Here is a 144179-nt window from a genome sequence, read left to right as displayed (position 1 = left end):
GCCGTACAGGTTGGCGTCGGCGTGGACTGAAGGTGTGACACTGGTCCAATTGTCGGTGCCACCATGCCCTCTCCTGACCTGCCCTTTATTTTCTGGCCTTTCCCCACCTTGGATGGTGGTGCTGCTGTCTTGCCACCATCCCCTTTCGTTTTCCCTGAGCCCTTGGTGGCAGGTGTTTTCTGCTTCTCCCTCTGGGATGTGGGCAACTTCTTAACTTTTGCAGGTGGCTTAATGTCCTTGCCCTCGCTCCGTGGCACACTGGCAGCCCTGTTGGTTGGCGCACTCCAATAGCACGCAGTTGCTGGCACCACTGTGCCTGGTGATGTGCTGGCTGAGGTGCAGGGTTGGGACCTGGATAGCCGGGCCCTAGGGGACGGAAGGGGGGTGGGGGGGTGTAGGGAAGAGGTCAATATTAGCCAGGAAAAGTTTTTTAGACACACTGGGATGGGTAGATGGAGGGGGTTTGGGATTGGAGGAAGAGGTAGTGGTTGTAGGAGGTGTACGTTTGCTGAATTTGGGTGAAGGTGCATGGGCTGGAGGCTGTTGTGAGGTGGATGGCTGTTGGGTGGGTGGGTGCCTGCGTTTTTGTACTTTGGGAGGAGGGCTCACTGACACACTGGTAGAGGACACAGGAGATGTGTGAATGGTAGTGGGGTGGTGAGAGCACGTGAGCGCTGTGTGGTGATGGGCGTGCTGGTGAAGGAGGTAGTGGCTGATGATGTAGTGCAAGCAGGTGTGAGTGGAGACGAGACAGGGAGGGAGGCGGAGGACGCAGAGGAGGGGGACACAGTGGAGGCAGTGGATGTTGGTATGTCTGCATGGGTATGATGCTTGTGTGAGTGTCTGTGGGATGTGTGATGCTTATGTTTGCCTGAGCCACCCTTGTGTGTTGAGGTGTGTGCATGCTGGTCTGATGGTGTGCTTGGGATAGGCTGAGGTACAGGGAATTGGGTCTGGGGGGAAGAGGTTGGAGGGGGGAGCAGGGACAGTGGCTGCCATCAGTGCTGAGGCCAAAGCCTGAAATGCTCTCTGTTGGGCTACTACGCCAGAATGAATGCCCTCCAGGTATGCATTTGTTTGTTGCAAATGCCCCTTGACACCCTGGATGGCATTCAGAATGGTTGATTGCCCAACAGTGAGGGATCTCAGGAGGCCAATAGCCTCCTCACTGAGAGCAGCAGGGCTGACTGGGGCAGGGCCTGAGGTGCCTGGGGTGAAGGAGATGCCCACCCTCCTGGGTGAGCGGCCACAGGACACACGCTGAGGGGCTGCTGGGAGGGCGGTGCTGGTAGGGGGGGTGGCAGCTGTACCTGTTGATGCGGGGGCACAGAGGGGCCCGCCACCGCAAAGGGAGCTCCCATCAGAGGAGGAGTCGCTGTCGACTCCGTTGTCTCGCCCTCCAGGGCCAAGTGGGATGCAGCTCCCTCCTGCTCCGGTGCCACTGCCCCTCCGCCTGATGATGCTATTTCACACAAGAACAGGGAGGTCACAGAAAGGGGGGGGGAGACAGAAGAAAGACATGTTCAGTGTATGCAATACCACTACCATTGGCGGACACTACAGACACAGCAGCCCTCTGCACTACGCCATGCACTTATAGCTCCTAGATTATTCACAGGGCCATGGGGTACAAGGCCTATGCCCGATTGCTGCACACATGGAAGTCACAGGAGCCTAACTAGGTGTAGATGGTTTTTACCACTGGTGGGGTTGGGTGCCACATAGCCTGCCTCACAAAGCAACTTTGCCTACAAAGCTCGCCCTGGCCTAGGGGAACCCACTGCCCACCTCTCCCATCCAGACACCTCGTAATGCGCGCAGAGTCAGATGGATGTGACGGTACACACCCCCTTGTGGCTGCTGTGATGCCCTCAAGCGCCCATCCAACTCCGGATACGCCACCGCCAGGATCCGGACACATGAGCCATCGTCGCTTCCAGACTGAGGTCACAGCAGCACTTGCAGTGTAGATCCTCTCCTGTAAAAGGTCAGGTATCAAGTGAGCGAACAGACAGAAAATGGCATTCACGTCTGCGGCGGTGCGTAACGTCACCGCCGGCGTACATCGTCATTAGCTCCTCAGACCCATAGGGTCCAATGTTAACAAATGCAGGTTTGCGCGGCTGTCTTCGATCGCCTACCGCGACAGTGTGGAACGCCAGCGCAGTTACATCATATCCCTTTGTTCCACCTTACAGGTCAGGCAGCCGCCATTTCAGTGGGCCACATGGCATTAATAATAACTGCGTCACACCTATCTAGGCCTTGCATACACACAGTAACAGGCACATTGCAGATTGACAAATGTGTGTTAAAGACCTTTTGTAATACTTCAGTGTTGGCTGACCCTCTGCTCGCTGTTCTCGTCCATAGGGCACGTCCACTGGGGCAGGTGGTGAGATGGCGGCATCCTCCGGTGTACAGACCGCTGGTGGACCTGTCGACAATGGAAGAGAGACACGTAATACTCACCTACAGACTTGATCGTGCAACAATCTTGGAACTGTGTGCCCAGTTGGAGCCAGACCTGATGTCAGCAATCCGCCAACCCACAGGGATCCCCCCCTCTAGTGCAGGTCCTATCAGTACTCCATTTCCTAGCAAGTGGGTCTTTTCAAACTACAGTGGCCATTGCATCAGGGATGTCCCAGCCTATGTTCTCAAACGTGTTGTCCAGAGTGTTGTCTGCCCTGCTAAAACACATGCGCAGCTACATCATGTTCCCTCAGGTGGAGCATTTGCCTACAGTGAAAGGTGACTTCTATGCCCTGGGACATATCCCCAAAATCATTGGTGCCATTGATGGGACACATGTGGCCTTGGTACCCCCCGCAGGAGTGAACAGGTGTACAAAAACCGGAAGAGCTACCATTCTATGAATGTGCAGATGGTGTGTTTGGCCGACCAGTACATCTCCCATGTGAATGCCAAGTTTCCTGGATCAGTGCATGACGCTTACATTCTGAGGAATAGCAGCATCCCTTATGTGATGGGGCAACTCCACAGGCACCGTGTGTGGCTAATAGGTGAGGACAAGGAGCCTATGCCCTGTGAATAGTTGTCTGGGGTTGTCCCTAAGGGTTAGTGTGTGTCTAACAGTTGTCCCTCGACATTTGCAGGTGACTCTGGGTACCCCAACCTGTCATGGCTACCGACTCCAGTGAGAAATCCCAGGACAAGGGCAGAGGAACGCTACAATGAGGCACATGGGCGAACCTGGAGGGTGATTGAAAGGACTTTCGGCCTCCTGAAGGCCAGGTTACGGTGCCTCCATATGACAGGTGGTTCTCTCTACTACTCACCAAAGAAGGTATGCCAGATCATCGTGGCCTGCTGTATGCTGCACAACCTGGCTTTGCGACAACAGGTGCCTTTTCTGCAGGAGGATGGTCCAGAAGGAGGTCTTGTGGCAGCTGTGGAGCCTGTGGACAGTGAAGAAGAGGAGGCAGAAGAAGAGGATATCGACAACAGAAACAATGTTATCCAGCAATTCTTCCAGTGAGACACAGGTAAGAAGATGTCACTGCCTCACACATCTCAAACTATTGTTGGAGCTAGTATAAGTTTGTCACTTTCACCCCCTGTAAGGACCATGACTTGTCACTTTGCCTTTCCATTTCACAGATGTGGGTCCCACTGTGTGACCTCTGCTATATTACCTCATGGACTACAGCTGTGTTACATCGGTATGTTGACAATACAATTGACATTGCTATATTCCATAGTTATTGCAAATACACATTTGTGAAACCACAGACTGGCTCCAGATTGTTTTGTGATTCAAGGATGTTTATTTCAGTGCTAATTAGTGGAGGGGGTTGTAAAATGGGCTGGGGTGATGGTGGAGGAATGTCCATGGCAGAGTCCAGTCTATTTGTTTCACAGGTGCATTGTCCAAAGGGGCATAGGAAGTGGAGCAATGGCAGTTTAAGGATAGACAGGGTGACAAAGTGGGACAGAAGGATGACTTTCAGGGGGGGTCTCATTTCTATTGTTCTTAGTCTTTGTCCTGGATCTCATGGACCATTTACAGGGCGGTTCTCCATCTGCAGGGGGTGAGGTGCTGGTGTCGTGGTCCTGTGGCGGTGCCTCCTGTCCACTAGCGCATGCGGAGGTGGTGGGCTGTTCATCATCCAGGCTAGTGTCAGGGGCCCCTTGTTGTGCCACAGTGTCCCTCCTGGTGTTCACAAGGTCCTTCAGCACCCCTACAATGGTGACCAGGGTGGTGTTGATGGACTTTAGTTCCTCCCTGATCCCAGGTAGTGTTCCTCCTGCAGCCGCTGGGTCTCCTGAAAGTTGGCCAGTACCATTGTAATCGTCTCCTGGGAATGATGGTACGCTCCCATGATGTTGGAGAGGGCCTCGTGGGGGTTCCCTGGGCCTGTCCTCTCCCTGTCGCACAGCAGTCTTCCCAGTTCCCTGGTTTTCCTGTGCCTCTGTCCCCTGAACCGTGTGCCCACTGCCACTGCCCCCAGGTCCCTGATTTTCTTGGGGTGGTGGGTTTGCCTGGGTTCCCTGTAGTGGGAGTGGACATGTCTGGAACCTCCTGTCCAGTGACGTTGGGTAGGGGTCCTGCAGGGGTGTAAAGGCATGATTATTGCATCTGTGTGTGCCATCGTGTGAAATGGGTGGGTGACCCTGTTCTCCAGTGCTTGCATTCTTGTCTAGGACCTTGTGTGAAATTTGGTTTGGGGTCTGTGTGGGTATCTGTAGTGGACATGCTTTGGTGATGGGTGTCCATGCTTTGGTGTTGCATGCAGGGCTTGGTGTTGGGATGTGTGGGTTGTGATAGTGGGACATTTGTGAGGTGTTGGAGTGATGAGGGTAAGGGTGAGGGTGGAGTATGTGATAGCATGCAGGTAGGGTGGGGGATGTAATAGTTAAGATTTGACTTACCAGAGTCCATTCCTCCTGCTACTCCTGTGAGGCTTTCAGGATGCAGTACAGCCAAGACTTGCTCCTCCCATGTTGTTAGTTGTGGGGGAGGAGGTGGGGGTCCGCCACCAGTCCTCTGTACTGCAATCTGGTGTCTTGAGGCCACAGAACGCACCATCCCCCGTAGGTCGTTCCACCTCTTCCTGATGTCATCCCGTGTTCTTGGATGCTGTCCCACTCTGTTGACCCTGTCTACGATTCTGCGCCATAGCTCCATCTTCCTTGCAATGGAGGTGTGCTGCACCTGTGATCCGAATAGCTGTGGCTCTACCCTGACGATTTCCTCCACCATGACCCTGAGCTCCTCCTCAGAGAACCTGGGGTGTCGTTGAGGTGTCATGATGTGGTGTGGGTGATGTGTGAGGTGGTGTTGGTTGTGATGTGTGAGGGGATGTGTTTGTGTGTGTTGTCTGAGGTGCATGGATGTTGTGGGTGTGATGGTGTTGTGTGCCTGTGGATGCTACTGTTGTTTCTGGTGGTGTCTCTCTCTGTGCTTCATTCTCCATTTTGGTCGTAAGGGTTTGTGGGTGATGTGGGTGTGTGTTTTATATTGGATTGGGTGTGTGGGAGTGTTGTGTGTATGTGTATCAGGTGTGTGTATTTCGAATTGTCCAATGCAGAGGTGTTTTGTAAATGTGTGTGTATTTTGAGCGCGGCAGTGTGTACCGTCAATGGAATACCGCGGTTGAAAGACTTCCGCGTGGATTTGTGGGTCGTGATAGTGTGGGCGTATTCCTGTTGGCGTGACAGTGGAGGTTTTGTTATCGCCAGTTTATCACTGACCTTTGATGTGGCGGACTTGTGTGGGTGTCTGGATTTTGGCGGATTCCGGGCTGTGGGTCGTAATAGCTGTAGCAGAATTCCGCCGCCGCAGCGGTGTGCTGGTTGTCTTCTGTACGGCGGTAAGCGGGATTTACCACCAATGTTGGAATGAGGGCCTATATGTGTACCTTACCTGGACCCTTGCATTTCTATTTTAACATTCGCCCTATACTATCCACTTAACCTACAGTCAAGGTTTTGGAATATAATGCAATGGTAAACAAAGAAATGTGACATGGCGAAGTTGAGAAGTAGTACATGAAACAAGATACAAATTGGGCTCTCTAACATAAATTTAAGGTGCATGTTTGTCCAAACTTGAAGCCATATAGTAACCTTTTACACATCCAGTGATGTAATGGCAGCTTCTTTTGTTGATTATAATTACATTGAACCCTAGTGTAAGGCCTTGTCTTTGAGACTTGGTGCAGTCAGTGGTAATTGTGGAGTGTGCAGTGTGGATGCTGTCATTTTGTTCCAGTGTCTCTAGGTCACTACTGCTGCACTCTGGGTGGGCAACCAAGGTTTTCGCTTGGGCTTCTTTTGTTGATTATAATTACATTGAACCCTAGTGTAAGGCCTTGTCTTTGAGACTTGGTGCAATCAGTGGTAACTGTGGAGTGTCCAGTGTGGATGCTGTCATTTTGTTCCAGTGTCTCTAGGTCACTACTGCTGCACTCCGGGTGGGCAACCAAGGTACTCGCTTGTGCACTTGATTCTCCAGTGACATATTATACCAGAATACTGTGTTTTAAAATAGTCCTACAAATCATATCATAGCCATTATATCGTCTATCAGAATATCATGAAGGTAATTGTATGTAAGTAAGGACAGGTATATAAACCATAGCTCCTTCCATAAATATCTTAACAATACATTTCTTCAAGGTACCTAGAGGTGGACTTAGAAAAGAAAGAAACAGAGAAAATACACACTTGCCGACACACACCAATCTTGTGATCTTATCATAGCTAATAATTTGGCAATTATATTTTTGTAGGACAATATGTTTGTACTCAATAATCTGGCTTAAAATGCTCAGACAGTACTGGAAATTGGAAGAGGGATACTTATTTTAATACACAGTAGAGTTTACAGCCTGAGATACGTTATGATGCAGTAAATAATGGCAGCCTTGATAAATGTTTATGCACCAAATGTTGAGACCCCCGTTTCTTCCTAGACATTCCCACCATACTAAGGCATTCGGAGGTTGGCGCAATGTTATGGAGAGGCGCCTCAACTTAGTTCTGAACTCTGAACTGGGTTGCATGGGTATGCAATGCTTTCTCCGTGCACTATTAAAATATTGGAAGACACTCTACGTCTTCTTGAGCTCTGGGATTTATGGTGACATGCATATCCCTCAGATAAGAAGTTCACGTACTACTCCTCATCAGAAGAGTCCTCCTCCAGACTGCATTCTTGGCTATACCTGGGGTCCTGAGTCACTGGCATTACTCACCTACCACTCACCCAATTGGATCTCTCCCCACTCAAACTACAGATGTTATTTCCTGGCTCCCAATTGAGCAGACCACAATGACACTTCCCTGCAGATTCCCTTCTGGATATGGTATTCCGTGACAAATTGAGCATGGCCATACTAGAATATTTTTTGTTGAACAAGGTACAATGGAGAAATACACCACACTACACTTGGGGTGTTATGATAGCTAATCACACAGGGATTCTCTGGGATATACAAGGGCAATTCACACACCTAGTACAGAAACCTAAGAACTTCGAAGGCCTTGTGACACCCACCACATGACACCAGATTCTCAAGGAGCAGCACCTGCTGCTTCAGGAATTTTGAGACCTGGTGGTGCATTATTCAAGCAAGAACATGCTTGCCGTGCAATATAGCAAGGGGGCGAGACTGTGTTAGACCCTGTCCTGACTCCTATGTCCCAATAGATGACAGAGCAACATATACAAAATCACAATTCAGGTAGACACACCTTTACTGGATATTGAGAATATACTGACTGTGTTGGAGACCTGTTATGAGTGCTTGTACACGCCACAAATAGTGAGATCCACTGACTCCATTCCAGCCTACCAAAACGAGGTGGCTTTGGTTTGGCTAGACAGCTGTCCAGAAGTATTTAAGCCATCCTATCCCAGTGGAGGAGATACCCCTTTGACACCTGACAAGAGATTTTTACAAGGCCTACAAGAATATTCTGGCCCCACACCTCCTAGAGGTATACTCAGAGGTTCTCTCTGATAGAGTGCTACTTACTGAGTGAAGCTGTCCTTTCGGACCTCTTCAAACCTGGGTGAGATGCTGCTCGAAGTGCTTCCTGTAGGCCACTATCGCTACTCAGTTGTGGCAATAAAATGCTACCCAAAGTGATTGTAAACAGACATCTCTATACGCAAACCCCACTGTGAGAGTTACTGTTAATAGTCAATTATCCAAGCCATACCTGATAAACAGAGGTACCCAGCAGGAATGCCCTCCATCCCCACTACTCTTCACCTTCGCCATGGACTCTCTGGCCCGTCACCTTCAAGAAGGGCACATACATAGGGTGCTTCTTTCGCTCTGGCAAGATATTATTATCCATCAAATCAAATCAAAAACATTTATAAAGCACGCTACTCACCCATGAGGGTCTCAAGGCGCTAGGGGAAGGGGGTTACTGCTGCTCGAAGAGCCAGGTTTTGAGCTGCCTCCGGAATGCAGGGTGGTCCTGGGTGGTCCTGAGGTTGGCGGGGAGGGAGTTCCATGTCTTGGGCGCCAGGTAGGAGAAGGATTTCCCACCTGCTGTGGTGCGGCAGATGCGAGGGACGGCGGCGATTGCCAGGTTGGCGGAGCAAAGTTGACGGGTGGGCGTGTAGAAACTGAGGCGACGGTTGACGTATTCGGGTCCCTTGTTGTGGAGGGCTTTGTGTGCGTGGGTGAGGAGCCGGAAGGTGATTCTTTTGCTGACGGGAAGCCAGTGCAGGTGTCTCAGGTGGGCGGAGATGTGAGTGTTGCGGGGTATGTTGAGGACGAGGCGGGCGGAGGCGTTTTGTATTTGCTGCAGACGTTTCTAGAGTTTAGCGGTGGTTCCTGCATATAGGGTGTTTCCGTAGTCCAGGCGGCTTGTGACGAGGGGGTGGGTCACAGTTTTTCTGCTGTCGGCGGGGATCCAGCGGAAGATCTTTTGGAGCAAGCGGAGAGTGAGGAAGCAGGAGGATGATACAGCGTTAACTTGTTTGGTCATGGTGAGAAGCGGGTCCAGGATGAATCCGAGGTTGCGTGCGTGGTCTGAGGGGGTTGGGGCGGTGCCTAGTGCCGTGTGCCACCAAGAGTCGTCCCAGGCGGACGGGGTGTTTCCGAGGATGAGGACTTCAGTTTTTTCTGAGTTCAGTTTCAGACGGCTGAGTTTCATCCATTCTGCGACGTCTTTGAAGAGAGTTGGGCTGAGTGAGGAGCCTTGTGGGACGCCGCAGATGATCTCGGTGGGGTCTGAGCGGAACGGAGGGAGGTAGACTCTTTGGGAGCGGTTAGAGAGGAAAGAGGTGATCCAGTCCAGGGCCAGTCCTTGGATACCGGTGGAGCGCAGGCGGGATGTTAGGGTTCGGTGGCAGACGGTGTCGAAGGCAGCCGATGACATCCATGTACGCGGATGATGTTTCGTTTTTTGTGAAATATCTTGAAGACAATGTGTCCCTGTTGACTAGGGAAATCATCAGATTTGTATCACTGTTAACTGGGATAAACCTGATATATTCCGATGTCACGGAGCCCCGTCGTAGGGAGTACCTGGTCAGATGCGTTTTGGATTCGGTTAAGTCCCGGTGGATTATCCCACACAGGGAGATGGTGGTGATCATACCTTGAATTACGGATCGGCTATTGCGAAGCTACAATGACAAACAGACACTTGGATTAAGCTCCTCTTCTCCCTGGCAGGCAGAGTAGCACCACTGCAAACAGTAGAATTACCTAACTCCCTTTATTTATTCTTAGATATCCCTATTCTACTCAACGAGCATTTTTCCCTACTCTCATATCCCTATTGATTAAACTCATTTGGTCCAATGGGAATGCCAAGATTGACTGGGACACGATGACTCTTCACTACAAACGCAGAGGCTTTGAGGTTTAGTACATGGTGCAATGTCATTTAGCTCCTCATTGGTACCACTCTGACACACTTCTATCTTTCTTAATACCCAAACAGGCACAGGTGGACGACACCCCTCTGGTGTTGCTACTACCCCTGAGATTGCCTAGGCCTCAGGGGGAGGTGAAAACAGTGGCTACAATATGCTGAGAGTGGCACACACTGTCACAGAATGGGCAGCGCCTTTCGATACTCGCTTGGGCACCATCTTTCTAGCAAACCTTTGCTACATCTCACTCTACAACAGACATTACAGCAAACGTTGACTATGATGGGCATTTTGGATTTTGGTCACAATTGCAGGCGTGTGTGATTCCCACAACCTTAGATATCTTTACATATGCCAGGCTGCAAACTAATTGCATGAGACAGAGTTTTGGGGTACCCAACAGAACCGATCAACTCCACGCCACTGAGTCAACTGATCACCTCCTCCAATGCGACAAGATAGTTGTCTCAGCTGCAAGTCTCTGTGTGTTGCATAATTGGGTGATTGGACAGGAGCTACCCCGGAGGGTGTGGGACAATGGCCTGGGCATTCCACTTTCTTCTCCGCACTTGTAATATTGCTTTACACAAAGGGCACGTATATATTCCTAAATTACTGACACAACATCTTGCACTTTAGATACTTGAACAGACATACAGTACACCAGCCCACCAGCACCAAATTAGCCCAACATGTTCCTATAAATGCATGCTTTGCTGGATAAAGCATGCAGGTTTCCTACACCTAGCCAGGGAGTGCCTCCCTGTTGGCACACAGTTCTGAAGATGCTGGACCAGATGGCAGATCAACACCTACTGGCTAGCCCACTTACAACGCACCTCGACTATGTTAAAGATACATCAAATGGAATTAGAAGTTCCACATCAGTAGCATAGCTCTTGGCTAAACACAGAGTAGCAACACAAGGTTGATGACTGACTCTGCGCTTAACAGTCTGCAGCGATCATTCTGAAACATATGCACTGATGCTCCCAATGACCTCACGACAGAAAGGACATACGAGAGAGCCCTCAGGGCTTACCAACTAGGTAGGACACAGAGGCACATGGAAATGGTCATGGCAGTGGTGGCACCCTGGAGCCCGATATTGCCAAACTGTCCTCTATACAGATTGTGGCTGGCACAACCTTGTCACCCTAGGAGCTCTGGGGCCCATGGTTTCACTACTGGGTATATGTGGAAACTTGCTAGGGTGAGCTCTATGCTGCTAGATACCGTATTTACAGGAGGGAGCAGTACTTGGAATTGCCAAGTACTGTCAGGTACTCAGTACCTCCACTTCTTTAATTTGAAAGGGAGAGTGCCTGCACCTTTCAGCATTGCCGCATTCCATTTAATAGGCGAGTACTGGCACATCTCAGGAGCAAACAGGAATTATAAACAGTGAGTATCTGCACTTTTATATTTCCATTTAGAGCACGGGGTGGGAGACCACATGATTGAGGATTGGATGTGGACTATACATGTTCTACACTGTAATGCTGGTCAATTTTGTTAATGGATTCTCGGATCACCATCATGACATTGGAAATGGACAAGTTGTACTGTATATGCTGGATTCAAAGTAAGCAAAGTAAAACAAGCATGTTCAATGCAACAGGTCTCGCATTTGTTCGAGTTAGAGCTATTAGCGTTGCAAAGAAAAAAAAATGCAGCGCAATCGCACTATGTAAAATGCAGAGTGATCGCGATGCGTGGAAAATAAACAGATGAAGTAGTCCGGACACCATGCTGAAAATTTCGAGCCTCTTATGTTTTTAGTAGTTTACCGGTGCTGTGTAGGTGGGCTAAACACCGGAAAAGGCATGACGTATGCATGCCTTTCACAAATGAAAGCAAGTTGATTTTGAAAGGCAAGCCCACGAACCAATGAAAGAGAGTGATATGACATGGGCGTGGTTGGATGCCCAAAGAGAGATTACAGAATGGGACGAAGCGCTTTGCGCTCGCCCATAAAAATGGTGCTCATGTGGGAGGAATAGTGTTGGGCTTTTATGTAGCACCCAGGGCCATTTGTTAAAGACACCAATCAGGGGCTTTTCTCATAAATCTGCACCTGTAATTTGCTACCAACTAGTAAGGACATTCAAAACAACGGTTCTTGGACATGCTGTACTGCAATGGCACGCATCTTGGAACAAGCCAGAGTTCTGGCTAGGAGGCAGCTGCGGGTCCTCAAGCCCCAACTAGACCAATAATTCCAATTCTTGATAACAGGGATGAGGGATTTGGGATGAGAACCCATCTGTAACTTTTAGTATCTCTGAAACTATACAGACTGGAAAGAAGGTTCATTTGGTTTGGAAATAAAAACTGTAGCCAGTGGAAAATATGCCAAAACATTGGAAAGAGGGAAACCCCTGGAGTCCCTCTGGGGCTGGGTGGGGCAGGTATGGGATGCCCATATGTATTGGGTAGGATGGAGATAATGTAGCCATGAAACGTGGCTTTTAAACTTCTGTCCCAGTGTCTGGGTGACTCATTCAAATGAGGTGTCTTCCATGCAGTAGTTTATTAATATGGACTTGGGAATTGTGCTAATGTTCCACTCAGTTAGAAGGGCACTTCACTCCTATGTAGGAAGCACAGCATCACCTTCTAAGAATGTCAGAGCAGCAATATAGCTCCAGGATGTGTCCCCAGCCTGAAGCCATGCAGACCAGCCTGCTCAGCCATGCAAGTGCAGGAATGGGCACCTTCCTGCACAAAAGCAATCACAAGAGGTGTTTCCTCATTCTAAGTGTGCTGCAGAATGCAGCACAAGTGCAAAGATGTAAAAACGAGACAGAATGTAAACATTTCTCCCCGTTACACCTGCTCTGGGGAGAAGTACGTTGTTGGTGCTGCCTCAGATTTGCACTATGTTGAAAATCTGCGGCAGTATCAAAATCCATGGGTGTTGAGTGGGAACACCCACAGAAACGCCCTTGGCACACCTCCCTGACGCAATGTGAGGCAACGCAGCAATTTTGCTGCATTTCCTTACGCCATATCTACCATGCCATGTAAAGCCACGCAGGGTGGTGTTGCATGGCCTTGTAGATATGGGTCTGCACAGTGTGCTACCGGAGTGTCACAAAAGTGATGCTCCAATGGCTCATCGGGCCATGTAAATAAGCCCCTAAGAGTTAGACGCACTTACAAGGTACGCCCTTTTGGAAGAGATTATGCTCAGTTGTCAAAGCGTTAGTCTAATGTAGAGTACTTCAGTTGTACTTAGATTGTTAAATTCACTGAAAAGCATAAATAGATTATTAATACAAACAGAGCAGTGTGCAAAGTTTCTCCAAGTAATAGTTAGGACTTGTTTCCCACACCCTCATGTAACTTGTATTTTCGGCTATGTGTTGCATCCGACCTCTGGCCTATAAGAGTAGCTACACGCGGATTAGATTGTCGTGCATGCAGATCAATAAATATGCTCCTTCACTCCATTCGTTGTACACACATTTGACTCATCCCATGATTCAAATTAGCTCTGGAAGTGTTATAGAATATTTTATCCATTAGGATTCAAGGAGGAGGATCCTATTTTCTCTTTCTCTACAGAACATACAACCAAACATGTAAAGGTGGCAGTTCTTCATATACCCATCTCCACCTAACATACAACCACGTGTTTAAAGGTAGCGGATCTTAATGCCCCCAACTCCAATGAACATACATCCATCCACTTCATGGTGGAGGATTTTAGGGAGTGATTTGCTTGCTTACTCCTTCCTTGCCACGGATAAGGTCTTTCAGATAATCAGTTGTGTTCTCTCTCAGAGTGCCTCAGAATTGTCTATAGAAAAAAAAGTTACATTTGGTCTCCATTATTAAAATATCCCGTATTCGTTTGTTGTACTCACTTCTACATCCGGAGCGTGATGTTTCTTTTAACCTGACACAATTGCTAGTGTTACGGAGGAGTTAAATATGAGCGGGTGGTTCTAAAATTCCAGGAAATACTCTGCAAGTTCAGCTAAAGATTGGTTTAGTGTGTAGTCATGTGAAATAGTGAAATTAATTACCTCCCTTCAATACACATCATTGCACAGCATTGTCATGCTCAGATGGTATTTATCCTACACCACACTGCGCTAAGAACCACCATCGCCCTCATGGGTAGATACTTAAGAAAATCCAGCCCAACTTACAGTTTGGCCTACTTTCAAAGAACTAAGATGTGCCTAGCTAACTAGCGAACAGCGCCCCCTGTATGAAGAGAGGGACCTAACATGAGGGTGTAAAAATAAGTCAGATAACATCTGTTTCTTGCTCTGCATGCATATGCTCGAGTCTCTTTATAAAGGATGTTTTGTCCATAAGCATTTGAGTTGTGTAGTGTTGTTTAGGAGTTGTGTTGGAGTCGCCTACATGCTCAATTAGTGATGTCTTGAATAGAGCTCGAAACCACAAAAATATCATGTCTTCACCTCCTCCACCCATTTTGGCATTTGGAATAAGTAAGTGTGAGGACTTATTACAAGGCATTAGCTTGGAAGAGAAACCACGGGTGCACTAAAAACCATTGCTAACAGCTGGCCTCTGCTGAGCTCCCCTTGAGCTTGAACGACGACTGTCATGAGATATTCAGTTGCCTCTGAGCTCCACAAACCAGAAAGACAAGATGCTTCAAGGGCATTCCTTGGGTCCTCCCACAGAACCACCCTGCGACGCTGTTGCATGAATGTCAGCCCTGGACACCTTAGTATGTCACACGGTGGATTAGTGGAATCTGTTTTTCTCCTTTGCAGTGTTTAATTTTAACGTGTTAGAGATCAAGCTTATGCCAACATAAGCCAGTTTCATGCTTTCATCCATTTGAAGGCGTCATCGTACTGCGCCACGTGATCACCGCTGCTGTTGTTTTCCTTGCTGTAATAAAGAATAGTGAGCTATACACTGAACGACTAAAGCATTCCCGGTCACATTGGGTGTGATGCACCTAATCAAAGACAACCTGGCTGTCCTAAGCTGCATCATCTACTATGGAGCAACTCATGTTTCCTGAATGAGCTCTGAGAACGTCTAAACCTAATGTGCTGGCATTATGAGAGAATCTTCCAATGTATTCCGTAATAATATGTTTCTTCTTGCTCGTTCCCTATTGGTGCATACCCAGGGATCCATGTTCTTGTGTAGTGAATGTATGAAATCCTTTGTCTAATGTCAGATCAAAGGACCTGCTTTTCCACTGTTGGAGACACCGCTTTTTCCCACTTTAGAAGGCACACTTATGCTAGATTTTCGACTGAACTTTACTGTATTCTTTGGACTTATGACCTATATACCTATATGCTACCCTGATTGATGGTCAAACTTATGTATTTTGCTTAATTAGTAAACTTTTAAACTTTAGCCGATGTCTGTCATTCTTATTGTGAATGTTACAGCTTTATCCTAATGTGTAAAATTTATCAAACTGGAAACGAGTCCAAACAGGAAGTACCCAAGTTGTATAGTACACTGCTCAAGGTCCGAGACATTGGGCAAGTAATTGAGGCACAGATTTGTGCCCTGACACTTGACAGATGCCATTCTGTACAGGGATGTTTATTTCAATGGGATGCATTACTCACTCTAGTGTCTATTCGTCAACGCATTATGAAGCGTTCCATCAACAAGTAGAACTGTCAGTTGGAACACTGTGAAATGTATTTAGCACCCCTAAGGGCTTGGGTTGCCTAGAAATTCGTCACCATAGAAGAATCACAAAAAAATACCTTTGCATAGTGATAATATAACCTGTTTACATGCTGTGCAGTCCACACTACCATGGTGACACTTGAGAAGGTCACGAGCAGTCCAAATTAGCACCGAGAGGTTGTCAGACAACAGTCGTTGCCACTTCCCAACTTTGTGAACTCATCATGAGTCATTCTCAAACTATGCACCAAACGTAGAATTTTAATCAATAGTTTGAAGATAGGGTGACCACCCCCGACAAAGCATTACGTACACTCCTGGACTTTTATGTGTTAGCCTAATACATTCTGGGTGATGTGGTCTTGTTTTGCTTCATTTGAACTTTTTGGACTATCACACCTGAAGTTAAGTATTTGTAAGTAAAAAGTTCAGGATTATCAATCAAGCCTGTAATGGTTTGGAGTGAGGTGGTCTCCCTTTTGAAGGTGTTTAGGGCCTTATAAGTGACTGACCTACAAGGATATTTATGACTATTAGCGTCTCCAAATTTCCAAGGTGATTCCTTTAGTAATAGTAGCTTTCCTGAAACGGGCTCCCCCTTGTGGACCGATCTTTGAATCTTCAACTCCAAACTAAAGGACCAGCCACTAAACTTGTCTTACAAATCTCACTCTGACATGGCAATAGGAAAGAATTATGCAATTCTTCTGTGTTGGTATGCATAATATGCTTTTTCAAGCTACATAATTTAGACAAAACTTCCACTTAACTTCGTCCTGTATTGCCGCATAATTCCAGTGTCTCTCACTATAAGTGTTTCTTGCTGAGGACTTTTGACTACAGTTAGGTTACACTTTTATTTCTTTGGACTTTATCCTGCGGATCCCATTGGTTATGATGGTTCTCATTGACAACATTAAATTATCATCTGTATTTATTTATATTTTTGTCAGTTGACTTCCTTTAGTTATTTATGTGTCTTTGATATCTTCACCCTATTTACAAACCACTTGCTGACTTAAAATATACATACCTTTTACTTGCTGTGTGTTGTTCATAGTATGAGAATTCTTGATAGAAGATCCAGGCCCATGGCTGCTGATTGCTTTCATACTTTACTACCTGCCACAGGTCACTCTTGTTGAAGGGCTCATACTCCTCAACTCTTTCAGAACCCCAGAGTCAGGAACGTTCTTCATTTGATCGCTGGTACATAGACTTGAATGTTCTTCCTACAGGATAATGTATCCTTTCATCAGCACATCATTCCTCCACCTGTATGAGCACAGGTTCTAAATTACCCTCTTCCTGCATGACTGACCTCTTCTGCTCCCTTGAACAGCAGAGTGGATACATCCAGTATGACCAATAAGTAGTGAATGAAACTTTATGGATTAGAAAAGTGGTCCAATGTACCATTCTGGATCAAGAGAAATTGCTACCACAAAGAAATATCCGTACAGCAGTGTCAGCATTGAGCAAGCTACTGGCTGGTCTTCATTTGTGGGCTATTGGCTCCTTTCAGGGGAATTTCTGTCTCTGGTAGAAGTTCACAACCACGCTTCTCCAGGATCTTCAAACAGGTGTGAAGATCTAACAAACTTAACTATGTCAAAGATGTGTTTGCCAATTGAAGGGCATGTGAGAACAGGCATTTGTTCAACAAAGAAGGAGTTAGCTGCTGCCAAGCCCTTTTCAACATACTTTATATTGACGTTGACGTTGACATGTATTGCACACATGGCCTCAGCGTTGCTTTGACAGCGTTCCACTATCAATGCGTGCATAGGATCACGTTTATTCTTGGTGAATTCCGAACTGGTCAATGTTCTCTTGATTAGTTGATCAATAGGGGTGCACAGGATATTTATTTCAGTCTTTGTGTCAACAATTGATTTTCTTATCATTGTAGAGGGTGACTTTAAACGTACTTTAAAATTGTACTTAATTAACTAAACATCTTTCCTTGCACTTTTGTGTTGCTGAAGAACTGTACTTCATTGTCAAACACTTTTTCTGTATGGTTATCCTTGGTAGAACCTTCTTCAATCTCACAGGAAACGTCCTCATACAATAGGTAAATAATAATATCTTTCTTATAGACGTTCTGGGGAGATGTTAGCTAATTCTCTGTCAATATACTCAGTAATGGTGCTATTTACACATCCTTTGGAGCACTTACGAAAATGATAGTCTCAAGCTGGGGTTTGCCATCAGGTGCTGTCTCCACAAGGCATGTCTGCACATTGCTGCCTCTCAAGTTGTCTTTTGCATCCACAATGGTTGTAGTTTTCACATCCACATCTTAAGTAATGTGGCCTGCATTGGAGCAGATAAAAATAAGATAAAAGCTTCTATAGTTCTCACAACTTAAAAATCACTGGTGATTGATTTGACATTTTGGAGACTAGAAGTAGTACATTAAAGTGCAGCATTTGAGCCTCTGAGAGGAAAGGATACTGTGCATGTTCATCAAGGCCAAAAGCACAAGTATAGTAGTAAAACAAACCACTAGAATAGTGGTCACAAGTATCCATGCATAAGAAGCCCTCCATAATCCCAATGTCTATGGTAGACAATACGTGTGCCTGAATTGATGCAATGTTGAGATTTACTGGGGGCTGACACCTGTTCTCCAAGTAGGTTCTTTAGTTTGTAATAGCTTCTCCTTTATCGTACGTTGCAGATCATATCTTATTTTCCTACAGACCTCTGCAGCTTTTTTTAAAGCTCCCACCACATTCAGTTTGCTACATTATTCTACATGTTTTTTTTTTTTGAAAGTGGTGTGCAATGGTATTTGGCTCTAGAAAGGTTTGATTGAAACATCAGGGCCCATATGATACATAGGGAGCAATGTCCCCATTTGTGCCAAGGCATGCTTGGTGCAGACCGGAACAGTGCACCCTATTATGATGAATGTGCTGCCCACAGGTAGCTGCAAAGTCACACTGGCCTGGGGCAGTGCATTCAGTGAAATACAAAGCAATTGCTTCAAAGACGCTCCATGTTTCTCTGTGCAGGTGGCAGCCTCCCTGTACTTTACAAAGGGCACAGATACTGACCAGCAGAATGGTTAAGTGAGTAACTCCACCCTCCTGTGTTAGGGTCATGGGAAATTTGGAGTGGTAAATGTGGCCTCCTAGGCCCCTTCCTGAGGGCTGCACTCAGGGACTCATCTACAGTGCACCACCTAAGAGTCTCTTTGTCTCTGTGCCCGCACCTGTAATACATACAGCATCAGAATAAATAATAATGTAATATATTTGTGTTTCTTTATTAATTAATGCTACTATTTGTTTTCATGCCTTGAAATAGAAAATTAATTTTTTTTTTTTAATTGTTTATGCAAATTGTATCTATTGATTAATTCAGCCTGATTGGATCTTTAGGTATAATCTCTTATTATTACATATATTTACAAATAGTTACAAATAATTCCTACATGGGTCTCTTTCTGTAGATATTGTTTTCCCATCTCTTGAGGGACAACTGTGGTGCCATATTGTGTTTCACACACATCTGTAAAACCGGCATGGGTGCAGGGGAAAGTGATTCCCTCATTTGTATACTCCACGTCACCAAACACATGAGGGATTGCCATCTCAAGATAGTGTTGGTGCTACAAGGGCACCAGTGCCATCAGTATTACAGAAGGGGCAAAATGAGTGTCTGCGGCACCTTCTGTAATACCCATGTGGCCCAGGTCCATAAAGTGGACACAGAACCCAGGTCGCGATTTCAGTGCACTTTGCATAATGCATTTGCAGGATGGCCTCCACCAACAGCTCAGATTTCTGCTGAAAAACGTTTCCTTAAACTTTCTGTAAACCAGTTTTTTTTTCACTTTCTACAAATAAAGAAGCAATCAAGAAGTTGCCCATTTGACTCACAAAGTGCAAAGGCATACATGAAATCTTGAAACACAATTTTTGTTAGCAACCACACAGCCATGTTTGTGGTTAAAAATAAAGAATGCCTTGTGCACATGTAGAGTGATGGCATGCTTGCTAACTGATATCACAACAGTGATTTAAAAACAAGAAGCTTTGTGGAGAACTCACATATAAACAAAATGTTTACAAAAATGTCCAGTCTCCACAAATCACCAAGCATGTCTTCCAACATAGAATACTCCCCTCACTCATTTTGTTTTGTTTTTCTTTCTTTTTTAACATGGGATCTGTTTCCCAAGCATCAGGGTAGTAGCTCTCCTCTCGCATCGCGCCTGTGATTTGCAGAGGCAAATGCGCGAGCATTACAAATTCAAATACACATATGAAAGTCACTGGCACTTCTATTATCTGAAACTACTAGCAGAATGACAGGAAAGTTAAATACTATAGATCATTAGGTTTCATAGGCTTCTTTGGAGATGTACATTTTGTCTCGACCTAAATATGAGCTTGGTAACAATACTCAAAATGTAAACTGAGGCCTCATCATGCTGCCAAGAAGATGGGTAAATTGAATCAGTTTGAACTATATAGAACACCACTTCCCTGCCATAACTGAAATATACAACTAAGAGATTTCAAGAGACAAGTAATAGTCTTGAAATGTCTTTCTATAGTCTAAAACTTTGGTGGTTAAAAGAAAGCTATGGCTTGTGCTTTCAGAAGGCCGCCTTCTGTTGGGATTGTAGCAAAGAGATTCAGGAAATGCACTATATGATCAGTTTAACAATATATTTGTGAGACTCAACTCAGACAAGACTGAGCTCATCATATTCAGAAACGCCACCTTAGCTTGGGACGACTCCTGGTGGCCCACATCCCTCAGCGCCCCCCCCTGCACCAACTGAGCAAGCCCACAAACTAGGCATCATTCTCGAGTCATCTCTATCCAGGACCTGCCAGGTAAACTCAGTCGCCTCCTCTTGCAAGCACACACTCTCCAAACTTCGGAAAATCTTCAGATGGATCCCAGCACACGGCTGCAGGACTGTCACCCATGCCTTAGTCACAAGCAAGCTTGACGCCCTCTACGCCAACACCTCGACCAGAAACATCAACACACTACAACTCATCCGGAACGCCGCTGCCAGACTCATCCTGGACCTCCCACACCAAGAACTTATATCCCAACACCTGAGGACCCTCCACTGGCTCAGTTCGAGAAACAAATCACCTTCAAACTACTCACCCATACGTACAAGGCCATACACAATGCAGGACCAGCCTACCTGAACCACTGTGTCTCCTTCCACACCCCCGCCAGATCCCTTTGCTCTGCCCTGCTGGCCTTGGCCACCAACTCTTGCATTCATAAAAACACTGCGAGAGGACAATCCTTCACCTGCATCGCAGCAATGAGCAGGAACAACCTCCCCCTGCACCTCAGGCAAAGCCCATCATTCACCATCTTCAGGAAGAACCTCAAGACGTGGCTCTTCGGATGAGGCCCCCTCCCCTCACCCAGACCGCGTGTTAAGACCCTCACGAGTGAGTAGCTGCGCTTTACCAAAATTGATTGATTGACAAGCTGTTGAATGCATGTCAGTAAATTCCCTTGCCCAAGCTTGTCTCTTAGTCATTTCAATGGAAGGCCAAGTCCTAGGCTCCGTAAACATTTTCAAAAGAGAGGCTTGGCCCCTGATTACAACTTCGGCAGAGCAACGGGCGCCAGAAGATCGTTAGTGCTGGTGGTCTTCCGACCGCCATATTACAACTACTGAAGGATTTCCGCCACAATTTGGGTGGAAATCCATCAGCAGTCGTGCTTGTGGTCGGCGGCACAGAGGCGGTTCCATTGCCGTCACCGCCACGACAAAAGGACTCCGCCCGCCGTATTACGAGCAGTAATACGACGTGGCAGTGTCCTGATGGCGAGGCTCTGCCAGCGGTGGAAGCGCCGGGTCCCGTTCCCTGGCGGATGACGTCCTCGTCCGAAAAGGTAAGTCGATCGTCCGACAGGGGAGGGGATTGGGAGGGTGGGGGTGTTGTATGTGTGTGAATGGGTGTTAGTCTGAGTGTGTAAATTTAAGTGTGTATGCGTGTGTGTATGCATGTGTGAATGCGTGTGAATGCATGTGTGATTGCTGAAGTGAGTGCGTGTTGGTATGTTTGTGTGAATGTGTGTCTGTTGGTGCGATTGAATGAGTGTATATATGTGTGTTGGTGAATGCATGTATGTAAGTGTTCCTGAATGAGTGTATGTATGCGTGTGGGTGAATGCGTGTATGTAAGTGTTGGTAAAAGCGTGTATGCGATGATGGTGGTGCTGTCATGGAAGGGGGTGAGGATCATGTAAATGAAGGGTGGTAAGGTTGTGGGAGTCATCTGCCAGCGGCAGGAAAGGAATTTCCTGTCACCTGCAGCCTTTCCGTCAGGGTTTTCGTGGCAGTGCTACCACCATGGAAACACTGGCATGAAAGGTGACTCGTAATACCACCTGTGGTCTTCAGAGGATCGCTGACCTGGAGGTGCTGTCCTCCGGCCCGGCTGTCCTATCACCCTGGCGGTACCAGCGGATATGTGGTGGTTTGGCAGAGGCCAAACCACCTCGTAATGTGGCGATCTTCACCACCAGCCTGAGACTGCCACCATGGACTTAGTGGTCTTCGGACCACCAGGGTCGTAATGAAGGTCTTGGTCTTCGATCTCACCAGCTTTATCTAGCAACCAGTCTCCTTTGGACTTTTCTGCAAAATATTTTTTATGTGGAACTCCAACTTGGTGTCCTGTCCTTGTGTTTACTTTCTGTATTGTACATTCCTTCTCCTAGACATCAGCAGCAAATAAGAATCTGTTGAGAGGCAAAGGGTGGGAGAAGGGGTCAACATCGTGATGTAGTTAGTAGTCAAAGGACTTTAAGTCTAATCTGTAACTCTTGGTATTTTTGTGAATCAGTGTTGACGCTCCTGCATTATGTTCTGCCTCCAAAATTACCTTTAAAAAAAATAATTATTGCGTAAAATCCAAGTACCTTTCTGTTGCAGCCACTCTCTTTCTTTGAAATATTTGTTATTATGCTTTACTTTCAGGCTTCTTCTGTGGGAAATCTTATTTCTTGTACAGCCAAATGGTGCAAAGATCTCTTATTGACTTATGGATAAACGTTTTGTAAGAAAAATACAAATATGATCCCCACACACTTTGATGAACTAAGCTTGCATTTGAGCATATTAGTTGGACAAAAGGTTCTATGTATAAATTAAACTATAGTCGTGAAAGTCTTTGCATAATCCCCCTCATAATATAGAATCAGCTAGATAATATCCCATGTATTAGGATTCCAGCAGAGAGGTCATTATATAGGGCATAAATAATGTTAATAAAAGTTTTACTGAATCCAAGTGCTACCAGGTCTTCCCAAAGATATACCCATTAAGCCCATCAAACTCTTTGGCTGCATCGAGCCAACAGTTACTATGGGTACTCCATATGCTTCAGCAATATCAAAGGAGCCAATCAGAAGATGTATCAACACATCCAACTGTCTACCAGGTGTAAATCATTGCTGGTCTGGATGGACTAATAAAGAGACATTATTCATAATGCATAATCTGGGTTTTAATAAGGATATCGGCCTATAAGAATATGAGTTTTAGGGGTTCATATTTGGTTTTAAGATTAATTTTATACTTTCATTCTTTGAGTGCTGACACCTTTGGAGTCATCTAGAATTGAGTTAAACAGTACCAACCATATTGGGGCTATCTCCTCTTGTAAAATTGTGTATAATTCTGCTGGGATCTCATCACGGCCTGATGCTTTCGGATTTTTTAAATTCTTTATTTGATATATAATCTCTTGCTTGGTTATATTAATGATTAGGGCTAGGGAACTGGCAGTTGATTTCTTTGCAGGTTTCTATCTGCTAGGCACCTTCTACCTTTCAGCAGATTAGGATTTTGTTTTTATATAGGATCCTAAAATATTGTAGCATCTCTGCTTCTCATTCTTCTGGAAGATTTAACACTTGACCAGATTTCTTTCCTATTGACGTTTTTATCACACTTCTAGCCTCATGTGATTTTGCTTTCAGGCCGACAATGCCTCAAAGTTCACTCCGTATGTGAAATCCTGCATCTTACAGACTTTCCAATGTTTCCGTTTCTCAGAGAAAAATTTAAGATCATTTTGAGCAGATTCTAAACTTCTATCGCCCTAAACAATGCTTTGGGACCATTACACTTAACTGTGGTACCACTGCTTCTTTTCGTGTAGTGAGCTTCTTAAGCTTCCTGTGCTCCTGTCGAGTTGTCTTTGCAAACTTACATGATGCTTTACTAATGACCAATGTTCCCTGCAATGCGCGCGCACACCTTTCCTTCCCCCATCGCGCAGGCCCCTTCGGCAAGCGCGCACGTTAATAAATAAGCCTTTTAGAGCGATATACGTGCTCCCCTAAGGCAGATAATGCTCATATTTGAATCTGGATTGAAGTGAATGAAAACAGTGTTTAAATGCCGCGGGGAGTGTTTTAAACATCATTTGGCGTACTTTAGCATACAAGCGAGCAAGTGATATTTATGTTGAAAATTAATGGTTAATGAGCTAGGAAATGCTTCAGAACAGTAGGAAATGTGCTGTTATCAACTTTTCCATCATTGTCATACTTCATAGTTGTTTATATGCATTATCACTTTCTCAGCTCAAATAAGCCTTTTAGAGCGATAGTCGTGCTCTCCTATTGCAGAAAATGCTCATATTTGAATCTGGATTGAAGTCAATGAAAACAGCGTTTAAAGGCCGCGGGCAATGTTCCTTTGTTTTTTCTAACTGGGGTGTAGGTAGCACTTAACAGGTCATGTCCTTGGGGTGTGCAACCAGGTCACAAAACTGCCTTGATGCCCTATTGCATGGAGCAATGATATCCCTTTTTTGCTTTAGTGGTATGGAGAGGCTAATGCCAAAGATCTTGGCTAGTTATGCGCTGCGCGCGCGTGAATGGTCAATTTCTTGGCGCACGTATCCTTGGCTGCAGCGCACAGAAACCGCACACTGCCGCACACAGTGGAAAAAAATTAGAGGGAACATTGCTAATGACCCCCCTATATAAGCCTTGCAGGAGCCCCAAACCAATTTTTAAAGGAGGCTGAATCTATATTATGATTACAATAGTCCTGTTATCTGCTATATAATTAACTTGTCTTTTAGAAGGATTCTATTTAATGTCCTTATGGTTTGTGTATTAAAATCTGGTAGCTCTAGGCTTAGTATGACTGCTGATTGGTATTAGGCAAAAGGTAAAACAGCTCCCTAACCATTTGGGCAAAGGAGTGTTGTGGAACAAAGGAACAAAACAGCCTAATCTTGATCGGTGTCTGTACTTTTTTTGCTAGAAAGGTGTGCCCCCTCTGGTTCTCCGACCTCAGCTGCCGGAATTTGCATTAACCTAGATCAAAATCATATATTTTATTTCACTTTTGGGGTAGTAACATATTTCTAGTCTGTCTAGATTGTTGTCTAAAATGGCATTGAAACCCCTTTATTATACAAGGGAGAGAGGTATTGATTACATTTAATTCCAGCTGGCTCAAATACGTAGAGTCATCGCAGCTAGGGCCATAAAATCCTGCACATGTAAATATTGTCAGACCGTCTCCAAGTATGGCCACAACCCTCTTACGGAACCATCAGCTTAATTTCACCCGACTCCTTAATTCTTCTTCATAGTTATTCCTCCCTCTTTTGTGGTGCCCATCTGGTCTGTTCACAATACGTATTCAACCCACCTACATTTGATAAACAGCCATCTACACTCTACTCTTTGTAAATGTGTTTCTCGTAATATTTTAATTTGCATTTCAAAGTCCCTCCAATACTGTAAAACTAGATTTAGCCTTTCTCTTAATGTGTAAACACACTCATATTCCAAGTTACCAACTCAATCAGTTTTCCCATAACTGCACTATGCCCTTTATTCCCTCATGACTCACAGCTATCTCAGACTTAACTTTATTCTTAGTGAGTGTGTGCTAGTGAAATGCTTTTATTATTTCCTGTGTGTATGAGGAGGACTCTTTTTGTCCTTTCTTCCATATGTTCCCTAACCAGTGGTCCCCTCCCTTAGAAAAGTCCCTTCAAACCTCACAGCAATGTACCCATCTCACTTCGGAACATATGCATCAGGTTGACTTTACTAATTCAAACTATATGTAAGAGTTATATTGTTCGCCTGCTCACAATTTCTCCATCTTATTTTATTATATAATGCCGTCTTTGTTTTATCATTAATTTGTTTGCTGCTTCTCCCCATCTGAAATTAAACAACTAATTTCTCAACATAATTATTAGAGTGGCCGGGAATTTCATTTGGGATTTTGCTCCTTGTTTCTTTAACACATCTATTCTTTTACTCAGGTGCCATTTTTTATTCAGTCATCCTACCATATGTCATATTTTAATACATAGAAGAAATGTTCATATTTCATCCCTTTTGTCTTCACTGCATTACTCAAGATCTACTCTTGACTGTAGGTCAAGAAATTGACCGGTATTTTCCAGGTTTTTGTGGTTTGGATTAAGTGTAAAAGAGCTGTACCTACTCAGGTCATTCTAAACTAGTTCTGGGTTATCTCCCCTTCCACCAGTTTTGGAGTCAGCCCGAATATGAAGGGAAAAGGCAAGCAGGCACAGGTGTGAGCTAGGCCTGTCAGTGAGAGAGTGAGAGTGTAGGCATTGTTTGAAGCTGGGAGGGGCTGGGGACAGCCACATGCCATCCTGCTCAAGGAAGAAAGACACCTCCCCACACCCAAAGCCCTTTGTCTACTGTCCATATCTCACGCCAGGGCAGCCATCAGGAGTCAGCTGACAAAAGAACACTGGCAGGAAAGTCTTTTGGTGTTGGGCAGGAACAGATGAGTTTCTAAAAGACTCGGCTCCTTAATAATAATATTAAATTTGACTTTACCGTTAAGTTAGATTTTAATTTACTATTAAAATGAGCTACTGAACAATTTGCCAGCTTTGCTCAAACTGGATTTAGTACTGAGGGAGAGCCAGCAATGCAACAGTGAAAAATGAGTTTGAGGTTTTTTACTGCTAGGGCATGTAAACATTAAACATACATGCCCTACTTTTAAATACCATGCACCCTGCCCTATAGATATCTAATGCTTACCTCAGAGGGGATTTATAAGAATTACAAGATAATATTTAGGCCTGTCAAAAAGGCTTTTTTTGACAGGTTGAAATGGCACTTTTAAAAGTGCACCACCAGGCTGAAGACATTTTGTACCTTCCCACATTAGTTGAGGCACAATACGTGCTGCAGTCCACTAGTGACATTTAAGTTACAAATCTTGGGTATATGGAGTGCCATGTGATTGGGGCATGTATTTAATGTAAATGTGCCAATTAGGGATTTAGTCAATTTTACAAGTTTTAGGGGTCAGACCACTGACCCAGGGGGCTGGTTAGCAGAGTCCGAGTGCGCAGTCAACCACAAGAAGCATCAGTCCTGATAAATGGGGAGGTCATGCAAAAAAGAGGTATTTTCTTACACTCCTGACAGGTTACACTTTGTGGTTTGTTTAAATTACTAAATGATTTCATCTGCTAAAGGTAGATTTTATACACAATAAACTAGACATTTATGCATATTATCAGTAAGCACTGTTTGGTTCCACTTGACAGAGTTCAAGGAAATTGGCAAAATGTTGGGGATGTTTGAGTTAAAGCTGCCAGAACACTAAAGGACATGCTTTTCTGTCTCAATCCCATTTCTAGAATGTAATGAAAATAAACTCTGTCATTTCATCTTTCAAAATTGCTTACCAATTTAGTTATACCCCTTACCAACACTTTCCCTTACATTCTCAACCTCATTCTTCTGACTGCAAGGATTAAATGTTTCCTGGTATTTTGTGCTTTTTCCTACAACACACATGATTCCTAGTTGATACCTGTGCACAAACTAGTTGCTCCAATCAGTACTGGGTCTTGCTCATTCTTGTTCAATCTTTTGGATCATGGTGAACACACATGTGCCTTTGTTTAAATTTTGTGTATTTCATGTGTGTACAACATTTAGACAACAAAGAGCCTAAAAGAAGGATTTTCAATGGCAGGCTTGATCAAATACTTTTGGTTGCAATTGTTTACAAAGTTACTGTTGCTTTTTCACTCTGTTTCTCTTTTTCGCTACAGCCTGGTCACCAGGATGATTTAGTCACCTGTGGCTTTACTTGTTCTTCCAGTTTATCAGACTCTAGTTACTACTAAGCTGTAGAACAGAATGTTGCTGCAGGAACAACAATGGTCTGCTTCTATGTCGACATTGACGAACGTGTCCAAACTGGTGGTTGGCCCAGATGGTGAAGATGGATAGGGATATGAGAGAGGACACACTAGAGTGTTCATTGGGTTGTCACACGGCTCATCTCATCAAATAGAAACTGCTTTCTGTGTTGTGCAGTCTATCACAATATTCAGCTCTTTTATTCTAAACAGAACACAAGATCAATGTTGCTTGCTGCTCTTAGATCAATTTCAATTGCATACCGTTTTTCTTTCACATGAGTTGCAAAAGAATGATAACATTGTATGGAAACTGAAAAAAGATAACAATAAATTACTGGCAAATGGTGCACTCTAGTAAACACTCAACGCGTCAGTGATTCAGCATTTTTACTCAGCTTGAGCTGAGGGAATGAGACTGTTCCTGTTCTGGTGGCTTATATACAGCTGATAAAGCTACACATCTTCAAGCACTGAATAAAAAATCAATTGATGTTCCAGAATTTGTAAATAATGCTATTAAGGCCAACAATACAGTTGTTACAGTACAACTTAAAAGATGAAGCAGAGTTCTGGCATGTAGTTGCAAGAGGCAGTTCAATAATCCAACAGTAGTTTCACAATCAAAACAAATAAATCAGTCTCTCCATAGTTAATAACAGACCTGAGGCCCTTGAAGAACGTGCTGGAAGAAAACAATTTGTTCCAAGGAAGCAAGGAAATTCTTGGAAGTGACACTTGCAGAAGAGGTTCCAAACTGCACCACAAGCAGAAAACTTTGGTGATGATCACAGTATTCGGCTTAAAGCTGGTCTCAGGTGAAGAAGAAGCACTCATCTGAAGAGCAGAACCCAAGACGAGGAAAACACAGATGAAGAGCAGAGAGCAACCCAAGGCTTCCTCTTATCAACAGGGAGAAAAGCCAAACATTTGGCAACGCCTTTACAGACTGCAGGGCACTTGAATCCTGGGGTATATCTTTGAATCCTGCTATAGCCTCCCACTCACATGGAGCATACTGTCTTGACTTTTGGGGCACCTATATGAACATAGGATTGGCAGCGCTTGTGATGGAGGGTGTCACAATTGCGCACACATGTAAGCCACAACCCTGGGCCTCATTACTCAGTCACACCAATATCAGTATTAGTAGGTATTTATAGAATGCAACTTTCACTGATAAAGGGTATTTTGGTGCTATAAATAATTAATGTTCCTGGTGAACTAGGAGTTAAAAAGAAAGGTTTTTAAAATCAGTGTAAATTGAGTGAGAGGAGCAAATCTTGTCTGGTCCAATGGAAGAGAGTTTCAACATCTTGCTTCAGCAATTGATATTTGGTGGTCCTTGATTTGGGGATAGCTAATAAAAACTGCTGTGATGACCTTAGCTTTGGGGGCAATGCCTGGAGCATCTGCTTGTCATAGGAACAGGAAAATATCCAAATATGGCTGTATGTACTATAGTCACAAATTAGAAAATTATTCTGCAACAGACTGGTAGGCAAGGAAAACATTCCCTAGTATTGGAAACAGACTCAAACTTCCCAATGTAGTAATTGGGCTAAGCTGCAACTATCTGTATAAGTTGTAGATGTTAAATATGTGACTGGGAGCTGCCAGAAAAACTACAGTGCCATGATCCACCTGAGACTGAATAATTGAGTTGACTGCTGAAATTGTAATTTTGAGACAAGAAAGTGAATTGTCTGATGTAGTATCTTCAAATGATATAAACAAGTTTTTTTTTATATATTCACTACATGAGGATATAAGGACAATTACAGTCTAAGAATCCAGAGACTGCGGACATAAGTGACTAATTTTGGAAGAATACCACTACAAGGAAACCAACCGTCTTCGTATATTACTTTCAGGTAGTTGAGCAGAAGCTTTGCTTGTCTGGATTCAATTTCACATCATTTTTGCCATCCTCCAATGTGTGATGGAAAAACTATCCGCTAGAGGAGAACTAGCCTGGGGTAGAGCATCCTTCCATTTGTTATAATTTTTCCAGGGAGATACACCCAAAATTAATTGTTCAGCATATGTGAGGTGTTTTGAGCCAAGCTATAGTAACAACGATGCAAAAGGCTGTATGGTAACAAAATGGAACCTTGTGGCACGCCAACCCCCACGTTTTTAAAGGAAGAAGAGAAGGGTGGGAAAAACAGAAGATCCTCTCCATAGTTCTCAAGCATCTAAAATTCAAACATGGCCACTTGGATTAGAGAATGACGAGTGTTGCCAAGTGACAGAGCCCACACAACAAATTTAAAAAAGGCCAACTGCCATCTAACACTAAACTGTACTCCTTATACTAGTGTGACAGTGTACGCTGTCTATGCCCATTTTCTTTACTTTCAGAAGAAGCAGAGATAATAGATCTCCCTATCTAACCCTCCAGCACCTGAGTGTTCTGCAGTTGGGCGTTGGTGCCTCTGATCTTCTAGGTGAGCAGGGCAAAGGCTAGATTGTGAGGTTAATGCCTGTACATGCTCATGTGTGTGTTGTGTCTATTGGGATGGCATACTGCAGTCAGCTTGAATTGCAGATTCATCAGGCGTTCATGCTGGGGATGGCACTAAGTGTGGGGAAGCCATGTTGGTGGCAGAACATCTATTCATAGCACCTCAGTTGAAGATTGTGTTTAGTCCACCTTGTTTCTGCCTGTATGCCCGAAGGAAAATGGCTGTTAGTACACCTTGGGTTGTTTTTATTCCCTTCCTCTTCCTTAAATATTTAAGGCACTGCTGGTGTGTGACCTTTACCCCTATTTCGCCTCTTTTTCTATCTGTTAACGCATTCTACCTTGCATCCAGTTGATTTCTACTGCCTTTGGCTACTCCTTGATGGTAGAGACTGTGAGATTGGTGTGTTCTTCTGCAATCCTTCTTTTATACTACTGGGTGAGGGGTTTTCTTCTTGCATGAGTCACGTATTCTTGAATACACTTTTCAGCCCTGTGTTTCCTAATATCTGACTTGAAAGAGGCTACAAACACATTACACTTAGCTAAGGTGTAAGAGAAACAGGGGGGAGCCATAATTGCTCTTGGGAACTGCTAGCTTATACAGGGTCGTAGGAATCCACCTGATGGACATCAGCATATTTGCTGGTGGTGGATTGGGCTGAGACCCCATGCAGCCCTAAAACCACAAAAAAGGAGCACAACGCAACTTGCATAGTAGCACATAGATTGCTGGGACTTGCTGAGAATGAGCCCATAAACACTAGCTGAATCTGGGTGTTAAAAGATGAAAAATTAGGTATTCAACTAAGGCAATATCAAACAATCCTTAAAAGGAATGCAAATAAACATAACAGGCAATGGGGCAAAAGAGGCAAAGAAAGCATGAACTTGCTGGAATGAGAGGTGTGGAGGAAAACATTAAAGCTGGGGTGATGAAAGATACACTTCATTGCTGGGGTGAGAAGTGTGTGAGGGAGAATTAACTACTGAGGTGGGGGAGCAAACCAGCAATGGGGCTAAAATTGCAAAGAAAGCAAGAATTTGCAGGAATGACAGGTGTGAGGGAAAATAAATAATGTTAGGGTGATGGAAGATACGCTTCATCGCAGGGGTGAGACGTGTAGGGGGAGAATGAGCTGCTGAGGTGAGGGGGAAAAGGACTGATCGCAAGGGTGAATGGTGTGGGGGGATAATTTGCTTTGGGGTTGAGAAAGAACAGAATTTGCTGCAGTGGCAAGAGGTGTTGTAGAGAACAGAATCTAGGTTTGACCAAAGATAGGCCAGATAGTATTCTTCTCACACAGCTAATCATTGCTAAAGCCAGAGGTCAGTGGATAAAAAATGACTGCGGGGATGAGAAGTGTGAGGAGAGAACTGAACATAGCTGGAATACATGGGAGAACGGCATGGACTGGGAGAGTGAAAGTTGTGAGAAGGCAAACATCTAGGAGTCCTGAGTGTGACACTAGCAAAGACTGGAGACAAGATGTGGAAGATCAAATATAACAGCTGTGCGAGCACTGGATTTATTAGACTTTTGTGATGGGAGAAAATAATCAACTAGGTTGTGGGGGAGAAGAGAACACAAATTGTAGGAATGGGAGGTATGGACATTATTTTAATGGGAGCAGAGAGACACGTGCTAGAGGCTTGGAGTACATGCACCTCACAGGTCACTTCAGGGGTGAGATCTGGGAGAAGAGAATCAACTGCAAGATTGAGTGGTTTGTCTACAGAGTTATTGGAAGGGCGAAACCACAGGCAGCTAGCAAGATCTCGAACACTGAAGCTCAATATTGTTTATTTTTCAACTTAAACCTGTGTGAACTTCCCACACAGGGTTCTACCACTAACCTCGGCGATTGACACTTTTCCCCACCTCCAATATCCAAGTTGCAAGCTTAGTTTTTTAGGAATCCAAACTGCAAATGTAAATAGGTTCAGCATGCAGACAGGTCTGATCATACCCCGCAACATGGACGTGATTTAGAGGTCGCAGCTGGCTTGCCCTTTGCGACCCCTGGCACTGTCTTTGCGACCCCTGGCCTCAGAAGTGGGAAATTCAGTGCCAGGAACACAGCGACAGCTCGTCCTTATGGATATCATTTGGGGTTAAACTTTCTTTGTATTCTGTCAATTTTTTTATAACGTTAATAGTGGAAAATAATGTTATTCACTATTAGTGTAATAAAAATGGAGTACAATTAGCTGGAATATGCCCTTCCTTGGCAGCCGAGGTAAGTAAAACAAGCATTTGCAATGCAACGGGTCTCGTATTACGTGTAGTAAGCGCTATTAGCATTGTAAACTCCTAATCAGACTTTTCTTGCCACATTAAATGTGGAGGAAAAAAACGAGCGCAATTGCGCAGTGTAAAACAGTGCGATCGCGCTGCTAAATAAAGAGAAAAAGTAGTCCAGAAACCATACGGAAAACATGGAGTCTCGTCTGTATCCAGTAGTTTCCCGGTGCTCTTGAGGAGGGATAAACACGGAAAAGGCATGACGTATGTATGCCTTTCACGAATGAAAACAAGCGGATTATAAAAGGCAAGCCCACGAACCAATGGAAGTGACTGACGTAACATGGGCGTGGTTAAAATCCCCCTAAAGAGAGATTAGAAGAGGGATGGAGCGCTTTGCGCTCGCCCCTAAAAAAACACTTTTACATGTATGTTTTGTGGGTACTTGTGAATGAGAGTGTGTGTGAATGTGTATGTGCGAGTGAAAGTGGAGGTCAAAGGGCATGTGATGTCACTTCTGCTACCCCTGCCATTTCGGTGAATTGATGTCCATGAACAACCTGGTTGTCGCTCTGAGGAAACCACACCGTTAGGTTGGAGGAAGGGTGGGGGGGTGGTGAGGAGGGACAGAATAGAGGAACGAACAGACTCGCATTGGAATGTATTACTGTGATGTGCATTACAAGTACAATTGTGGACTGTGGACCAGGAGCTTTTCACCAGAATTTACCCTCATTGATCAGTACGAGTGTCAGGTTGCACTGTTCATTCAGTGCAAATGCTCGAGCAAAATTTCTCAGGCACAGATTCAACATATGTTTTCTGGACAATCTATATGAAATGGATGTGGCTGTTCAGAACTGCACAGAAGTAGTAGGTATAATTATACTAATAAAACATGACTTGCAACGTCTTGGAGCACTCTGAAAAACTAGTATGGGCTTCTGAAATCTGTTTTAAAAACGTACTAGAGCTTAAGCAAAAATGCAGCGGGCCAACTGAATGTGTCTGAAAGAAAATGAGCTGAAATGAAAAAAAAAATTATCGGATTAACTGATTTTTACTCATAATATAAAAAAATACAATTTATTTAAAAGTTGCAGCCTTCAAACTCTCTTACAGAGAATACCAATACGTGTATGCGTTTTTTTTGTGAACCGGAAAAGTCTCCGGACATAACAGTTTCCTATTTTGTTTTAAGTACAATGCTCGTTTCTGACTAACAGTTTGTATTTTTTTAAATATTCGATTGGTTTGCTTTTCGAACATTTGTTCCTTTCACTATTCCCCTTTATCTTTTTATGTTAGCTTTCCTTATATGTTTATATGAATATGTAATCATAACATACCCAGAACATTCTGTTCCTGTTGCCTATATTTTAATATAATTGTATGTCTTTCATTGCTACATCTTTCCTAACCACTAGTACTAACACTGTTGGCCGCTTTACATTCTTTTGTTAATATAAAAACAAGCAAAAAGACTACACAACGACATATTTATTTCTTATTTTCAAAAATGTTGGTTTTTGGAATTTCCAATTTTCAATATTTTTTTCTCATTTATTTTGTTTAACCAATACTATTAATATATAGTTTATTCTAAAATGTTTAAAAAAAACTCACCTGCTTTTACATAAAAAATGTAAAACATATGTATTATCAGTATATACAGCTAAATTGAGATCATACTACAGTTTTAATACGAAGCTTGGAAGGACTTGTGGAGGCTCTCGACAGACAACATGGTGAAACACCATGGCTTTGTTACTCTTCACAAACCATGCGGATGACTTCTCTACCTGCGAAGATCCTTTAGATACTAACAGTGTCTCACCATCGGCAGGGCTGCCCTCTGGATACAGAAGTACAGCTGGCAAGAGGAAGAAAGGGGATGTGATACTTCAATATTGACAATACATCTCGGATAACTGGGAAAAGATGACCTGGTATCCTTAGGTGCAAAGCAATTTGTTCTGTGGTTTATCACAGTTGTAATCAGAGCTTTGTTGCCTAACCACAGTGTATGACCCACAGAACATCACGTCAGCCCTTTGACTTCATGTGTGGAGGCCAAGATGAGCTGTTAGTTGCTATGAGAGTCTCTGATGGTTGTGTCACTTCCATTTGTCCCCATGGATTGAAAGTGTGTAAGGCTGCTGGATCCACCCCTGGAGGATGCGGATGGGGATGGGATGTTAGCTCCTGCAAGTGTTGCTTCACTTCAACTTGTTCTCTTGGATAGAAAGTGTTTAGGGCTGCTTGACCCACCCCGGAAAATGTGGGTGGGATGTTCGCTCCTGCAAGTGTTCCTGTACTTCCATTTGTTCTCATGGATAGGAAGTGTGTAGGGCTGATGGACCCACCCCGGAGGATGCGGGTGGGATGTCAGCTCCTGCAAGTGTTCCTTCACTTCCATTTGTTCTCATGGATAGAACGTGTGTAGGGATGCTGGACCCTCCCCGGAGGATGCCGGTGGGCTGGTTCTCAGAAGGCTGCTTCACTTATATTTGTTTATGTGTATTGGAGGTACACGGTCTGGTGATGGACATGATGCCCAGTAGTAGGTCCTTAGTATATCATTACTGTTAGAAATGGGGTTTTTGGTTGGCAGTCAGGTTACCCCCTGTCCAAGCAAAAGCCCTCACTCTAGTCAGGGTAAGTCACACACAATCCAAGATTATCCTGTGCCCACCCTCTGGTAGCTTGGCACGAGCAGTCAGGCTTAACTTAGAGGGCAATGTGTAAAGCATTTGTGCAATAAATCATACAATACCATAATATAACACCACAAAAATACCCCACACAGTGTTTAGAAAAATATATATTTATCTGGGTATTTGCAGGTCAAAACGATCAAAGATGCAATATGAATTTGTAAAGATATCATTAAAAAGTGATATAAAGTGTCCTAAGTCTTTAAAAAAAAAAAAGCAAACAAAGTCTCTTTCAAGCACAAAGTACCTGGTCTCTGGTGGAAAATCTCTGCAGAGGGCCGCAGAAGAGGAGATGAGTGGAAAAATGGTGTGTGTGTCGGTTACGCCCCTTCACACACGGACTTGCGTCGTTATTTTTCACGCGGGGAGTCGTGCATTGTTCTGCGGGAGGAAAAATGGTGCGTGCGTCGGTTGCGCCCCTTCGCACACGGACTTGCGTCATTATTTTTCACTCGGGGAAGACGTGCGTCGTTTTCCGGCATGCGGACTGTCTCCTTCTATGGTTCGCGGGGATTACCAGATATCCCGGGTCTGTGCGTGGATTCTCCTGCTTGTTTTCCGGCTGCGCGTCGTTCCGCGGGGCTGTGCGTCGAAATTTCGCTCTCACGGCAGGCGTCACATCGATTTCTCCTTGGAAGTCGGGCGGCGTTGTCCTTGCGAGGCCGTGCGTCGAAGTTCTGGTCGTCCCGAAGGCGTCACGTCGATCAGCGTCAGTGTGCGGCGTTTTTATCGCCGCGGAACAAGCTGTGCGTTGAAAATTTCGGCGCACGAAGCGTCCAAGTGAAAGAGAGAAGTCTTTTTGGTCCTGAGACTTCAGGGAACAGGAGGCCAGCTCTATCCAAGCCCTTGGAGAGCACTTTTACAGCCAGACAAGAGTTCAGCAAGGCAGCAGGCCAACAGCAAGGCAGCAGTCCTTTGCAGAAAAGCAGACAGGTGAGTCCTTTGAGCAGCCAGGCAGTTCTTCTTGGCAGGATGTAGTTTCTGGTTCAGGTTTCTTCTCCAGCAAGTGTCTGATGAGGTAGGGCAGAGGCCCTGTTTTATACTAAGTTGTGCCTTTGAAGTGGGGGTGACTTCAAAGAGTGTCTAAGAAATGCACCAAGCCCTCTTTCAGTTCAATCCTGTCTGCCAGAGTCCCAGTAGGGGGTGTGGCAGTCCTTTGTGTGAGGGCAAGCCCTGCACCCTCCCAGCCCAGGAAGACCCATTCAAAATGCAGATGTATGCAAGTGAGGCTGAGTACCCTGTGTTTGGGGTGTGTCTGAGTGAATGCACAGGGAGCTGTCACTAAACCTAGCCAGACGTGCATTGAAGGGCACAGAAAGATTTAAGTGCAAAGAAATGCTTACTTTCTAAAAGTGGCATTTCTAGAATAGTAATATTAAATCCGACTTCACCAGTCAGCAGGATTTTGTATTACCATTCTGGCCATACTAAATATGACCTTCCTGCTCCTTTCAGATCAGCAGCTGCCACTTCAACAATGTATGAGGGCAGCCCCAATGTTAGCCTATGAAGGGAGCAGGCCTCACAGTAGTGTAAAAACGAATTTAGGAGTTTTACACTACCAGGACATATAACTACACAGGTACATGTCCTGCCTTTTACCCACACAGCACCCTGCTCTAGGGGTTACCTAGGGCACACATTAGAGGTGTCTTATATGTAGAAAAAGGGGAGTTCTAGGCTTGGCAAGTACTTTTAAATGCCAAGTCGAAGTGGCAGTGAAACTGCACACACAGGCCTTGCAATGGCAGGCCTGAGACAAGGTTAAGGGGCTACTGAAGTGGGTGGCACAACCAGTGCGACAGGCCCACTAGTAGCATTTAATCTACATGCCCTAGGCACATGTAGTGCACTCTACTAGGGACTTATAAGTAAATTAAATAGCCAATCATGGATAAACCAATCAATAGTACAATTTACACAGAGAGCATATGCACTTTAGCACTGGTTAGCAGTGGTAAAGTGCCCAGAGGTCAAAAGCCAACAACAACAGGTCAGAAAAAATAGGAGGAAGGAGGCAAAAAGTTTGGGGATGACCCTGTCAAAAAGCCAGGTACAACATGACCCCCTTCCAGCCTAAAGCCAGGGGAGAACAATCACTATCCTGATGTACTTCCCTGTTTGAGGTGACAGAACAAGGACCTAGGCCCACAACAGCAGGGGCATGCTCCAGTTCTTCACCTTCCTGACTCCAATTGGATCCCTCTGTCCATACTCTCAGGGCCCCACTAAGCCCATCCATGGGGAACCTTTCTCCTTACCTGCGGATCCCATCTGTGCAGCACCTAACCTTACTTTGCTCACAGATGTATCCCAGGAGCAGGATAGTATCACCACGACTAAGACAGTGGTGTTGCCCACTCTACCCTTGGGGTGTGACACTTGTCCCCTCCCCAGGGATAACTCTGTCCACCCGGACAGCAAGTCACAGTGGTTACTGACAGCTGCCAGGAATGAGAGCCAGGCCCCAGGCCTCTCAAAGCTCTCCCACCACAGTGGTTGTGGAGAGTGGGGGCGGTCGCCCCAGGTCTGGGCAGCATTTAACCACTCTTCCTTCCACCAGGTCAGGGATGACAGCCTGAACCTGGTCCTCCCCTCTGGGGCTCTGTACCCTCCCTCCTGGAGTGGTACCCCCAGAGTCCAACATGGTCAGGGTGCTTATAGAAGTCGCCCTGTACCATTCCTCCACCAGTGCAGGGCTGTTAACCTGCAACTGGCCCTCCAACCTGGGGTCTGTACCTTCAGGTTGGACTATGGCCTGGGGTGAGGCTTCCCTCCCCCTGCCCTCCCTTCTGGGGTCCAGCACCCTCCAACTAGGAGTGGCCTCCTCAGAAGACAACATGGTAGGGGCACTGTTATCAGTAGCCCCTCCTTCCAGGTCCGGGGGGACACCCTGAATCTGGTCTTCCAGCCCAGGGTCTGTACCCTCAGACTGGATCACTGCCTGGCAAACCAGAACTTTCTGGGGGGCACGTCTATCCCCCGCCAGGTCAGAGTTTAACCTCTGAACTTGGCCATCCAACTCAGAGTCACCACCCTGAAGTTGAACAATTGCCTGGCACGCCAGGACTTTCTGGGAGGCACACTACCTCCCACCAGGTCAGAGTTTAACCTCTGAAAATGGTTCTCCAACCCAGGGTGACCACCCTGAGGTTGGGCAGTTGCCTGGCACACCAGGGCTTTCTGGGGGGCACACCTACCCCCCACCAGGTCAGAGTTTAACCTCTGAACCTGGCCATCCAACCCAGAGTCAATACCCTGAGGTTGGACAATTGCCTGGCACCGCAGGACTTCCTGGGAGGCACACCTACCTCCCACCAGGTCAGAGTTTAACCTCTGAACCTGGGTATCCAACCCAGAGTCACCACCCTGAGGTTGAACCATTGCCTGGCATACCAGGACTTTCTGGGGGGCACACCTACCCCCCACAAGGTCAGAGTTTAACCTCTGAACCTGGTTACCCAACCCAGAGTCACCACCCTGAGGTTGAATCTTTGCCTGCGATGCCAGGACTTCCTGGGGGGCACTCTCACCCCCCACAAGGGACACACCGTCCCCAAGGGCCACACAAGAGTCTGGTTGGCGCAGGTCTCCCGACCTCTGCCCATCCGGCAGAGTCTGGGTTTCCCCCAAACCAGAAACGGTTTCACCTGGGTCATTCCTGGGGGGCTCTGCTCTCAGAGCTGACCCCTGACTCTCAAGGTCCTCCACTGGGGTCTGCAACCCCCTCTCAACCCTATGTCTGGACTTCTGCACCCCCTCACTAGGAGTGGTACTGCCAGACACCAGAACTGTTGGGATGCTGGCTACAGTCACCCCAAGTTCTTCTGACACTGCGGGGCTTCCCTCAAAAGGTGGCCCTACGGTACAGGCTAGGCTTCCCTCCTGGTGTTCCCTCATGGAACCCTCTAGGACCTGGGACCTAACTGGGACACTACAATCCTCTCCCACCTCACTTGGTTGGGAACCACCTAGACCACTCCCTTCAGGAGCACCCCCAAAATGCCTCTTCAGACTCTCTGGTACTCACCCAGAAGTCTGCCTCCATTGTAAGTTCCCTGGGGTCAGAGAACTCACACTCCACCTGGTGTTGGCATAGCTCTGAAAAATAAGGACCAGACATATGCTCCCCAGCAATTACATCACTCTGCCCTTCACATGTATTAACCACAGTACCCTTCACCCAACCACCCAGTAACTCAGCCTTGGAAAAGCACTCTACTTCACCCTCCTGAGACTGGTGAGACAGTATCTGCCTGTCCCTGACACTCAACCCATACTCTTCTGGGATGTCTCTACACTCTATATCCAGGACGTCCACCAGGTGGGAACCCTTTTCTCTGTCACTCTCTGCTAGAGTCAGTAAAGTGTCCCTCCCCCCAGTAGGAATATGACTCCCTGTGCCAGTTCCCCAATCCTTCTCAGGGACCCTGTGCATAACGGGAACTACCTCATACCCTTGAACCACCTGGGGTGTGTCAACTCCCTTCTTCAAATTGGGCACCACATCTCTGGGCTTGTGCCCTTCTTCAGCAGTACTGGATGCAAGATTTTTGCTGCCAGCATCTGAACTGGACTCAGCTCCTCCGGCCTCCAGTTTCAGCTCTTCACAGCTCAGCTCTTGAGCTGCAGTCCTTTCTTCTTCTAGGGCTAAGAGTCTTGCTGCCTCAGCCCTTTCAAGCTGCTCATCTAGCTCTTCCATTCACCGCTCTTGAGCTAGGAGCCATTCATCTCTCACTGGTTCTCTTTCCTCATCTGAGTAGTCTTCCTCCTCAGTTGAGCAGTCCCCCTCCTCATCTGAGGGGTACTTAGTCATTTGGTTTTTTTCTGCCTCTCTCTCTGCCCCTCTTTCTTCCCCCAAGACTATGTAGGCATGTAGCATTTCCATCTTAGTAGATCTCCTTGATACAGGAAGGCCCCATTTTCTGCAAAGCCTCCTTAGGTCAGCCTTAGTGAGGTGGTCAGTAGGCACAAAGAGTGAGTAGGTAAGCAATCTCATTGCTGATAAGGTCTTACTGGCAAAAAACAAAATCCAAAGTCCAAAATATCAATAGTATATCCAGGAGGACATCAGAGAACCAAAAGCAAAAAAGATGAAAAATCAAGTTGACCTTCAACTGTGGGTAGGTAGTGAAATACTTAGCTACTGTATGTCACAGCACAAACACAAGTCCTATCCTCACCGCTGATCACCAATGTTAGAAATGGGGTTTTTGGTTGGCAGTCAGGTTCCCCCCTGTCCAAGCAAAAGCCCTCACTCTAGTCAGCGTAAGTCACACACAATCCAAGATTATCCTGTGCCCACCCTCTGGTAGCTTGGCACGAGCAGTCAGGCTTAACTTAGAAGACAATGGGTAAAGCATTTGTGCAATAAATCATACAATACCATAATATAACACCACAAAAATACCCCACACAGTGTTTAGAAAAATATATAATATTTATCTGGGTATTTGCAGGTCAAAACGATCAAAGTTGCAATATGAATTTGTAAAGATATCACTAAAAAGTGATATAAAGTGTCTTAAGTCTTTTAAAAAAAAAAGCAAACAAAGTCTCTTTCAAGCACAAAGTACCTGGTCTCTGGTGGAAAATCTCCGCAGAGGGCCGCAGAAGAGGAGATGCGTGGAAAAATGGTGTGTGTGTCGGTTACACCCCTTCACACACGGACTTGCGTCGTTATTTTTCACGCGGGAGACGTGCATCGTTCTGCGGGAGGAAAAATGGTGTGTGCGTCGGTTGCGCCCCTTCGCACACGGACTTGCGTCGTTATTTTTCACTCGGGGGAAGACGTGCCTCATTTTCGGCATGCGGACAGTCTCCTTCTATGGTTCGCGGGGATTACCAGATGTCCCGGGTCTGTGCGTGGATTCTCCTGCTTGTTTTCCGGCTGCGCGTTGTTCCGCGGGGCTGTGCGTCGAAATTTCGCTCTCACGGCAGGCATCGCGTCGATTTCTCCTTGGAAGTCGGGCGGCGTTGTCCTTGCGAGGCCGTGCGTCAAAGTTCCGGTCGTCCCGAAGGCGTAGCGTCGATCAGCACCAGTGTGCGGCGTTTTTATCGCCACGGAACAAGCTGTGCGTTGAAAATTTCGGCGCACGAAGCGTCCAAGTGAAAGAGAGAAGTCTTTTTGGTCCTAAGACTTCAGGGAACAGGAGGCAAGCTCTATCCAAGCCCTTGGAGAGCACTTTTACAGCCAGACAAGAGTTCAGCAAGGCAGCAGGCCAACAGCAAGGCAGCAGTCCTTTGTAGAAAAGCAGACAGGTGAGTCCTTTGAGCAGCCAGGCAGTTCTTCTTGGCAGGATGTAGTTTCTGGTTCAGGTTTCTTCTCCAGCAAGTGTCTGATGAGGTAGGGCAGAGGCCCTGTTTTATACTAAGTTGTGCCTTTGAAGTGGGGGTGACTTCAAAGAGTGTCTAAGAAATGCACCAAGCCCTCTTTCAGTTCAATCCTGTCTGCCAGAGTCCCAGTAGGGGGTGAGGCAGTCCTTTGTGCGAGGGCAGGCCCTCCACACTCCCAGCCCAGGAAGACCCATTCAAAATGCAGATGTATGCAAGTGAGGCTGAGTACCCTGTGTTTGGGGTCTGTCTGAGTGAATGCACAAGGAGCTGTCAACTAAACCTTGCCAGACGTGGATTGAAGGGCACAGAAAGATTTAAGTGCAAAGAAATGCTTACTTTCTAAAAGTGGCATTTCTAGAATAGTAATATTAAATCCGACTTCACCAGTCAGCAGGATTTTGTATTACCATTCTGGCCATACTAAATATGACCTTCCTGCTCCTTTCAGATCAGCAGCTGCCACTTCAACAATATATGAGGGCAGCCCCAATGTTAGCCTATGAAGGGAGCAGGGCTCAAAGTAGTGTAAAAACGAATTTAGGAGTTTTACACTACCAGGACATATAACTACACAGGTACATGTCCTGCCTTTTACCCACACAGCACCCTGCTCTAGGGGTTACCTAGGGCACAAATTAGAGGTGTCTTATATCTAGAAAAAGGGGAGTTCTAGGCTTGGCAAGTACTTTTAAATGCCAAGTCGAAGTGGCAGTGAAACTGCACACACAGGCCTTGCAATGGCAGGCCTGAGACAAGGTTAAGGGGCTACTGAAGTGGGTGGCACAACCAGTGCGGCAAGCCCACTAGTAGCATTTAATCTACATGTAGTGCACTCTACTAGGGACTTATAAGTAAATTAAATAGCCAATCATGGATAAACCAATCAATAGTACAATTTACACATAGAGCATATGCACTTTAGCACTGGTTAGCAGTGGTAAAGTGCCCAGAGGTCAAAAGCCAACAACAACAGGTCAGAAATAATAGGAGGAAGGAGGCAAAAAGTTTGGGGATTACCCTGTCAAAAAGCCAGGTACAACAATTACTATATCCCTTCTTACCTTTAAGAGTAGATTCCTAAAAGGCTGAATCGGTCCCCACAAAGGCCCCTTTGCTACCACTGGCCTCTGTGTATTAGAGATGTGTAGAGCTGACCAATGGTCATGTTATCCCACCCTATTCTTTTTTCTATATGGGATGTGATGGGAGGAGCTGCTCTCTCCCAGTCTATCAGTCCAGCTGCATGGAGCAGGGTTAGGGAGTTATTAAAGACATTGTCTGTTTTTGTTTTACAAAGGGATACATCTATCATGTTTTGACCTTAGATCGTTTTAATGAAGTTATGCCCATCATCCTCATGAAGAAGTGGGATTGGAAAGGTTGATCCCTATAGAATAAAGGGATGTTGCAAGGCAATGTTTAGATCAATGGCCATGTAGAGAAACTAGACAGGAGGCAACTCAAACACAAGCTGCCATAAATGTCGCCCCAAGCTTTAGAATGTCTCCTTATGCTTTAGAATGAAACATGTTTGGAAAAGATAGTTCTAAGAAAGAGATCAAAATATCTTAGTGTATCGACAGCAGTTGTGTGACACCTCAATAGCCTTCTTTTGCATTGCGTGCAGACTTTGGCAGATGCACTGTGACATCATAACTCAACTGTAATAGCTTATTGCAATAGAATTACTTTCCTTATTACAGGTTACTAGTGATGTCACAACTAGTCTTAATTAAAACAATTAGGCAGAGGCATTTTTACAGATATTACAGGCTTGGATTTGACCAAAATATTTAAAAGACTTGTCAGTGAAACTTTTTTTTGTTGAAGATTTGTCAGAGTGAGCAAATGTTATACTGAAAGGATCACACAATACTAACATCCATGCAAACAAAGGTGACCTCAAAAGGGGAAAACAGTGTCACATACACCCATTACCAATGGACTAATTGTCATGAAACGTGGGTTGTGAAGCGGCCTAGTCCACCCTCTTTTCATTGTCTCTTTTGAAATGAGAATTGGCAAAGCCAACAGGCATTGACTTCCATGTGAAATGAAACACGGGTTGCACAGGATCCTTTGTTAGAGTTCGTCTACATTTCTAGGCTATATGGACAATAATGAAGGATCGCTCAGCATTCAAGCTTCATTTCACATAGAAAAAAGGAGGACTGCAATGAAGGTAAGGAAGACCTGATACGAACTCCATTTCATTTCTATTAACAAGCATTGGCAGAGACAATAGGTCTGGCTTAATTTAGGTGTGTGCATTCTTTGCGAAATGACAGTACATTCTGTGATATGTTTGGAAGTCTAAACGGATACCACCAATACAGGCACACATAAACATAGACTATACACAAAGGAACATATAGGGGGTCATTCTGACCCTGGCGGTCTATGACCGTCAGGGTCGCGGATGACGGAAGCACCGCCAACAGGCTGGCGGTGCTTCATAGCCCATTCTGACCGCGGCTGTCAGAAAACCGGGGCCGGCGGTTTCCCGCCATTTTTGCCCCGGCTGGGCGAATACGCCATGGCAGCGCTGCAAGCAGCGCTGCCATGGGTATTCTGACCCCCTTACCGCCAGCCTGTTTCTGGCAGTTGTCACCGCCAGGAAGAGGCTGGCGGTAACAGGTGTCTTGGGGCCCTTGGGGGCCCCTGCACCGCCCATGCCACTGGCATGGGCAGTGCAGGGGCCCCTGAACAGGGCCCCGGCCGGCTTTTCACTGTCTGCCTAGCAGACAGTGAAAAGCACGACGGGTGCAACTGCACCCGTCGCACGGCCGCAACTGCACCCGTCGCACGGCCGCAACACCGCTGGCTCCATTCGGAGCTGGCTTCTGTGTTGCAGGCCTCCTTCCCGCTGGGCCGGTGGGCGCTAACATGGTTAGCGCCCTCCTGCCCAGCGGGAAGGTTGGAATGCCGGCAGCGGTCTTTTGACCGCGTAGCGGCCAAATGGCGGTTCCCACCTGGCGGTCGGCTACCGCCGCCCGCCAGACTTGGAATGACCGCCATAGTGTTTTCTGCCTCTGGTGTTGCGCGTAATTGTGAAGGAGTTATATTGCGAGGCATCTGGCCACCAAACCAAACGTTGTGAGTGGATATGACTGAGTGGTACTTTCAATGAGTGGTGTTCCATAATCCTGTAGGCATGGAAGTGATTGAGGACTAGTGCCTTTGCATACATGTGTCCAAGGCAAGTGGTAACCCATGCCAAGGCCAGGGAGTGAAGAGTTTGGCAAGCAATATTTTCAATGAGTGGTCCTCAAAGTGGCTACAGGTGCTTGAGTGTGCGTAGCGTTGCTGTGCATGAGTAGCTATGTACAAATGATGTTGCACACAAGGTCATGTGTTGAAGTGGTGTTGCATGTGAGTGGCTACAGTGGCAATGCATACTTGTGTAGGAGAACAAGAGGTGTTTCATATATGTGGCCGGAAGTGGGGTTGTAAATATCAGTGGCAAATAATATGGTTTCAAATGAATGTTTTTTAAAGTGTTAGTAGCTATGTGAGCAAAGCGTTATATGCAAATGAATGTGGGGTTCTGGTTGTGAGTAGTAGTGGGAAAGGGATGTAATAAAGAAGTGGTTTTAAGCGAGTGCTATGGCGCAGAGTTGCTGAATGAGTGGTACTGCATGTGGTCGGATATGGAAGAGTGGTTCCTTTTGCAAGGGCCTACAGGAAATTTGTGCTGGTGGTGTGCATATTTATGTTTCCAGTGGTGCGGAGTAAGTGCTGTGGACAAGTGGTTGTTTATGAGCCACTGTTGGGGAGTGATGATGTAAAAGGGACCATGTAAGACAGTGTGAGGAAGTGACTTGCACAGCTGGCTTTAGGGCATTTGCTGTGGTTGAACAGTGTTTGAATGAGTTACTGTCGGTGGCAAGTGGGGTTGCATCTTTGTGGATCTGGGTGAGTGGCACTGCACACATGACTGCAAGTACTTTTGATTGAGAGTCACTAGTGTGAGCAGCTTTGCACACGTGGTTGTGAGCACTGAAAATGGCTCTGGGTGAATTATTCTGCAAGATGTGATTTAGGGAAGCATTGTTGCACTTTGGTGATTGATTGGTTGAATATTATTTCCACTTTGGAGCATTAAACAATAAATGCCTTTGTCCATTCATCTCTCGAGGTTATTCTGATCGAAAAAAAGATATTCTCGGGGGTGCATGTTTTTAGTTCTATTTTGTCAATGGTTTTGCCATTGGCAACAATGCTCCTGTGCGATCTGCAGTCAGAAATTCTACTGAATAACCGAAGGTGAAGCATTTGATACGTCAAAAAAATGCATTACTGTATTTAGAATAGCCATTTAATGCTATTAGCTCTCTGTGAGAGCCATGCATAACAAAAGGAAACACCACTAGGAAGTAAGAAGTAAAATTCAGGACTGTGCTGTGATCTGTTACTTGGCAGAACATGCAGTAAAATGAAAACATTGTGTCCGACTGCTCTTATGTGTGCCACACTATTAGGGCAAAGGTTTGAATGTTACAGGCGCACAGTGAAATGAAACAGCACAAGTGCACTCTAAAATAATGTATCAGAGCCAGTGCACAGACAGAACACAAACCTTTATAATTACATATAGTTGTAGAAATACGACTAGCTTACTGCACATGCACAAAGCCGGTATCAGAGCAAGCCCTGAAAATTAAAAGCCACAGAAAAATATAAATGATGGCTGTAGAAAGAGACACCTGAGGAAGAAGAGAGACGGGGAGAGGGAGGGGCTGGGGCAGAGGGAAAGAGAATGGGGCAGAGGAGAGGCAAAGGAGGAGAGATGGCGGAAAGACAGGGGCTTTGTGCGTAGTGTCTTACAAGTTGCTCTTCTGTTTACAATGCAAGCATGAGACAAAGAATCGAATTATGATGATGCTCTTTGATCTACTTTTCAGATATAAAATAGTCATTTATATATTGCAAGGGAAGGGTACAACTACCCTCCACTATCACTAGGTGAGAGAGCAATGCTTCTCTCAGGTAGGCCAATCAATGATTGACAAACTCTGGTCCCAATAAACCAATGATTGGGGCAGATTAAAAGCTCAGATAAGTATATTGCAGGCAATAGTTCTGTCTGAACCCAGGCCTAAAAAGTAGTGATACAACAGAGTTACCTTGACAGCTAAAGTTGCACCTGTGAGTTTACTTTTATGGTAATTGCTGAAATTAAACTCAAAGTAAAGTAAAGCGAAATATGATTATAAAACATACAAAAAATGTATCTGGTTGGAAAAAACAGCATTCTTTCCCATGGTCAGTTTTAAGCACTCCACTTGGGTTCGTGGTTGCAAATGAAACGTTATTTCAATTGAGGCATTTGTAAAGTGCACTACTCACCCGTGAGGGTCTCAAGGCGCAGAGGGGGGAGGCTGCTACTGCTCAAACAGCCAAGTCTTGAGGTGCCTCCTGAAGGTAAGTAGATCCTGCGTCTGTCACAGGTGATTGTGAAGAGTGTTCCACGTCTTGGTGGTGAGGTGGGAGAATGATCTGCCGCCGGTGGTCGTTCTATGGATGCGTGGGATGGTGGCGAGGGCAAGGTCAGCGGAGCGAATCTGTCGGGCCGGGGTGTAGAAGGAGAGATGTCTGTTGAGGTATTCTGGTCCAGTGTTGTGCAGTGCCTTGTGAGCGTGGGTGAGGAGTTTGAACGTGATTCTCTTGTTGACGGGGAGCCAGTGCAGGTCTCTCAGGTGGGCTGTGATGTGGCTGTGGTGGGGGATGTCCAGGATGAGGCATGCAGCAGCGTTCTGTATGCATTGCAGTCTTTTCTGGAGCTTGGCTGGGGTTCCTGTGTAGAGGGCGTTGCCGTAGTCCAGTCTGCTGCTTACGAGGGCTTGGGTGACCGTCCTTCTGGTTCCAGTTGGGATCCATTTGTAGATCTTCCGAAGCATGCAGAGGGTGTTGAAGCAGAAGGAGGAGACGGCATTGACTTACTGGGTCATTGATAGCGATTATTCCAGGATGAATCCCAGGTTTTGTGTGTGGTCAGTGGGTGTCGGTGCAGTTCCCAGTGTGGTTCTCAGTGTGGCGTGCCACCAGGAGTCATCCCAGGCGGTGGGGGTGGAGCCGAGGATGAGGACCTCGGTTTTATCAGAATTTAGTTTCAGGCAGCTGTTCTTCATCCATTCGGCGATGGCCTTCATTCCTTCATGGAGGTTAGTTTTGGCAGTGGCAGGGTCTTTGGTGAGGGAGAGGATCAGCTAGGTGTAATCTGCGTATGAAACAATGTTGAGGTTGTGAGATCATACAATGTTTGCAAGCCGAGCCATATAGACGTTAAAGAAGGTCGGGCTGAGAAACAATCCCTGGGGTACACTGCAGATGATTTTGGTGGCTTTAGAGCGGAATAGAGGGAGGTGGACTCTCTAGGTTCTGCCGGTGAGGAAGAAGGTTATCCAGTCCAGGGCTCTGTCACGGATCCCTGCGTCGTTGAGGCGTGTGCATAGGATGTGGTGGTAAAAGTTGCTGAGAGGTCCAGGAGGATGAGGGCTGCGGTTTCGCCATTGTCAATTATGGTCCTGATATTGTCAGCGGAGGAGATGAGGACGGTTTTGGTGCTGTGGTTGCTGCAGAATCCGAATTGGGACGGGTTTGCAGTGTTGTTCTCCTCGAGTAAGCGGTCAGTTGTTTGTTGACAATTTTCTCAATTAATTTGGCCAGGAAGGGGATCAGGGAGATGGGCCGGAAGTTCTTGAGGTCCTTTGTGTCCGCCTTGGGTTTCTTGAGGAGGGCGTTGATATCAATGTGTTTCCAGCTCTTGGGGAAGGTACTGGTCTCAAAGGAACTGTTGATGACCTTCTGGAGTTGGGGTGCGATGACGGAGCTCACTTTGTTGAAGATTCGGTGAGGGCACGGGTCAGATGGTGAGCCGGGGTTGGATGATAAGCCGGAGTTGATGGTGTTCATGATTTTGATGGTGTCATCTTCGTTGACGTGGGTGAAGGAGAGCAGGAGGCTGGTGTGGTTGGGGGGCGGTGAGTCTGTGGTGTCGGTGGTTGACAGGGGGTCTGGGTATTGAAGCGGTCATGGATTTCTGCGATCTTGCTGTAGAAGAAGGTGGCTAGGGAGTCGCAGAGGTGTTGTGATGGCGGGATGTCGTTGATGTTGGCGCCGGGGTTGGACAGTAACTTCACAATGTTGAAGAGATCCTTGTGGCTGTGTGCGTTGTTGTCGATGCGTTCTTTGAAGGCAGTTCTTTTGGCGGTTCGGATAAGTTGGTGGTGTCTTCGGATGGCGTTTTTGAAGGCTGTGTGGTTGTCTGGGGTATGTTCTTGGCGCCACTTTTTCTCGGATCTTCGGCATGTTTGCCTGGATTCTTGGAGGACGGCGGTGAACCAGAAGGCCTTTCTGTTGGTGCGTCTTATTTGCCCTGGTCATTCCAGGATACAAGGCACTGTGAAGTATTCAGCCTAAAGAAATACAGGGTCTACAATGGACCCACGGGACTATTTCTTGACCTTAGAATGGATGTTTGGGGGTGATGTGGTAGGGAGGTCACATAGCACAATATACTGCCTACACAAAAATAACCTCATTTAGGTAACAGTGTTTGAAGGCCCATGGCTGCAAATTTCCATAAAAGTGTGTTTTTCTGGTGCAAATCATGAACACTAATACAGGCTGTGCACTGTTAGCATTATGCATGGGCTGGGTGCAACGCACAGCTTGACGACAGGGCAGATTCCCTCTGGACAGAACCTGCCTCAAGGCCGTGTGCAGTGGAGTTGTTTTGATGGGGCTGGCACACGCACTGTGTCCACAAACGGAGACTATGAGCATCTTGGGTTAGTGGGATGGATGCTGGGCCTGGCTGCGGCCAGGAACCGCCCCGTGAACTTGCAGCGAACAAGCAAAGACCCTGCATAACTTCTTTGGGTGCAACGCGGCTAGCAGAAGTCAATTATAAAAAATAAAACCACTGAAAAAACATTTAATGGTTTAGTTAAGTAGTTCAATAAATTCATGTTGCCTACGATACGAGCCGAATACTATTTAAAAATACAGTTTAGGTGATCCTACACGTGAAAAACAAAATCTAAAAGGAGCAGGTCATGGTGCGGATAGAAGTTATCCCTTGCAAATGGATGTTTCAGAATTTTGTACGGAATTAAACTATAGCGTCGTTTTAACCGTAGATTGTAATTGAAGTTAAATAAATAGTGAAGGAGGAGGTGATTACACCCACGTTGAAATCTTTTACACGTCCTCACGCAATATTAGAATTACAATGAATCATTTGTTTTCAAAGTGAATCTATTTTAAATTCATTGCTGAAAACAATCAGGGCCATTGAAACAAAATCTGTTGCACACCCATCAAAATCTCTCGATTAGTGGTCAGATAAGCAGAATGGAGGCACGGCTGTACCAAAGTCTTCAAGAAAGTACTTTAACCAAAGATTTCCAAATGGTTACTTCTCAATGCAAAATGTGTCATCAATTGATGTAGTGCTTGTCTACTTTTTCTCATCATCGAGGCCTTGGGTGACATCTGTTTTCACTTAACTTCCCTCGAGAGGAGATAATATCCTGGTATATCAAAGCATTAAGTTTGTCCAAATATGCTTTCATAAACAAAGACAGACTTTAATTAGACTGTTAAAAAACGAGATACCCAATACCACTTATGCATAATTTCAGAAAAAAATATGGAAAGTTGTGCATCACACCCATAATTAAATGAAATGTCAGAAAAGCTGCACAATATTATGCATGTTGCAAAATGTCATATTATTATTTAGCACTTTTTTTTAGCATGAAACGCATAGTTCAAAAAGGCAAGGATTCATTTCATGCTAAAAAACACGCAAGCGCCGCAAACAGCAGCCACTTTTGTTATGTTTACTTGTGTTATTCCTGTGCACTTGCACTTAAATGTGCTGCAATGTAATTTCTGGAATTTCGCGTCACAAACGTATGGCAAAATTTACGCAAGATTACAGCGCCACAATGGAAAATTCACCTGAGCCTAATTAAACCATCCATGCAATTAATTCATCAACTTTTCAAAAGACAGAATTAACTTGTAGGCCGGGCTTTGATGCATCTTCTGAGCATCCTCTGGCATTTTCGAATCAGCACCCTCGTCTTGGACTTGTATAGTGTGACAGAACTCAGGTGCCGTTATGCTGAATGCTTGATTGTCAGCAAAGGCATCTGTTCCATTTAGTGTGGCTTCCACCCTCAGTGCTCATTCTGAAGATTAGTCCCACTTTCACAGAAACAAGAACAACAAGCAGTGGCAAAGCCAATAGGTCTCCCCTTTGAGACCTATTGGCTTTGGCAATGTTTTCAGCCATGCTGCATAACATCCTCGATGCAGTGCAAAAATCATTAGTTCACAGTCACACAAACAACCCATATGTGTGTGTAACTTAAGGCTTTAACAAATGGGACAGAGATTTTGACTAAGCTAGTGACTGTCATTCACTGGACATTGTGTCATACGTAAGCTCAAATATTTGGATTAGAATGCCAAGAAAGACTTTCAGTATTATCAAGTTATAATATTTTTGCAACAAAAGGGAGCAATGCGCCCTATGTTTATAACAACTCTGGTCCATACTCTATACAGCCTTGACCAAGTCTGCTTAGATGGATAAAACAATTCGGATAATGAGTGTTAAAAAATGAAAAGTAATATTCGAGGAAGAACTAAAACGACTTGTGTTGTTGGTGCGCGTTTGGACTTTGCATACTGTTTTCTATTTGTCAAAAATGAGGTGTGCAAATAAAAACAATAAAAGGGCAACGAGTACAGTGGGTTTCTCTATAATCAATGGATCCTTTTAGGTTACCGCACACTAAGTCATTCAGTTTGCTATTTAATGTTCATTTGGGACTGTTGCCTGCATTGTCTTTGTTACAAAAGAGAACCTCGCACTGTGACATACTCCAATACCACAACCATGTATGCATAATGTTCAGCTCTAACAACTACAGAAAAACTGGATTTAGGGGACAAATATTTGTTGTATTTAAATTTACATAAATAAAACGACATATTTATAAACATATTGTGCAACAGTGGCTTGTACACTAATCATAGAAACAAAACACACCCTAGCACAGGGTAAGAGATGTGGAGGTGGTGATCCAGATGGGAAGGGACAAAGGGGGAACACTGTGGATCTTGGTAGGGGAGAATGGGCAGGGGAAGGAGTGAAGATATGAGAGCGGTGTGAAGATATCAGATGGTAGGAGAGATGTTAAGAAGATGGTGGGTGAGAGAAAAAGGGGATGAATATGGAGCCAGGATGTTTATAACAACTGCATCACAACTGCTTGATTCTTCCCTTCCTTTGTGTTTCATCTTGATAGGTGCCGACTAACAGTGGACCACCTGGTCAAAAGGGTTAGAGGGTACTTGCCTCATTGTTTTTACACAACTAACAGTGGACCACAGGAAGGTTACAGTGTTCACTAATAGGGAATCTCAGGATCACAGAGGAGGCCTTCAGCGACAAAGTGAAGAGTATGAGTGAGTCCAGGATGGGGGCTGAAAGCACAATACTGCATCCTTCCTTGCTGCACCAAAGTCTTTGTGGTCCCACTGAGCCCAAGGGATGAAGGTCACGATTGCTAGTAGAATGAAGGCACCTCTTCAATATCCTTAGTGTCTGGGGTTTGCAGGCGAGATCATCACAGAGTAGTGTATCAAGATGTTACTCATGTCAAAGCCTGTACATTGTTCACTTTCACTGAGACTGGGACAGACATGTGAGATTTCAAAAGGAGCCAGATGAAAATTCTTCCTCGAATCCAGAACCTACATAACAAGAAAGCAAAATGACAAGATATGAGCTCTGCATTGTATAGTCTCCTTAGTAAGAATGAATGGGTGAGGGCATCCCCTTAACTCAACTTGGTCTCACCTTCTTCTGTATCACATACATCGTCTTTAACTCGGTGACTTCTACGGGGCATTACCCACACTCCTCATGGGCAATAGGGCAGGTGGGAGCAGGCTGTGGCTCGACAAGGTACTTGTAAGAAAGACCTACCATTATCTGCCAGAAACAAAATAACAAAATTGACTGCTGCACAAAACCTACAGACACAGGAGCAGAAACTAAAAGCCCAGGGAACTGGACAAGTCATGGCAGGTGTTTTACAGATCTCAGGACGAAACCCACAGGAGTGACAGCCTGAGATGCACAGCATGCCTGCGCAGTCACAGCACAGAAAACACAAAACATATACAGAACACAACCTTCAGCTACTGGGGAGAGGATGTAAGCACACCATCAGAAGCCATTAAGACCAGCGTCTGTTACCCTACAGTCAAGGTGCAAGTCCCAGTCAAAACCTCTGAGAATCCCGGTCTGAAAAGAGGGCCCTCACGTTTCACTACTTCATCATTCAAAGCAGACACTCTCCACCCTGTGCCGTTCACCCAACCCCACAACAACCTAGCATTTTTCAAGGGAGCACATCTAATACCAGATAAGAAGTCAAACATGCATCCAAAACCATGGCACCATCAAAGACTAAGCTCTCCCCATAGCCTCTTAATATCTGAAACCAGTCTTACAGCCATGGACACCTCAGCTTCCTAAACTTTTCTAGTTGTTCCCAACAGTCTTCTCAACAGGGCCTATGGTCATGGATGGGATGAAGGCTAGTATTCCATCCTTCTAATAGACCTGAAGATCTGACCAGATGCCCCACGCAAACCTACCGCCCAAGGTGTAGATGGAGACCTGGAGAACCTTGACTTCTCACTAATAGCTGGACTAATTCTGTCACCCCTCCAAAATTATCTGAGAAGAGTGGGTCTTAGGAAAATGGTAACACAGATAAAAATCACACTGAGGGACGAATCTCATACCAATACTAGAGCACTAATCCATCAGGCTGAAGGAGAAGGCAAACCTTTAGAGTACATAGCAGAGTGTTTTTAGGCTGCCAAGGCCACGTCTCAGCAGCGTAGGCAGGAATGGTTCCAGTCACATAACCTACATTTCAGCAACCGCTGGAAGTGAGAGAACTATCAGCATAAATCCCCATGCAGATATTAAACATTTTCATTCTCATTCACTATTGAGATAAAAGACCTTAAAAACTACGCAAAGAGCATAAAAATGATTTAAAGATAGCATGACATATACTGAGCTAAGCAGTAACATGTTGTGGATTTTAGTTGGTTTTGTGATTGCTCCAAGCACCAGTCTACAGGAAAGTGTTTCAATGTCCCTTTGGGTTCAAAGTAAGGTGCTAGTGTGTCTAGGCTGCTTGTGTAAATTATTTGGTTGCTTCTGGAGGCTTCTAGATAGAAAGTAAAGGTGTGTTGTGGTGCAAGTGTATCACCTTGTCCAAGGGCCAGGATGATCTGCTGGTATGGAGACCTGCCACAATCTCTTCTCACATTGATTTGGCATCCCAGGTCCTGCATATGTTGCCCAGTACTAAGACCTGTATACACATGTTTTTTCCAAGCCAGACACCACTGCCAAATCAAAGATTGTCCTTTTCTCCCTAATGCTAAATAAGACTTTGATGTGTTCAAAGGTAGCCATTTTCTATTAATACAACTGCATTTTTTATATGGGGTATACATATTTATACTCACAGTGAGCAGTGTGAGTAAAGCCATCATTACAGCCAACATGATATACAAATTCTCGGTAAGTCCTCCGGCCCACAAAGGGCCCAAGATCATGGCGACTCCTCCAATGGAGCGACGCAGTCCATGACTGAAACCTGCATTGGAGAAGAGGATGAGTCAGTGGGATAAGTTGAGATGAGGATACAGTTGTGTACACATGCAGATGGAAAGAACCAACATAGACAAGGGGGAGTGCTGACATGAAATAAGATGACAGGGTGGGAAGGAACAATGGAGTAAAGTTGGCTAAATAAACTGTAGCTAGAGAAATGCAGTGAGAGAGTGACAATGTGGTGGGAATGATGATGATAAAGAAGAGGGAAGTGGCCACCAAACATAGTCACAGCTAAGGCAAAGTACATAAGATACTCCCCTTGGTTATTTTGAGTGGTCTGGTGTGTTAGGTCAAGTACTCCATCATCTATTTTATTCTCTATTAAGTGAAGTAACTCTGGGTAGATTTGGACTACATGCTTGCTGTGTCTGGGGGGGCCAGGCTACACCTTATCGAGCTCAACCAGTGATGTGTCTACAGTTTTTCTTTGGCCAAACAGCTACACTTTGGGCTTTGAGTCAATCACGTTAGGTTCATGCCATACTGTAAGGAGTAGGAAGGGTGATGAGCTAACAGAGTTGGAAATCCTGCTCTTAGGTATTTCCAGTCATTGAGGAACATTAACTCAAACATTTCCACCTTTATTCCTAAGCTTGTACAGTACTTAAGTAAAAATTTATATCAAAGGTTCAAGCAAATATTTTACAGTGACATACACAATGTGCACCATTAAAACCCACATGGATGGATCATTTCCAAAACCATGTAAAATACATTCCTGTAAAACAAAGCACTTGAGCCCTCATTATCAAAATGGCACCATATTCTGTGTTAATGATCCGAAATGGCAATCCAATTACCAGTCTGAATGATCACTGGATATAGGTGACCAGTGAAAAAACAGAGTTGTTTCTTACCTTCAGTAACTGTTTCTGCTGGATAATCTATTTAAGAGCAGATGCCACATACCTTTAGAATATTGCCCAGGTGTTAGACTGGGTCCGTAAACTTTTCAACAATCCTTCTGCATGCCCCCAAGTGGATTTGTGCTACTCTGTACCAGCCTGGAACTGAAGAGACTGAATATGAGCGCCACACTTGCATGCTGTCATTTTCATACTTGATTCTTTCCATGCCTTCGGATGTGTAGCATAACACAATCATAGGTACCAGTGTGCAGACTCCCAACTTATGATTTTGTAGATGTTAAAATAGGCTCCCCCACAGAATAGGAGGAGGAAGGGCAGTAAGAAAACTTCAGGTTAGACAGAGTATTCCCTAGAAAGAGTATTATCGATGCTAAGTAACTTGTTCTTCTGATGGATAGTTCTAACTGTAGAATTATCACCTTTAAAATAGATACCGAAGGAGTACCTCCTAATGGTGGAGGGCCTGTGGAGTGGACTCAGACCGCAAAGTCCTGCAAGACAGAACAGATAAAAAGTCCTTCCTTTCGGACCCGGCTTTCATGTCAATAGAGCTTCATGAACTGCTTCCCCTACAACTCTAACGTCATCTGAGTTCCAATGGTGTAGGTTTTTCTTGCGGCTGCTGCAGGATCTTTGGCGCTGTAAGACTTTGTTAGGTAGCAGCACGTAAGGCACTGCAGCTTCCAGATTACAGCTTTGATGCTCACAATCTGAGCATCCCAGCTCTCATGGACGGGTGCAAATGAGACACTGAAGCCATGCCATAGGGAATTCTTCAGTTTTCTGATCACTTCTTTCTCGGATGGACTAAATGTTGTTCTCCTACTATTTCTGCAACTGTCAGCTTGATGACACCATTTTGAGAGTAGTTTATTTACCCTATAAAGCGTATATTCCCTATTAAGGTACAGTGGTTGCTAATTTAGCCCAGGCTCCTTCTTATGTTACTTATAAAGGCTATCTTCTGATGTGTTTTTGGTACGTAGCCCTCCTTCCTGGTATAACCTAAATTCACCAGGATCTAGTTCTGCATTTTCAACAGGAACGAAAACCCTTTGTCATTACTTTCCTAAACAGGTCACCTTTGCAAAGTGGCTGGGTTTTACTTCCAGCTCATGTCTACCTAAGAGAACACTATGATCTCAAGGAGAGTTCCAACTTTGGTTGCTCGCCTTTGGTTTGGTGCTCCAGCCATCATGTGTTCTTGAAACCACACCGTTATGAACCTGTCTCCTTGCCCAGATGTTTTCCACAGTTAAACCCAGCTTACACCTATTTTAGTTCTCCTTCCATCCAGATTTCTTTTGAGCACCCTCCACGACATCAGGATGCCAGAGGGAAACAGTTTCTTCATTGTGAAAAGAAGAACCACTCACAGCCTACTCCACAACGTGAACTTGACAATAATTATTGTTTTTGTAGAGCTGTGCACCACATTTCTGCTGCTTGTACGCACTGTAAATACAATGTGTAACTATTAACCACTTTAACAATTCTCAATTTCCTGATCTCAAAAAGGGGAAAATGGAAGACTGTGTTGGTCTTGGCAGGAACCATACTTGTGAAATACTTTTGACCTGCAGAACACTCACAGGGTTTAACTCAAAGAGCCATCCTACCTGTGAGTCGACTTCATCCTGAGCCCCGTAGAGACCAAGAAAGGGCTGAGATATGGGTTTGGGGTGGAGGACCTTGTCACTCCACAAAGGCTGCGCCATTGCAGATGGGGTAGTTGTACGCTGTGGAGCTTGTACCACTTCGCCTTTCCGCTTCATCACTAACATATGGACTTCATTGAATGAACAAATAATTATAAAGGCTGTCCTGGTGCCAGCCTATCCTAATATGAACATCAACATGTGGGATTTCACTTTTCTTTTCTACACTTGGAAACCACAAGCTATTTGCTGCTGGTTAAAGTTCAACTAGCAATTTAAAGTTGGTGCGTCACGTAGTTATCTTCTTCTGGAGTAAAAGTCAAAATGACATTTATTATGCTGTTAAGTGTTGGATAGGAGACCTTGCCTTCTGTAATATAGTGTATTAAAATATAAAGTCAATAAAAACGACTCCAACAAAACAGCTTTGGTTGACCCACCCTTTGTGTGCTCACAATAAGTAGGAGACATGCCAAGGGCAACATTATTTATGTGACCAGAGGCACAGACTTCATTCCCTTTTTGTTAACGTGGCGCCATTAAGGATAGGAATTATGTGGGTAAGGCCAGCAAATCTCCCAAACCCCTGGTTCCCAACCTTTTGACTTATGTGGACTCCCTCTTTATCATTACTGGAACCTCATGGACCCCCACTGAATCATGATTGGAATCTGGGTACCCCCCCCCACCCACTGAGTCACTACTGAAAGCTGGGGACCTAACCTGTTAATATTATTTAATTTACTAAGCAGTCACTGACCCCCCGAGGAGGCTTCGCGGATCCCCAGGAGTCCCCGGACCACAGGTTGGGACCCACTGTCCAAAACAACATCTTCACAGCCAAAAATAATTATAAGGCCGGGTAGGTGCACTGGTAGGGAATGACGATGTTTCATTTAGATGGGGTAACCAGCACTTCATTTTTTTAAACAAAATTTCACGTTTGTTTTTTAAAAATAATATTTATATCAACAACGTGAATAAACGTGACCAGGCGTCGAGAATTACTTACCAAATTAAGTTTCCAGGAATTCTAGGCACATATATCGTACACAAAGCAAAGTCAGAGGTACATGTCACGTGACACCTTTTGCCCCACTTAATTTGTAAAGACGTGCGCAGACCCCTCCCCTCCCACCCCCAGCTGTGCAGGCAACCACCGGAGGCCCTCCTGCCGTCCTTCTCACCCCTCCAGCATTGGTTATCTTGCATTGTCATGAAAAAGCATTAGTTCATAACTGCTCATGCGTGTACATTCAACGTTATTGCGTATGGAATCACAACTTAACTACACCTGCCACCTCTCATCCACACAGTCATCAAGCCTCTCATTAGAAAGGTTACCATAAATCACTTTCTGATCGCCTTGACAGCTCACTTCCTGTCAGTACTTGGTAAAGCGATTTGTGGCTTTAAGGCTTCCCTTGAAACGAATGTGTGGCGTTTGTGTCCATGAAGCCATGTCTGAGCTGCAATTGCTGTGACCGCCCAGCGCTGACCGCTTCTTATCCGTTGTCTGCCCTCAGATGTCCCTGCCGTGAGGCATCCCAAGGAACTTATTCGAGCCACTCCTCTTTCGCATCTTTGTGTGAGGATGTTTGTTGGTAAAACCTTGCAACTCCCTCTTCGGCCAGGGGGGCCCTGCCGTGCAGCATCACAAGGACCTACCTCGGGCAGTTTACGTGTTCCTTCAGTGTGGCATCCCAAGAACTGTATCCGGCCTTTGCTCAATTCCGTCTTGTGTGAACATCCCATTATTAAGACCCTGCGAACCCCACCCAATGCCCTTAACCTTGCTGCACCGCCCGTGAAACCTTGTGTGGGTGGGTGGTTGGTTATCCACTTGATCCTGGATACAATGTTGGGACATGCTTGTTCCGGTCGCCTTTTGCTAAACATGCGGCCCCACCCCTCCCCTCAAATTGGGTCATTTAAAACCTGCATGCCTTGGTCACTGAGTGACCACTTGCTATTTTTGCAGCACTTTTCAGTACCGGCTTATGCTGCTGTGCTACCTTTGTTTGCTGCGGTGCTGGGGTTAGCCACCATACCCCTCTAGGGTCAGCTGCGCCTCCCTGTTCAGTGGTAAAACCACCACCTCCCACCCCGAGGTGTGCAAGCAACCAACAGAGGAACTCCTGTCATTCTCACCCCTCAACTAGGGATATCAAGATACAACAGAAGTTGTGATAGAACAGCAAAGCCAGTACATAGGTCATCACAATACGGGTCATTAACATGTCCAGCATTGGTTATCATGCATTGTAATGAAAAAGCATTAGTTCATAACTTCTGATTAGTGTACTTGTACCTTTATTGCACATTGAAACGCAACTTAATTACACATGCCATATCTCATCCTCACAGTCATCATGTCGTTCATTAGAAAAGTTGTCATAAATCCCTTTCGGATTGCCGTGCCAGCTCACTTTCTGTCAATACTTGATACAGTGATTCATGGCTTTGAGGCTTCCCTTGCTACTGAATGTGTGGCGTTCATGGCCATGCCTCGTATAAGTGCTCCGCCTGCCCTGGGGCTTGCCCTGGCAAGGTGTTCCCCGCGTTAACTACACCAACCTGAGTCCCATAACTGGCCATTACATACGTTGTGCCTGAATGTCTTTCTGACCTTTGCTGGGGGCTATCCTCTGTGCCCCCCCCTTCATGCACATGTGTCCCATGCTCCCCACTGTGTGTCTTAAGATCTGCTGTAGGGTGAGTGCCCCTGCATGTTCTCTACTCTTCAACATGCACCGGCGAGTTGACTGTATGTGCCCGCTGGCTGCTTGCAAAGACCAACTACCATTCACTGCTCTGTCCCTCCTCGCTGTCCATGGCATAGTGCAGTTGTCTGTGAGTGGGTCCGGATTGCCTGTGTGCCCTCTAGGTTGAGTGTGTCCCTGAGTCAGTTCTGCAGCTTGTGCTCCTGCTAGGTCCGGCCCTCTGGTCGCTCCTCCTTCGTTTTGTCCTTTGGACGCTGCTCCCTGAGCTCCAACTGCTGCTAGACCTCTTCCTGTGCTGCTCCGCTGGTTGAGGCCATTGGTGCCCAATGTGGCGCTCCTTGGGCCGCAACTGCTTCCTTTCCTCCTGCTGCGAGGCTCTGTCATCTTCCATTGCTCTAATCTCTCCCTTGTGGCCAAGACTTGCTCCATCAACCACTTGTGCCCATGCTGGTCAACTGCCTGCCTCATCTTCGCCAGGGGTTGCCCCATCTCTGAGATGTCCTAGTTCCTGTCTTCGACTGTGGGGACAACGCATTTGCTCACCACTCTGGTTTCTGGTTTCTTAACTGCAACTTCCATCGATGTGTCCCTCCCGTCCTCGTAAAACCTTGCTGGCTTCCCGTGTGATTCTTCTCACGTCCAACCTGGAGGGAGGGGGGGGGGGGGGAGAATTCTCCTTGTTGGTCTCCATGCTCCCTTTCCAACCCTGCCTCTTGTTGGGCCCTGCATCTCCCTTTATGCATCCTAGCTGGTGTCTCTCTCTTTTTGGTCCTGACAAGCCTTGTCCCCTCTTCCCTTGCCTCCCAGCTTGGACCTGCTCGTCCTGATGCTTGGTGCAGCACATACAAAACTGGTGTGGATGCACCACTCCTCCAGTCCGCCTAGCCAGATATCTTTTACCCTTTAGTCCCTGTGTCAGTAGCTGGGCGGTAGTCATTTTCCCTTTAAGAGAAAAATTGGCTCTGCCCCATTAAAGGAGGTAGGCGTGGTTATCTGTACCTGTACAGTCTCCAGACTGCCACGAAGAGGGTGGTTGAGTTCCGAAAGGCTCCCAAAGGCCCAGGTCGCTGGACAAGGTAAGTCCCAATTAAAATGCCCCAGGCAGCATGCTCCTGGTCATGCCCTTGCCTACCTAAATTCACATGCCGGTGGCTTGAGTACTTGCCAGTCGGGTTGCGTGCTCATCCTACGCCACCGCCTGCTTCACAGCTTGCTCACTGGTTGGGCAGTGTGCTCCCCCTTACACAGCTGCTCGCTTCCAAGATTGCTCTCTGTTCGGGCAGCGTGCCCCTCCAATGCCGCTGCCCGCTTCACAGCTTGCTAACTGGTTGAGCAGCGTGCTCCCTTCACACCGCTACTTGCTTCCAAGATTGCTCTCTGTACGGGCAGCATGCCCCTCCAACGCCGCTGCCGGCTTCAAATTGCTCGCCCGTCGGGCAGCGTGCTCCAACCATGCTGCTGCCCGCTTCATGGATTATTCTCCAGATGGGCAGTGTGCTCCTTCCACGCAGTTGTCCGCTTAGGTCGTATACACAGCTACTGCTCGGGCATCACACACTGTTCCCCAATGCCGTTGCTAACTTAGTCACAATCTGGTCCGCTTCACACCAAAAAACTGATCGGGCAGCGAGTTTCGAACCACGCCACTGGCCGATTCAAGCCGGAGTCGCTGTCAGCTAAAGGTGTAATCCAGCAACACATTGATCCAGGCTGCACTTTTTGCAACTCAGATGGCGATTCCTGGGCGATGTCCTTCATTCTGGCGACAATGTTGGGACACACCTGTCCGAGTCGCCTTCTGTCAGTCATGCTGCCTGACCCTCCCCTTGGATTGGGTAATTTAAAACCTGCATGCCTTGGTCACTGGGGGACCCCTTGCTCCTTTTGGTGAGCTTTTCACCACCGCCTTACGCTGTCATGCATTGTTGGCTTCCTTGCAGCGGGATGGGGTTAGCCTCCGTTCCCTCTAGAGTCAGCTGCGCCTTCCAGTTCTGCAGTAGATATCATTGCATTAACCCATATTTTAAGGTTTTGTTACAGACAGCTATAGTGGTCTGAGTGAGATTATACGATTCATATAGAGAGGCGGGGCAAAAGGTCACCTCAGGGACCAGTCAGAAATTTTTTCTTCTACATTTCAATCTTTATTTCTATTTTTTTGTTTCTTTTTTTTCCATATTTAGGTTTCGCCTTGACAGTGCATACACTGTCTCTACAAGACTTATTTACATACAGTAGGTTTACAGCTCGTCCATAGTTCACTATTTGCTACTGACAGCGTTGCTCTCATTTGCTTTGCTCTCGTTTCAAGGTGTCATGTCCTCTTCCGTGTTTGGCCCTCCCCTGGGGTATGGACCGAGTACTTGTCTCCATCCACTGCTCCCATTTTTCGGACTACTTTTCTTAGTGTTCAAGCACTCCACTCCACTCTACTCTACGCCACTGCATTCTACGCCACTCCATGCCACTGCACTTTATGCCACTGTACTCTATAACACTCTACTTTGCACCACACTACTCCATGCCACTGCAGTCTGCCCTGCGCCACTCTACTCTAGGCCACTGCACTCTGAGCCACTCTCATCCACTCTACGCCACGGCACTCTGTGGTGCGCTCTACACCACTGCACACTACTCTGCACTACTCTGTTCTACGCAAAAGCGCTCTCCTCCAAGCAACTGTCCTCTACACTGCACACTGCACTCTACACCACCCTACTCAGCACCACTCAACGCAACAGCACTCTGCAGTGGCGTATAGTGGTGCAGAGCACTCTATGCCACTGCAGTCTACGCAAATCTACTTTATGGAACTGCACTCTACTCTGCACCACTCTACTCAATGGCACTTTACACCAGTGCATTCTATGCCACTCTACTTTGCCTCGCTCTACGACAATGCACTTTATGCCACTCAACAAGGTACCACTCTACCTCACTCCACTCCACACAGTGCCACTCTACGGCACACCACTCCAAGCTACTCTACTCAATGCCACTGCACATCACCTCACTTCACACAGCTCTACTCTATTCCAGCTCACTATAGAACACTCTATGCCAGTGTACTACAGTCTACTGTACACCCCTCCTACCCACTCTACTCTACCCCCACACCACTCAACGCCATGCTGCTGTACAATGTGGCTAAAAGACATTGCCAAAGCCAATAGCTCTCACGTAGGCGAAACCCACTGACTTTTCTAATTATTATTTTGTCTGTTTCTTTATTTCTGTCTTTGTTAGTACCTCCTAATTTATTTACAATATCAACTTCAATTCACCTTTACCACTTACTTCCTTTCCACTCTTTTCTTTGGATCTTTATTTCATCTTTATTTCTTTCCATTTTAATTTAACTGTTCATATCAATTTTGCCATTTGTTTCCATAGGTTTTCACTTTACCTTCCTTCTTTACTTTAGTGCAAATGACACTCATAACATATGGAACAGTTTGCATAGAGGAATGTGTTTTTCACAGCGCAATACCAGCATCTTTGCAGTCACAGCAGGCTTTAGGGCGGTGCCAGCCTTGCTCAGGGGGGCGCTTTGTTTACCAATAACTTACAAAAGTTGCCACTTAAAAGCACCTGCTGAAAAGTTCCTTGTGCGTCCAGCCTTCAGGGAGCAATTAAAACGTCAAGATACCTCTTGCAATCAATGTTCCTAATAGGGAGATGGGAGTTTTGTCTAGGGGCAGCTTTGACTCGCCATAGAGCAGCCTAGAGAGCTAGGGTGCTTGCTGCAAAGAACAGAACTGTATTTTATGTGGATAGCTGAGTGGATTAGTAAAGCAAGACTGTACCAGCGCATTAAAACAAATGAATGTATGTGAAATGGGGGCGACGGAAAGATGAGGGGCTCATTTGCCAAGTGGTGGTAAGGAGTTGGTCATGGGGTGGGGGCAGTGCTTAATTTGTAAATAAAAAGTTGCCGGGCCCCAAAGCCCTCTTCTTAAACATGCGACTGCTGAAATTAAATTTATGAACACGGAATACCGAGGCAGCGTAATCCTGAAGCTATTGCGGGCCTCTTCAATCCATTTAAAGCCACTCCCTGCCCTTTCAGCTCACTCTTGCAGCTTTCTAACTTTTCTCTTTGTGACGCTTTTCCATCTTTCTCTTTCTCCGTCTTTCCCATGCGTCTTTTGCTCGTAGCAAATGCTTGACGCAGAAGAATAAGCCCCGGCCCTCAAAAATAAGTGCCGGTGCTCAGCACCGGAAACAACAGGCACAAATTAAGCACTGGGTGGGTGGGCACCAAAAAAGACTGTGGGACAGGGCCCCACCAGCGTCTGTAGTGTCTAAATTTGCTAAGCTACCGCCTCTGCAAAGGCCCCGAAGCTTGGCGTGTTCCCCATTTAGCAGCAGCGGTTCTTAACAGGAGCACCAGGGCTACCCCCGCCCCTTCACACATCCTATTTCTTTTTAATGTATTATTTCAGTCACTGTGAGTGTCAGTGTCATTCTGGCCCTTGCATAATGCGCATCTGACCCCGCCGTGTTTTTTTCTGGGCTTGTAAAATGCCAACCGAGATTACAACCTTTACATTCTTCAATGCTTAAAGCCACACCCACTTGCGACGCACAGCACCCTTGCTTACGTAACAGCTCGGGCGCTTAAAGCTTAAATTTAAGCCCTGTGCTTCCCTAGGCTGTGTCAATCAGCGAGGGTGCACCTGCCCCTACTCCTGGTGGTGTAGTATCAGTGCCCTCGCTCGTGACACGTATCTCTCCCTTTATCCCGGGATGCACGGCCATTTCCATACGTTTTTACTTAGCCCAGTTCTGTTTTACATTTAATGTGCCGGTGGTGCATTATTTTTTGCAACGCCACTGACACCTGCCAGACCCACACCAGAGTATCCGGTCAGAATCAGAAGTCCATTAGCGCCGAGAGGGATAAGTGGCTACTGCACAGTGCCCATTGCGTCTTCTGGGCACTCATTGACACGTTTCTGGGCGTTATCAGTATACAATATTTGCATGTCTGACCATGCATTTCACGTACACTGCACAAAATGTACTGCCGTTTGTTTATACTGTGATCTGCTACCCTCGAAAAGATTGGATGTATGAGCGGGGCATTTCTTTATATCATCGAGCTCACAAAATTAATATAGGTTCTGCGTTTGTTGCAATAAATCAGACGCTTCATCCGACGATAAACTAGGGAAGGGGTGTGGCCTACACGGAGTCTGGGAGGACTTTGAGAGCTTTTCAATGCTTGCTGCTCGAGTACCGGCAGCAGCACCCACTTCGCAGCCAGGTTAGTTCGGTTTTATTTGTAATTTGCAGGTTTGCCTTAACATTTTGTTTGTAGTTCTTTGAAACTGTGTATTTTACATGCTGACTTCCATACGTCAGCATACAACTATTACAACTATTTGAGGGGGGCATCCCCCCAATAAATGCATTCTGCATTAAATCGCAGGGGACAGGTGCTTTAAATCGGGTATGCGGAGGTGTTAGTCGGATCTCACGTGGGAGTTTTGCATACACATGTAGACAAAAACACTCCTGTTTCTGCTTTAAAGGCCCTAAATAGTTCTTTTATAAAGTATGGAGTTATAAGTACCCCTCAAAATCCACACTACCCTCCCTTCCTACGGCTCCTTAAATGCCCCCTCCTGCCCTGCTTCTCTGAAATGTATTTTAACCAGCGTGATTGTTGAGAAATCTGAAACTCACCCCCACAATCTTTCTGACCACGCGACGCCCCTGTGCGTCTGTCCACGATCTAATAAAGGTCGTGGATAGATAAACCATTGAATTGAAAGTGAAACTCTTGACTTTCTGGAAGATCAACAGCCTACCCCGGTTCCTTTCTGATCCACGAGGGGATTCTGGGGAACTGGTAACAATAGGTGAAGAAATATGCAGCAGTCTTTGATAGAAATACTCACTGAGATCACATTCTCCTGACTAAATCCCATGCAAATGACCATTGGTGCTAATCAGCTCACCGCCCTTTGATTAACCTTCAGTTAACTGCAGTGTGGTCCGGTCTGAATGCTTGAAAAATATACACCAGCTGCGGGGCACAATCTGCCTCAGCAGTTCCAACAACATGGCAGCTCTGACTGTGTCAGTGCAAGCCCTGGTACGGAAGCATGCCCAAGCCAAAAAGAACGGGTTACTTACCATCGGCAACAACTTATCTGGTGGAGACCATATCTAGTTGCAGATCCCTTACCTTCGAACTACACACCCCCAGGTGTCAGTCTGGATCTGGAGATTTTTCTTGAGCAGTACCCCCGCCCACTGTTAGACGCAGAGCCGATCGACGCCACCTATCAATGGCGTTATCCGTGCCAGAAATGACATTGTGGGTCCTATATAGGCGCCACCCTGGCACGCTGATGTTAGTTTCTTTTTATGACTTTCCAAGTCAGAAGTGCAGAGCCATGAAGAACACGGACCACTGGTGCCTCAAATCTAAGGCCCTGAAAGGGGAGTCCCTGTCCCTAGAAATCAGCTTGCAACACGGGGAGGGTGGGTGGGTCGGTAAGGAATCTGCAACTAGATAAGGCATTACCGAAGGTAAATAACCTGTTCATCTGATAGAGACTTCTAGCTGCAGATTCCTTACATGAGAATAGTGACTCAAGCAATAACATCCCTAGCGGAGGGTCTGCAAACTAAGATCATACTACAAAGTCCTTCAGGACCCAACGGGCAAAATATCCATCCCTACGGACCTGAATGCGTAAAAATTAAGCAAGGTAATGGATTGGCCTACATGAGAGGGCGTGACCACCTTTGGCAAAAAAGGGCACCCTGGTGCATAGAGCCACTTTGTCAGGATAGAAAGAGAGGTAGAGCAGCTTAGCTGACATTGCCTGCAGCTCACTCACCCTGCAAGCAGAGGTAATGGCCACAAGAAAGGCTGTTTTCAAAGTGAGAAGCATGACAGGGCAACTGTGGAGAGGCTCGAAAGGAGCGCACATAAGAAATTGCAAAACCAAATTGAAATCCCATTGGGTTATAATGAATGGGGAAGGAGGAAACATATCTGTAAGACCTTTGAGGAATCTATTTACAATAGGAGACTTAAACATAAAATGTTGATCAGGCAACTTTAGAAAGGCAGAAATATCAGATAAATAACATTTGAGAGTGCCAATAGTATGGCCCTGCTGAACCAGAGAAAGGAAAAACAGAACCTCGGAAAGAGGGGCAGAAAGGGAGTCAGACTTGTCTGTGCACCATGCCACAAATTTCTTCCAATGACAAGTGTATACCATTTTGGTGGAGGAACACCTGGCTGCCAAGATTACATTACAGACTTCTGGAGGAAGGTTGAAAGCTGTCAATTGTCGACTGTCAAGCTCTATGCAAGAAGGCAGAGAATGGACAGGTTTGGGTGCAGAACCCTCCCCTGCTGCTGCTTCAGAAGATCCTCCCGAAGGTCAAGTCTGATCGGAGGATCGATGTCAATGCTCAATAGCTCAGGATACCAAATTTCCCCTACCCAGCCCTGGGCAACAAGGATTACTTGGGCCCAGTCGTTCTTGCTCTTCTTGAGCACTCTGGTCACAGGTGGTATGGGTGGAAAGGCATACAGGAGGCCTAAGTTCCACTTGAGACAAAAAGTGCCTCTGAGCGATTGCGGCAAAGGAAACTGTAACGCACAAGACTGCTGACATTGCGCATTCTATGCGGAGGCAAACAGATCTAACCAAGGCTCTACCCACTGCTGAAAGAGACCTTGCGCCACCTCCCGATGGAACTCTGTTAGTGATCGACTAGGCATTTTCAGCTGAGTTCCTCCGCTCTGCCATTCAGAGAGCCCACCAGATGTTGAACCACCAGGGATATATACTGGTGTTCCAGCCACCTCCAAAGAGGCAGAGCCTCCTGACAAAGGGTCTACGACCCTACACCTCCCCGCTGGTTGCAGTACCACAGGGTTTGGTATTGTCTGCGAACAGCTGCACTATCTTCCCTTGAGATGCTTTCAATGCCAGTCGCATCGCCCGGAGCTCCAACAAGTTGATGTGGAGTCCTGATTCCGCCAGAGACCAGACTCCTTTGATCTCCACCTCTCCCAGATAGCCACACCAGCCCAGAAGTGACACATCTGTCATTACTGTCAGATCTGGTTGGGGAATGGAGAGGGGTCTGCCTCCGACTCAGTCATTGTTCGTTAACCACTACTGCAGGTCTCGTAGAGCACTCCGAGATCTGGACCATGTTGGAGAGATTCCCCTGATATTGCGCCCATTGGAACTTTAAGTCCCACTGGAGATCCCACATATGCCATCTGGCATGTGTCACTAGTAGGATGCAGGAGGTCATGAGGCCCAGCAGCCGAGTCATTCTCACTGAAATCCAGGATAGAGGCTGAAACATAGGTATCATAGCCTGAATATCCTGGAATCGCCACTGTGGATAATAATCCCCGAAACTGCATTGTGTCCTGAACAGCTCTAATGAAAGGGAGTCAGGTGTGACTTCGGTACATTTATATTGAAGCCCAGCAAATGCAGGAGGTCCGCCATAGTGTGGAGGTACCCGCCTTCAACAGCCAATTGTCAAGGTAGGGGAAGACTGAAATCCCTGGGCTGTGACCACTGGCATCACCTTCATGAACATGTGAGGTGTGCTGGTAAAGCCAAAGTACAGCACAGTGAACTAAAAGTTCTTGTGGCCTACCATGACCTGCAAGTAACGTCTGTGGGCAGGTAGGATGGTCACATGGAAATAAGTATCCTGCAAGTCCAAAGCTCCCATCTAGACTCTTGGGACCTGGGCAAATAAACGTGAGCCAGAATAAGCATTTTGAACTTCTCCTCCTTGAGGAAGAGATTGCAGGACTTAAGGTCTAGGATAGGGCAGAGGTTCTAGTCATTTTTGTGGTACCAGAAAGTAGCGTGAAGGGCAACCACAACTTACTTCTGGCACAGGAACTCTCTCTATGGCTCCCGTGGGGAAGAGAGCTGTAACTTCCTCTCAGAGAAGTGCCAAGTGATCATCTGTCATCCGATCATAGGATGGTGGCATGGATTAAGCAGTAGTTTCACAGGTGAAGGATATCCCCTTCGGACTATCTGCAAAACCCTGACTGACGTGATAGATTGCAGGTCACGGCGAATCCTACCTCTGAGTGGTTCCTGATGGGGAAGAGTCAGACTAGGAAGGTTTGGAGGCATCTGCGGACAGGGGTGGAAGACTGGTCAGACAGCTGGCTCCCTGATCCACAAGGTTGGTGGATTCCACATCTCTGGCCACGCAGAGGATGGGCAGCAGGCATGGCACAGTGGCTGGTCAGGAACAGACACAGTGGGGTGCCCCTTTCACAGCCAGAAAAAGGCAGACGGAGGGGTTGAGGGTCTGCCACAAGGCCCAAGTACCCAGCTGTAGCACGAGAATCCTTGAAGCGCTCGAGTGAAGTCTGCCTGGTCTCCAAAGAGATGAATGCCATCAAAGGGCGTGTCCATCAGATTGGCTTAGATATCCTCTGAAAAGCCAGACATCCTCAACCAGGTGTGGCGTCTTAGGACCACCGTTGATGAAACAGCTCTGCCCAGTGAGTCGGTCATGTCTAGTACACATCGGATTATGAACTTTGCTGCATGTCTCCCATCTGCAACTGCCGGAGAAAGTACAGCCTAGGCCTCCTCAGGAACAGTGGCAGCACATGGGCAACTGCATCCCACAGCGTGTGGGAATAACAGCCGAAAAGGCATGCAGTGTTCATGGACCACAAAGCCAGGCTAGCGGAAGAAAAAAATCTTCTTCCCCAGTTGGTCCATCCTTTTGGATTCCCTACCCGGGGGTGCAGTAGGGAACCCGCCCTCTGGCGGTGGAGTCCTGATAACAAAGGTCTCAGGGGTGGAGTGTTGTGTCAGAAAACTTGGGTCGCCCATAGCAGGGTGATGGCAACGGCCAATTGTGGGCTTGACCACATTCCATATCTGATACAAGTCCAGGTACCCAGAAGCACATCTGTAAGGGCTTCATTAAATGGGAGCAGATGTTCGCAGCATAAAGCTTCAGGTTGAAACACCTCTGTCAGGAGGTTAGTCCTGACTGCCACCGAAGGCAGCTCAAGGCCCAAGACCTTGTTTGCTCTGTGCACCACCACTGAATATGAAGCTCTCTCCACCATAGCCACATGAGGGGGAAGAAAGCATGCCTGTATTTGGAAAAGTATCCAGTCCACTGGCCTCACCCTAGTCTGTTTGCAGGTCCATAGTGGAGAAAGCTTCATATTCAATGGTTGTGCAAAGACCAAACAAGGTCCTGGGCCTTGAAAAAGCCAATCAAAAATGGAGTGAGGGGTATGATCTCTTTGGATTAGTGCTGACTAGGATGAAAAGAAATGAACTGATCTCAGCGCGCCGGAGTGGAGCCTATATAGGGGACGCAATGACATTTCCAGTGCGGACGATGCCGATGATGGATGTGGGGCCAATCAACGCCACGCATGGGTACTGCTCAAGTAAAATCTTCAGATCCAGACAGATGCCTGAGTGTAATTCTAAGGTAAGAAATCTGCAACAAGATGTCTCTCTCAGATACAATGTTCCTACATAAACAGGACGTCTCCTCTGCCTCCTAGTTGTGCCCCAGGCTCCCCACTGCAGTGAACAGGACTCTGGCTCACATTCCATTTCCAGGGAAATCCCAGAAACCATCACACCTGGAGTAGACGTGCAACTGCGTGCAAGGAGGGGAAGAGGGGGAAGAGAAGAGAGAGAGAGAAGAGAGAGAGAGTGAGTGAGTGTGTGTGTGTGTGTGTCCTTTCTTTTATGTTTCGTTGGCTCACCATCTATGGCAAGTTAGTCTCCCACTCTTTCAGCTGCCTCACCCTGACACTGGATCTATTCAGAACAACATTTATGAATTCACCCACCGACGCATTCACACATATGTGCACTCACTCATCCATCCATCCATTTATCTGATCATTCGTCTTTTTATAGCCTGGCTTAACCAGTCGTTCATCCCGTCACACACCCATGGATTCATTTTCGCATTCACACACTTACCTCCATACATGCACACACAGATACGGACACCTGCTTGATTTTTTGTAAGATTGCAGACTGAGACGTAGCTTCACGGGGGGTGTTTGGGGTGTTACACCACTCTAATAAATATCTTTTCTGATAGTTGGGTACATATGCTTTCAGTCGTGTATGCTGAAATGTCTGTCGGATTTCACTAGGAATTTTTGCATAAACACAGACACTCTCTCCCTCTTTGTTTTGAAAGTCCTCAAAGATATTTGATAGGTTATAAAAGTGTCTGTTTTCTCTCTTAGTAGCCTACAAATGTGCCTTCCTGTGTATTTCCACTGCCCCCTCTCATGCACCGCGCTTGTCATATAATGTATGCCAGCATGATTGCCGGAAAATCTGAAGAGCACGCACGTGTAACGGATATAAAAAGGCTCAGGTGAAAACTAGATTTATTTTTATTCGAGCCGAGGAGATCTTAGAGTAAAGAGTAGGGCCGTGACTATGCCTTCAATTGAGTAGGGCAGAGATGCCAGGATAGTAAATGGAGCCGACTCATCTCCGGAGAGGAGTGCGTAACCCCAATGCAGAAGATCGGTACCAGACAATAGGCACTAACTGGGGCACACCTGCTGCAGCACTGTCAATACAGGTCTCAATATTTTGAACAAGTGCAGCACCGAGCCTTGGAAAGCACAATGCCTGGTGTGAGTGCATTCAAAAACTTTTCGAAGAAGTTGGTACATATCTGCCTGTCTAGAGCATAGTTACGCTTTGGGGAGGCTGCTCCAAATAACGATGACCTACCAGGTGACGGCCACTTGTCAATACACAGAAGGCTTATGAATTTACACAAAGGGTAGCTTTCCAAGTGATAGCAGCAGGGTTTTCCAGATGTGGACTTGGAATATCACCTTAGCGAGGATGGTGTCCAAAGCTACATATTAATTCACTTATCCACCTATACAACCATCTCTGTGACTTCAGCACCCACTTCAGAGCTCTTTCTGTAAACTAAATCCCACTCATGCCTTAACTGTTCATGTTCTGTAAGAGATGAAAACTAAAACTAGCCTGTCCACTGGATATGGCCTCTATGAAATGGAAGATTGCATGTGTTGTCGCCTGTGAGAGATGTAGGCTTGCTTTGCTACTGCATTCTGCCTCTCTTCTGTGAGGAAATACAGCTTACATTGCTGCCCCATTCCTACCTGTCCTGTGATGGAAAAAAAACTTGTGATGATGCTAACCTAACTGTACCTGCCGTCTAACACTGGGAAGCTTCCACTGTTTCTGCCCAAGGTGTACCTGTTCGATAAAAAGTGGTGTGTTGCATCGATCCTGTATTTGTCCAAGTGCATTGTGGTGTAGAAATCAAATCTTCACAATTCCGGGCTTCTCAGAGTCCTTTATCGGCAAAAAAATACCCGTACATAGAAAGACCCAGCCTGTGTGTTTCATCCCAAATACAGGGACTTCATCAGGGCCATCACAAATGTAGTCTGCGTGAATGCGGCATGAGTGGGTCAAGTCTCAATGAACCTTCCAAATTAATTCATGGATATGCCACATTGTATTCCATTTGATACCAGTGATGTCCCCACAGGAGCCAAAGGGTTGCACCTATTGTGTATGTATGAGAGTATTTTGTGACCCTGCAGCAGGGAAGGGAGACTGACCTGGGCGGAAATCCTGTGATAATGAGAGTTACGAACAGCTTGGAGCTGTTGTGTGGCATATCCTGGGGCTGGACTCTACTACAGCGAGCAATTTTAGTGAGGGTTTCAAACGTTTAGACAGAGACGTGATTTTGTTGAATATTAGGAAACATAATGATGCATGGGTACAGAGAGAAGTTATGAGAATCTTTCTGGATTACACTTGGAAACTCAGAAGTTAAGGAAGGGCTTCCAATAAGCACAACAAAAACTCAAACCCATTAGCATGAAGAAGATATGCTGTTGTATCTGGACAAGCACTGTGCAATATTCAAATGAGAATCAGACTTCTTCCAGATTCCATAAGAAGTCTAGGGCTGGCTGGGTATGGCTGACAGTCACTGGGAACCTTGGGAAAATGGTGGAAACCCCTCAGGGTGCGTATGCCAAACAATAATGAAGAAGCCCTCAGCGAGGAAACAGAGAACATAGTGGGTGAGGATGCATCTGCCACAAGAACCGTGCGCACAATAGCAGCAACAGGCGGCATGGGAGAAAGTCAGTTCACTGATATTCAACGGAGCAATGATTCATAGGCGGAGCCTAACAGCATGGACTTGATTTAAATTTACCAAATGTAGTTCAGGGAATGACATTGGGAGTTTGGAATGGAAACCTAACAGAGGTGAGTCTGAAACCACAACAGAACACTAACAGCGATAGGCAGATGAACTGGAAATGAACACAATCACAGATACAAGGGAATGGGATTAGAGTGACTGTGCATGACTGACCATGCAAAGGTCCTAAGGGAATAGTGCAGAAGTTAAATAACCGGTTGTACATGTGTAATCATTGAATTAGCCTATCACCTCAGGTAGGGACCACTGGGCGAGTCTTATCTTGGAGGATGGGTGACCCTGAAGTTACTGCGGATAGAAGGGCACGTTTCCTTAGACGCACTCATCCTCCTGTGTATTGATTATAAAAAGTGATGTTATTTGAACACAGGTTACATTTTAATGGCTCAAACGTTGATGGGATAGTGAGTGGGACAGACAGTACACACCCTAGGAGTCCAGAGTGTATTGTGGGGGGTATCACACATATGCGATTGCAGGGGTGTCCAACAAGTAGATCATGAGCTACTAGTAGCTCTCGTGCTACCCATAAGTAGCTCCCCTGTGTGTAGCCCAGCCTACAAAAACTGAAAAGTTTATATTTAAAATAAATATGTAAACTTGCCTGACGGGGTCAGCATTAAAATTTGAATAATATTTGTAGCTCTGGATTATTTTCACCAACATAAGAAGCTTTTATTATAAATAAAAAAAAAGGTTGGTTGTTACCTGGGGTGGAGGAGCTTGCATTGAGAGTTACCAACTCAGAAGTCAATAGTATACTTAGCAGATTATGAGTGAGCCTGAGCCACTTAAAGGAAAAAGATAAGTTTCCTGTTATACTACAAACGTAAACAGAGAACCGAGAAACAGGCTGAGGGATAAAAAGCTTCTTGAAATGTCAATTACACATGAGGATGGGAACCTGAGTTAAGTTATCATGTGAAATGCAAGAGGCTTAAATTCAGGCTCAACAGAGTCCGCTCGAATCTAAAGAGATATCAGATTAGTATGGCCTGCCGAGGTGAGGCAGAAAATGTACCCAAGAATTGAAGAGGACAATTATCCTCAGTCTCTTATTCTACCTGCGGAAGAGACCCGACTACAGGGATTGCTCCTGGAGTCCTATTCAAAATGCAGTGCAAGAAGGCTGATGTGGAGGGTAAGTACCTCTTGATGTGTGGGACCCAAGACAATAAAAGAAAGGAGTATTGGAAACAACAATGTACACGGTGGGGCAATCATGGGAGTTGCTAAATCCTACATGGGAGCCCCGATCATATGGGTTGGGTGACAGGAACTATGTTTTACATGGATTGTTGGGTAGGCGTGAGTTTCTTGCCATGCGTTGCACCGTCAGAGCAGCAATGGGTGTGACGGGCACTCAAAAGTCAAATTTACTGTTCTATCGCTAGACGTAGATTATTTTGGAATTGCAAGTTTGCTCAAGGCCGCCAAGAGCCTTATCTACTATTCTAACTCCAGTTCTGAAATATGGAGAAAGTTAAACAATTTTTCAGTACTTTAAGAAAGGGTCCAAAAGTGACCCTTTTGCACTGACCACACTGCTGGCCTAATGGTGCTGCTGCAGGCAAATAAAACAATAATACTGGCACCACTTCAACTTGGGAAGTAAACCAGGTATGAGAACTCACCCTCGGGGAACTGTTAAGAAAAGAAGAACTGCTTGATATTTGAAGAGTTGAACTGTACAAAAAGCTACTAGACCCCAGCAAAGAAAGAAGAACTGTGTTTAAAGGGCAAATCATCCATCTATAACGCTTAACAGCTCCCAGTGTTGTTGTGTTCAAAAAGTCTAAGAGCGGCGCTTAGAGAGTAGGAGAACCGGAGTTATGAGATGTCTATTTTTAAGCGACATACTACTGATTCTAAGAGAGTGTTTTTGAGTAGCTGCAAAGTAATGGATTCATTAGGGGTGCAGCTGGAGAAAAGCCAAGCAATGAAAACAAAAGCCACTCGTGGGAATAAAGGAAACAGGCGATAGAAGACATAAAAATCATAAGGGAAGAATAACAAAAGGAGAGAGATAAAGGGGAGAACTGTAAAAAATTAAGTGCAAGAAAAAGGATTGATTATTTTTAAAAAAACTTGTGCGGAGGAGAAAAAATACTGGAAGAAAAAATATTGAGCGCAAAAGATTGAAAATAAGCAGAAACATAGATAAAAAATAGGAGCGAAAGAAAAAAACATGACAAACAACAGGAGAAGGAACAAGGAATGAAAGAAAGACCGAAACAGAGAGCACTGAAAAGGAGAAAGAAATAAGGAATTAGAGAAGCAAGGAAGAGAAGGGTAACATAAGAGAAAGAGAGAAGTAAAGGAAAATCAGAAAAAACCTAAGTTAGGAAAGAAATAAAACGACTAAGTACATAAGTGCAAGATATTGAAGATAAGAAACTCACCTTGTGTTTTTTCTGATGTCACTTTTGAGAAGAGGGACACTTGGGAGACCGCAACAAATGGGAGTCCCAAAACCTGCAGGAATACCCCGACTATGAACTCAGTCAGTAAAATAGCATACGTGCCTGCAACAAATGGGAAAAAAAGAATCAACAAACATCAGTTTGTTCCGCCATTCACTTTGCTACTATAAGAACAAAAGTAGTTGTATTTGATATGCATAAACTGTATCCATCACCAAAGTAACCAGAAAGACAAAGACATTATCTATGGAATGGTAAAATCACAGAACACCACTCGGTCCCTCAGTACATCACACAAAGTAAAATGCACCCATAGCCCTTTCCTGGAGGATGATGCTAGATCACAGACAAGTCGGGTACCATTCTTATCAGAAAAAGTGTAGAAACACAAATTAGTAGATGATTTAGTATTATTATTGAACAGCTGTCCATTTGTGGCTCCAAGTATAGGCCAGTGTGAAAGAAAGAACACATTTTACAAAATGACTTGTGAATCAAATGATAGCCTGGGTAACTCCAAATTTAGACATGTAGAAAGCACCACTATTCCCAAACTATATATATTTCGGTACATTTAAGAAATGCATAGATTTCCTTCAGATGCATTTTTCACTCAATTTGCCCATATAAATTGAAGATCAATCGGTACACAATGAAAAAACAATATAAGCTGCAGCTCAGTTGTTTGGTCTGGGGGGGGTCAAATGTTTGTGTACAACCAACAAACACTATATACCCCGCAACCTGAAGTATCTTGCAGATGTCACAATATATTATTTTTATAGATCAGCCATCAGGGCAAAAAACACAGAAAAAACACTATTGACTAATTCTAATTGTTTCAATTTTTTTTTTATTTCAACAACTAGTTTCTTTGTGTAAATTATGAGTGATCTACCTATTACTCCTTGCTGGATTTGGAATTTTGTCTATCAGAAATATTTGTATTTCCGGGTTCAACCATGGGTTTCATGCGCGTTTCCACCACAAACTTCAAGATGGCCGAATGTGTTTATTTTTAAAGTGGATAGTGATCTTAGCAGAGCAAACCTTTTGTTGATGTCATTTTAAAAAAAAAAAATGCAATCTTGAACAGAGATTTTTCCAAAACAAACCCGAATCTCACTAGCTTTAGGTTTTTTTTTTCGGTGCCTTAAGCATAATACTTAAAGCCTGGGTACTTCAGAATCTCCAGCACGTGGAGAAGAGGGAAGCAAACTTGGTACAAAAACTATTGGGGGGGGGGGGTGCAGGCCTAAGCGTGACCCAGTTTCGGTGTTAAAGTCAAGACTACGGGACCAAACTATCTTTTGAAATGGAGATGTGGGGTAGGTGAGGGCAAAATGGTGGTTGTCCCATTTAATGAACATCCTGACAGAACTTTGCATCAGGATGGCTTCTAGATCCCTACAAATAAAACAACTACTGTGCAAACATCTGATGGTGTGTTACAATTTAACAGTGACTTTGGAGGGGGGGGGGCATGCTGCATCCAGTACTTAATTTGTAAATAAAAACGTGCCAGTGCCCAAAGCCCTTCTCTTAAACATGCGGCTGCTGCAATTAAATGTGCCAGCACGGAATACTGAAACACCGTAATTCTGAAGCAATCTCGGACCTCTTCAAATCCATTTAAAGCCACTCCCTGCCCCTTCAGCTCACTCTTGCAGCTTTTGCTTTCTACTTTTGAGACGCTTTTTCGTTTTTCTCTTCCTCCGTCTTTCCCATAAATGTCTTTTGCTCGCAGTAAATGCTTGAGGCAGAAGAATAAGCGATGGCCCTCAAAAATAAGTGCTGGCGCTCAGCACCGGAAACAATAAGCACAAATTAAGCACTGGCTGCATCCATTGTTTTATCCGGTTTCATTTTAATCCTGCTGCAGCCACTATTTATTGGTACAAATTACAATATTCTTAATTGCAACTAGCCCTGAACGGCAGTACGCTGGTTGTTGGTTTCAATTCAGTTTTGTCTCGGGTCAGACCTTGGCTCAATCTCTTTGGCAGTATTTCTCACACTCTCATCAGTTAGGTTCCTTTTCCTGCAATATTCCAAATTCCATAATGTGGACCTTCATTTTAAAGATATTTACTTGGGTAGCTTGTGGTTTATGCTGACTGTATGCATCGAGCAGAGATGCTAAGGGGGGCCTTTTGGGAGGAACAGAAGAAGCTGCCACATGGAAAGTCTCTTCCAGTTCTATGGTTAAATATGACTCGGGAGGGGACAGCTGGGTTGTGGTACTGAATCATTTTGGGTGGGATGACTTCCCATGCACCCCATGCTCTGACAGGGTACCCTTGCATTGGCACCTTTGATGGGTAGATGGAAAGGCTAGCCTGACCAAGCCCTGTCCCCTTGCTGTAGGTGTTAGTAACACTGCTTCACACACATCTCATCGTTCTACTCTGCCCCCTGCATGCCCACCTCAGAAGAGACTACTTAATGCTTACCTTTGTGAAAGTTACATAAGAAGGATTGGAGGCGCGTGCTCGGATAGTCTAAGAAAAGGAACTTTTGCCAGCCTCTCCTGTGGGTCATGTCCTCTGGAAGGAAATGACTCTGAAGGAAACAAAACAGCCCACCTTTCCGACTGTTAAATCTCTCTGGCTTGTGTTATACTGTTTCCCTCTAATATAGAAGGGGATGATCACATGTAATTTCATCAAACCTTGGTGTGTGCGTTAGCAACGATTTGTACATAGTGCTTAATTTGTAAATAAAATGGTGCCAGTGCCCAAAGCCCTGCTCTTAAACACGCGGCTGCTGCAATCAAATGTGTGAACATGAAATATTGAGGCGGCGTAATCCTGAAGCCATCTCGGGCCTCTTCACTCCATATAAAGCCACTCCCTGCCCCTTCAGCTCACTCTTGCAGCTTTCTACTTTCTCCCTTTGTGTCGCTTTTTCGTTTTACCCTTCATCCGCCTTTCCCATGTGTGTTTTGCTCGCAGCAAATGCTTGAGGCAGAAGAATAAGCCCCGGCCCTCAAAAATAAGTGCCGGTGCTCAGCACCGGGAACAAAAAGCACCAATTAAGCACTGGAGCGTGGGCAACAACAGGTGCAAGTCAATGGAAGTCAGACTGCAAGCATTCGCCGCCATCTGCGAGCCATTTAACCCGGATGCGCAGGTGCGTGCGGGCGAGCATGTGCTGCTTTCGTGGCAGATGGTGCATTAAGTCTTACGCAAATGTTGGCACATAAAACTTGAGGGGGAGCCTCTGCAAAATACATGGAACACACCCCACGCACGGGCCCATCGCTCTAGACCCAGTCAGGAACTCTTGGGCAAGAGGCCCGCCGACGGTGCACATTGAGGGAAGGGGGCCCTGGAGCTCGCACCCATAATCCCCACCTCCCACCCCTCCGCGCGCGGGCTGCGGGAACTATTGTTACGCCACTGAATATTGTTTCCACCACTCGTAGGGTAGACATCATATGGATGCTGCCTGAATGCTCTGAAACAGCTCTTTCACATCAACTTTTCACACGGCAACAGTGGTGACCACTAGGTGGCGTAATATGCTTACGTATTCGCCACAAGTATATTGTTTCAATTTCTGAATGGGATGCTTGTGGTACCAGAAAACCATAGAGGGGCCTCTCCTCAGGGTGGTGACCCGGGCCCCATAAAATCTTCTGACCAGCCTGATCGGATGCAAACCTCAAAACCTATCACACCGTTTTGCCACTGGTGATATATACCAGTGCCGCATCATGGATTGCAAGGGGTAATTCTGCCCACTTGATTGGCCACAATACAGGCTCCACAGATCAGGCTGGAATGCCATAACCAGCCAGGGAGTGTTTCTTCATCTCGAAGGCCTGAATCAGGAACATGCATAGCAAGAACTGTAACCATATACTGATGGTATCTTCGGAAACGAGTAGCAAACTGTCAGATGAAGGCCGCTAATTTAGGGGCGACCATGATGGAATATGCTGGAGGAGAAGGGCAAATGGGTAACAAGACAGAATCCTCTTATTCTATGAACAGCGCCACTGGAATTATGCGATTGTGCGGCCGCGGTGATCTTGGCACAATTACAGATTTGCCGCATTCGCTACATAGTCCATCACACGCCGCATAATCTGCAGATTTTAACAAAACTAATTTTGTTTCTGGCTCAAATGGTTAAAAAGTTACTCAAAGTGCAGCGACGCGTGTTGCTGCGCAGCGAAAGACCATTTGCAAAACTTGACTGGCCATCTTTTTGTTACTTATTGCTACGTTTGGGTATTAAATGGTACTAACGAGGTACAAACAATGCCCAGACAGTGTTAACAAGTTTAAAAATGTTGAAATAATGAACTAATATTATTACAAAGTGTTCCGCATTATGCAGCATCATTTGCCTTATCCTGCTGCATAATTTACTAAACCCTGCCGCATAATTTGGCCCTCGTGCCGCATAATTGCAGTGGACCTGCCTGTGACAAACCACGACTGGCTGAGGAGACATCTTCCCTTACCTCTTCACCGCCCCAGACCAGTCCTCCAAAAACATGAATGAGGAACCAGTCAACTCCAAGTCGCTTCCCTAACCAGCTTGAATCACATTCACAGAAGTTACTCTGTATTGAGTGCCTAGACTCACACTCCCCCAGCTCTCTGACTTCCAGGGGCTGAGTGTCGGTGCTTATGAGGCAGAAAGACTTGAGTTGAGATCCTGGTTCCTAAAGCCAGGCTCATGATTCCACGTTGGACTCCTCCAGATCTGGATCAGGGAGGTGTCATAGGAGACCGAGATGACCTAAAGTCTGAACCCCAACAAATAAGGGACCATATCTTATGACGGTTTCACTGCCACCGATGCTCACTGCTTGTGTTTTCTCCCCAGAATACCCCAGAAATGCCTCTTTCCAGACTAAGTGGCATTGCAGAGGCGCCAAAAGATGCTTCTGCTTCCGGGTGAAGAGGTTTCATTGGGATGGAGGAGCACATAGAGCGTCAGCTCTTCAGTCAGGCTCCTCACAATTCACCCTCTCGGACGCCAGCTGACTCTTGGTTTCTCTTTTTTCCCAGGTTCGCTGGTTTGCTCCTAATCTTGCTTCACTCTTGTAGTCGTTTATATTCATTTCGTATCTTATTGTATTGTAATATTGTAACAGTATTTATATAGCACTTACTACCCCTGACGAGGCGTCAAAGCGCTTTTCGACAAGTATCACGCTACTCTGGAGCCCAACAGGAATTAGTGGTGGATTAGTATAGGGAAATATGAGTTCAGTTTTAGTATTTTTATGAGTTAATTTGAGCAGAGGATATGTGAGTTAATTAGTTGGATTGACTAGAGTAATGGATTTTCTATATATCACTGTATAATCATTCATCAGGTTTAAGATTTCTAGAATGTAGAAATGGCCTCCAACTTACTTTCTGTGTATCTGCAGCACAAGGTACAGCTCGCTCCTCCCCACCCACTACCATCAGCTCTGGAATGCGTTGCTGCGGTGCCAGGATGTGCCAAGACTCCACTTGCACTCCTCACGGCTTATTCTCTCCCGCCTCCCACAGGAATGTGAACTGTAGTGATGGCTTGGGACTGTCCTGTCCGTACTGTCCTTCCTCCAGCTCCCGCCACTTCCGGGTTCACCACCCACGCAGACGGTACAGGTGCAAAAAACCTTTCTTCTGACTAATGATGGAAAACAATCCTGTGTATGCGCATGCGCGGATTGGTTTTATTTGTTTAACCCGATGCACACAATGGCACACATTTAATACCCCTATTTCACAGCACAGCCTACTGGACACACGGTATGGCGCTATGATGATTGCTATTAAATATCCTCTCTCTCTCCTGGCACCAGCCTCCCGCGTGCGCAGCTATTGTGCCCTCAACTATTGGCCACTGAAATCCAGTTTAATTAGAATGGGGATTTTGATGCACTGGTTCAGGAACTCGAGGTTCTTGGCCTTACCCTTTCTCCTGAGAGGGAAAGAGGCCATCATTTTCCGAAAGGAGATTTTGATAAAGTTATCACTCTGGAGGAGGTCGGTGCGTCGTTCGTGCCCTCCAACTACAGCCCTCCAGGGGGAGGCTGAGCATCTGTCCACATCCGATTGGGACTTTCTGAAACTGAAGGGTCTCAGGACACAGTACACATCAGCAGTCTGATCAATGCACTCTCTCTTCCCCCCCAGTGCGCATCATGTATGTCAAGAGCCACACTCTCCAACCTATATGTCACCCACAGCAAACTTCCTCACGCCTAGACCCTCTGTATGCAGGAAGTGATAGACGTTGGCACCATGCGGGTGCAGGAGTCTCTTCTGCTGGGCTGTGGAGGGACTTCCAACCATGCTCGAGGCATTTCATTGCTGGCACAATATTTGGGTGAAGAGTCTGGCATGCTGTCAACATGAATTTATAGAAATCAAGAATTAGAAAGGACATTCCTCCAGATTTCTATGGGTCATGTGCTCCACTCCGATTTGGTCAAATTGAATGGGCACTCTCCAATAAATAGACCGGGTCCCACCGCTCACACTTCTATGTTGTTGCACCAGCGGTGGAAACCCAGAGAGGAGGTGGATGCTGGCCACGTTCACCGGTTACATGGGCGGAACTAGATTCAGTGACTTCAGAAGGTCTCAGCAGACAATGCTCTAAGTCAGCTGTTCTCAATCTGTCGTCCAGGAACCACTAGGGGTCCACGAAGCCCCTCAGGGGGTCCGCAACTGCTTAAAAAAATAAATAATATTTACAGATTAGGTCCCCAACTTTCAGTACTGATTCAGTGGGGGTGGGGGGGTCCCCGGATTCCAATAATGGTTCAATGGGGGTCCCTGGAATCCAGTAATGATAAAGTGGCGGTCCACAGAAGTCAAAAGGTTGTGAACCACTGCTCTAAGTCCCATTACCAGGATGAGCATGTTCACGGTGCAGCAAAATGCAGTTACAGAGAGCACAGCAAAACAATATTCAGACAGAGGGGGCACAACTAAAAAAGGACATAAATGAGTTTCAAGGACCCCAGCCCAAGACACCTCCTGAAATGTATCAAGCACAACAGTTCAAATTAATCTGTATAAAGAGTTTCTTAGCAGTGCCTACATTTTGTGTAAACCTTTGTTCGCTTGTGTATCTCAAACACCGCCTCTTCCCTCCTGTGGTGCCCAGCTATGTGGGAGAGTGGCAGAAACCTATGCTTTGCTTTGGTCTATGTGTAGATGTGCTGACTACTTATGTGCACTTGCGCATGTGAACCAATGTGTGCGTCTTCATCATATTTAATTCACACTTACATTACTGAGTGAATAGAAGGCGAACAGCTGCACGACCTCCCCACATTGTCAACCACTATGGTGATAAATTATTAACCAAAAGAAAAGTATTTAGACACATCTTTTAGGTAAAATGACATCATCCATACTTAGGACCCCACCACGAGTGAGGCGTAGTTTTTGATTCAGGCAGAAACAGTTTCCAGCTTCACAGGGCTTTGCAAGAAATGTGAGGATACCCCATCCCCAATTTTACCTCATCCGGAAACATCACCAGCTAAAAGCTGCTGAAACTTCTTGGTGTGGAAAGGACCAACACTGATGAATTACCACGAGAATCAAGTGATGCCTTCGTGATTCCCACTTGAAAAACTCATTCCTATGGGAACCCTCGGTTACATTCAGAATGCAACAGTATTTGTGGCTCCCAAGGTACCAATAGCTCCAAGGTCGTTAATTTAGGGAGGAGGTATCCTGGTGCAGTATTTTAAACCCACTCATAACAGTCCTGAAGTGTCTATATTGCCAAAAATTGATAAAAGCGAAAAATATAGTAAATAATAACAGTTAATAACTTTATGTCAAAAAATGGTCCCCCGTACAGTATCTGGTTGTGGATGGTCATATTTATTTTTGTGTCTCCAAGAGCCCAAATTAAAACAGCAAATAAATAGTCTCCCCCAGCTTGCTATGGGCCATGCTCCAAATGCTATTGTTACGTAAAATGGGCAATGATACAGTGGAGATCCAATACTAGTTAGACCACTTTCTGCAGGGAACTACTAGACTGATCACTTCTTATACAAGACAACACCCATGATCAATTGTATAGCCAGGTAACACGTGACGGGGGACTCATTCATCCATTCATCGACAGAGCTGGCTTCCCTCTGTTACTCCGGGTGCAATGTGCAATACTACTCCAGTGTTCAAGCTTCACTTGCAAGAAGGCCACTTTTACTCATCATTGTAATCTCCTCTGGGGGTTCGAACTAATTCCTCTTGGGTTATAAACAAAACAAAAGGTCTGTCTCTCTAAACTATGCTGTAATATTGTATTTATGCAAACCTCACCTGCTGGATCACAGCCTTCATCTTTGCAACCTAACAATCTCTACTCTCCACTAATCTATTCTTTCATCCCAAGAACCATTGCATGAACTCGCTTACCCTCCACTAATGGTCACAGCTGACTCCTACTACTGTAACCTACACAAAGAATCTAGAGTAAAGGCGTGGAATGGTTCCTTGATAGTACAAGACTAATCCCAACTACAACCAATATTAAGCAGTAACCGCTGGATCAACACCTAACTTTGGGTCCCGGAGCAGCATGCTACCAGTCACCAGATGCTTCAAACCCTTGTAAGGGATAATAAGTGCTATATGAGCTCATTTCCAATACAATACGGCAATGCAATAATTGAGTTAGATGTCAACCAATGTAAAAGTGCATCCCTCCTGGTTCCCATGTATGCGAAACAATCAGGCAACTCTGCAGCACCCTCTCTGGGAACGCAAAACTACTTAGCTGTGTACAAGGAACGGAAAAAAGACCCGTCCCCTTGGTCAGGAGTAAGTGGCCATCTGTGCCCCCATCACACTGTCCATGTTTGAAAGCAATAGCAGCTCTCACCCACTATGCATGGCTCACATGCTCCATCCCGGAAAACACAGGGCCTTCCAATATGGAAGCCACAACCTGCCACAAGGAGTCCTGCACCTACAGGCAGATTCAGGGAAACCTGTACCCCCGGAACTCCTCACATCAACACAAGCCGGCTGCCAAGCATACACGCTTGCTGGACACCAATGTGTGTGAACATCTGTTGAGCCTCTCCTGCAGTGGAGGGAGGCTGGATGTGAGAACCGTCCTACAAGTGGAGATGAGACAGTGGTAAAAAGCATGGGAGGCACACCCCCTTTCGCTCCAACTTTTATTGTTTCTGTCCATTTCTTCATGGCTCCCTTTGACCTTGCCCAGCACAGCAGACCAGCACCAAGCTGGTATTCTGCTAGTCAGACCCCAGGACTTGGTGGTCCAACCTGAGCTCCTTGTGCTCTTGGGCAGTTGACTCTGTGTCAACTGGCACCCAAGTGGTATCTCTACCATACTCACACCTACACTTTGAGACACTGTTCCCTTGTATTTCATTGTCTGTTTCCATGACACTATTGTCATTGTGCTTTAATACATTAATTTGACATCCACACCCATCTAAGTTTGCAAACTCATTTACGTCGCTTGAGATACAAATACCCCATTTTGGATGTGCGTACATCACGCGCGGAATCTTTGTTCACAATAGCGATCTGCAACTCTGAATAATGTACCTTTACATTGCTGCTTTGGCTTTCCTCTTTGCAGATTTTTCTAAATGTCTTGCAGGATGTGGGATCACTAGAGGCTCACGATCATTAGAAGTGCTTGCCTACCACTCAGTGCTCTGCTAGCGGCTCTGCTGCGAAAAGTGCACTGTGGCTGCATCAGCTCTACCATTGCCCATCTGTCAGTGGACGCACTGACTCATCCTACCAGTGCCCATCCGTCAGTGGACGCACAGACTCATCCTACCAGTGCCCATCCGTCAGTGGACGCACTGACTCATCCTACCATTGCCCGTCCGTTAGTGGACGCACTGACTCATCCTACCATTGCCCGTCCGTCAGTGGACGCACTGACTCATCCTACCATTGCCAATCCGTCAGTGGACGCACTGACTCATCCAACCAGTGCCCTTCCGTCAGTGGACACACTGACTCATCCTACCAGTGCCCATCCGTCAGTGGACGCACTGACTCATCCTACCAGTGCCCATCCGTCAGTGGACCCACTGACTCATCCTACCAGTGCCCATCCGTCAGTGGACGCACTGACTCATCCTACCATTGCCCGTCCGTCAGTGGACGCACTGACTCATCCTACCATTGCCCGTCCGTCAGTGGACGCACTGACTCATCCTACCATTGCCAATCCGTCAGTGGACGCACTGACTCATCCAACCAGTGCCCTTCCGTCAGTGGACACACTGACTCATCCTACCAGTGCCCATCCGTCAGTGGACGCACTGACTCATCCTACCAGTGCGCATCCGTCAGTGGACCCACTGACTCATCCTACCAGTGCCCTTCCGTCAGTGGACGCACTGACTCATCCTACCAGTGCCCATCCGTCAGTGGACGCACTGACTCATCCTACCAGTGCCCATCCGTCAGTGGACCCACTGACTCATCCTACCAGTGCCCTTCCGTCAGTGGACGCACAGACTCATCCTACCAGTGCCCATCCGTCAGTGGACGCACTGACTCATCCTACCAGTGCCCATCCGTCAGTGGACGCACTGACTCATCCTACCAGTGCCCATGACACATCCTACCAGTGCCCATCCGTCAGTGGACGCACTGACTCATCCTACCAGTGCCCATCCGTCAGTGGACGCACTGTCTCATCCTATCAGTGCCCATCCGTCAGTGGACGCACTGACTCATCCTACCATTGCCCGTCCGTCAGTGGACGCACTGACTCATCCTACCATTGCCAATCCGTCAGTGGACGCACTGACTCATCCTACCAGTGCCCTTCCGTCAGTGGACACACTGACTCATCCTACCAGTGCCCATCCGTCAGTGGACGCACTGACTCATCCTACCAGTGCCCATCCGTCAGTGGACGCACTGACTCATCCTACCAGTGCCCATCCGTCAGTGGACCCACTGACTCATCCTACCAGTGCCCTTCCGTCAGTGGACGCACTGACTCATCCTACCAGTGCCCTTCCGTCAGTGGACGCACAGACTCATCCTACCATTGCCCATCCGTCAGTGGACGCACTGACTCATCCTACCAGTGCCCATCCGTCAGAGGACGCACTGACTCATCCTACCAGTGCCCATCCGTCAGTGGACGCACTGTCTCATCCTATCAGTGCCCATCCGTCAGTGGACGCACTGACTCATCCTACCAGTGCCCATCCGTCAGTGGACGCACTGACTCATCCTACCATTGCCAATCCGTCAGTGGACGCACTGACTCATCCTACCAGTGCCCTTCCGTCAGTGGACGCACAGACTCATCCTACCAGTGCCCATCCGTCAGTGGACGCACTGACTCATCCTACCAGTGCCCATCCGTCAGTGGACGCACTGACTCATCCTACCAGTGCCCATCCGTCAGTGGACGCACTGTCTCATCCTATCAGTGCCTACACTGAGTTCTGTTGGTCTAGTTTAATCAGGTGTTTGCTGCACTTTACATTTGATCTAAATGGTTTACTGGGTAAATAGATCATATGTACGAGTTATTATTGAAAGTGCTTTGTACATACAAGCCTTGGCTAGGCATTAATATATAATTTTTTATCGTTTCAGATTATTTGCATTAGAATAATTTACTTACCTAGACACACCACACACGCCCTCTATTGAGTTAAACTCACAAACGCTACTAAGAAAGTCAAGGATCCGTAACTGCACCCCGAGTCTGTGTGCCCAAATGCGGATTTTTAGGGGCCCTGACACTTCCATCATACAGACAGCAATACGGCTCCTCTATTTCACACTTCGGGACTGATATGGACGTCAATTCCCCGAAATGGCAGGTGTAGCGGAAGTGACATCACACGCCCTTTGACTTACACTCACTCACACACACATATACACAAATTCACACTTACACATACTCTTTCTCTCGTTAACATACTCTCACCCACAAGCACACACACAACATATATTTAAAACTATTTTGTATTTCACCCTGCAGCCATGGAAGGGCACATTCCAGCTAACTGTGCTCCATTTTTATTAATCTAATAGTGTAAAATATATCATTTACTTTTAGTGTAATAAAAAATTGACAGAAAACAAAGAGTGTAGCCCCAACTGACATCCAGGAGGGTGAGCTACACTGTGTTCCTGGCACTGTATTTGCCACTTCTGAGGTCAGGGGTTACAAAGGCAGAGCCAGGGGTCACAAAGGCAGTGTCAGGGGTCACAAAGGCAGTGTCAGGGGTCACAAAGGCAGTGCCAGGGGTCACAAAGGCAGTGCCAGGGGTCACAATGGCAGTGCCAGGGGTCACAAAGGCAGTGCCAGGGGTCACAAAGGCAGTGCCAGGGGTCACAAAGGCAGTGTCAGGGGTCACAATGGCAGTGCCAGGGGTCACAAAGGCAGTGCCAGTGGTCACAAAGGCAGTGCCAGTGGTCACAAAGGCAGTGCCAGGGGTCACAAAGGCAGTGCCAGGGGTCACAAAGGCAGTGCCAGGGGTCACAAAGGCAGTGCCAGGGGTCGTGCTGCGACTACCCCTAGATGAAGCCTGAAATTCACGCTCTTGGAAACGTGATGTAAATGCACACCAGCAGCTGTGTAAGCAAAGCAACGGGGCTCCACTTCAGCATTGACGCTTTCTTTTGCAATGCCCCGGGGGGCAGGGTTGGTTGTCTGCGAGCAGAGGATCCGATCAATAGGGTGACCCAATTTTGAAGAGCTAAAACTGGGACAGGTCAGATATAAAATAAGGACTAAAGACTTTACACTCACTTTTATCTCTGGCCTGACCCGTTGTTTTGTGTAGCTTTGTGAATGTGTGCCTATATATGTGTATTTATATATATCTATATATATATATATAGATATATATATAGATATAGATATAGATATAGATATAGATATATATATAGATATATACATACTCACACACACACATACACACATTTACAAGACTACACATATAAAATTACCTATGGCTTGACCTTCCTACCTGCACCCCCAACCCACGTCTGTCTGCTCCCCACTCCGTCTCTGCTGGAAGCAGACAGGGGACTGTGTTGCCTGACTGTAACAGAAAAATTACTTTAATGATTGCATACTTCGTAGGCGTCTGTTAAAGAGCACACACTTAACTTATGCTTCCCTAGATAATCTGACCTTTGTCCCCAAAAACCGGGACATTTGTTTAAAATTAAGAGAAGCGTCGGGACACCGGGACAGTCCTCTAAAAACCGGGACTGTCCGGGGAAATACAGGACGTCTGGACACCCTACCGATGAATTGCGAGGCAGTGCCATGCGCCCATCACCATTGTAACACGGACTGGTTCGGGCTCTTTTCACACCTAGTCGTCTCACAACCACAATCAGTGCGTGCTCCAGCGGTCTTATTTTTGCACGAAACAAAGGCCTTAATTCACAAAGATTTTTACTCAACCAATGGACACTTGGTTGAACAAATAGCAGCATACCAGTAATAATTCACTAACATTTTCCAGTATGGTGTAATGTTAAGTATTTAATTATGCAGCTCACAGCACAGGTTGCACGATCCAGCCTGGGTACAACCACAAACGGTGAACACCCACAAAGTTGAAAGTCTTTACATCTATTTTCCAAACGTGAAACGGCAATTTACTCAGCTTAAGGGAGGAGTAAACCTGTTTTCAGTGTGAGAAGGTTGTGGGAGCATCCTCAAATTTGGTATGTACGAGGAGAGGTTTCTTAGGGAAATTTTTGTGTGTATAAAAAGAAAACAAACGCAGCAAGTGCAAATATAATCAGATTTTCCCATTACCCATTTTTAAATTGAGCATGGCAGCACGCAAGCGCTGCTTTTCCGACGTGTTGGTATGTATCTGGGCTTTTAACCACACCCACCCAACGCCCATCACTACCACTCGTTCGTGGGCTTGCCCTTCAAAAATCCTTCAATGACATTGGTCAATGGTTCAGGTTTGTCCCTCCTTGGGGAGGTTTTGTTACCGCCTTGTCCATCACCAGTTACATGGCTAATTGCACTTTTGCCCATAAGTTTGACTGCGAGTGAACTTCTTTTTCCTTTCTGTGTCTCTTCACACTGATGCTCATGGCGGCCGTGGTTCTTTGAATCAGCTCACTGATATGAAACACTTTTAATTTTCTATTTATGTAACAAGAAAAGTCCGGTTAGGAGTTTACAACGCTAACAGATCTAACTCGAGCAAACCCGAGACCCACTGCATTGCAAATGCTTGTTCACCATGTGTCTGCTACTGCCAGAAAGATGCAACAGACACAGCTTTCAGAAGGACCTCTGACATTCTTTTTCAATACGAAGAAAGTCAGAAATCTGCTTCAAACATGTAGACAAACTACGTGGCACAAATTTATTTGTGAGTCAGGCTAGTACTATTTCGAAATTTGTATTTATACATGTGAAAAAATGGGGTTGTAGGTGCAATTACTGATCCTAGCCTCCTTTAGAGGCTCCTGACAGGGTAACTGATCCAGTAAGTACTGCAGTACTTTAAGGAATGGCTGGTACTGTCCCATTAGTGATGCAGAGAAGTGTTGGTGGTGGCCATTAAAAGTATTGCAGACTTCCTGAGCCTGAGAAGTACTGATACTTTGATCAGGTACTTAGATCAGTACTGAGAAGTACTGATACTGTCCATTAGTAGTATACGAGCCCCGCTGAGCACTGATGCACATACTGTTCCGCTAAATGTATGAGAAGCTGAGAGGTGCCCCTACAGCCCCAGTAAGGGTAAAGCTGCTTTGCTGAGCTACTATCCCACCACAATTACCACAGCTCTGGTGAGGGGCACAGGTGCTAGTACAGAAGCCCACTCTTGAGTGCTGGTAATATTATTACTAGTATAGCAGCTTTGCTGCGATCTGCAGGTACTAACGTAGTACTGATGGGATCCTGATGATTTTCCACAGGCAGCCTCTGTCTGCTGTCACATTGACATTTTAGCCTCACTCCACATCTAACCTAGGCAATCTTCTCTTCCCCTGCTTCCCTCTGGGTGATGGGGAGTCCACAGAGGATTGTCGTCCATTTATGTCACTTACAGAAAATAGATCTTAGGGCCTGATGTATGTTTCGGTGGATGGGTTACTCCAGCACAACTGTGATGGATATCCCATCTTCCAAGATATTAATTCCACTATATCCTATGGGGTTTATATTTCAGTGGACGGAAAATCCATAACCTTTGTGACCCCTAGTGTGGGAAGTAAACGTAAATAAGCCAAACCAACCTGTGCTCATACATGAGATCAGAGCTCCAAGAAGCTCCTTACCTTTGGGGTTCGCCATGAATATGAGGCACCAGACACAGGAAATGCTGCAAATCACTAACCCGGCCACAAGGATCACACGGTCTGCAAACCTAGTGCTCAGGCACCGCACAAAGAAGAAGCCAGCAATCACCTGAGCGAGAAAAGAGAGGAGTTATGACTTGAAATCGTAAGCAAAAAACACTCTGACATGTGCTGTGACTGCAACCCTTCAGACTGCAAGGAAGATGTGTCCATCACGAACTACCTGGCACAAGGAAGATGGCCCAAGACTTCAAAGACATCACATGAAGAGAAGGTCCACCGGATACAACAGGTCTGCTCACGTCTCTGCCTTTGCAGAACACTAAGCTATATGTTTCGGCACCATGATTACACCACTGACTCTGTATCAGGCTATTTTCAACTTCGTGCTTGTTTTGCCCCAATCACACCAGCTAGAAGACTGTGTTGTACATACAGTCGGTTTTTGGAAAGAATTCAAGTATGTTATCTCAGATTATTCCAAAAAAAGATGGCAGCCTTTTCAAACTACATCAATGAACCCAGAGTGATTTGTATTTTCACTTATTGAATACGATCCTTTTAGTCATCCAACTCACCGGAAGGTCCATACATTAAACAACATTTGGTGAGCTTTTCAGAGACACTGTGATATACATATTTATTTAGAGAGTTTTATAAAGCGTGAACAAGACCCAAAGATATCAGAGTACTGTACTGCGAGAACCCCCTATCCTGCTACAACACAGAGAACAACCCATAAGATATAATCAAAGGAAAAACGAACTGTGTATAGCCACATACCACCTTGGGTTGGGAGAAGACAAATTGCATAGCTACAGCAGTGTGTGTGTGTGTGTATATATATATCTATCTATCTAACAAGGGCATCTTCATTCGAGCCTTCTGTAGTCTCCGAATGATCAGGCCAGATTCTGAAATGGAGATCTCATGTAAGGAATCTGGTAAATAAGATCCTTTTAACTTTTTCCATGAAGGCCGAGGTTGAAGGGTTTGGCAGACCTGTTAATGTGCAATCCAGTATTGAGGTCTGAAAAGGACTAGAAGTGTATCCCTATCTCAAAATCTGGAGAAGATATACATGATTTTACACTCTTGAGGAGATTAATTTGGATAGAAGCTCCACTTGTGGCTGCACTGATGTGCGCTTGCATGCTGAGGTTCTTATCCAGGGTTTCCTGGAGGGACTTTGTTGATTTGATGATAGCTGGTTTGCAATTGAGGGCAATACAGTGGGCAATCCAGTCTTCAGCCAGTGGCATGCTGTATGGCGGAGATAAGAGTAGGCATTCAATTTGAGGTTGCTCTGTGAGTTTTCAAAAGTATGTCATTTAGTCATATACTGTCTTCTGTGGAGGAAATCTTTAGGTAAATACGGGAGTCATCCATGTACATGTGATAAGATATGTTTGCTAGTTTGAGGATCCCCGTCAGTGGCTCCATACAAAGGTTGAAAAGTATGGAGGATAGGTTGGATCCTTGTGGTACCTCAAATGTAACCAGGAATGGGTCAGGAACGAAACCTCCCATTTTCATTTGTGACGGATCAAGAAAAGAGGTGAACCAGAGAAGCACTGTTCCATTCCCACTATGTGTTCCATTAACTCCAAGAGGATATTGTGACTGAGTCGAAAACACATGCACAGCTCAAGAAGGATCTGCAGGCACAAATCGTTCTGGTTGAGTATTTTGAGTGATTTTATGCAGTTGATGTATTTCGACTACTCTTAGTTTGGAAATTTCTCCAAGTGGCCTTGTTATGGTCTTGATGGGAGTGGGTTTTTGTGTCATGAGTATGATTAGTTTCCTGGTATCGATGGGTGTTTGGACTTAGATCATGATACTTTTCAATGTCAGATGATACTGAATTTTCTTTAGTTTCTGCTCAAAGAAGGAAGCTAAATCTTCACAGTTTTGAGACAGGAATACATGTAGCCTTGGTGTTGATATACCTAGTCTGGTGTTAGATGAACTCCAATAGTTTACTCGGGTGGAATCTGGCACTATCCAGATGGTAGTAGAAGAATTCTGCTTTGGTATTCCATGAATGTTTTTGTAGGTGTTTCTTAGTTCTCTAACCTGTTGTAGGTTAAGGGGGAAGGGTTCTTGTCTCCAGAGCTACTCAGCATGCCCGAGTCTCTTCCTTTCTTCAGTTAGGTTGTGGTTGAACCATGGATGTGCTATTTTGTTAGTGAGCCCTTTGGAGCGTAGAGGGGCTATGTTGGTCATCATCTGATTAATTTTGTTCCATTAGTTCTTGTACACCCCAGAGTTCATCTGGGGGCATAAGGATTCTCTGGCAGATGGAGGAGAGATCGTCCCAATTTTGGTTTCTGGTACCTCTCGGCCAGTATGTTGGTTTGACTCTGGTGTCATGATTTTTGTACAATGGCTGTGTTAGAACTTGGGTTTCTACAGGGAGTGCAGAATTATTAGGCAAGTTGTATTTTTGAGGATTAATTTTATTATTGAACAACAACCATGTTCTCAATGAACCCAAAAAACACATTAATATCAAAGCTGAATATTTTTGGAAGTAGTTTTTAGTTTGTTTTTAGTTTTAGCTATGTTAGGGGGATATCTGTGTGTGCAGGTGACTATTACTGTGCATAATTATTAGGCAACTTAACAAAAAACAAATATATACCCATTTCAATTATTTATTATTACCAGTGAAACCAATATAACATCTCAACATTCACAAATATACATTTCTGACATTCAAAAACAAAACAAAAACAAATCAGTGACCAATATAGCCACCTTTCTTTGCAAGGACACTCAAAAGCCTGCCATCCATGGATTCTGTCAGTGTTTTGATCTGTTCACCATCAACATTGCGTGCAGCAGCAACCACAGCCTCCCAGACACTGTTCAGAGAGGTGTACTGTTTTCCCTCCTTGTAAATCTCACATTTGATGATGGACCACAGGTTCTCAATGGGGTTCAGATCAGGTGAACAAGGAGGCCATGTCATTAGATTTCCTTCTTGTATACCCTTTCTTGCCAGCCACGCTGTGGAGTACTTGGACGCGTGTGATGGAGCATTGTCCTGCATGAAAATCATGTTTTTCTTGAAGGATGCAGACTTCTTCCTGTACCACTGCTTGAAGAAGGTGTCTTCCAGGAACTGGCAGTAGGACTGGGAGTTGAGCTTGACTCCATCCTCAACCCGAAAAGGCCCCACTAGCTCATCTTTGATGATACCAGCCCAAACCAGTACTCCACCTCCACGGCGTCTGAGTCGGACTGGAGCTCTCTGCCCTTTACCAATACAGCCACGGGCCCATCCATCTGGCCCATCAAGACTCACTCTCATTTCATCAGTCCATAAAACCTAAGAAAAATCAGTCTTGAGATATTTCTTGGCCCAGTCTTGACGTTTCAGCTTGTGTGTCTTGTTCAGTGGTGGTCGTCTTTCAGCCTTTCTTACCTTGGCCATGTCTCTGAGTATTGCACACCTTGTGCTTTTGGGCACTCCAGTGATGTTGCAGCTCTGAAATATGGCCAAACTGGTGGCAAGTGGCATCGTGGCAGCTGCACGCTTGACTTTTCTCAGTTCATGGGCAGTTATTTTGCGCCTTGGTTTTTCCACACGCTTCTTGCGACCCTGTTGACTATTTTGAATGAAACGCTTGATTGTTCGATGATCACGCTTCAGAAGCTTTGCAATTTTAAGAGTGCTGCATCCCTCTGCAAGATATCTCACTATTTTTGACTTTTCTGAGCCTGTCAAGTCCTTCTTTTGACCCATTTTGCCAAAGGAAAGGAAGTTGCCTAATAATTATGCACACCTGATATAGGGTGTTGATGTCATTAGACCACACCCCTTCTCATTACAGAGATGCACATCACCTAATATGCTTAATTGGTAGTAGGCTTTCGAGCCTATACAGCTTGGAGTAAGACAACATGCATAAAGAGGATGATGTGGTCAAAATACTCATTTGCCTAATAATTCTGCACTCCCTGTAGCTGGCAGAGGTATGCAACCTGTCTAAGTCGGGACTGCAATCCTAGTCGGGCCAAGTTAATGACACGTCATAAATCCGCCTGTCCTCACCCTCGGGTAGCGTGGCGCAGAGCAGACAGGCCTAACTTGGAAGGCAATGTGTAAAATGCTTGTGCAACACACACACAATCATCACAAGAGATACACCACAGAAAAAGACTTCATACGGACGTGGAAAAATAAAGCTTGTTAATAAAGTTCATTTTAAGTTTTGGCATGATACAGATCCAATTCACAAATAGCAAAGCATTGGCTTTGTAGACTCAAAAGTAGTAAGATTAATGTGCAGAAGGTAATGATCAAAGGATCTCCTCAGCACAGGTGTTCGATGTCCTTGGTTGTGCTCCTCTCAGGGAGCAGGAAGTGGCTATGCTGGGCAGAGCTGCTCGAGATGCAGCTGAAGGCGAGCGACAAGTAAAGCGGGCCGCCCTAGGCAGGTCAGTGATGCGAGCGGTGAAGTTGTGCAAACGCAGCTCGGGTGAAGGTGAGCGGCGAGAGAAAGCCTGGCTGCTCCAGGTAATTTATAGATGCAACTGGTGAATCTGGGCAAAAGCTGCTTGGTTTTAAGTTCAAGGTGTGCGTCAAAGGAAAGCCAGGCTAATCTAGGCAGGTCACAGATGCGAATGGCGAAGCTGGGCAAAAGCAGCTCGAGTTGAAGATGCAGGTAAGCAGCAAATAAAAGTCGGCCGTGCTGGGCAGGTTACAGATGCAAGCAGCGAAGCTGAGCAAACGCTGCTCGGGATGACGTTGCAGGTGAACGGCAAAGAAAAGCCAGGTCACTCTAGGCTGGTCACAGATACAAGAGGTGAAGCTGGGCAAAAACAGCACAGGCTAAGATCGAAGGTGAGCGGTGAAAGAAGGCGGGGCCACTCGGAGTCACGCTGGAGTTGAAGGGCGAGTCTTGGGTTACTGGGCAGATATCAGCAGGCAGCACCACAGAAAAGCAGGGCAGCAGGTCCTGAGAGCTGGAAATCCTGGAAGAGTGGCAATCCTGGCACACAGCAGTCTTTACTCCAGCAGCTTTTCTTGAGTCCAGAATTGTATGGATTTTAGGGGGTCAAGGACCCAATACTTATACTAGAAAGTGTCTTTTCTGTGGGGGTGACTACAAGGAGTTTTTTTAAGTGCACAGGACCCCCTTTCAGGTCAGCCTCGACTCCAGACTATCAGTGGGAGGTAATCAGACCCTTTGTTTGGACTCTAGGCACTCCCCTATGAGGTGCTGGTGTGAACCCTTCCCAACCTCCACCCCAGGAAGACCCATCAGTGTGCAGATGCATGCAGATGCAGTGGAGTATCCTGTGCTGTGGGTGTCTGAAGGAAATGCACAAGTGTAGCTGTCACTTAGCCCACCCCAGACTTGTATTGGAGATAGGCTGTGGGCACACACAGCAGTGAGTGCAGAGAAATGGCTACTTTCTAAAAGTGGAATCTCTAAAATAGTCATAATAAATCCAACTTTACTAGTAAAGAGGATTTATTATTACAATGCCAATGGTATTAACCCCTTCTGTGCCGCGGACGTAGTGGTTACGTCCTGCGGCACAGTGCTGCTGTGCCGAGGACGTAACCACTACGTCCTCGGCACACAGCCCAGAGGGAGCGCTCTCGCTCCCTCTGTGTGCTTCCCCCCAAAGTCAGGGATGGAAGGGGAAGACCTTCCCCTTCCACCCCCGACCCCCCCAACCCCGCGCGCTGATTAGTCACAGGGTCTCCCCCATCGCGCTGGAAGCAGAGCTTCCAGCGCGATTGAAAAAGAAATGCTTTTGCATTTCTCTTTCAATCACTGGGGGAGGCCCCGAGAGGCTTCAAAAGGGAAGGAAATGTATTTCCTTCCCTTTGAAGTCTCTCACAGGTTTCAAAAGCCGGATTGCTTGCAATCCGGCTTTTGAAACCCCACTAGACACCAGGGATTTTTTTTTTTCTCAATGAAATTGGCAAAAGGGAGCGACCCCTTGGGCAAGGGTCGCTCCCAGGGGGGATTTTTTTAGGAAGGCCTTTTCTGCCCCCCCTGGGGGCAGATTGGCCTATTATTAGGCACCAGGGACCTTTTTTTTTTTTTTTTGTGATGTTTTCTTTTTTTGTAGGTGGGGAGCGACCCCTTAGGCAAGGGTCGCTCCCCTACGGGGCAATATATATTTAGGCCATTTCTGCCCCCCTTGGGGGCAGATTGGCCTATTTTGATGAGGCCAATCTGCCCCCAAGGGGGGCAGAAACCATTAGACACCAGGGAGTTTGTTTTTGCGCGCGAATTTCACGCAACGGGAGCGACCCCTTTGGCAAGGGTCGCTCCCAGGGGGGGCATTTTTTTGGGAAGGCCTTTTCTGCCCCCCCTGGGGTCAGATCGGCCTATTATTAGGCCGATCTGCCCCCAGGGGGGGCAGAAGCCTCTAGGCACCAGGGATCTTTTTTTTTTTTTGTTATGTTTTCTTTTTTTTTTAGGTGGGGAGCGACCCCTTAGGCAAGGGTCGCTCCCCTAGGGGGCAAATTATATTTAGGCCATTTCTGCCCCCCTTGGGGGCAGATTGGCCTATTTTGATGAGGCCAATCTGCCCCCAAGGGGGGCAGAAACCATTAGACACCAGGGAGTTTTTTTTTGCGCGCGAATTTCACGCAACGGGAGCGACCCCTTGGGCAAGGGTCGCTCCCAGGGGGGGCATTTTTTTGGGAAGGCCTTTTCTGCCCTCCCTGGGGGCAGATTGGCCTATTATTAGGCCGATCTTCCCCCAGGGTGGGCAGAAACCTCTAGGCACCAGGGACCTTTTTTTTTTTTTCTTTTTTTTTTTTTTACGATTTCTTTTTTTTTTAGGTGGGGAGCGATCCCTTAGGCAAGGGTCGCTCCCCTACGGGGCAATATATATTTAGGCCATTTCTGCCCCCCTTGGGGGCAGATTGGCCTATTTTGATGAGGCCAATCTGCCCCCAAGGGGGGCAGAAACCATTAGACACCAGGGAGTTTGTTTTTGCGCGCGAATTTCACGCAACGGGAGCGACCCCTTTGGCAAGGGTCGCTCCCAGGGGGGGCATTTTTTTGGGAAGGCCTTTTCTGCCCCCCCCTGGGGTCAAATCGGCCTATTATTAGGCTGATCTGCCCCCAGGGGGGGCAGAAGCCTCTAGGCACCAGGGATCTTTTTTTTTTTTTTTCTTTTTGTTATGTTTTCTTTTTTTTTTAGGTGGGGAGCGATCCCTTAGGCAAGGGTCGCTCCCCTACGGGGCAATATATATTTAGGCCACTTCTGCCCCCCTTGGGGGCAGATTGGCCTATTTTGATGAGGCCAATCTGCCCCCAAGGGGGGCAGAAACCATTAGACACCAGGGAGTTTGTTTTTGCGCGCGAATTTCACGCAACAGGAGCGACCCCTTTGACAAGGGTCGCTCCCAGGGGGGGCATTTTTTTGGGAAGGCCTTTTCTGCCCCCCCTGGGGTCAGATCGGCCTATTATTAGGCCGATCTGCCCCCAGGGGGGGCAGAAGCCTCTAGGCACCAGGGATCTTTTTTTTTTTTTTTCTTTTTGTTATGTTTTCTTTTTTTTTTAGGTGGGGAGCGACCCCTTAGGCAAGGGTCGCTCCCCTAGGGGGCAAATTATATTTAGGCCATTTCTGCCCCCCTTGGGGGCAGATTGGCCTATTTTGATGAGGCCAATCTGCCCCCAAGGGGGGCAGAAACCATTAGACACCAGGGAGGTTTTTTTTTGCGTGAATTTCACGCAAGGGGAACGACCCCTTAGGCAAGGGTCGCTCCCTGGGGGGGGGGGGGATTATTTTAGGCCATTTCTGCCTGGGGGGGGTAGATCAGCCTATTTTGATTCGGCTGATCTGCCCCCAAGGGGGGCAGAAACCACTAGGCACCAGGGATTTATTTGTTTTTCTGTTTTACAGATGGGGAGCGACCCCCTTGGACAAGGGTCGCTCCCCTGGAGGGGCAAAATGTATTTAGGCCATTTCTGCCCGCTTTGGGGGCAGATCGGACGATTTTAGGTCAATCTGCCCCCAAGGGGGGCAGAAACCACTAGGCACCAGGGATCTTTTTTTTGCGCCGTCACACAAGGGGAGCGACCTTGTAGTCAAGGGTCGCTCCCCAGGGGGGTGGGGGGGGCAAAATTATTTTAGGCCATCTCTGCCCCCCCCTGGGGGCAGATCGGCCTATTGGTATTAGGCCGATCTACCCCCAGGGGGGGCAGAAACCTCTAGGCGCCAGGGCAAATTTTTTTTTGGTGGTTTTTTTTTTGGTTTGGTTTTTTTTTTAGAGATGGGCAGCGACCCATCAGGCAAGGGTCGCTCCCCTGGGGGGCAAATTGTATTTAGACAATTTCTGCCCCCCTTGGGGGCAGATTGGTCGATTTTAGGTCAATCTGCCCCAAGGGGGCAGAAACCACTAGGCACCGGGGATTTGTTTTTTGGCGCCAATGTCACGCAGGGGGAGCGACCCCGTAGGCAAGGGTCGCTCCGGGGGGGGGGGGGGGTTGTTCGGGGGGCAAATTTATTTTAGGCTATTTCTGCCCCCCCTGGGGGCAGATCGGCCTATTATTAGGCCGATCTGCCCCCAGGGGGGGCAGAAACCTCTTGTTGCCAGGGCACATTTTTTTTTAGTGTTTTTTTTTTAGTTTGTTTGTTTTTTTAGAGATGGGGAGCGACCCATCAGACAAGGGTCGCTCCCCTGGGGGGAAAACTGTGTTTAGACCATTTCTGCCCCCCTTGGGGGCAGATTGGTCGATTTTAGGTCAATCTGCAACCACTAGGCACCGGGGATTCATTTTTTGGCGCCAATGTCACACAGGGGGAGCGACCCAGTAGGCAAGGGTCGCTCCGAGGTGGGGGGGTGTGGGGGGGCAAATTTATTTTAGGCCATTTCTGCCCCCCCCCTGGGGGCAGATCGGCCTATTATTAGGCCGATCTGCCCCCAGGGGGGGCAGAAACCTCTAGGCGCCAGGGCAAATGTTTTTTTTTTTTTGTTTGTTTTTTGTTTGTTTGTTTTTTTTAGAGATGGGGAGCGACCCATCAGACAAGGGTCGCTTCCCTGGGGGGCAAACTGTATTTAGAGCATTTCTGCCCCCTTTGGGGGCAGATTGGTCGATTTTAGATCAATCTGCCCCCAAGGGGGCAGAAACCACTAGGCACCGGGAATTTGTTTTTTGGCGCCAATGTCACGCAGGGGTAGCGACCCCGTAGGCAAGGGTCGCACCTGGGTAGGGGGAGTTTGGGGGGCTGGGGGGTCAAATTTATTTTAGGGCATTTTTCCCCCCCCCCGGGGCCGGCTGAGCTAGAGGCCAAAATCCACATGTAGGCACTTTGCAAAAAACACCTCTGTTTTCTGTGAAAAAGTATGTTGTGTCCACGTTGTGTTTTGGGCCATTTCCTTTCGTGGGCGCTAGGCCTACCCACACAAGTGAGGTACCATTTTTATGGAGAGACTTAGGGGAACGCTGGGTGGAAGGAAATTTGCGGCTCCTCTCAGATTCCAGAACTTTCTGTCACCGAAATGAGAGGAAAAAGTGTTTTTGGGCCAGATTTTGATGTTTGCAAAGGATTCTGGGTAACAGAACCTGGTCAGAGCCCCGCAAATCACCCCATCTTGGATTCCCCTAGGTCTCTAGTTTTCAAAAATGCGCTGGTTTGCTAGGTTTTCCCAGGTGCCGGCTGAGCTAGAGGCCAAAATCCACACGTAGGCACTGTTTTCTATGAAAAAATGTGATGTGTCCACGTTGTGTTTTGGGCCATTTCCTGTCGCGAGCGCTAGGCCTACCCACACAAGTGAGGTATCATTTTTATCGGGAGACGTGGGGGAACGCTGGGTGGAAGGAAATTTGTGGCTCCTCTCAGATTCCAGAACTTTCTGCCGCAGAAATGTGAGGAACATGTGTTTTTTTAGCCAAATTTTGAGGTTTGCAAAGGATTCTGGGTAACAGAACCTGGTCCGAGCCACACAAATCACCCCATCTTGGATTTCCCTAGGTCTCTAGTTTTCAGAAATGCACAGGTTTGGTAGGTTTCCCTAGGTGGCGGCTGAGCTAGAGGCCAAAATCAACAGGTAGGCACTTTGCTAAAAACAGGTCTGTTTTCTGTGAAGTGTCCACGTTGCGCTTTGGGGCGTTTCCTGTCGCGGGCGCTAGGCCTACCCACACAAGTGAGGTATCATTTTTATCGGGAGACGTGGGGGAACGCTGGGTGGAAGGAAATTTGTGGCTCCTCTCAGATTCTAGAACTTTCTGCCACAGAAATGTGAGGAACATGTGTTTTTTTAGCCAAATTTTGAGGTTTGCAAAGGATTCTGGGTAACAGAACCTGGTCCCAGCCACACAAGTCACCCCATCTTGGATTCCCCTAGGTCTCTAGTTTTCAGAAATGCACAGGTTTGGTAGGTTTCCCTAGGTGGCGGCTGAGCTAGAGGCCAAAATCTACAGGTAGGCACTTTGCTAAAAACAGGTCTATTTTCTGTGATGTGTCCACGTTGCGCTTTGGGGCGTTTCCTGTCTCGGGCGCTAGGCCTACCCACACAAGTGAGGTATCATTTTTATCGGGAGACGTGGGGGAACGCTGGGTGGAAGGAAATTTGTGGCTCCTCTCAGATTCCAGAACTTTCTGCCACAGAAATGTGAGGAACATGTGTTTTTTTAGCCACATTTTGAGGTTTGCAAAGAATTCTGGGTAACAGAACCTGGTCCCAGCCACACAAGTCACCCCATCTTGATTCCCCTAGGTCTCTAGTTTTCAGAAATGCACAGGTTTGGTAGGTTTCCCTAGGTGGCGGCTGAGCTAGAGGCCAAAATCTACAGGTAGGCACTTTGCTAAAAACAGGTCTGTTTTCTGTGATGTGTCCACGTTGTGTTTTGGGGCATATCCTGTCGCGGGCGCTAGGCCTACCCACACAAGTGAGGTATCATTTTTATCGGGAGACTTGGGGGAACATAGAATAGCAAAACAAGTGTTATTGCCCCTTGTCTTTCTCTACATTTTTCCCTTCCAAATGTAAGACAGTGTGTAAAAAAGACGTCTATTTGAGAATTGCCCTGTAATTCACATGCTAGTATGGGCACCCCGGAATTCAGAGATGTGCAAATCACCACTGCTTCTCAACACCTTATCTTGTGCCCATTTTGGAAATACAAAGGTTTTCTTGATAGCTATTTTTTACTCTTTATATTTCAGCAAATGAATTGCTGTATACCCGGCATAGAATGAAAACCCACTGCAGGGTGCAGGTCATTTATTGGCTCTGGGTACCTAGAGTTCTTGATGAACCTACAAGCCCTATATATCCCCGCAACCAGAAGAGTCCAGCAGATGTAACGGTATATTGCTTTCGAAAATCTGACATTGCAGGAAAAAATTACAGAGTAAAACTTAGAGAAAAATTGATGTTTTTTTCACCTCAATTTCAATATTTTTCTTTTTCAGTTGTTATTTTCTGTAGGAAACCCTTGTAGGATCTACACAAATTACCCCTTGCTGAATTCAGAATTTTGGCTACTTTTCAGAAACGTTGCGGTTTCTGGGATCCAGCATTGGTTTCATGCCCATTTCTGTCACTGACTGGAAGGAGGCTGAAAGCACAAAAAATCGTAAAAATGGGGTATGTCCCAGTAAAATGCCAAAATTGTGTTGAAAAATTGGGTTTTCTGATTCAAGTCTGCCTGTTCCTGAAAGCTGGGAAGCTGGTGATTTTATCACCGCAAACCCTTTGTTGATGCCCTTTTCAGGGGAAAAAACACAAGCCTTCTTCTGCAGCCCATTTTTCCAATTTTTTTTTAAAAAAACGAAGTTTTCACTGTTTTTTGGCTAATTTCTTGGCCTCCTTCTGGGGAACCCACAAAGTCTGGGTACCTCTAGAATACCTAGGATGTTGGAAAAAAAGGACGCAAATTTGGCGTGGGTAGCTTACATGAACAAAAAGTTATGAGGGCCTAAGCGCGAACTGCTCCAAATAGCCAAAAAAAGGCTTGGCACAGGAGGGGGGAAAGGCCTGGCAGCGAAGGGGTTAAACATGATGCACCTACTCCTCTCAGATCAGGAATTACAGCTTGAAGGTATTACAAGGAATTCCAAATGCTGGCCTGAGAGGTGCGGGCCTCACAGTAATGAAAAACGACTTGGGGAGTTTTTCATTACCAGGACATGAGCATTAAAAGTATATGCCCTGCATTTCGCTTACATGGCACCCTGCCCTATGGACTACCTTGGGTCTACCTTCAGGGTGACATATGTAAGAAAATGGGAGTTCTGTGCTTGGCAAGAGGTTTTAAATGCAAAGTTAGGTGGCAATTACAATGCACACACAGGCCTTGAAGTGGCAGGCTTGAGACATGTTTACAGGGCTACATAAGTGGATGGCACAGTCAGTGCTGCAGACCCACTAGTAGCATTTACTTTACAAGCCTTGGATATATGGTATTCAACTCTACAATGGACTTATAGGTAAATTAAATAGGCCAATTGTGGATACACTAATGTGTTAATGTTTTAGGGGACAACAACATGGACTTCAGCACTGATCATCAGTGGTAAAGTGCTCAGAGTACTATGACCAATAAAAAGATATTGCAACAAAACAGGAGGTAAGGCAAAATGTCTGGGGATAACCCTGCAAGAAGGACAATTTCCAAAGGGGGGTAATGTGGAAAATGATGCAGTGATACTCTAACCACTCACATAGACAGAGTCTATACTCAGCATTTCTGTCTTGGATATAATTGGATTGCGTGTTGCTCCTGTACAAGCTTGCACAAGATTTTGATCATTGAGGTAGATGTTTAGAATGTTCAAATGTATGTGGACCATTTCTTTGCGGCAGAGCTTGAAGTCTCTGAGGAAGATCACATTCAGGTGTTTCATATAGAAGATTGGGATAGCTTCCATGAACTGCTCAGCAACATTGGGCTGTCTCCAGGAGGACAATAGCTGAGATGCAACATGGCTAAAGATCTGTCTGCTGTTTGGATTTCCACACTTATGCATTCACAAGAGGATAGATAATCCATTTGGAAGGGCATTACCTTCAGGGATGAATGTTGGATGCATGCAATCCCACCGCCTAGTTTTCCAATATGATTGTGTCTAATGATAACGTAGTTAGGAGGGACTTGAATATCTAGTAAGGGTGAGGAAGAGTGGTTGAGCCATGTTTCAGTTAGGAGTAACACATAAAGCTCATGAGATATGATGGCTTCTGCTAAGTCTGTGGCATGTGTAAACCCAGATGCAGTTATGTAATATGCATTCCAGGGGCTTCTCAGGTATACTGATCCCTGACGAATGGTCCGATATGAGGGGAATCGGAGTAAAGTTCTGATGATTTATGGTTGGCTTTCTGTGGTGAGACTTGTGTGTTGATGGTCTGCATTCTGTAGGTCATTAAACTGGTAGTCTGAGATGCTGCCTTGCCAACACTGCAGGTCTTCAAAATCCATTGTGGACAGCTGACGTATTAGCCTGTTGGGATGCCGATTAGTGTTTGGAATAGGGGTAGATAACCATTTTTAAGCAAAGGGGATACAGGATGTGTAGAGGAACCCCTAAGGGTGGTGGGAGACACTGTCTTTTGAGCAGTTTGTACTAGCATCTCTAGTTTCTCCGAGATGCGTCGAATTTCCTGTCTAGTTCTATCTATCCTGAGCTCTGAATTGCTAATTAGCAGGTGCCAGTGATAGTTTGGGTTGAAGTTGCAGTTGGTGATCTTCCTATTTCAGGGACCATTGAGCTGGCATGACAGGTTTTTCGTCTGGCTCACTGCTATGGATGTGTCTAAATCCAACCTTTTAGTGCATGAGCTAGAAATATTCAGAGGCGGGGTCTTGTTTATGGAGTCTGGGGCTGTTTCTTTACATAGTTGATGTTGAGATATCTGCTGTCTTCTTAGCATGAAGGGAGGCTTGAGAGGTTGGTGGTACATGGCTTTGGAGTTGGTTGTTACTAGTCAGGTTGGTCAAAGCATAACCTTACCTTCACAATATCGGATCTTAGAAGTTTTCTGCATATTACAACACCATCAATTTAGCTTCCTTCTTTTAACCTTACCAGGGAATATATACAGAGAGAGGGAGAGAGGGAAAGAGAGAGAGAGCAGAGAACCCGAGCACGGCACACTCAGATTCATTTCCCTTCCGTAACATGATTTCAGCAAAACTACGGAAGCTACTGTCATCTTATTCAAGGGACATTCAACACCTTTCACAAGTTCTAAAATAAAGTTCTGGAACCTACCTCCACTCCACAGAGGAAGTACATTATACTGTTCTGTAGCTCTCCAAAGTTCAAATAGCGCTGTGCAAGGGGTGTCACCATAGTCTGTAAAAGAGAAAAAGAGAAGTAATGAATGGAGCACATATCTAATATTACAAAGATTGAAAAACCAACACTCATCTGGGGTGAGAGAGAAATGCCCCAATTTAGCAAAACTCTTAACAAGTTTTAATCTTCCTAGCAGGTGGATAAGTTTCTATTCATTGAGACTACATAGAACTGGCCCAGCAGGCAAAATCTCAAACCTGCTACGATTAAGTGTCAGGAAACTTCTGGACTTCAAAGCTTGGTTATTTTATAGGCCAGTGGTAATTCTGGATGCTGAATTTGGAGTGCAATAGTCTGAACAGATCATCCGAGTCATAGTGCCCGATGATCTCATCAGAAGGACCAGAGGAGGTAAGTAAATGTGAAATACCATGGAGGAAGCGAGGACCCTTGGGAGGCGCTGCAGGCGATGTGATAAGTGGTAAAACAAATTGGCTGAGGTGCCTCAGAGGTTGGCTAGGATCTGTAAGAAAGGAGGAGAACCGAATATCCCCTATACCTTTGATACTTATGTCTGATAGTCAATTTAACTAAATGTAAAGATCAACACCATAAAAAGGTTCTGAAAGATCAAGCAAGATGAGGGCTGCAGAATCATCCTAATCCCCAATTAATTTAACTCCTCAAGGGCCAGTGCTAGTTCTGTTTCCGTACCCCGACCTAGATCTGGAGCACCATTTGAACCCAATTAGTAGCAGTATAGATATATAAAAAATTAAGTCTAAGCACACATTGTATGAAGAAACATGTTTAATGATGTATGCACAACGTTATATCAATACTAAAAGGGGTTCATATGAAGTATGCAAACATATATAGCCACCGATATACTTAGTAATGCCACATAATGCTGAGGGACATATGTGCTCCTTCACTCAAAGGTAAATAGTATCCATAAGTTTCTTCACCTATTGTGAAGCCAGCAATCTGTTTAGTCCAGACAAGAGGCAGAGTAACAACTGATATTTTTTGTCTGTGAGTTTCTTATAAAAGAGAGCATCCTCAGGACTGCATGGATATGGCAAAATTGCTGAAGACTGTTTAAGATACAAAATTGTAGGCGCACAGGATCACAAAAAATGGCAAAGCGGGTACAGAATAGTTCATTTGACTGCAAAATAATCAATCTGTGGAGTCCTGGGACAAGGTGCTAAGCCTATCAAAAGGAATCCAACTTTGGCACCTTTTACGTGGAGTTATCTTCTGTTCTGAGCGAAGTTCAAGTTTAAAGCAGGGAAACCCAACAAATGTGTCCAAACTCACGTAGTCCTCCTCAGCCTTGGATCACTAAAGACTTTCAACCTCCAAAGGTAAAACCTTTCACTGGGATGAACCAGCAATATTTACTTGGCCACAACCCTGTGATTCTCCAAATGACAAGAGGACGAGTCAGGTACAAAAGGTTTCCTATGTGTAGCAAGCAGGAGCATTCTGTGCTGAAGGACTCGAGGGGGGAAAATATTTTACTCTGAAACTTACCTGAGAGTGTTCATTGGAAATCCTTCTTGAGATAGTGGCTGGCGGTTTCCTGCCCGATTATTTGCACCTCAATGAACTCCTGTAATTAACTTTGGCCTTATAATCTCTTCCTCACACAGACTCCATCGAAGTAGCACAGGAGCTTTGGTTTCCTATCATTGTAATTGAATGATTTGTGATTTGGATGTCAAATGTTATCCATATATACAATTATCTCTGCTTCTCTGGTATTTTACTAATTATTATTTTCCCTTTCAGCCCAACGTAGCTTTGAAATCTCATTGTCTTTGTTTCTTAATTGTATTTTTGTTTGAGTTAATTGTCGACCATGCACCAAATGCATTTCCAGTTTGTCTCTTAATATAGTTTATGAATTTTGAAAGCCAAGGCACATGTTGATCGTTCTTCCCCCATAAACTAACAATTCGATTTCGTACACTAGTTGTATTACTATTTCGAATTGGATACCTCCCCTCCTTACCTCACATTTTTTCTTCCAACTTAATAAAAATCTTTAAGGTGTTTCTATATTAACTTAATAGATGTTTGGTTTCCTCTTGTACACATGCCGCGCAGATACCTTCTTTGAGGAAACCCTTGCTTCTTTAGGTCAGGCAACTAAGTCCGAGTAAACATATTTCTTAAAGAAACCAGGTTACCTTAGAAGCGACTGCTAAATGCAAAACTTGTCCTCTATTATCCAGAGCGAGACATTGTGTTTCGGTGCAAACGGCTGTCTTCCTTTTTATCAGGCCTTGGCCAAAAGCTTTAATTTGGACTGATTCTTCCAATGGGATGAAATTACCAACGAACCAGAACGTCTTCTCTTTACTAGACACATGTCCATCGTTGCTGGGCCGGAAGGTCAACAGATCGGATGCAAGACATATGCAGAGCCCTGACCATGAGGCAGACATTTTCAACTGAGCAGGTCAAGCAAAATGGTCTTTATTTGATCCAAATCGGAGATCCTCTGGAGGGCGTGGCACCTCCAACGTCACTTCCGTGTGTTCATCCGGAAGGTTTCGATGCTCTTTCGCTATGTGCAACTAGCTACAAAATCTACCCCTTTTCAGCACACTCCACAAAGAAAACCTTTGACTAAGTCTTTGATTGTGTCCAGACTGCGCTATGTGAAAATTGCATGCGTAGAACTCGATGAAGACCAGATGAGCAGACTGCAGAAAACTCAAAGGTCTGCAGCTGGAACTGTATGTAGACTAAAATGAAAAGGCATGGAAATATCAAATAGTGTGATGGATTGCACTAGCTCCCAATAAAGCAACACCAAAATTGCAACCGTGTGCCAAGGTAATGGGTCACTTTGAGACACTGTCCGCAGTATATAATAGCTGCTTTGAGAACGTATAGATCAGTTACGATGTTTGTGTGAAGTCAAACCGCTTGGTTATCGCGTGGTACAAGGTCTGTTCAGGGAACACAAGTACCATATTTGATCGAAAGTATTCAGTGCATTAATTTTCTTTATACAGAGAGCGTTGAGGATAGTTGCAGCCAGGACCACTGAAATTATGCAATGATGCAGCCGCTGAAGTTTTCGCGTAATTATAGATTCACGGCATTTGCCACATAAGCCATCATCTGCCGCGTAATCTGGAGAATTTACACACAAAAAATATTGTTACAAAAAATGCAGCATGTTGCCATGCAAATTTGGAATTGTCATCTTCCGGTCACTTATTGCTATATTTGATGTTAAACTCGTACTAAAAAGGTGCAACCAATGCCCAGAGAGTGTTAACAAGTTTAAAAGTGATGAAGTAATGAAGTAATGCTAATACAAAATGTGCAGCATTATGCCGCATAACTTGTCTTGTTTTACCACATAATTTACTCAACCCTGCCATATAATATGCACTCTCCTGCCGCATAAATCCAGTGGCCCTGGTTATAGCTGTAGATTGGTGTTGGGACAGAAGCTCCTCTTGGAAAATGGACTGTTTGTTTCTGCCTACAGTTTATGGATTCACACCGGACACTGTTTTTTGGTCTACGGAATGGGGGCCTCTCCATGAGTATTTTGCTCCTCTAGACCGAACCTGCTGCAACTAGCGATACATCCTAAGTGGGCTTTCAGCCAAAGATAAATCAGATTGATGTCCCCTCACTTATTAATAGTGTGATTGGCAACTGGAATCCCTGTGGCTAACTCCCACTGCAAAAAGCGTCAAGCCTGCACCCAAACTCCAGGGCACCCAACAATAGTTGTGACTTTCAGTCATGCGCAGTGACAGCTGGCTGCAGGCTACTTACCCCACGTCCCACGCACCCATCCTCCACCCTTTCACATAATGGACATGCGCACGCGTGCTGGTCCTGTACTAGCCCTGTTTAAATAAACCAGCTGTGGACCATCTTTGCTAGTGCACATCATGGTATTTGCACAGAGTCTGACCTGCAACCAGGACTTTCACCAGCCCTTGTACCAATAACTCAATGCCACAAAGACTTCGGGCATGCTTTGTGGACCTAGCCACAGTAATCACTGTGTATTGTAATGGAAAGTTGCCCTATAATTTTTTTCAGATTTAAAATAAATATATATATCTATAATTTTTCCAAACGTTTGAAACCACAATCCACTTTGCGGACCAGTGACCACCTCCATAACCGAGCAATGCTTTGTGACTGCAAATGTGGTTGTAAACTAATGATGCATACCTCGATGACTTACAATTAGAAGGTGATGACTCTTCCAAGTCCCCCTTCCAAACTGCAATTCTGGATGGATCGCAAACCCCATTTTGTAACTAAGAAAGGTTTTTGTGACTAGCAAGATAGGACTTTTAAAAGGAAAAAACCATTTTGCAGTCGCACACCTTGTCATTCTGAGCATCACAGGGTTTGTACATCTGGCTAGTCACTTAAGGGTTTGGGCAAACAGAAATTCCCATGTGCCGATTTGCAATGTCCGAAACAAAGTTGGGCCGCCAGTACACAACTCAGGGAGAATTTGCTTATACGAATCACACAGATGTTCAATGAATATGCAACGTCATTTGTATGCTGTAAAGATTTTAGAGCATTTTGTAATTATTTATTTTAACCAAATTATTTCTCAACAAAGGTGAAATGTCAGGTTTGGGTGGGTAATTCTACCGGCCTACCCTTACAAACGAGGGACACAACATAAGGAGATAAAAATTAACTGGCTTACTAGTAGTACAAAGAAAGCTGGTCAAGTCCTTAAGCACCACAGAGTTATGGCGGAATCTCACAGTCTGAAGAAAGAGAACCTCGAAGTTCATATTTGTGTAAACTCTGACAATAACAAGCATTTGCAAAGCAATGGATCTTGCATTTGCTCGAGTTAGAGCTATTAGTGTTGTAAATTCCTAACTAGAGACTTTTCTTGCCACATGAATTGAAAATGAAAAGTACACAGTTGACATAACCAAGCCGATTCAAAGCATCAGGGCCAACATGAGTATGAGCACAACGGAGCGACACAAAAGTTTAAAACTTCGCTCACAGGAAGACGTATCGGCAATCGTGTAATTGTCCATGTAACGGGGCAGTCTGCAAAGCGGTAACAAAACCGCCCCAAGGAGGGACAAACGTAAATTATTTATTTACCAATGATGATAAAGAATTTTGGAAAGGCATGCTCATGAGCGAGTGATAGTGATGGGCATGAGGTGGGAGTGGTTAAAAGGCCACAATACTTGCAAGAGGTCAAAGCAATTGCGCGCTCAACCTAAAAAAAAAAAGAGATTATCTGGAGCCCTATGTACTTGAAAACTGCGGTGAGAATACCTGATTTGGTTGAGATTGTTCATGCCAAGGAACTAAAGAATGTCCAGCTGGCAACATTTTAGAAAATGGCTGACTAAAACACATAAAAGCAAGTCTTGTACACAGCCCCCAAATCTCTGTGAGTAAATGGAGCCAAGTGATGTAGGCTTATCTAGATTGTTATCCATTTATTTTGAGTCAAATTTATCTAGATCCGTGGTACTCAAAGTACGGTCTGCGGGCCGCCAGCGGCCCCATGGACCTACCTTGGCGGCCCGCAGACACGTCCGACAAACGCCATATGATAATGGCCGCCGTACATAAACATAGAAGAGGGCCGCGGGAGGATGCGCAATAGTGGCTTCTTTGCGCATGCTCCCGCGGCCCTCCTCTATGTTTACGTACGGCGGCCATTATCGTATAGCGGGGTGGTTGTGCCCCCTGTAATCCCACCCCCCCCACCCCCCGCTGTCACTTCAGTGTGGCCCTCGGCCGCAAACCATACTGCAATTTTGGCCCCCGAGAAAAAGTTTGTGAGTACCCATGATCTAGATTGTTATCCATTTATTCAGAGTTAGATTTATCTAGATTGTCATCCATTTATTTAGAGTTAGATTTATCTAGATTGTGATCCTTTTATTTAGAGGTGTTAGAGCAATCAAAGTGTCTCAGAGGCTTAGAGGGAGAAACGGCATAGGAAGCACAAAGGTGGAATAATGTAAACTAACTGAGAAAAAAACTACCTAACAAAAAAATCCTGCAAGGACTGTGAATAATCCTGCAGATAGAACAGCTTTGACAAGATGTACCGGGTGATCAACCACCGTCAGGCACCGGAATGGCTACAGAGGTGGTACTTCAATGATCAATCAAACTGGAGGTCTGCTGACATCCTCGAAGTCCAGGGTGTAAGAGTAGCGGAAAAGGTATTCATACATTTTCTGATTTTAGGACGTTTTTTTCCTAATCTCAGCACTGAATAGGTTCCAAAGGGAGGCGTCCTGCACAAGATGGGATCTTCCCCCAAGTTCCAATGTCGTAGGCAGCTACATATCTGCAAACGTGGCGTTTCGGCCAGAGCTGCCCACTTTGGAACTGGGGACCAGGTTGGCGTCTCAGAGTCAGGTCAAGATCTTGTGATTCTGGGCAAGTCACTTACTCTGCCCTGCTTAACCAAGGAATCTACCTGGTGCTCGTGTAAAGCACCTCAAAGCCTTCATGTCGAGTTTGCACTACATACAACTGCATAAAAAAATACCTGGTAACATTTTCCCCCACAGGACCTCAGAGTGTGCAGGGCCCTAGAGATGGGGTGGGGTTTTCTGGTCGTCACAGCCTGATAAATTGGAGGGGGCCCCCGAGCGACAGGGGGCGGAAGAGCTTTAAATAGTCACCACTGGAACAGCTATGGATGAACCCTGGAGGGGGCGGGGCCTAAACAGCAGTGGTCACTTGTACCCTCATGCCGAAACTACACAAAGGGCTCGTGACTTCAACTGATGTGTGTGCTGTGGAAATTGTAATTGGTATTAATAATGAAAAGCCTCCACATACGAGACGGAAACCTATTCTGTGACGTGGTTTTCATCACCCTCGGTATGCACCATGTGACATTTGCGCTTCAAGGGGTGACCCTATGAAGAATGCAAAGATACTTTGACTCATGTGGTCCAGGTAGACTATTTAAATGTTGCACATCAGGGACTAAACTGTTTCTTGGCGCTCAAACATCTGTATAATACACACATTTTGTCCCTGCGGGGTAGTCTTGTGTCTTAAAATCAGATTCCAGGTAGACTTTGGAAAAACATATTACGCAGGAAAGAACTTAGACCGAGTGGTTCGCTCGGGGAATGCTCAAGGGAACCTAGAGGTAACAGCGCTCTCTGGTGGCCAATCGCATGTACTGCAACGGTTGGCTCTTAAATCTTAGGTGCAGCCATCTCACATTTTCAGCGATCATGAGAGGTGTAACTACACATTGCGGGGCCGGAGAGGTGACTGATAGCGAGCCAAGACAAAGGAGGCAGTACGGTCTTATCAGCATGGATATTTAATTCTGCATTTGTACAGACAAAGATCAGGGCGGCTTCTTCGCAATGGCGAAGTGCCAACAGCTGAAAAATAAACCAATATTTTAGTTTGTTTTATTTTTCATGTGCAGGAAGTGGCGAGGCTGGGTCATGGGAGCAGGTAAGGGGTGAGGAGTGTACATGTCTGTTTGGCCAGCGTCTTATGCCGGCCAAAAAGACGTGCGCTTCGGTTTCTCCAACCTCGCTATTTTGCACAGACGGGTTGGAGAAACTGCACAGACTCCCATGCAGTGTCTGAGTGGCAGAACAAGCCGCTCAGGCCAATCCTGGCACTGCTCTCATTCTACATATAGTATGAGAGCAGAGGGAGGGTTGCGTGGGAAGCCTGTGCTGGTATCCCAGGCAGTGCAGGGGCACCAACACCATCTGGAGGGAAAAGCAAGGCGGCCAGTGGCAGGCAGGTAAATTTTTTTATTTATTATTATTTTATTGTTTTCCTTTTTTCTTCCACGTGACTCCCTCCCTCTGGGGGCAAGACCCGCGGACCAGGGGTGCTGTAGTTCTTGAGAATGGTCTGGAGAGTGTGCCACCAGTGTACCCACCACCAGAAGGTCCCCACAGCATTTTCCTGTGCACACTTTGCTAATCTGAGCCCAGCACGAGTGACCCTGGGAGAAGGACCTCTACACTGCAAGCACGCTCAGAGCTAGGGCTGTAGGCCCAAAGGTTCGGGAGTGCATGGACCGCTGTTATTTTGTTTTCTGTGATTGTTACACAACCTGGTCAAAGTAGATCCTGAATGGTTAAAAGCATTGATGAAGCCATGTTTGCATCCCCACAAACCTTAGCAGCAAGAACGGCTTAAAGAAGAAAGTTGGAGTTAAGTGGGGGCAATTCTGGAAACTTTCGCTATGAATAGTAATGAAAGCCCCCCCCTGAATACTTGCTATCAAGGCACACATCAAACTCAGAGTGTAACTCTCCTTAATAGCAGCAGACTAATTATTTAATGGTTACTGAAATGTGCTATGCCTTGCAATCGTGCCAAAGGACAGTCTTGCAGACAAGGTACCAGCCTTGTCTGACCAAGTGTTTCATGCCATATGGAAGTGATGGGACACAGAGAGGGAGCTAAGAGGCATATTCTATGTGTATGCCAGAGCCCTTGTGGATAGTACATCTTTGAGCAAAGATTAGCGCTTCCAGTGGCAGACTAGAATGCCACCCATAGCCCAACAAAATGCTCCTCAATGAACATTAAACGTGAGCTATGCAGAGGTGCCTTCCAGTGGCCTGCACTCATTTACAAAGTGAATGGCTGGGAAGATGGTTCACAGTCCTGAGTAACGCAGCTTTCTAAACAGGTTTTACATTTAGAGATGTTAATAAGAGTGAGTGTGCAACCTTGTAGTCAAGCTCTCAAACTAGCTCAGGACAGGCACAAAACCTGCATGTGAGAGAACACAAAGCACTTACTGAACACATAATTACTACACCTATATTTCCATACTCTTTGAGTGAAAAAAGAAGTCCTCCTGTGTCAACCTGAACTAGCATGACTAGGTTTCCTTCAAGGATGCTTGCCAGAAACAGCAATGCGGACAGTAAAAAATGTCTGTACATGTCACCAGAAAAGGCCTGGAGCTAACACAACCAGGACTTTGGAGACACAAGGGAGCGGGAATGACCATGAGTGGAGCGGCTGTAATAATGCACTCATGTATGTAGTTTGAAAATTCCTCTCTGATTGGGATGGAAGAAGAAGTGTCTTGTACTGTGCTCCACTGCATCACTTCAATGCCTGACTTTGCCATACTCCACCTTCGCCTTTCACTCACCTCCAGGGCCGTCTGGTTAAAAAGAGTCACAAACTGAGCTGTGAGGACCACCACGACCTCTTCTTTCAGATACTCTGCAACAAGAGACAAACAAGGCTTCTGTCAGCATGATGGTGATGGAATAAAGATAGAGTAGCTCAGCAAAAAGATCAAGGGCCTGATTACAACTTTGGAGGAGGTGTTAATCCGTCCCAAATGTGTGACGGATATACCACCAGCCGTATTACGAGTTCCATAGGATATAATGGACTCGTAATACGGCTGGTGGTATATCCGTCACATTTGGGACGGATTAACACCTCCTCCAAAGTTGTAATCAGGCCCCATATGTGTAACAAAGATGAACAATCACTAGGGACGTGGTTCATTGGGACATGGGGGGGCAGCGGGCGGGGGGGAGTGGATGGCACCCTCGGCAAATCCAAAAAGAGCAGGGGGAGAGAGAGAGGAAGATGAAAGGTTAACACCGGTGGAAACAAAGCAACAAACCAAGGGGTTTAGAGACAGGCTGTGCTTATGTCACAGGTGCAAGCGCGAAAAACAAACTTTTCATTGCTACTTCGTCAACTGCATTAGAAGGAAGAATCCTCAGGTTGGGATGGAGGGGACCGATAAGACAGGCCTATGTCATGGTACACATGCATGATCTATGTTTGCCCATGACTTAAAAAAATTATTTTAAAATCACCAGGGATCCAGATATCGCTGCAGCTGGGGCACTGAGCGTAGGGGTGCACTTGTCAACATGCAGGGGACATTTCTGCCCAACGCACCAGATATCTGTGCAAGCCATTCATCCTGAGCAGGCATCATCAGTTGATGCAAAGGTCCTAAATCAATAATCAGTCTACCTCATGATGGGTTATTCATATGCCTCAGAAAAAAAGTATTCGTTTTTTTAATTTTATTTTTAGAAAAAGATGAAAAAATTGAAAATGTTAGTCACAGGCTGTTCATCGGCGAATGACCTTCCAATAAAGAGAAAATGTATCAAACAAAAGTATTACAAAGAAGCAAATCAAACAAAGGCGGGCCATGGAAAGGTCGGTTTCATTTATAAAATAAATCAATGAATAAATAAATGCCGAACTATGACACCATTTTTTTGTTATCAAAATGCAATCAGCTGCGGCTTTGAACTGTAAAGAAGCTTGGTTTAAGAAAGGATCACTTAACGTAGACTACACCCACTTGATGCTAAAACAGCTCAGCATTAGCTTTTCTAAGGATACGGATTCTGAAATATCAAAATGCTTGTCTGGTTAGAGAACTGAGAAAACTGGAAACTAGGTCAGAAATTATTACAGGTAACCCGCCCCAACCCTCTAGTATTTTAACGTAACCAACTTGTTTTTTTAGGTAAGACTATAGACGGGTTTAGTTGCTTGGAAGATCTCAAGTAATCAGCTCTTACAAAATAAAATAAGGCGTACACTGGGAGAGTATTGTAGGGTGAGCGCCCTTCCATTGGTTCTCATGTGTTTTCATGCTTTGCAACTGCCTGTCCACGAAGGCAATGGTAATTCGTGGATGGCTGAATTGTCCCATTTGTGTTCCTATAAGGTTTTGGTTATGATGCATATATTAGTCCTTTTGTTAGATTACAACCAGGCTTTGCTCTTTGATGTATTTATTTTGCTGACACAGCAACACTTTAATTTCTAGTTTTAGAATTTGTTTAATAAGCAAGAGGCAGGGGTGCTGTTTGGATGGCTTGGCCTGTCTTAAAGAAACACTCCAGTTCCCTATTCGTCCTTCGATATTCATACTTTACAATCATGATAACATGTTCAACACCTTACCACAGCTTCAAAATTTTTGTAGCACAAGATGTTGATTCATTATGGGGGTTTATGGAGACTGCTGCAGTAACACACATAAAGTTAACAACTGTTACAGACACTTCAACCTAGCAAAAGTGAGAGCTAGAATGTTTGCAAATGCTTGTTTAGGGCTGTAACCCTGTAATTCCCAAATATTGCACATACAACTTTTAAATAAATTTTTTTCTTACAATGAAAGATAAAAGTAATATATATTTTGAGCAAAATTAATCTATACCCAAAGTGCACCATGGTGCACAACATTCTGCATGTTACGCAGACTGCTGCACCAATTCACCGATGCACAATCACCTGTGGCGCAAAACACACTGGACTCTCAGAAAGTGAGCACTGCGCTCTCAAGCGCACTCCTGTGAACATGAACGACCTGTGTGCACAGGAGAAAAGCACGGATAACAAATAATGATCAATCACTTACCTTGCACCATAGAGGACCTAGGCACAGGTAGAACAAAAGGCAGATGGACACACAATATCACACACAAAATGATCTAACCAAATACATGCATCGGTAGGTCGCACAGGTTCTCTCATACATAAATCTTGAAAATCTAAGCATTTCGGGAAGTTACCTAGAGCCAGACTAATGTTGTACCTCTTGGGAACTGCACAAAAAACACAAACTCTTCGCTCCAGGCCACTAAACAAATAATCAAATGTAATCATCCAGATTTTGGCTAGCAAACAAAACAGCCCAGTAAATAACATCTGCAATTAATAAGACCGAAGAACAGCACAATAATGGTAGACAAAATCTAGCAGCTGTGCTCAGAGCCACATACCATCCACAGAAGTACTAACGTTCCTCCAAAATGAACAAGCTAACACTCTGACAAGGAAATCACCTGCAAACAAAAACAGCACTGCCACATCAACACCAGCATTGGTGCCTGGAAACACAGACACCATAAATGGTGCATGCAAACACAATGGAACCCTTACGGGTGCCCGACAAGGAATAATTTTGAGTCCAAATGTTTCTTGGAAAAGAAAGGGCCTCAGTTCAGAATATTTTCTGAAGTCCATCGTAAGATGAGGAGGCAACACTGAGATGCGAATAGGTGGTGAAATGTGAATGCAGGTATCTCCCACCACTCCACGGGCATCTCGCCAAAAGGACCAAGAGAAGCCGCTTGCGGAAGAATGACTTAGTATCTAGTTTAGCATTTTACAGATAATTTATGAACGTCTAGTATTAAACTGAGAATAAGATTTTTGTTTCCTTCGTGACGAGACGTTTTTAATATATGGTTTTAATCTCAAACTTATTTATATTATACTGCATTTTTATCCCTGTATTTCTATTTTAGATGCCGTATATAGCATATGGTGTTAAATGGGTGTATGAAATTATTAGCCAGAGGATTTTATACTTGTTTCCTTTTTTATTATATATTTTAAAGTATCTTGTAATTTTATGTTTTTTTTTTTTTTTTTTTACAGAAATAAAGCTAAACTTAAAACTTGTCTTAGTATCTAGTCAGGTAATAAACAACTAATTTTGTAAGACACAGAGGGCTTTGAACTGAACCCTTCTTCTCAACGCATGACTGTGATTCTTAGTTCCTTTTAGGCCAATGATGAGGCAAGCTGTATGCTTTTCCCCATTTGCATCTGGTCTATCTGCTTGGCTTGGAGGGCTCTATAGGAAAACATTACAGTAACTCATCCATGGTAGTACCCCTGCAAGGACAAGTGACGTGCATGGGTGAGTAATCAGTACAGAAGACCAACTCCAAAGCCCAAGAGGTACGGAAAGTGAGGGAACATATTTTGTTCACAGTTGACCCAGTGGATGAAGAACTCATGAGGCTTAAAAATCTATTGGTTTTTGCTAGCAACTCTGAGCATTTTTAATGGAACCCCAGATACAGAATCCCTGCCAAACCTACGTTTCATGTAGCTGAACCGGTGCAACAGGTTGCCATGGGCACCATCATCTTCCTCCGACACGTGCCCATTAGGAATGTAGCAGTACTCATCAGCAGAGTGCGGATCAATGGTTCCAACGATATGTTGCCCCTGCTCAGCATTCACACTGCCGTAGCTGGAGATTTCAGCTGGTTCCTGGCCAGCGTCTTGCTTCAGAAGTGGCTCCTCCTCTTCCTGTTTCCCGACTGGATCGGTCGGTGGCAAGGGTTTGAGATCATAGTACAAGAACATCACCAGGAACTGCAGCAGGGTCCAGAGAAGGCACATGAAGAGCTGGGAAGAGTGCGAAATAGAGGGTCACATAAAAAGAGAAGGGGAGCAGGAGACAGACAGTATGCAGGTATCCATCAAAGAGAGAAAGGAAGAGGGTAATGTGTCAAAGTAATGGATATAGAAAAATAGAGTATGGCAGGCAAAGCAAGTGCATACTAAAAGCACACAGATGAACAAAGAGAGCAGATTTAGAGATGTTAAAAAATATATTCTTTCAGGAGGATGGGTAGGAGAATGCTGCAGTGGGAGCTCCTCAACCATGCTGGATGAATTCTAACCAGTAAATTGTATTCCAGATATAGCACCCATCTCTAAATAAGCCCTAAAGCCAACAACTGAGTAACTGCGCCCCTGATACCGATAGTGTGTCAGGTGAGTGAACCCCAAGTGCATCCAGATTCCCCATGTGGACCCCACTGGTCGTGGCTGGAGGTACCTAGCCTCGAGCACTCCTGAGTGGGAAATAGCCACACAAACTAGTGATACCCATATAAAGCGATACCCCTAAGCAACCTCATAACTTGGAGATTGTGCTGTCTCTTTCCCCTGTCCCCTTTCCTTCCGCCTTTTTTTGGATTTTGCTTATTCTGTTTCCTGCCTCTTTTCCATCTGTTTCATAATGTTCTTGTTAGATTACATTGATGTTAATAGTGGTCATATTCACTCCAGTGGACCGCACACCACACCCAAATGTGCACATCTTGAATATATTGTACTTCTGCATATATAAGGTAATCTTTCAACATATATGAGGATGATGCTTTGTCTATTGGATTCTATTCATTGAAATGTATCATGTTTGATTATCTCTCAGCTGAGTCACTTAATGGATAAAACTGATGACATCATTCAATGGAATATGGTGCACAATTGGCTTAGACACAATGGGGTGTGGGGATCCCAGGTTAGAGACTGCCAAGAGGGTTGCGTTTCTGACAGCAGGTGGATAAGCAAGTGCTTTTAAATTATTTCTACTCTTTCCTTAGGTGAGACAGGGTATATCAATCAGAAAGAAGTCCAATCAGTGTACATTTAGTTGAGCCTACAATCTCCTTTTTGTAATGATCTGTTTTCTCAATGAAGATCAGGCTCTTTATTCTCCAGTCCTGGTGACTCTCCAGCACAACACTATGTGGGATCACTGTGGGATCACTACAGTCAATTCACATACCCCACTGGTCAACTTGGAGCCAATGCTCCAACTTGTTAAACCCACATGATAACAGAATGGACACCTAAAAGACATACAGCTGTTTTAAGGTCCACTTTTTATATGGAATAAATTCTTATATATCGTACGTGCTACTACATAGTTTTCTACTTGGCGATTCCCTATATAAGATATTTTCACTATCGAACACTTTACAGAACCTCAAATGTTCAAGAGTTTGAATTAGTTCTGTTGCGATTTGAACCAGTTGCCTTTATTTTTTTTTTCTGCAAAGGTTCCTGAAGGATTAGTATGAACCTCCTGAGCTCTCTTACATATGAAACTAATGTAAAAGGCAACTATGTCAAAGGTGAAGGTGGTACAACCATGACCACTGAGCAAGTGGAAATGCTGCCCCTCGGATGGGTCTGTTTCCAGTATCAGGACTCACCATGCACCATCAAGCATTGCCCCCGTCCAGCCCATCTTTTATTGATCTTTAAGTTTTCACACTTGTCCACTGATCCATCTGCTCTGGCATTACCTCAGTCTAGTCTTTGCACATATTTATGACGTTACTCTCATAATATTCAACAAACGTAAGAAAACGTGAAACTTACCCCAGGTGACGTGAATTTGTTCACCTCAAACGGACCCAGACGGAAGTTACAGAAGCGCAAGAACAGATTAAAGGCTGGGCCTAGAGGATAGAAAGAACTAGTGAAAAGTAACAGACAAAAGGAGAACTTAAAAGAGGATGGGCCATCACGACGGTAGATGAGCATATTATGAAGAATCAATCTCTGTCCCTCTATAAGGGGCACAGGAATACCAAATTATGGGTCCCGGGATAGCCGTGACAAAGGAACAGCAAGATCATCTCAGTGATGATGCCCAATAAGGCCAAAACACTTCGGAAGTTACTTCTGTTTTCTTTCAGAGAAGAGGGGTCGTGGCCAGGAAATTCAAATGGTACTGTTTCCATGTAGGTCAAAGGCTGCTATGATTGGAGACTCCATTCTTAGGCAAACCAAACGCCAAAATAGTGCTCTATCTGTCCAATACACAGAATGGTTCTTCCAAAATGGAAAGTAATCCAATGCAGCATGACCAGATATTGGACCAAATTCATCTTAAAAACAGCTGCATTTAAGAAACAAAAGTTTGTGAAACTTTGATGTTAATTTAAAAACTGAATGAATTCTTGTTTAAATGGAAATATATTCCTTTTAAATCATATGATAAACATCTTTATAACACACAAGCTGCTCAGAAAATTGTTCTTTCTCACTATTTTTGCTTTGAATAGTCAACTTTATGTGAAGGTATATATTAGGACCTCTCTAATAAGCCGGATTTGCATGACCAATAACCTAGGCAAACTCAACAAAAGGAATCAAGGCATTCTCTTCAAAAATGCATTACAATCAAGCACAAGACAGTGCAAGGAAGAAGTCTCACCAATCAGTAGACCCGCCTGTCTGCAGGCCATGACCACTGCAAACACCGTAGCTCGCTCTTGGGAACTGGTGGAGAGCGTCAAGTAACCAAAGATGGAGGCGCCTGCTCCTGTCCCGATGCCTGAAAATATGAGGCACATGTCACATAAGAACTAAAAAGATTTAGCAAAGCACAGACTTGGAAACAAGCCTATAAGCAAACTAAGGGATCCTAGAAACAGGAAGGAATCAATACAGTTGAACACCTGCTGCCCCTGTGTCAGACGTTTCACTCAGAGCAGGTATCCTGGTGCCAGCGAACGCCAGCCTTTTCCCAGACTAGGTGAGGAAATAGAAGATTGCAACACCAAACTCTGTGCCCCACGTATGGAAGTTTGCCAATCAAAAGCGAGAGCAATCACTCCAAACGAGCCTGTAATACAGAGCAGCAGAATAATGCATCCGCTGCAGCAATATGTGCAGGTTTGATTTTTGGCTGGTGCATTATGCGACTCATCTTTTGCACATCAATGAAATTATTACCTCTGAGAAAAAATAATAGAACCTGTCATAAGTGTCTAAAGACCATTCAATTAATATAGCCTGTTAAGATCATCAATTATTACCATTCCATATGTTTATTAGCATGAACCAGGATTGAATCCAGGCCAAAAGAACCCCATCAGTGGCACACAAGATGTTCACTACAGACAATCAAGCTGGTAATCCCAGGGAAGAGTCACTTTTAGCTCAACACTTGTTGATCGCAGGCCCCACTTGGGAGTCACTGCATCTGAATACTTCCAGATAACAGCACACAAGAGGAAGTCATCACTGCAGCTGATCCCAGGCCATAGGAAGGAAACATTGTAGTTGAGTACTTACGAGACATATATATATATATATTTATTTATTTTATTGATATGAAGACTGATGGACACATTTCATGAATTGCCTCCCTTCTCCCCACCACCCTCCTGCCTCACATACCACTCCCTCTCCTTACCTGCGACAAGTCGACTGCCCAGGAGGAGCCACTTGGAAAGACCCATGAAGTACATAAAATTCCCTGCAAAAATGAAAGTAAGATGTGTTTGTTGGATTACTCTATGGTAAAATGGAAGTTAGTGTAGGATATGAATGCAGTCATAAACACAATACCTTTATATAACAATCAGCATTATGCATTAATACATCTCGCAGCATATAACCATTAATGGTATTACAGGAAGCAATGTCATATGACTTTTCAATCAGATGACATCACTGCAAGGGACATCAATCTACCTCTGTCAGAGATTAACTCAAATGAGGTAATACCATCAATATTATTAAATATATCTCACTTCACATATATAATCAATATAACAGTTTCACAATATTAACTGAAGTTGACCCAGATACCTACAGAAAATATCACTCATTAGTCCAAATTCTATGGACATCATTCCCAAAGCCAGTGACATGACAAATGAACCATCAGTGGTCAGAACAGGAATGCTCAGAACTACAGGCTGGACATGAAGTGTCAGCTCTGCAGGCAGATGGGAGCCTTCAGAAGGATGAGCATGTCTGTCCATGTGCTGTGAAGCTGCACAGTTAGCAACACAAAAGGATGATGGATGGAGTGCTAAAACTTTTCAACCACTCACCACCAGTCACAGATCTGGGTTTAATCCATTGTTCTTTTGATCACCACGCCACCCCAGTTTAGACCCAGCCATATGCAAATCAGTCTTGACCCTGTTCCCCATGGGAACAGTCCAGCCCGAACTGCCAGGCTAGGTCCTCCCTGGACCAGAAACAAGCATCCTGGGACCAGTGTCAAGGTAACACCCTTCATCAGCCATGCTAGCTTGAATGTCAGTACGCCTGTTTATCCATTGTGTAACACAAATCTTTTCAGTATGAGAATAAATAACACGTGGAGCTACGCTAGTATTTTCTTGATTTTACAATTTACACTGCACGCTTGTTATATTAGTCTCATGGCAAACCTTTAGTTTCACATTGTAACAGGTTAAGAACAATCCTGACAAAAGGGCAGACATGCATATCTGCTCCACCTTCATGCAGACCTGTGTCCTCATAAATAATTAAACAGAGATGACTGGGAAACACAATGCATTGAATGTGGTCCAGGTGGAACAGAGGAGGAGCTCTATAAAAACACTGCTTGTTATCTCTGCTCTGTGACTGGGGGCGCCAATAAATGTCTTGGTTTCGCTTAACACCTGTTACTATGACTCAGTTAGGAAAGAGCTCACAGAAGAGACCTGCAGTGGCTAACAGGAGCATATGCGGGATCAAGTGCTGCTCCAGACATCAATTACATTGCATCACTGATGAAAAGGTTGACCCACTCATGTCCTGAACCTCTATTGTCTGTCAGGAAGCCATAGCACTTCAAGATCCACTGAATGCCCACCAGCTCCATAGATGTATCACAATCTTTGGCGCCAGCACAGTAGAACAAACTACCCTGTGGAGTGAGGAAATTTGTCAGCACAGACATCACACATGCAGGTCCCATTATTAGGAAGCACTTTTTCCAGCAGCGTTTGCAATTTTTTCCTTCTGCTGGCTCATTCCAGATGGGCCAATCAATACCACATTCCAAACTTCAGCTGATGCCTGAAAATGCTGTCACATGATGAAATCTAAATAAAGATACAGTAGTTATTTGAGAAAACATTAGTGAAAGTAAGAACTCCGTAAATCGAAGGCATCAGGGAGATGGAAGACCACCTATCAAAGTCATATTATGTGCAAATAGGCTTTTCAAGAACATTGTTGTAAAGTCCTCAATGCAGATGTTTCTTCTGTTGCCTCTATACTTCTATTGAATGTGGTGATTCACTGACTGACAAGCTTCATCATTATATGGCAGCCTTTGTATCCCCATGAGTCCCAACTCATCATTATATGTGGCGATGATGAACCTACTTCTGTCTAATAAGCTGTCTACTTGAATCCGATGTTCACCTGGAGTGTAGGCAAGGTGTCTCCAGGGCTCAATGGAACAGGTGAGAAGGGCCAGCATTAGGTATGGGCAGCTGCCCAGGGACCCAATCCCTGTTCAGCCCTCCAACATCGGCCCCAAAGGCTTCTCAAAAATGTTTCCCTTGTCCCAGGCCTCACACCTATGGAGCAGTACTATGAGGCCCAAGGAAGCAACACCTCTTCTGGGACTAGCAGGGGAAATACATGTGAGAGAGAGGCTATTGAGAGATGAGAGGCACTGCTAAAGGTTGATGGTGAGCGAATCATTGAACACCGCAATAACGATTGCTGCATTCTGGTGCACTGTAAGGTCATCATTCACTATGTTTTAAATATGCTATAAAGACAAATAGAATTGAATATATAATGAAAAATGGATTGTAGAATGCACCGTTTTTGTTATTTATTCCCAAATTGTCTTTGGGTGTTGGGAACCCTCCCCCTCCAACTCCCATTGTAATGGTCAGGCTCGCTCACTATGCACCCTATGGGGGGCGAGTCTGACAAAATTTGCCAGGGCTGCTTTGGGTTCCCAGTGTGGCCCTGAATATGCCCAGGGAGATTCAATGCAAGGAGGAACATAACAAAAATGAGAAACTAAACCAGCAGCAAAGTTATTGATACAGGTGTGTCTCTCGGTACTATGTGGCCAATTTGTTAAGTTGCCTGCAAGGAACAAGAATTGCAACAAATGGAGAAGGATGGCGTATTTTTCAATGGTGCATAGCTTATCAACAAACTGTAACAATCGGCATTTTGCACACAGACGCTCTTGTGCAGGTCATGGAAAAATTTAAATTCGTACTGACAAGCACAGAATTAACAAGAAGGCATGTCCTATTCGTGAATTTTCTTTTTTTCTTTTTTTTTTTATATATATAAAACAAACCCATTAGAAGTTACTTCTGATTCAGGGTGGCCGAATACCATGATATCTGACCATCTTTTTTGCCAAATGGCCTACTACTGAACTTTCCTCAGATGAGAATCCCCTAGCCTCAGGGGAAGAAGGATTGATATATTTGTTTCTTTCTTTTTTTGGGGGGGGGGGGAGGAGCTTATGTAACAGTATCAGGCAAATTACACAAAAGTATGTCAAGAAAAAAGGGTATAATATTGTAGGTTGCGGGATCAAGGATATTTTTGAATTCCATTGAGGTCAGGCACATACTGTCCAATCTTTCTGTTAGCTGTGTAAAACTGTGACCTGCAATAATTGCTGGGTGCTCGTAAGAAAGGTTTCATTAACAAAACTGTTGTTAAAGATTCTCTGTGCAAATATGCGAAAAGGTAAAGAGTGTACCACTGAGTATTAGGTCCCGGTCACAGCAAAACATCTCAATTAGAAAAAGACAAATTCATACGGCCAGTGGATTCCTGTGAATGGGTTTCCCAACTCAAGTGGTGGATAAGAAGAAATTGCAAAAATTAGTTGGTATGCTGATCTCAGGTTATTTAAATAAAAAGAACATTTTAGTTGACTATGATCCTTTACTAAAGATTTAGTATATCTTTGCAAGGTAGGGCAATGCAAGCTCAATTTCAACTACTGACCTGAGGTTGGCCTACTATCAGTTCAAAATGTGTGAATAGTTAAAGTCTCTAACCATGTTCTTGACTTCTTTGGAGGTTTATTGTTTTCTTTGGATGACATTCAGATTAGCATCTGCTGAATCAGTATTTAAAAAACGGATGTTTATTTTTTTCAAGGGGTAGTACACGCTTTCAAGAATGATATCCTTATCCATGTGGTACTAACAAAGAATATAATGGAATTGTTGATAAATACTTAAAGATTCTAGGTAAACACAGAATGCTTTAAGTTGGATACAAGTACATTTTTAACTAAATAGTTGACTGCTTAGAGCACTATATAGCAGCTTATGGAATTAAGTTGAAGTGGGACTTGGTCTCACCAATGCAAGTCAAGCAAAATCCTTCCTAGGATTATGTGAATTTTATTAGTGATTTGTGGAAGGGTTTGCATGATCAGAAAACCCTTGAAAAAATGTGACCTTTGCTTTGGGAACTGCGAAAGTGCAAGCGTTCAAGAGGACTAAGCAGTTAATCGTGGTAACACCAGACTTTAAACCTTCCAGGAAGGTGAATTATATGTCATCATGTGGATGCTAGTGTAGTTGGCATAGAAAATACTATTACGTCAGAGGATTGGCAGTAAAGAACATAATGTGGCTTACAATCTGGATGCTACTGTAAGACTAATATAAACTATTGCGCCATGGTGAGAGGCGCTAACTTGTTGCTACCTGGCATTTTGGAAAACAATTGTGGGACAAGATATTTATAACATATATTGATCATAACCACTAAACATCTTCTTGGTGAGGTATGGACAGCAATTCCCAGTGATATCTTTGTTATCCAGATCACAGCAATTCAACGTTAAAAGTGTGCACGCATCAGACGTAAACAAGGTGGGCATGATTTTTCATGTAGATTTCTAATCGTTGAAGGTGATAAAATTAAGGAACAAGATAATGATGGTGAATGTGTATTTGCTTTTGTCGATGTGCTGGCAGAAAGCTAACCAAAACAATGCGAAAAATGTATAGTGCCTGCTTTACCTTAATTGGAATGAGTCAGATGCAAAATTATGACTTAAAACCCCTACAACAGTAAAATGTCAAAAATGTAGCTGATACCTGGAGATACTTCCAAGGTGTGTAATCTAAATGAAGAAAGAGTAGATATCTCAGTAAATATTTCTGAGGGTAAGAAATAAATGAATATATATATATATATATATATATATATATATATATATATATATATATATATATATATATATATATATAATGGTGGAAAACTAGCCAAAAAGGTAGTGGAGTGCTGTACATGGGCAAAGACCACCATAAAGTCAAAGAGTGTTAAGAGAGGTAGCTCAGTTATGGATGGTTAATGCACTGTCATGTAGTGTTCTTTAAGAGGCAACTCATCAACTCTTTTCTAAATTGCAGAGGCACTGAGGCAATATCATTGCATAAATCAGAAAAATTAGGGGGACTGAAAAGTCATCTATCAAAGTAATATTACATGCAAATATCTATTTTAGAAGCAGGATCCAGGGTCACTTATTTAAGAAACATAGGAGAGATTAGGTGAAGAGACACCCGTTTCCAGGACATTCCAAATTAAAATGTGAGTTCATTAGAACAATAAAAGCAAGAGAATCATGTCACTCATAAAAGGGAAAAGGAACTCTGATTAACTGATGATTGAATGAATTAATAATGGCATTTGGTAGGTATACAGCGTGAATTTGGTCTCTCACTACTGAATTTTTTTGAACGGTGAAAAAAACAATGGCGCCCAGACATTGCCACGGAGGAGTACTGCTCACCTGCTATCTCAAACATGTTGGCAAAGAGGATTGCAGCTTTGGTACGTCCAGTTCGATCTGACCAGTGGCCAAATAAAGGTCCTGCCAGCAGGCCACTGAAACTAAAGGCAGAGAGCCCCAGGCCCAAGAAATAGGGTTCTGCATCCAGAGTCTGTAGGTAAGACCAGATGGTGGGCAGAATCACAGCTAAACAGGAGACAGAAGAAAATGTCTTGGTTTAAAAGAAGAAGAGAGAATCAAGAGTAAGCTTCAGTCGACACGAGTACAGAATGCACCATGTGCAGAGGTACAATGACTGCGGGTGCGAGCACTGTAAGCTAACAGACGCAGCACATACACCATTCCTCATATGACCTTCTTCTGTATGGATTACATAAGATTAGTACCGCCCATATTATCTTTGAGCCCATAGAAAACTGCTACTAGCAAAGCCAATTGGTATATCTTGCATTTTCGTTTAAGTTGTTTACTGCTTTTAACACAGACTTCTAAACCTATCAATGTAGCGAAGGGAGCTATAAACCGGCATCCAGGAGGTACATGCAAACTGCAAGCCATGGGAACAGAACCTTATTTTTTTTTCTCAATCTGTCATTATTCTAGGTTGGTAAAATAGGTTCCTTTGGGAAGCCATAAAGGGCCACATGTACTAACGTTTTTGCACGCCCCAAACTGCGAATTTAGCTGTTTGCGATGTGCAAAAGGCACATCGCGATGCACAAACCCCGTTTTGCAATTTGGTAACCTGGGGGTGTTCCCTTCCTAATTGCGACTCGCAGTGCCATGTAGGATTGTTTCGTGACCGCGAAAGCGGTCGCAAAACAATCGCAATTACCACCCATTTCAAATGGCCAACGTTGTGAATGGCACTGAAAACATTTTTTCAGAGCAGGCAGTGGTCCTAAGGACCACTGCCTGTTCTGAAGAAATGAAACTAAAACGTTTAATTTTTTGTTTTTGTAAGGCATCTCGTTTTCCTTTAAGTAAAATGGGCTGCATTACAAAAAAAAAAAGAGCTGCTTTATTGAAAACAGTCACAGACATGGCGGTCTGCTGTCCGCAGCAGGCCACCATCCCTGTGAGGGCCGCCATTCTCAACAGGGTCCCAAATTGCGACCCCCCTTGCGCGAATTGCTAACAGTGTCATGGACACTGTTGTGCATAAGGTTTTGCGACTCGCAAATTGCAAGTCGCAAAACCAAACGTACCTACATGTAGACCAAAGTCTTATTACTACAGACAGCCCCAACCACTGCATTATGTTTCAAATCATGACTTTGTTTCTCTCAACCATACACTCCTAACATATAATTACACGTATGTGATCCACAACTTGTAATCCACATTGTCTTATGTTACACACTTGCATTGTTTATTGTCCCTTAATAACATGTATGAAATAAAGTGCTCTAACACCCTACACATGGATGTTTTGCCTATAGAAGAATTAAATAACAATCTCATACATCTAGCTGTTGACAAAGGAAAAAAGTCTGCCTCCAAACGATAGTTTAAATGAAGTGTTAGATGTGCTTTCCTCCACTGCATTAGCATCTAGGTGTTAGGCTCCATATAGCTCCCACCCAACATGATAGTCTAACAAAAAAGAGCTAGTGGCCCTTTAATTCAGGCCTTTGTTTTAGGCCGAGCTAGAAGTGAAAATATGAAAGCCCCCTTGCCTCCTGCGGGTTGATGCTCTGCATTGAAAGCAAACAATGTGCACGTACGGCGGACTGTCTTCCATGGAAGTATATTTAAAAAAAAAAAAAACAGTCCAACCTAATTGTGCACTCCGTGCCACGTCAGTTTGGACACAACCACATGCAAATCAGGCTTGTCCCTGCCCCAATGGGAACAGTCTAGCCCGAACTGCCAAGTCAGGCCCTCCCTGAGCCAGAACACAAGCAACCCAAGGCAGGTTTTGCCCCTATTAGGGCTCATCAGTCAGATATAGCTTGGTTCCAGTCGTACAGAGTGCACAGGACCCACATATGGACAAATCTGTCCCACTGAGGAAGCCAAAAATTACTTAGATCAGCAGAAACAAACAGCTAAAGCCCTGACAGGGCTTTAACCAAGCAAACTATATTAATAGGTTCACAGATTTGCTATAGGAAGTGGTCAGGGTTCAAGATGCGTGTGCACACTTTGTACTTTACAGTACTTATAAAACAGGCATATACTTGAGCCTGACAAATGCTCATCAAAGTTGTACCCACCATATTGGTGAAACTGAACTTGTAGCAAAACAGGTTTGTAACTGGCACAGAGCTGTTCCTGTAAGCAGTGGTAGATGATAACTGAGAACAAGGTGAAAAGTAGTGTTGGGGGTTCCAACTTTATTTGATTTGTAAACAGTATCCAACACTGCCCCACACGTTTTCCTGCAAACACTAATCGGACATTGAAACAAAGCTCTGTCACCCATCAAGCCCTTTTTGCCTGCAAAACCCCCATCATAACAATGCTACGATTTATGCCACTGTCACAGAAGACTGCTTCACTCATTGTTTAATATTTATATTCAGCCACCACTAAAAATAATTCGAGATTCTGGTCTCAAGTCAAATAAGTAGGCTTATGCCTTGATCCCCGGGTTTATTGTAAATCAAAGAAACCTTACGACATCTAAAGGATGACAGCAGATCTTAGCAGATCTAAGCAGCAAAACCACCTTACATGGACAGACCCACAATCCAAGTACCATTATTAACATGGTCATTAATGCCAGACAAAAACAATGTAATATAAACCTGCTGGCTACACTTGTATATGCTTAAGAATGTATTCCCAAATCTGGCTGTGGCCCCAGGCTCAGTGAAAGATTGTTGTTTTGCATCTTGACTTCGCCAAAAACCATCACCCGGGACTCCTAGCTTTGTTATGAACTGACCAGAGTGGGTGCAGAAGGCTGCAGCTAGATTACTGGCAAAACTGAAACGTAGAAACAAAGTAACTGTTTCTAAATAGACACTTTTCACTGTATCAGCCAACAACACTACTACCTGTGACATTACAGAAAGAGACAGGAGCTTACAAGCATGAGGACGGGCCTTCATTATCTACGCCACAACATAGGGTTCAAATTGCGTTACAGCAAACTTGCAACTGCTTAATTCTCATGGGCCAAGTGCATTACTTCCATTTGAAAACCAGGGAAGTACAATTTGCACACCCACTGATTCTCAAATGGGAATGCAACTTGTGATACGAATTATGCACCAACAGGTAACCCTGCAGATAAATTGTCTATTCGTATGATTGGCCACAAGACGACCTACCAGGTCAGAATTTGGAATCCTCGCTAATTCGATGCAAACAGACCGGCGAAGGCCTACAAGGGATAGTAAATCTCAGTCCCCTCATTTGCTTTCCCAGATGGATCTTTTGTAGCCCACTTTGAAAGGAAAGACAGGTCCTTTTTTAAAAGTTTCCTGTTTGGAAAGATATCGGATGCAGAATGAATTGGTCCTTTGGATCTCTGCCTACCTCACTCCCCTAATATTCCTGAGGATGCCAACATGATCCCCAAAAGAGGAGCTGCCCCACTGCAAAACTGCCCCTAGGAAAAATCAGTTACCGCGCTAAACGCGGGGGTGAGTAAGCAATCAATATTATGTGACCAAAACTTGTGGTCACAAACCATAGATACATCCCTTTCCAAATTGAAGGGGAGTGTCCCTTTCAAGCACTATCCTATTTGTGATTCGGAAAGAGTCTCAAAAGAACGTTTAAAAGTTTGAAAGACTTTATTGACTCACAAAAGGGCTTTTATACATTGTGAAAAGTACTTTGTGGCCACATACCCTGTGATTTTGTGAATCACACGGATTGTGTTCGCAAAATAGCCATGTACTCCTGGCCCATGAAGAGACAGCAGGAAAACTGGCACTACTTGAGACAAGAAAGATGGAGTATTTTAATCTACTGTACACAAATGTATTTGCTTCATTTTTCGCAGTAAGTTTGCCATGTCTCAAATACCAAGGTGGAAGAGGGGTGTGGAGAGGGTTGTGGGAAAATATATATTACTTTTTATTTAGTTTGCTGAAGATTTTCAAAGGAGTCTTTCTTAAGGCTCTAGAAAGTGGTGTCAGAGCAAGGACTGGGCTGCTGAATGGAGAACCAAAGTAAGAACGCTGCCAGTCCCTAATCCAACAATTACAACACATTGGTGCTTTGAGTTCAACATAAGAATAGTTAGTGTGAGAAATGGATTAACGGTTGGGAGGGGGAGGGGGGGTTTCAAACCCTACTCAAGCAGTAACCACAATCCTTGTCAGGGTGAAGTCACAAGCAAACCCCAAATTAACCTGTGCTCAACCCTCTGGAAGCTTGGCACAGAGTAGTCAGGCTTAACTTAGAGGAAATGTGTAAAGTATTTATGCAGCACTTCAAGCAGTAATGAAGTGACAACACAATTCAAAAAAGGTCCCACACCAATTTAGAAAAACAGAGCAACAGGTAATGTATAAATCAAGACCAAAACAATAAAAATAGAACTGGAGATATGCGATTTTAAAGATTTAACTAATAGTGCTAAACGTCCCAAAGCCGCACTTGCGGCTATCTGGCCATGCAAGACCAGGAGAAAGTCATGGTCAGGCTGCCCGCAATGGAGCACAGGTCAGATACACGGACCAGGTCAGCCCCGCTGAAAAGTTATCTTCTCCATTCAGCGCAAAGAGTCCTATTCAAGGTAGAGGGGGTCATGTGGAGCAGAGGCCCATTGCAAACAATAGTCACTGTAGCGCAAAGATCCTGTTGTCATCGCAAGCAGGCAGGTCAGAGCTTCGCTGTGGAGCTCCCTGTGAGCGGTCAATGATGTAGTGCAACGAGTTGGGTTGATGAAACTTCACGCTGGCGGGCTGTGCAAACAACAATGTTTCAGGGCCAATGGCCTGTTCGTGTTTGCAAAGAGCCCACACACTCCAAGTCAGCATCCTTGAGGCCACACCAAGGGTCCAGGACCTGATGGGCACCTCTTGGGGGTCAGATGCTTGCTCCAGCAGGCTCTGGGTGCTGGTTCAGGTGGTTGGGAGCCATTACGTCCCTCTGGCTCTGAACAGAAGTCCATAAAACTAGCCCTTGGAGTCACTCTGGGAGTCCTGGGTTCAGTTGCAGGTTCAAATCCCTAGAGTAAGGCAGGAGGGTAGCAAGGCAGTAGTCCTCCAGGGCAGCAGTCCAGCAAAGAAGCTGTCCTTTCAGCAGCACAGCAGTCCTTCTTCCTGCCAGAGTATCCACGGGTTCAGAAGTGTACTGAAGAGTTGGTGTCTGAGGTCCAATATTTATACCTGGTTCTTCCTCAGAAGAGGGTGAAGCTTCTAGAGGTTTCCCTTTGAAGTCCACAGGCTTCCTGCCTTCCTGTCCCTGGTGCCAGACCAACATCAGGGAGTATGCAGCCCTTTGTGTGGAGGTCAGACACAGCATATTCAAGCGTAAGTAGGGCTGTGTCCCGCTCCACCCTCCCAACCTTCCAGTAAAGGCCCATCTCGGTACACCTAAGCTCTCTATTGTACCAAACTGCCAATTACACCCAGTTATGTGACCCAGTGATAGGCTGTAGGCAGGGAAACGCCAACTTTCTAAAAGTGGCGTTTTCAACATAGTAATTTAAAATCCAACCTTACCATAGCAGACGATTTTTCATTATAATCCAAAAACATCAAGCATGAACTGGTTAGCTTTTCCCATGTAGACGTTAAAGCTGATTAAATGTAATAAGGTAACTCAAATGTTATCCTATGGGAGAGGTAGGCCGTGCAATTGTGAAAAAACGATTTAAGAGGTTTTCACTATCAGGACATGTGAAACTTAAAAGTATATGCCCTACTTTTTATATACACTGCAGCCTGCCCACTGGGCTGTCCAGAGTCTACCCTATATGTATTAAAAACAAAGGTTTGGGCCTGGCAAAAGGTTTATTTTGCTAGCTCGGAATGAGAGATTAAAACTCCACACACAGGCCACAATGGCAGGCCGGGGACAGATTTAAAGGGCTACTCAAGTGGGTGGCACAAATAATGCTCCAGGCCCACTAACAGCATTACATTTACAGACTCTAGGTGCATGCAATACCATTTTATTGGGGACTTACAAGTAACTTAAATATGCCAATTGGGTGTAAACGAATTCTACCATGTTTACAGGAAGAAGCATAGGTACTTTAGCACTGGTTAGAAGTGGTAAAGTGTGTAAAAGGCAACAAAATCAGGTTCAGAAAACAGGAGGGTGAAGGCAAAAAGTTTGAAGATGATCCAGCAGAAAGGGTGAAGTCCATCAGTTAGGTATAATTATAAGTAAGGGAAAGTAGCACCTTTTGATTAGCATCCCTATAAAGTGTCAAAAGCAGTTTTCAGGACGCACATTGGAGACAAATATTCACTTCACAGTTCCTGTGACACTCATCATGCTGATAGCTTCTTTATACATCCCCTTCATCCAGTTTCTCAAACCCTGACATTTATTTATGTGGATTTCTAAAGCGCACACTGTCAATCATAAAATAGAGTCACCTGGCACAGAAGCATCTCCTAGTGCAGAGAACAAACAGAGTGGCCATATTATCCCACACACAACCGAGTTTTAAATATTAGCTGAACTTCAGATGATTACTCCCATCTAGGAAGGAAGTTCAACTGGACTGCTCCTTGAACCTTAAAGGCTTTCCTACCCCAGGCCTTGATTTGAAAAAAGGTAATACACATTTGTAGTTAGAGCTTGATCGTACAGTTCGAGCAGATTGATGTTTTTGAACTTTTGGGTCCAGAGTTTGGGGATGGTGCCATAACAGATCCTGTGGGTTAGGAATTAGATAGTTTCTGCCTTTTCCTTATCAGCATCTAACCACCCTATTGACTCCAGCCTCCAGTTATCAATGGAGTATATGGATGATCAAGAGATATACTGAAGCCGTGTGTTATCAGTTTCCTAGAGTTAAATGAAGATTCACTCTTTAGGTGCTATCTGGGGAGCCTCTGGAAGGAGCATTAAGGCTTAATTTGGGTTCGTCAGGCATAAGCCCAGAAAATATTGCCTCTACTTAACTATTGGAAGCCTGCCACTTTTGATGAGGCTACCTTATACCTTAATCACAGTACAATGTTAAGTGATGCAGCATTGACAATGTGGAAGCAGCTAATCATCCTCATGCTCCACCATGCTTGTTTCGTTGACATGCTTGCACGTGTCAATGACCTGTCCATAGAGTTATGGTGCTGTGGTCCACAGCTCTGCTATGCTGAAGCTTCCTGCCACCAGACAGCACCTTGGTCCAAAACAAAACTCTTCAGGACGCAGAGATCAAGCCACCAAGTAGTGCTCATCGCAGAATAGGAATTCAATTTTGTAAGCCCAACACCACCAACCAGTCTGCTGCCAGAGTTTCGAACTGTAGGAAGCTGGCCTGGTGCGTGGTCAGTACCTAAGGTACTTACACCTTATACCATGTCCAGGTACCCCCTACTGGTGTAGTGTAGGAAGTGTCTAGAAGCCAGGCTCTCTGTAGGTAGCTGTAGATGATCAGCCAAGGCTTATCTAGGAGACATGCAAACCACTGTAGTCGCACAACACTCACACACATGAAAGAAAACACTCAGTGTTACAAAAATAAAGGTGCTTTATTTTAGTGATACAATGCCAAAAAGTACTAGAGAGGCAACCCTCCAATAAGAGGTAAGTAACACAATAAATATATACACTGGTTATCAGCAATAAGCATAGAAAGTGGTAGAAAACAGTGCAAATGCAGTTAGACAATAGTGACCCTACGGGGAGCCCAAACCAATTACTAAAAAAAATGGAATGCATTCACAGGAACCCCACCTAGGTGAGTGGAATGTGTAGAGGGGAGATTGGGGTACTAGGATACCCTAAAGTAAGTAGCACAGTACCCCCTAGTGACCAGGAGGAAAGGAGGAAATTACTAGATTTTCCCCAAACCACCCAAAAGGAAGAAAAAGAAGAAAATGAAACACCCAGACAAGACTGCAAGAAACAAGCGGTGAATTCCTGGAGAGGAAGATCTGTGGAAGAAGGGGACCAAGTCCAGAAGTCACAGAAGAGTTCAGTGGGGGCAAGAGCCCCTACCCACCAGTCTAGGATTGGCCATGGCTTACCTCCACCAAAGTTGGACTGCTGGCAGAGAGGACCAAGAGGACTACTCCAGACCACTACCCATGATGCAGGAACCACGCAGCTCAGGATGAGAGGAGATCCATGCAGCCAGTCGTTGCAGTTGGTGCCTGCGGATGCAGAGGAGTGACTCCTTTACTCCAAGGGAGATTCCTTCTTCCTTCTCATGAAGGCTGAAGACTTGCCACCCTCAGAGGATGCACAGCAGGGGAAATGTTGCAGAAGCTGTAAGGAGCCGTGGGCACAATGTTGCAAGCAAAGTCTTTGTCATGGGTGCAGACTGTCGGTTCCTGGAGGGTCCAGTCGCAATTCCAGTGGCTACAAGTCGAAGTAAGGTGCAGAGGAGTCCTTCTGGAATCTTGCAAGCCGAATCTGAGGACCCACCCAAGAGAGAGAACCTAATAGCCCGGAAAGGGGATTGGTCACCTAGCCAGGTGACCACCTATCTGACATCACCTGCCTGGACCCTCTGGAGGAGCTTTGGGCACCACCACTGGGGTGGTGATGGACAGGGGAGTGGTCACTTCCCTTTTCATTTTCCAGTTGCGTGTCAGAGCAGTGACTGGAGGACCCTGAACCTGGTGTAGACTGGTTTAAGCATGGAGGGCACCAGACGTGCCCTTCAAAGCATACCAGTGGCTTGGGGAGGCTACCACTCCCAAGCCATATAACACCTATTTCCAACGGGAGAGCGTGTTACCCCCCTCTCCCAAAGAAAATCTTTTGTTCTGCCTTCCTGGCCTTGAGCTATTCAAGCAGCAGGAGAGCAGAAACCTGTCTAAGGAGTGGTAGCAGCTTGGGCTGCCCGAAAACCCCTAGAAGGCTGGTAGAAGCAATGCTGGGGGTCCTCTAACGAGCCCCCAGAGTGCATGGATTCATACTTTCAATGGCAACTGTATTGGGATATGATTCCGACATGTTTGATACCAAACATGCCTAGTTTCGGGGTTACCATTATGTAGCTGGACATAGGCAGTGATCTATGTCCAGTACACGCATAAAATGTCGTCCTCGCACTCACGAAGGCCATGAAAATGGCACTGGAGTTTGTGGCGGCACCTCTGCAAGTGTAGGGGTGCCCTCACACACAGGTACCTGCACCCTGCTCTCTGGATTAGGAGGACCTGCCATAGGGGTGACTTACAGTGACCTGTAGTGAAAAAGGGTGCATGCACCCTTTCACACAGACTGCAATAGCAGGCCTGCAGAACTCTTTGCATGGGCTCCCCATGGGTGGCATAATACATTCTACAGCCCATGGGGATCCCCTCGTAACCCAATGCCCTGGGTACCTGTGTACCATATACTAGGAACTTACATGGGGGCACCAGTATGCCAAATGTGGGGTGAAAGTGAGTAAGTTACCAAGTTAGAAGAGGGAGAGCATAATCACTGGCGTCCTGGTTGGCAGGATCCAAGTTAACAGTCAAACACACTGACAAAAGGCAGAAAATGGGGGTAGCCATGCGAAGAAAGAGGGTACTTTCCTACACAAACTGAATAGCTTTCAATGATCTCCCCTCCTGCGAACAGAATGGCGAACACAACCCTGTGATTGAATGGTCTCAACCATGTCAAAAAGACACAGAGGACTGGTAAGTCAGCTAGAAGGGCAACTGGACCCTTTAATTTATTGCAAATATTATAAATGTGAATGGGAGTAGGGATATGCAGTAGATTAAACACTGACAATGCCAAAATTATTTTGTGCTTATTGTGTCCTGACGTGTGTAAATAAATGGACTTCACTTTACCCATTTCTCTGCTGTGGTCTTTGCTGAATCCTACACTGCTCTTGTGTTATTTCAGGTAAATAAGCTGAATTTTTAACTACTTAATTTCGGCATACCTGCAGGCAGAGTTAGTTAACCAAACTGAAATAAAATAATCTGTGCACAAAAACACAGAAAACTTTATTTTGTGAGTACTTGACTTCCACACCACAATCTATTTGAAATAACTTAACTAATTCTGGATAGAACTATAATACTGACTATCTGTACAAACTTTTGTTACAAAAGAAGCATGTTCAGAGAGTCAACTTAACTAACATTAATAGAACCACCCAAAAATGAAATTAACACCACACAGAAGGCATAAATCAATGCACAGGATCATATCCAGCAAACCACGGTACACAAATATTCATTTAAGGAGCTCCAAGTGGCTTCTGTACAGACAGCATAAACTTGCATTGGTATTAAAGACCAAGGGCCGGACAACAAGTATGGCGGTCCTGGGACCGCTGTACCAGCGGTGGCGGTCCAACAGCCACATCCTCAGCTGTCCAATCACCAGATTATGAGGGTGGCGGTAGCCCCGCCACAAGACCGCTGCAAGCACCAGGATCCCACTGTGGTAGGGAAAGCCGCAGTTAACTGCAGCGGTGCCGATGCCGGTACCGCCGTACTTATCACGACCTGCCTTTCCGCCAAGCTTTTCATGGCGAGGACCCCACCATGAAAAGCTTGGCAGAAAGGCAGGACAGGGACCCCAAACAGGGCCCCACGGTGATTTTAAGCTCTTAAGACCATAGGGCTGTGTGGCTGGGGGCATATGCTGTGCCCTCCTATAACTGCACTGTTGGTGCACACTGTTGCCATGCCCAACGTTGTGCATGGCAAAAGTGCGACCGAGGTGCATCCGACGCTGCACAGTAGCGGCATGTGCTTCAGTCTCACTTTCTGAGCTGCAGCATGCGGCCGCATTGACACCGCCACAGACACTACACCAAACCCGGTGGTAGTGTCATAATACGGCAGTGGGGAGGCTGCTGGCTTGGCGGTGTCCTCACGACCATTGTATTGGCAGTCCGGAGGTTGGCTGAAGTCATAATTGGGGCCTAAACCTAAACACTAAATACTAAGAATCGACATTCGGGAAACAGTAACTGCATTTTCAATACAACCGAGAAAGTAAAACAATTTATGAGAGGGGAGCAAACATCCATGAGCCTAGGACTGAACAAAAGTTCATGCAAATTCATCAAAATTCAAAATAGAAACACTTAAAACTGCAGAAGGCCCACAATCAATCAGATATATAGGAGATTAAATTATGTTAAATGTTACCAAAGTAGCAAAATGCCAATGTAGAGTTTAACAAATATATTCTCCCCAGCAAATCTGGGGTGGGACAGAAGCACTGTACAATAATGGTATCCTGATATCACCTCAGTCGAATTCCTTTTATCACTCCTACAATCTGCACAGCAAAGCAACAGTTTGCACAATGGGACAAAATTGATTCAAGAAAGCTATGTCCCTGGATTGTAGCATCAGACTAACTTCAGGAAGTACACGATGCAAAAATGTATCTCTAATGTCAACATCATATGCCTATAAGAAACCTGAGACCAATCATCCTTGGTTATGAAACATTCCATAGTCCAGCCATTACCTATCCTCCAAGGGGAGACCAGTTGGGGCTAGCAACCTTTGTTTCAATTAAAGAGCAGATAAAACCTGAAAAGAATAATCCTGGGATCTTGTGGCTGCCAGCAGTCAAAAACAAATACCAAGGAAGTTACTGCATTCGTCAGAATTGCTGATATTACACATCTACCGACAGCATGGATCAGGCCAATGATGGTCAAATGTCACCAAAAGAAACAGATATCTATGAACCGCTCGATCTTCTCAAAATAGTAGTGGCACCTCGCTAGCCCCTGATTTCAATTTAAATGTAACGCTTGACAGGATGAAGAATCTATGTCCACAAGAAGATGTAATATGGAACATTCCCGAGCAAGCAATTTTTCTCTAAAGTAGGGACTGACGGTCTATTTTTGCTAAGCTCACTCCTAGGTATACACTGCAGGTACTTAAAGATCGATTTCCATGAGACAATTCGATATGATGCACTCATACTGCAAGAATGAGAAAGGCAGTGCTGTCACTACAAATGAACTGGTGAATCCTTTTCAAACATTTAAGATTGGCCGGAGACTGACTCCAATACCCAATTCATTAATGATCCTATCAACAGTTAAGTATATGACTTCAAGTATCATGGCTGTTTGTAACATAGAGGCTCTATGTAGGGTAAACAGGATGAAGTGGAATACTGCCACTGATGTAAAATCAATCAGAAGGTTGGATTGATAACACAGCCCATTCATCTTTTTGATTTTCCCACTTACACTGCAGTAGGATTCACAAACATGAGGGCAATTCATCAATGTGATAAGAGCTGCTGTGCAATCAAACACAATCCACCTTTCAACTCACAACCACAATATCACCAATACATAGTTCACCTTGGAGCTAAAGCGGGACAAAACAGGGTTAGCAAGAAACATCAGACTGGCAATGTGCAAAAAAAGGGGGGTCTCATTCAAGAAATCTAAGTACATCTGCATTACTCTAAGAAACTAACTTGTGAAGCAATAAGAGCCACAAAAGAAACACTGGATGGCCTTCCATAAAGCTTGCTCTTCCTGAAACCCCCAGAAAAAAAAGCTTCTGGGTCAATAAAATTAATTTCTCAAATGGTAACTCTGCAGGTATCAATGATTACCTTAGTTATGAAAAGTCACAGTATAAGTCTGAAGTACCAAAACATGATGATCTAACCACCGAACGCATCCTGGCAGCGATCAATGAAAGCAGGAAAGATGCGTTCAGCACCCCTAAACTGATTGCCAATCACAATTCCCAAAGTAAACAACTACTGGCAAGAATCTAAGAAAGAAACTATTCAAGAACTGATACACCAGTAGTACTGTGTCTGAATCATGGCAAGGAAATGATACAAGCTAGATCCTGCTGCAAGTTACAGACTTATAGCTCTCCTACACGTTGACTATAAGAATCATGCATGGTTGTTTCTAGAATTTAAAACTTGGGCAATATAATCTAAAAATCAAACCTTTTTCAGGGCTGACTATGGAACCATCAATAACACCGTAACCCTGTCTCTGATTTTGTACAAATCATTGCTAAAGGAAGTCATTATATAATTGTAAACACTCCCACTGAGCAACAATAATCACATTTATTACAAAAGTGTCCTTAAGTTTCTTTACTGTGCTTATTTATTTTTGTCTTCAGCCAGTGTTCAAGAGTCTTGTAAATGTATACAACATGTGTTTCGTCACATTGACTTCCTCAGGGCTATATTCAAATCCCCTCCAAATCCAACATTCACGTCACATATGATTAGAAAGGGTATAAATTCAAACCTATCACAGAAAGTTCTAATGCAAGTTGAATCAAATGCTATGTGTCAATTATATTCCTCATACGGCCCAAAGTAGAAAGGTTGCACGGAGTGTACTCCAGTAGCCGCGGAAAGTTGCAATATTAAAGCCTGTATTCAGAAATTTAACTATTTTTAAACTCAATTTGGTGCTTTAAGTACTTGGCATAGAGCAGAATCTTTCATACAAAAATGTAAACATATTTGGATCCACAAAATCAACCACAAAATTAATTCAAAACAATATTAAAAACCTTAAAATATGGGGCTTACAAATAATAAGTTCTGGGCAGGCAAGTGGTAAATATGTCTCAACCCTTTAGCGAGCGTCCTACCGCTTCAGCATTTAAAAAAACAACATTTTTGCTCCTGATTATTCAAGTTAGGAGAAGTTTTGCAATTCTGGAAGCATAAAAGACAGAATACTGGTTACCGAATCTGTAAATATAACAAGCATTGGCAAAGCCAACAGGTTTTGCCCTTTCGAGATCTATTGATGTTGTTAATGTTTTTTTAGGAATGTTACACAGCAGGGCAGGCACCAATGCAACATGACTTAAGTTAAATAAAAAGCACTATGACGGAGAGCCCACACAAAAACATGTCATCTTTATGAGTCATAAAAAAGCACAACATCTAGCAGTAGTATGGTCTTGCAGTGCAGTCTATTGCTACTGCAGCCTGAATTGCTCACTCTTGTAAACAAAAAATATATATAGTGAATATTCCTCACCATACTCGATGCCCCCAAGGAGGAAGATAATGCCAATGGTGATGTTGGTGAGCTTCTTTTTCTTCTGAAAATCCATCAGGCTTCAGACTCCCCTTCTGATGACAACAGTAGACCTTGGTTACTCTACTCCTGTGATAGAGACCCCAGAGAATCTAGCCTGTGGCTACTGTGCGGGTCACAGTTGCCTATGGCTGTCAAAGTTCAAGTTTGGGGTATTAAGAATTATGGAAGTTGAGGGAGCACATTTGCTTACCACAGGGGTCAAGATTGGAGTAGTCTGGGTTTTGTTTCAAAGCAACCAGTCACAGGTAATCTGTGACAATGTACTTGGGAATATGGCTGGGGACTGGAGCTGGCTGGTCAGTAATTACAGGATCGGTCAGACTTAGATGGAGGCCAGGTCAGACACCCTGCTCTCCAAGGTTAGGATTAGACTGGAGTTCAGATCAAGATGACTGGTGGCTCACGTTTACTGAAGCTCAATGATAACCCCAATCCGGGTGAGCCTGGACAACAGATTTAAGAGCAGCAGGAGTCAGGTTCAAACAGGGATCAAAGTGAAAGTGACTGGCTGCAGACGTTCTATATGAGACATCCTGTTTGCTGGATTCTTTGTTACAATAACTAACAGCTGAGGTCAGTCAGATTGGCCAGTAGCTGGAGTTTAGTTTGGATTAGATTGACTAGTGATTGGGAAGGGATTAGGATACATCGACTAGCGGATGAAGTGCAGATCAGAATTACTGATTGCTGGGGTTTTCTTGGGGCTTACTAATGACGCAGGTGCATGCAAGACTGACTGGAGACTGACTGGCAGGTGAGGTATGAACCAGAATCACCAGTGAGTGAAGTCCAAATCAGACTGACGTCAGCCTGGGTCTAGCACCAACTAGCCAGAATATGATAGGATAATGGCACCTGCCAGAGGTTGGGGTATGGATCAGATTAGCAAGCAGTTGGGACCCTGATCAAACTAACCAACAGCCTGGATACAGGAAGGAAAAACTGGCAGCTAGATTCCAGGTCAGAATGAATAAGGATTTGTGCCTCAGTAGACAAGTACAATGGTTGGTTAATCAGCACAATGACTGATATCTGGGTCAAACCGAACGATGGCTGAGACCTTGGCCAGACTTGTTGTCTAGGTCACAGTGGCTGGTGGCCGGGGTCCAGGTCGAGCTAGATGTGGTTGGGCTCCAGGTCAGCCAGTGTTGTGTTATGAGGCTAACTGACCAATACCTGGATACTGAATCCCTCGCTGGGATTCGGGTGAGACTTAGCTGGGGTAGGTGTTACAATGGCAGACTGTGGCATCAGAGCGCTAAAGTCAGTATCATACCCGATGTCTCCTGTGGTCGGAGATGGAATGACCAATTAACACTAGAAATAGGGGGGGGGGGGGGGGAAGACCCCCTACTCCTGAGAGCAAGGCTCGTGGATCCTTAAATACCCCAACTGACCAATCAGAGTGCGAATTTGAAAACGAGGTCGACTCCCGTTCAAGGGGACTCTAGCACTGGCCTTGACTTGAGTGCAAACGTCATCAAAATTGTGTTACATGTGTCTCTTGACGGGCACTCAGTGCCTACGTTTTTTTTCCTATTTTTCTGATCTTTTTATATTTGACTCAACTGAAGTCCAATTACCAAGTCTGATTTATGTCCTATTTTTATGTTGCTTTCCTTTGGTAAACTTTGCTCAGGGCATGTAACACCCCTCTCAATATCTTCTATTCTACCGTCTCTTTCTACTCGAACCTGACGTCACGACCACTTGTCCCTAAAAGTTTCTCAAAAGCATTGAAACTTCCTGTAAGTTTTCCCGCACCACTCTCTCCTGTCCGTCAGCTTTTTTGCCACCAAGACAGCGCCCTCCTCTCTGGTCAGATGCACGCGCCCTTCTGGTTTTTACGCCCCTGTCTGAACCCCCGATATCCTTTTCTTTCCAACCTGTCGGACACCTCTGCCTCTCGCCCCCCAAACTTGTATGTTCCTTTACAGTGACTGACCCCTCGACACTTTGTCTCTCTGGCTCTCAGTAAGACGATCTGTTTCTCTCCGCTGTTCCAGTCGTGACCCCGTGAGGCGTGGATCGGGGTACAAGGTATCCGCTTGCTTCCCTGGCTCCCAAGTAAACACTCTCCTTCTTCCGCCCCCACCCGGCTCTCTTGCCCAGCAGGGTGTGTCGCTTCCCTCCCTCCACTCCCGGCTACACACCTCTTTTCCCAACACTCTGTCCTTTCCTGGTGACGATCCCGGGATTTACCTTTCCCTTCCCACAACGTTCTCCTCTCTCCCTTCTCTGCTTTCTGGTGCGGTAAAGTCCCCTCCCCTTACACCCCTAAAGGCTAACTTCGACGTGTAGTACTTCTCCTCCTCTACCACTGAGACTGCACCACAGGACCCTCTGCAGCTCCCCCTTCTCCTGCTACCTTCCTCGAGGGGGGCAGCTCTACTCTCCGTTTTGCAGGTACAGTGCACCTGCCGGTCCCATTCCTCAGCTGCACCTGTGGCCCTGGTATTTAAATGACCCCCCTCAGTTGCAGCTCTCCCCTCTCCTGGTGACTGCCTCTTATGCCTCTACCCCAGGTCCCTTCCTTTCCCGCAGGGAGGCTCAGAGCACCTGTCCCTCTCCTCTGCTGCGTGGCTCCGAGGGGCAGCTCCACAGCATCTGCCCTCTAAGCCCTCCCTCCTGTGGCGCCAGCTGCAGCAGCTGCAGCACCTGCAGCAGAGGGGCTCGGTCCAAAGGTCCAACCAGCGCGTTCCCCAGCAAGGAGACTCTGTATTTGTTGTTCTCAGACAGGAGATCCCTGATAGGGCGGGCGGAAGCCAATCACCTCCCACGTACCATCTGCTCCTCCCGTACCACGAAGCCTTTCTATTCACCTGAATGAATGTTCGATTTCATCCTGTGTGCTGTGTTAGGGAGCTGCGACCGGTGCGGCGGCACCGGGTGCGCACCTGGACTGGGGGCCCCCGGATTTAGCAATACTTTAGGAAACCTGGGATTTAAAAGCACTTGCTGAAAAGTTCCTTGTGCGTCCAGCCTCAGGAAACAATTAAAATGTCAAGATAACTTTTGTGATTAATGTTATTGCTAGAGAGATCGGCGTTTTGTCCAGGGGCTGTTTTGACTCCGTATAAAGCAGAGGGTTAATATGCTGCTGCAAAGAACAGATCTCTATTTTATATGGATAGCTGAATGGATTAGTAAAGCCAGGCTTTTACCAGAACTTTAATACAAATGACATGTATGTGACAG

The 144179-nt window shown here is 45.3% G+C and overlaps 1 protein-coding gene across 1 annotated transcript; it reads right to left on the bottom strand.

The window, feature by feature from the left end:
* Positions 1-51436: 51436 nt before the first annotated feature.
* LOC138265359 (major facilitator superfamily domain-containing protein 8-like) lies at positions 51437-143668 on the bottom strand. The gene is made up of 13 exons (XM_069213003.1): positions 140919-143668; positions 126854-127039; positions 121496-121558; positions 120512-120631; positions 119671-119750; positions 117588-117900; positions 113852-113925; positions 104659-104742; positions 90430-90559; positions 75125-75247; positions 54056-54186; positions 52359-52493; positions 51437-52252 (listed from the first exon to the last, which is right to left on the bottom strand). Exons 1-12 carry the CDS (start codon positions 140992-140994, stop codon positions 52410-52412), a joined length of 1464 nt encoding a protein of 487 aa, XP_069069104.1. The 5' UTR covers positions 140995-143668; the 3' UTR covers positions 51437-52252; positions 52359-52409.
* Positions 143669-144179: the final 511 nt, after the last annotated feature.

This window comes from Pleurodeles waltl, chromosome 11, assembly GCF_031143425.1.
Source record: "Pleurodeles waltl isolate 20211129_DDA chromosome 11, aPleWal1.hap1.20221129, whole genome shotgun sequence".
Classification (NCBI taxonomy): Eukaryota; Metazoa; Chordata; class Amphibia; order Caudata; family Salamandridae; genus Pleurodeles; species Pleurodeles waltl.
Note: the sequence above shows the minus strand (reverse complement) of the source record. Positions and strands in the feature narration are given on the sequence as shown.

Excerpts from the sequence above, each read along its gene's own strand:
- LOC138265359 (XM_069213003.1), bottom strand. The coding sequence starts at position 140,994 with ATGGATTTTCAGAAGAAAAAGAAGCTCACCAACATCACCATTGGCATT. Across the intron at positions 127,040-140,918 it reads CCTTGGGGGCATCGAGTATG|CTGTGATTCTGCCCACCATC; the intron begins GTGAGGAATATT and ends TCTCCTGTTTAG. Across the intron at positions 117,901-119,670 it reads ACAAATTCACGTCACCTGGG|CTCTTCATGTGCCTTCTCTG; the intron begins GTAAGTTTCACG and ends CACTCTTCCCAG.